At 30.9% G+C, this 144,179-nt stretch overlaps 4 protein-coding genes and 2 non-coding genes across 11 annotated transcripts in view; 3 read left to right on the forward strand and 3 right to left on the reverse strand.

The window, feature by feature from the left end:
* Positions 1-20,791: 20,791 nt before the first annotated feature.
* LOC107453045 (uncharacterized) lies at positions 20,792-50,383 on the reverse strand. 6 transcript variants are annotated; one of them, XM_087152456.1, is made up of 4 exons: positions 49,902-50,383; positions 46,783-46,934; positions 42,071-42,229; positions 20,792-22,896 (listed from the first exon to the last, which is right to left on the reverse strand). In XM_087152456.1, the coding sequence occupies exon 4, from the start codon at positions 22,418-22,420 to the stop codon at positions 20,927-20,929; it is 1,494 nt and encodes a 497-aa protein (XP_087008582.1). In that variant the 5' UTR covers positions 22,421-22,896; positions 42,071-42,229; positions 46,783-46,934; positions 49,902-50,383; the 3' UTR covers positions 20,792-20,926. The 6 variants fall into 6 exon arrangements, with proteins under 6 accessions (XP_087008582.1, XP_087008580.1, XP_087008581.1 ...); XM_087152454.1 differs by having other exon boundaries at positions 49,854-49,966; XM_087152455.1 differs by having other exon boundaries at positions 49,829-49,948.
* Positions 50,384-59,381: 8,998 nt separating this feature from the next.
* On the forward strand, positions 59,382-74,613 carry l(2)09851 (WD repeat-containing protein 1 l(2)09851). Its single transcript, XM_016057442.4, has 6 exons — positions 59,382-60,122; positions 65,789-66,081; positions 69,275-69,485; positions 70,837-70,979; positions 71,594-71,791; positions 74,194-74,613. Exons 1-6 carry the CDS (start codon positions 59,912-59,914, stop codon positions 74,512-74,514), a joined length of 1,377 nt encoding a protein of 458 aa, XP_015912928.2. The 5' UTR covers positions 59,382-59,911; the 3' UTR covers positions 74,515-74,613.
* A 42,854-nt stretch (positions 74,614-117,467) lies between these two features.
* LOC147804380 (uncharacterized) overlaps positions 117,468-144,179 on the forward strand; it is a 45,235-nt gene continuing 18,523 nt past the window's right edge. Inside the window, exon 1 of the mRNA XM_016063123.4 lies at positions 117,468-117,615. Within this exon, the coding sequence (XP_015918609.3) occupies positions 117,602-117,615 (14 nt within the window). The 5' untranslated portion in view covers positions 117,468-117,601. The remainder of the gene's footprint in view (positions 117,616-144,179) is intronic.
* TRNAM-CAU (transfer RNA methionine (anticodon CAU)) lies at positions 138,560-138,651 on the reverse strand. Its single transcript is given in 2 exon segments — positions 138,560-138,595; positions 138,615-138,651. It is a non-coding gene; the product is annotated as a tRNA-Met (tRNA).
* TRNAW-CCA (transfer RNA tryptophan (anticodon CCA)) lies at positions 140,938-141,009 on the reverse strand. Its single transcript has one exon. It is a non-coding gene; the product is annotated as a tRNA-Trp (tRNA).
* Positions 141,286-144,179, forward strand: part of LOC107448032 (uncharacterized) — a 27,461-nt gene continuing 24,567 nt past the window's right edge. The window contains exon 1 of the mRNA XM_071186352.2: positions 141,286-141,414. Coding sequence (XP_071042453.1) covers positions 141,380-141,414 — 35 coding nt within the window. The 5' untranslated portion in view covers positions 141,286-141,379. The remainder of the gene's footprint in view (positions 141,415-144,179) is intronic.

Genomic DNA, 144,179 nt, shown 5'->3' on the forward strand with positions numbered 1-144,179 from the left:
TTCGACGCAGAGCACGCTGGCCAGTCTCGTAATTTTTTTCTTAAAAGTAGTACGATTTTTTAGGTAGACGTTTTAGGGCTACTAGGCCCTGGATCCAGGGACCGGATGACCGATAAGTATTTTTTTTTCTTTCAAACTGGCGTATTAAATTAGTAATTTATATCAATTAACAATGTCGAACGTCTTTAATTAACAATGTCGAAAAGTATTATAATGTTAAAATTAACTTAAAATAGATACGTAAAAATCTAATTACGCCGATAATCTTAAACCACGTGCGAATAATTTTTTTTTTAAAACCCAGCCCAATTTTTATAAGTTGTTAAATGTGAATTATATTCCATAATATATATTAAATTATTGTAACATTTTTAATTTTTGTTTTGGAGATGTTGCACCAGAATTTTGAATTCCTAAGACATTCTAATTAGTGTGTTAAGAAGAATGTTTTATATATGTTGTAACCAAGAATTATGTTTTAATACATTTTCGTTTTTAAAAGTAATACTTCTCTTTAATTCTGACTATGCCTCGTGCTAATTCCATGGATAGGATTAAATTTTTTGCACGTGCAGTCTAGTGCCATGATTCTCTAAGGTTATCTATAATTCCTTTTTTTTTTTTTAAATAACTAAATATTTCGTTAAATAATGCCAATTATCATGGCTTAAAACTAATTACAGTCCAAATTGCTGTTTGGTTTAGCAGATTAAATTTGCTAACAGATTTTCGAGTCACGTGAATGGCCTGCACGAGCACGTTGGAGAAATAGTAAATACTGAATGTAAATGTTAGTTTTAAGGTATGAATATAATAATTAATTTAACATTAGAATCACGTTGTAATTATTTGAATATTTTAGATACGTTATTTGATTTTTGATTCAAATTGTTCACAACGCAAATGTAAACTATTAAATAGTTATTCCAAATTCTATACGATCTATTATATTATTATTTTATTAGAGGACATTATAGGTTAAAATGATCCATGAAATTAAAAATAAATTATAACCACGTTTACGAACCAATATATAATTTAAATATAACCCTGGTTAGTTTAACTTTCTTTAACTATAACAGTATAAATTTTTTATAAGTTATACCTGGTTTACAGTATAAATATTATAATAATAAATAATATTTTTAAATATAACACTGAATAAATAAATTTTTTTAAATTTAACACAATGAATAACTAATAACAATAATAAAACAAATAAATTCGTGATATAAATCAAAAATCGTCAAATGAATTCGCAATATATAAATTTGTGAAAAAAGCCTTTTCGACAAAATACTAAAATAGAGATCTATCGACAAAGACTACTCACTTTTTCCTAGCTTAATAGTATGAGATTGCCGCAGCTGATGTTCTCTCAGGTTATTTCAGTTTCCGTTTTTAAAAGCGCTATATGTTGAGCCACCTCAACTAGATTTAGCATGTGACATTTTTAGCGGCAATCATGGGTCGATTTTCTAGCGTTGCCATTCGGGGAGTTGTAATGAGGCTTTTTTTTGTCGCCGTGTAAGAGAAATATATATATAGATTTCATATGTTCTAGAGTAAAAAAAATTAATAAAAAAGAAAACTTGGATTTCAATTAAATTAATTGTTATGGAAAATGTGTCTCATCATCCTATGCAAATTGTCCAACCTTTATATTTAATTATTAATAATTGTAGCATAGATTATTTATAGCTGTTTTAATAGTAACGTCAAATGTGGGTCATGCGGCAAGTTAAAAATGTGTTTACAGTTTTTAAACTTGTCACTGCTTTATTAGAAAAAAAAAATGTTCGTAACACTCAAGTGATAAATGTATAAATATATATATTTCTCTTTGAAGCATATAAAAGTAAAATTCTCTATATTTTTGTTCAGAATTTATCTATCAAGGAGATCCCGAAAATTTTGAATTATGTTCATTATAATAAGTAGAAGAAAATATTAGCAAAATGAATTTTTTCTTTATCTGATCGCTAAGACACGGTTCCCAGTGTTGTGTCTTTGTAGCTAATTAATAACCTTTTAGTTAAATGATAAACAAAGTCAACATTATTTAGGATTAGTATTTATTATTAGCATGAAACATGAAGCACGTTGTTACATCTAGTACACATCAATCTAGCAAGTACAGTTGAAGTTGTAGTTGTTATATCTTGTATACATCAATCCAGCAAGTGCAGTTGAAGTTGTAGTTGTTATATCACACCCCCCTTTTTAAATTTTATCAAATTAATTCAATACATAAAGAGTAATCCCATTAAGCATAGTAAATTAAACACATACATAATCATTTAAATATTGAGGTCGTCGTCTTATACGACTACTGCCTGGTCCATTCACAGTCCCTGATCTAGAAACTGTATTAGTAACGATCGTACATTTATTTTCTGGAGACTCACCAAGATCATCATCATAATAATGATGGGCAGTATTACCACAATGTTCATTGCATGATTTAGACAATTTTAGAAATCTCCTATTTCTTATTAAAGTTCTTCCAGAGTTTGTTTTGACTTCATATTGACGAGGACTTTTAGTTTTACCCACTACAGTAGCTGGTTCCCATAGTTTGGATTTGACATTTTGAACAATAACTTTATCTCCCTGTTTAAGTTCTTTCAAGATTTTACTAGATTTATCGTAATAGTGTTTCTGCTTCTGTTGCCTCCTTAACAATTCTATGTCAATATCTTTAAATAGTTTAGGATTAAGAAGTTTACTGGTAATGGGCAATTTAGTTCTCAGCCGCCTGTTAAACATTAGCTGAGCAGGGGATAAGCCTAATCCAGAAATAGGTGTATTACGGTATTCTAATAAGCCCACTGAAGGTCTACGATTATCTTCAAAAGCTTTTTTAAAGATAGACTTACATATCCCAACTGCTTTCTCAGCCATCCCATTGCTTTGTGAATAATTTGGACTTGTGAATATCAATTCAATGTCCCACCCCTTTCCAAAGCTTTTGAACTCATGGCTGTTAAATGGGACATTATCACAAATAATAGTTTCCGGTATTCCGAATCTGGAAAAAATGTCTTCTAACTTAAGTATAATTTCGGTAGCAGTCTTATTCTGAATAGGTACAGTCTCAACCCACTTTGAATAATAATCAATTAATACTAAATAATCTGTATTATGAAAGTACATTATGTCAATTCCAATTCTTTGAAAGGGGCGAATCGGTATCTCATGTGGAATGAGCGGTTCTTTACACTGGGACTTTTGAAATTTTTCACATATGGTGCATTTGGAAACCATAGTTTCAATATCTTGGTTGATACCTGGCCAGTACATTAATTCCCTAGCTCTACTTTTACATTTTGCAATACCCAAATGAGATTCGTGAATTAACATTAACATATCCTGTCTTAATATACTCGGAATAATAATCTTATCGTTTAGAAATGCAAGTCCTTCTGCACAAACTATGTCATTTTTAACTTTGTAATATTGCTTCAAATTTTTAGGTACCTTTCTCTTTTCGGGCCAGCCCTTTTGAAAGTATTCACCAATAAGTTTTAAATCTTTATCATCTTCAGTTGCTTTTTGAAATTGTTTAAACCTGCTTTCACTCATTGGTAAGATTTTAGAAATTGAATGCACCATGTTTAACATTTCAGGATCATCCGAAACTTTTTCTTTTACATAAGCTCTAGACAAAGTGTCGGCAACATACATTTTGTTACCTGGTAAATACTTTACTATGAAATCATAATTCAATAATTTAAGGAGCATTCTTTGTAATCTAGAAGAAATTTTACTAATTGGCTTATGCACTATAGAGGTTAAGGGCTTATGGTCACTTTCAACAACAATCCTATGACCATAGATCAAATTGTGATATTTTTGAAAAGCAAAAACAATGGCCAATAATTCCTTTTCAATCTGTGCATAATTTTGCTCCGTGTCAGTTAAACTTCTAGATGCAAAAGCAATGGGGTGACCTTCTTGCAATAAGCAAGCACCCAGACCATCTTTTGAACTATCACATTGAATAGTAATCGGTAGAGATTCATTAAACACTTTTAGAACTGGTGTTGAACTAATTAACTCTTTGATAGTCTGAAAGCTTACATCTTGTTCCGGACCCCATTGAAACTCTACATCAATTTTTAACAAATTTCTTAGAGGGGCTGTAACAGCTGAACCATTTGGTATGAATTTTGAAAGAAAATTAACCATACCTAACAGTCTCTTAATACCACTCTTGTCAGAGGGTTTCTCTATTTCGACAATAGCTTTAACATGTCCTGGATCTGCCCGTATTCCACATTTTGAAATAAGAACACCCATATACTTTACCTCAGGAACTTTAAATTGAAATTTGTCAGGATTAAATTTTACATTATTAGACTTGGCCCTCTCTAAAACTTCTAATAAAATGTTATCATGGTCTTCTTCATCCGCACCTGCAATAATTATATCATCGAAGTAAATTTCCACACCCTTAATATCCCCAAATAGTTTCTGATTTTTCTTCTGAAACACTTCAGGGGCTGAACTAATACCAAAAGGCAGGCGGTTAAACTTGTATCTACCGAAAGGAGAGTTAAAAGTGCATAATTTTGAACTTGCTTCATCTAACGGCACCTGCCAAAACCCATCTTTTAAATCGACCACCGAATAACATTGCTTTCCCTCTAATCTGTTAATTATTTCGTCAGCGGATGGTATTGCATGGTGCTCACGTTTTATCGCTTTGTTAAGATTTCTAGGATCAAGGCATATCCGTAGTTTCCCATTAGGCTTTTCAACCACTACCATACTATTAACCCAATCTGTTGGCTGATTAACTTCAGATACAATGCCTAACTTCTCTAATTCATTAAGGGTTTTTCTTAACTCTTTATATAAGGATTGAGGCACTCTTCTAGGAGCATTTATTACAGGAGCAACATCCGGTTTTACCTCAATGTGACAAGGTTCCCCAGGAAACTTTCCCAATCCCTCAAATACAACTTTATATTTTTCAACTACTTTTATTTTAGATTCAAGAGTATCAATGCATTTAACCAATTGTAGCTCTTCACAAGCTTGTAAACCTAGGATAGGCTTCGATTTCACATCAATTACAATAAATTTAAGTAACACATCAGAATATTTGTCAGTGCAGCACATTAAATCTATGGAACCAATAGGTTCCAACTTGTTATTTCCATACGACACTAAAACAACATCAGTTGAGCTTAAATTTTTTTTCAAATTTAATGTTTCGAAAATATGCACAGGCAAAACATTTACTTGTGCCCCAGTATCTAACTTAAAAGACACCTGCTGACCCTCAATTGATATTGTTTTAAGCCATTCATTACAATTTACCGAGTGAACATTAAGCACACTATCAACAAAAAGACAAATATCATTATTGTCACTACTATTAGAGTCACAGTCAAATTGTACCTCATTCACATTTCTTTTATAGCTGAACTTACCTTTGCACATCACAGCAAAATGATTCTTTTTTTTACACTTATTGCATAGTTTATTATATGCAGGGCACTGCCCTCTTTTGTGCATTCTACCACATGACTGGCAGTCCACATTAGGATACGGATTTCGAGCATAACTGCTACCTTGCCCTTGCTTTTGAATCACATCAATACTACTGCTATTTGTTGACTCATTAATAGTTTCAACTTGTCTTCTGCTGAGTTCACATGCACGAACACTGTCAACAGCCTTCTGTAAGGTTAGACTGGGCTCTCTAAGTAATCGCTCTTGCAGTCCAGTGTCTTTCACTCCAAGTACTATTCTATCTCGAATCAAGCTGGTTTCCTGGTCTCCAAAATTACACGAAGCAGCTAGAGTTTTTAGTTCTGTCACATAGTTATCAATGCTTTGACCATCCTTTTTAGAGCAGGAGAAAAATTTAAACCGTTCAAAAACTTCGTTACTTTGTGGAAAACAATAATCATCAAATTTTTTAATAATACTATTAAATGTCTTTTCATTATCTTCTAACTTAAAGGTGTTATAGATATTCTCACCTTCATCACCGATTAGATTCAACAAGATCGCTATTTTAACTGCATCTGGTTTTTCATCTTTCTCCGAGGCTACAAGGAAATTATCAAGTTTCTGCTTCCATTTTGTCCAATTTTCTTTCAAATTGCCACTAAATGACATGGCTCCAGGTGGTTTGAAGGTTTCCATTTCAATTATTACTTATAAGCACAGGTGAACACAAAAAGTTCCATCCACTACTAACTTATTTACACATGGGTACATCTTTTTCCTCAGGAAAATGCTTTTCTGACACCATGTTGTGTCTTTGTAGCTAATTAATAACCTTTTAGTTAAATGATAAACAAAGTCAACATTATTTAGGATTAGTATTTATTATTAGCATGAAACATGAAGCACGTTGTTACATCTAGTACACATCAATCTAGCAAGTACAGTTGAAGTTGTAGTTGTTATATCTTGTATACATCAATCCAGCAAGTGCAGTTGAAGTTGTAGTTGTTATATCACACCCAGCAGATCACCGAAGTCAAGCATCACTGGCTGCGGTCAGTGTGAGGGAGGGTGACCACTTGGATCAGTCTGCGTCGGGAGCGAGGGTGTGCGCTATCGGTCCTCGTTAAACTGTTCTGCCGTAAAGTGCTCGACTTCGCGTGCAGATGGTTGGGCTACCGATGCGGGGGTGCCATCCCCTCTGCGGAGAATCAAAATTGTGATGGCATGTCTTCGGATCATCCTCAGGGATGTTTCCCAGACCGTCGCCAATAGCCCATTGTGCAGCTCTAGTGCGAAGTAAATGAACAAATCAAATCAAATGATTAGCCTTGAGCGGCAACCCACAAATGCATGCTCCTGTAAATCATGCATAGAAACTAAAGTGAAACCCCTTTAATGTAACATTTCTTTCATTTTTATAATTGATTTTTAATTCTTTATTTGAAAAAGCTCTGTTCAAACTCTAATGCTTCATTGAAAGAAAATTTCATTGGAGCATGAGTGGTGAAAGTTTACATTGTGTATTACTGATGAAAATAGTGAGGTGACAGATAATCATAATTTAGGATAAAATCATACATTCACTAAATGGCTTGAACATTGTACACAATGAACCTCAAGAGCATACTTGCAATCAATAAATAATATTTCACTTTTGATTTGCTATGTTTTATAAATGAATAAATCATATTTGAAGGACTATTTGGTTAAATTAGAAGTATATTTAGTTCGTCCGATTTTTCCTACTTTGCAATAAAGTATGAAGCTTGCAGAGGTTTGATCAACTTGCAACCATAAATTACAAAAGAAAACAAGTATTTTTGAACACCCAAAGCCAAAAAACCTGTATAAATTATTTTGAATGTTATTTGCATTACTCATATCTTGCGCTTTTTTTTAAATTTTTTTTTTCAAAACAATAATTTTGTAATTATTAATTTTGCAATTTCAAAACAATAATTTTGTAATTAATTTTAAATTGCTCCAAAAATTTCGTTTAATTTTACAGAATATTTTTAAAGTCACAGCAACAACAAAAAAACATAAGACAAAAAAAAAATATTTTTTTATAAAAATGTTCATATTTTCATAAATATTTAAGCTAGATTTGCGAAATTTTATACAGTTATTGCAAATAACAACCAAGGTAATCTATACAAGTTACCAACTTCTTATTGCTGGATTTTCTGACAAAGGGTGTTCAAAAATACTTGTTTTCTTTCGTAGTTTATTGTAAGTCTTCCAAACTTCTGAAAGCTTGAAACTTTATTGCAAAAAATATAAAATCACATGAACAAAACACTTCTAAAATTAAATCACCCTCAATAACTTTCGTTATAATCGGATTTTCAAATACTGAGTGTAAATTTTCATGGATCCAGGGGGTGATTTCAAATATACATAGCTAACTTTCAATTAAGTTCAAAATCGAACACGATATATATATATATATATATATATATATATATATATATATATATATATATATATATATATATATATATATATATATATATATATATATATATATATATATATATATATATGTAACATAAAAAGCTTCAATTAATCTTTTTATGTTAGTTTCTTCATTATAAAACAACTCCTAACTTATTACTACTTAATTCTTCGAATCGAAGCACTTTATGATACTTTTAAAGAAACCACATCCTGTTTCTAAATCTATTTTTAGCCAACTATACATAAATTTAAATAAAGATATTTTTCCTTTTAAGTCTTGTGAGAATCGCGTGATCTATTTAATTAACCAATAGTAATTTCTGAGTTTTCCCTCTTTTCCCTAAATAGAGGCATTTTAGGATTTTTTGCAAGATTTTCCCTACCAGAAAGACTGTTTGCTGATGGAGTAAACATCACTTTTTCGCTCCCACTCAACTAAGAATGATCAAATAAAAGTTTCCCTGATTTAATTTAAATCCTGTGTCTGTTTTCCTGCTCGGTCCGACTGCATCATTTTACAAGCCGAGCAGGATTTTAAGAACTGATGAAGCGGGCGCAGGATAATATTAAATGCTTCTTCAAAACATAAAAAAAAAAAAAAAATAACTAAAAGAACACACTTCTACTATGTTAGAAGATTTGAGCCTATTAACGAACGGATCGAAGACTTCAGAGAGAATGCTTAGCAGTTCATTGCCAATGCTGCGAAATTAATTGGATTTGGATGAACCTTGAAAGCATAGTCTGCAAATTTATCAATTTCGGCGTTAGTCAGTGACTCATCTTAACGAAGAAGATGGTTTATTCCCCTTTTCTACTAACTCTTCTCGTGTTTACTCTTGGAATGGTGCGACTATGGAGAAAACATTAAGAAAGAAAAAAAAAAATGTTTCGTTTACCCTTTTCGAGAATTCCATGCCTCTAAAGACCATCTGTTCCATATTTGTGAGTTCCTGCTTATTTCAAAGTGACAGCGATTCTACATTTCCAGAAGTTCATCTTAATGGCTACGATTCTGTTCGCGTGTACAGTTTAGTGATAATACAGTGATTCGCGCAGTGATTCCCAGTGTTTAGTGATAATCCTCGATGGAAAATTCTTCAATGGTATTCATATAATGAAAATTTACTTCGATCCGTGCTTTTACTTCGATCCGTGCTTATAATAATTTACAAATATTTTTTGATTATCAAAATATGTGGTGTTTGAACAGCGAAAATAATAATAGATTTTGGTTATATTCGGAAATTTTTTTCTTCTCATTCTTGATATTTCATTGTGATGATTATTAATTTTTATGATTATGAATTTTTCATGATTATTAATTTTTATTCATTGTTCTTATTTTGATTGTTTATTTATGCATTTTCAAAAACTTATAATTATTGAAATTTACTTATTCTTCGAGGAATATTATATTATTAAATTGATTTAATATTATTAGCATAAAAATGTTAAAGGATATTTAGTTTCGTTTTGATTATATTATGTGTTGTAATATATGATCAATTGAATATTTTTTTTTTAAATTTTGCTTTAGTGTTTATCGTAAGGTAACGATAAATAAGCAACTATGAGATTTAATTTACTTCTAAATGCTATATTTAATTGTTAAAATTTATTTTGGTTATTTGAATGCCCTTACGGAGTGGCAAAAATTACAAATTTAAAATGGATGAAAATGCCAAAAGCAATACAGATAATTCTGAAAAAGAATTGAGTGATAATTTACTAAAATTAAGTATGGATCAAAGTGTACAGGATAAACCAGACATACTAGTTTTTGAGCCTGACATTGGTGTTCAATTCACATCCTGGCTCAAACACTTCGAAAAACAAACTCTAGATGCTAAATGTAATGACGAATGGAAAGTTAGAAATTTTCAAAAATTCATTAAGGGTTCAGCTTTAAAATTGTATATTAATAACTGTCTTAATTGTAATTCATATCAAGAAATAGTTGAAATTTTTAGAGAGCATTATTTTTCACCTCCATTTGGCTTTAACGATTTTCAAAATTTAAAATTTTCGGGCCAAGCTAAAGACCTAAATTCGTATTTTACCGAAAAGGTAGAGTTGGGTCGAAAAATAAATTTAAGTAATGAACATATAATTGAGGGTCTATCTATTGGTTTGCCCCACCAAATCAGAACACTTTTGGTTTTAAAAGAACCTAAAACCCCAATTGAATGGCTCACTATTGTTTCGAAAATAATTCACGATGTACCTACGGTCTTACCCCAAACTGAAACTAAAAAATTACCTGAGTCTAAATTTAATGGGTATAGACCACAATATCAAGGCTGGGTACCAAGGCGGCCATTCTTTAACAACTCAAGTAATCCAAATTATAATCCTCGACAAAATCAAAATTTTCCCCGGCCTAATCAAAGTTATAACCAACAATCCCAATTTAGACCTAGAATTCAAAATGAAAAGTTTCAAAGAAATAAACAACAAACTAGTCATTTCGCCCAGGCTTCCCAGGAGTTGCCTCCTAAGCCATGTAAATACTGTGATAAGCTCGGTATAACCAATGCTTATCATTGGGGCCAAAATTGTGTAAACAAACCTAATTCTTTTATGACTGAGAATCAAACTCAGCATAAACAAGAAAGTGACCAACCACGAAATTGACAACTAATAGTATCCGGATACATACAAAATAAAAATGAAAACTATGAAAGTGACAAATACCCGATTTTGACAAATAAAACTATCCTGTTAAATATTGATACAGGTAGTACTTTAAATATCATCCCAACTAAACTTTTTGAAAAACTTAATGTCCAAAAAGAAAGAAAGAACTGTGTTAATGTAAAACAAACAAAAGGTATTTTGCAACTTAACCACACTTGTACTTTAAATTTAAAAATTGGAAATATAGCTAGGTCAGTGGAATTTTATATTTTAAATACTGATCTACCTTATGCCATATTGGGTTTAAAGGAATGTAATGGGTTTAAATTTGTGATTGATTGTGATAAACAAGTTGTAATGCAAAATCGGAGAAAACTGATCACTTTTTCGGATTATAAAAGCAACTTGTCTTTACACATTTCTCCTGAAATCCAGGTTAATGATTGCAACAAAAATACCAACAAAGAAAATAAAGCTAAGAATAAAAATAAGGAAAGTAGAAATAAAAGAAAAAATGTTAAATCTAATAAAAATAAACAAAAGGAAGAATTTGTTATGGAAAATAAAATTTTGGACGTGAGAATAAACAAAGATAAAAATGTAAACAAAGTGAATTTAAGAAAAAATAAGAAAAATGGGATAAAAAATAAAGATTTAAATAGCAAAACTGAAAATAATCTTGAATTTTCAAATGTTCTTGAGACTAAATGTGATAATGGTGGCCAACATTGTCAAAATCATGTTGACGGAATTATGCAAATTCAAGATGATGAAAAAAATTTCCAACTTCAGGAAATTTTAGAAGATTTTTCAGATATTTTTGCTAAAGATAAATATGATGTAGGGACAATAAGAATTGAACCTCAAAGGGTAAGATTAACATCAGACTTACCAGTATCCTTACGAGCATACAAAACTTCCCCAAAACAACAAGAGGAAATAGATAAACAAATTGAAGAATTGTTAAAGCATAATATAATTAAAGAAAGTCCTTCTCCCTATTCTGCTCCAGTAACTCTAGCTTATAAAAAAGATGAAAATAAAAAAAGTAGATTGTGTATAGACTTCAGAAAATTAAATCAAATTACTAAATCGGATGCAGAACCATTACCTCTTATAGAAACTCTTATAGATAAATTAGGGAACAGTGTTTATTTTAGTAGAACAGATATGGTAAGTGGTTATTGGCAAATTCCAATCAACCCTGAGGACACTGAAAAACTTGCTTTTGTCACCAATAGTGGGTTATACGAATGGTTAAGATTGCCATTTGGGTGGAAGAACGCCCCTAGTATATTTCAAAGAACAATACGTAGAATACTCACTAAATATAAAGTTTCATTTGCAGCTAACTATTTTGATGATATCATAATTTATTCTAATAATTTTGAAGAACATTTAAATCATCTAAAGGAAATTTTTGAAATATGTAGATTTGAAAACTTAAAATTAAAAGCTTCTAAATGTTCTTTTTTGCAAACTAAAATTCAATTTTTAGGTTATGAAATATCTAATGGTGTAGTAACTCCTGATAACAACAACATTGAAGCAATTAAAAACTTGAAACCTCCAACTACTAATGTTAAATCTCTTCAACGATTTTTAGGTTCAATAAATGTGTATAATAAATTTATAAATAATTATGCTAAAATTAGAGCACCTTTGAATAATCTCTTAAAGAAAAATACACCCTGGTGTTGGACTCCCAAATGTCAAGAAGCATTCGAATTTTTAAAAAATGCTTTAGTTTGTAAACCAATTTTGAAAATATTTAACCCTAAGTTACCATGTCATATTTTTGTTGATGCAAGTCAAAGTGGTGTTGGAGCAATTTTGAAACAGCCAGATGTTTCAGGTGTCTTACATCCAATAGCATTCCATTCTCGTTCTCTTAGAGACTATGAGAAAAATTATGCAATCACAGAACTGGAATGTCTTGCTATTGTTGATGCATTAAACAAATTTTATCATTATTTATTTGGAAATAAATTTACCATACATACAGATCATGCGGCTTTAGTTTGGTTAAAAAATGTTAAAAATCTGAAAGGTAGATTGTTCCGCTGGTCTTTACTATTAAGTATGTATGATTATGATATAAAATACACAAAAGGCACCTTAAACTTTGAAGCTGACATGTTATCCCGTGATATTCCTGACAATATTGAACACAATAGTAATGTTGATTTAAATAATGTAAGCCATTTTTCACATCTTTTGCAATTAGATGAAATTCGCGAAGCCCAACAAAATGATAATTTAACTGGAAATTTTATTAAAATAGATAATGTTTTGTGTATACGTAAAAAGGGTTTTACCAAAATTGTTGTTCCATTTTCTTTAAGGCATAAATTACTTGAAATTACTCATAAAAAATTTGGCCATCCCGGAATTCAAAAAACTATTAATTTACTTACTCCTGTTTACTATTGGGAAAATATTACTTTGGACATTACAAATTTTAACAAACATTGTCATACTTGTCAAATTAATAAAAAACCTAGACAGAAAAGATTTGGGTTACTTCAGGAAATGCCCCCAGTTGACAAACCTTTTGAAATAATTGCAATCGATAGTGTAGGTGGTTTTAATTATTACAATTCTACCAAAAAATATTTAACTTTAGTAATTGATCATCACACTCGATATATGTGGTCTTTTGCATCTAAATCAATAACTACGGAAACTTATGTAAATTTTTTGCACCAAATTTTTCAAATTCAAACCCCTAAAAGTATTTTGAGTGATAGAAACGCTGCGTTTACTTCTTCCCACTTTAAGAAATTTCTTAAACATAGCAAAATCAAACAATTGTTAACTACAGCCCATAGACCCGAAACTAATGGAAAAGTTGAACGTTTAGGACAAACCATTGTAACACGTTTAAAATGTAAAATTAATGATTCTTCTAAAAGAATTCCTTGGCCTAAATTATTAAAAGAAGTAACCGAAGAATATAATTTAACTCCACATTCAGTAACTAAATTCCCACCAGCTTATTTAATGTTTGGCACTCTCCCATTTAATCATCCTTTATCTGAAGAAATTTTTCCACCAATAGAAGAAGCAAGGAAAATTGCAGTTGAAAGAACTAAACAATATCATGAAAAAAATAAAATTTATTATGATGCAAGATTCACTCATATTGAATTTTCCCCAAATGATACTGTAATGTATGAAGATTTTAAATACCCCAATACTAGGAAACTTACCCCAACTTTTTCCAGTCCATATATAATTCTTGAAAAAATTTCTGATGTTAATTATAAAATAAATAAAAAGAATATTCATAATAAAGAAAATACAGAAATAGTTCATATACCAAAATTGCGAAGGTACCACCCACCTGACAAACTGAAATTATGTCACGAATAAAAAACATGTGATAGTTTATATAATAGAAATAATTATATATATTTATATTAATTTTAATGATTTTTCAATGTTAAAATAAAATTAAAAACACCGAATATGACAACATTACACATGGTTCAATGAACATGTGGTCCCCTTTTTTCTGGAAGATCCGACCTTTCAAATTTTCTTCTTCAAGTTCAATGTTTACCCAATCTAAAAGGATATGGGGCGATGGTAGTTTCTCTCTGTGGTGAAAACCAAAAAAATTTAAACTTAAGCATCTATTGAAACTAGGATCTTCCAGTACATCATTGTTGAGACTAGGGACTGTTTTCCTCCTTTTGGGGAATACAGCCCCTAATCCAGCAAAAATTTTCCCCTAACAACACTGAAATCCTAAATTTCAGATTAAAGACCATTGTGTCAAAATTTTCTTTATACATTTTATTTTCAAGATGTACAAATCCTGAAGAAAAAAATTTTTTGGAAAAAGTGTCAAATGTGTATTTGTATATCTCATATCACTTGTATTTTCATATTTTTTATCTTTCATGTTTTTGAATATTTACATTTTAAAGAAAATTTTGAAAATTTTCTTATAGTGAAAAGTTTATTTTAATTGTGTTAGTATGAGTAATAACTTTATTTACAGTGATTTTCAAAAAGGGCTGAAAAAACTTAAATCACAAAAAACTATTGAAAATGAAGATCTAACACTTCATTTTGATGGTAGCGCTACTTCAATTTTTTTTTCTCGAGACTTTCATGAAATTTTTTTATATTGTGTACTTATATGTATTTTTTATAATTCATATTACTTTGAAATCTTGTTAAAAGTACAATTTGATTTTTTTTAATTTTAATTGTGTCATCATAGGGAAAGTTTTGCAAAAAAGATAATTTTTAAAATTTTTGATGATAGTTAAAAAATTTTCGGCGAGGGGGGATGTAACATAAAAAGCTTCAATTAATCTTTTTATGTTAGTTTCTTCATTATAAAACAACTCCTAACTTATTACTACTTAATTCTTCGAATCGAAGCACTTTATGATACTTTTAAAGAAACCACATCCTGTTTCTAAATCTATTTTTAGCCAACTATACATAAATTTAAATAAAGATATTTTTCCTTTTAAGTCTTGTGAGAATCGCGTGATCTATTTAATTAACCAATAGTAATTTCTGAGTTTTCCCTCTTTTCCCTAAATAGAGGCATTTTAGGATTTTTTGCAAGATTTTCCCTACCAGAAAGACTGTTTGCTGATGGAGTAAACATCACTTTTTCGCTCCCACTCAACTAAGAATGATCAAATAAAAGTTTCTCTGATTTAATTTAAATCCTGTGTCTGTTTTCCTGCTCGGTCCGACTGCATCATTTTACATATATATATATTAATATGGAGTGGTAAATAAACACATGTGCTTGAAAACTAAACATATTTAATAACATGGGTAAATTAGTAAGGACAAAAACAACACTTATAGAACATAGTAGCAAGAACATCGTTCATTATATCTCGTTACCAGATCGTCATTGTCCTTTCGTTTATTACACTATTGCCTGGTGGTGAGTCACTATCGCCATCTGGCGGCGTTTATAGTTACGTTCAATTCCATTGCCTTAACATCTCGGCCATCCTCGGCTATCTCACCATTCAGAAAAATTTTTAAGAACTCGTATCACACTAAACATCGTTGATTCGTCAGACGTCCTGAGAACCTGAAAAAAATACAAAAAAACAAATGGAAAGAAAGGTGCATAGAAAAGAATGATTGTAAAGACCTCAAAATTCGTATTTGGTCATCTCACACTCGCCGTTGCTTTTTGCTTCGTATTTAATAAATAAAAAAAAATAAGAAAAAAAGTCACTTTCGGGACTGGTTCAGTCATAATCAGTTCAAAGTTTATTTGAGAGAAAAAAAAAATCACGATTCATCTGTTGGTCACTTTTTCAGAAAGTCTGCTGCTGTTGAAGTGTGGACCATCATGTTGTCCAATTTTTTCCACCTCATATCTATCATGCAATTTGACAGACTTGATTCGTTAAGGTCCGAAGAACTTTGGTTGTAGTTTAAGACCTGTGCCAAATTGTGTTCTTTGTGTTGCAGCAAGATCTCCTTCATCGTATGTGTTAGGCTTTTTGTCATATTGAGATTTGCTCAGATTTTGCTTCGCAACTTGCCGAATTTGGTCACGTTCATTCATAATGTTTTCCACATGTTCGTCATTTAAACTATGGTGAATTTTGGCATGGTCTTTTGATTTCTTCTTAGTACCAGTAAGTAATTCAAATTTGTGGAGGCACTTACTGTACTATTTAAAATTCGTTGAAGATTTGCAACATGTTTGTACCATTTTTCTGGTTCTGCTATTGAAAGTTTACTCAGAACTGCGATGAGAGTAGAGTGTATTCTCTCTACCTGACCGTTGCTACGAGGTATGCCTGTTGTAATTTTTATGTGCTCAATTGATTCATTTTTTGCTATAATCTTCGAAATTATTTGCTGTAAAAGCAGTTCTTCCATCTGTTATTATTCGCGATGGGTTGAAAAATGTACTTTTTTGTAATTTTAAATTTTTTAAAGCATCAGCTGTTGAAGTTGATTTTACTGAGTATATCCACGTGAATTTCGAAAAAGCATCAATTACTGTGAATAAATATTTATAGTTTTTATCGGTAGATGGAAGAAGACAAAAGACCTAAAAAATCTGCATGATATTGATATGTGTGAAGAAGCGTATCACCTTTCGGAATTGGATTCAAAAAGCCTTCACCTTTACCACGTTTTTTATTTACTAGTATGCAATGGACACAGTTTTGTATCACACTTTGCACTTTATTTGTGAGTTTAGGGAAGTAATAAACAAGTTGGAGAATTCGCACTGTTTTGACCTTTTCATGCGCTTGCTTTATAATTTCTGTTTGCATTGCTGCTGGGATCACTAACAATTCCTTATCATCTAAGACTTTAAACAAAACATCGTTACGCATTTTAAAATCATTAGCTTTATCGTTCAATAAAAGTTGTTTTATTGTTGAGATATATTAACCTGAGCGTTCTTAATTTTAAGGGTAAGTTCATCGTGTGTAATGATCATTACTGGTTGCCGACTCAATGCATCAACGTGTTACATCTGATTACCGATGAACAATTTTAAATTGAGATAAGAAAATAGCCCATCTAGCAAACTTATGTCTTTTTTGTTAATCGTTTCTTGAAATGCGGCAGTCTGTAAATATCTTAAATTGGGTACCGTGCAAAAAATGACGAAATTTTTTAAGAGATTCAATTACGGCTAATAACTCTAGTTCATAGCTTGAATATTTTTCCTCGTGGGGCAGTGTTTACTTGCTCATATAATAAATGGGATGGTATTGACTCTTATCTGATTCCTGAAGCAATATGGCACCGTAACCCTACTTACTAGCATCTGTATGTAGTTGTAATTTTGCATTTGGATTAAAAATATGTAAAACGGGATCAGATGACAAAGCATCTTTTAATTGATTAAGAGCAACTCTGTGTTTGCTTTTAAACGAAAAATCATTTTCCTTACGTAATAAATCACTAAGTATTTTAGCTATTATTGAATAAGACTTAATGAACTTACGGAAATATCCGGTAAGAACTCAAAATTGTTGGATATTTTTTACTGATTTTGGTTCTGGAAATTTTTTTACGGCTTTAACTTTATCTGGGGATGGTTTAATTGTTCCATTCTCAATTAAATATCCAAGAAATTCTATTCTAGTTAGCAAAAATTGGCACTTACAAAAATTAATTTCGAGACCGAATTTTGAAGCAACTTCTAAAACGCGTTGTAATTTCGCAATACCTTCCTGATAATTATATCATCCATATAAATATAAATAGTACCATCGTTTATCAATTTTCTGAAAACATAATAAACCTAGCGTTGAAAAACAGCGGGGGACAAACAGAGTCCAAAAGGTGTAACATTAAACTAAAAAAGACCTAGATCAGTTATAAAAGCTATAAAATTTTTACTATTTTCATCTATCAGAACATGAAAGAAACCATTTCGGAGGTCAAGTGTGGAGAATATGCTGGCTGAATGAAGTCTATCAACAACATCCCCAACAAGGGGGGTAAAGGAAAACGGTCTTTAATTATTTTTTTATTTAAGTTACGATAATCAACACAAAAGTGAGTAGAACCATTTTTCTTTTTAACTAATACAATAGGTGATGCATAATCAGAACAACTGGGTCTAATAATATTGTCGTCTAACCATTTCTTAATTTGATCATTAATTTCTGTTTTCTCAGCAAGGGAAAAACGACGCGATTTACTTAATACTGGTATATCATCATTTAATACTATCTTTAGCTTAATATCAGTATTTTCGGTTTTTTGTGGTTTATAATTTTGTAAAAGTTCAAGTATTTGTGCTCGGATTTCTTTTGAAATATGTTGCAAGGGAAAAAAAATCTGACTCAGAAACATCAATTAAATTAATGAAGTTTGTTTCCTGTTTAGGTAATACTAATTCAATGCCATTTGCACTTATTTTAAAATCCCCCTGTCTCAAAACATCAGTTCCTACAATAACATACAAATTCATATTTGAATAATTTATCACCCATACTATTATATATATATAATAATTTATCACCCATATTGAAATTTACTATCGTCTATCTCAAGGGTAGATTTAGAGGAGTCAAGGGGTTGAATTTTCGCTGAGCTTAATTTAGGTTGCCCAATAATTTTGTGAACACTTTCACGTATCAAAGTTACAGAACAGCCTGTACCAAAAAGAGAATCAGAACAATGACCATTAATTTTTACAATTTTATGCATATCCTTTTTTAAATGAAGTTATTGAGTTCATTAATCATTTCATTTTTAGTTTCGAACTTAGGAGTGGAGCATTGTGAACTTTTATGTCCAAACTCATTAGAATTAAAACACTTTATACCTTTATTTTTATGAAAACAATCACTAGATTTATGATTAAACATACCAAAATTATAGCAACGTATACGTGACACATTGTTATCACCAACAGTACAATGTTCATCTTTGTTTTTAAATTTGTAATCATAATTGGAAACATACTTTTGATTTGGCGGTCTATTATTTATTCGTGTATGTGTACGTCTATCGTCAATATTATGCGAATTCGATGAGGATTTATTTCTAGAATTAAATATTTTTTCATACATTTTAAGCCTAGCTTTAAATTCCGAGATTGTTTTACATTGATACAAAATAATTTTGTTTTGATTAGAATTCGGTATACCATTAATAGTATGTTCAATAATCGATTGTTCGTCTATTGTAAAATTACTTTTAGAGGCGATTTCGCGCATCGCTAAAAAATATTCACACCAAGTTTTCTTATTTCGCAATTTTCGATTCTGCATTTCTTTATGCACTTCAAAAGAAGTTACGTAATTGATCCGAAAATTCCTTGAATAAAGCGTTCTTTAATTCAGAATATGAGAAAATATTTTTTAAAGTTTATAGAAATGTTAAAGCGGATTCCAGCAGCAAAAGCTTAACAAAGATTATTTTTTGAGCATCGGTAATGTTTCTAACGAAAGTAAAGTTTTCTTCACAGCTGGCAAATAAAAGATTGGATTGAATAATCGTCAAAATAAGTTCACGCATAATTGAATAATTATCATCTTTCTGTGGGAACACGGAAGTGGAATCAATCGAAGGAGCTAATTTATTATTCTCAAGGTTAGTTGAAGATTCAATTTTGGTTTCATATTCATCGTCAGTTGAAGAATCAGTAATGGAATTTTTAAGTGTTTCCAAATCGTTTAAATTAGCAAATATTTTTGTCACATAATTCCGGAGCAGTACCTGTAGAATCTATTCCTAAACTATTGCACACTATTATTAATTGCGATGAATTTAATTCTTGCAATAATTTATCTTTTCTTTTAACAATGTCGGTTTGGGCGGGAAGACCCGAAAAAACACGTAATTATTTCCTTGAATTACGGTCATATTCTTCATCAGAAATAACTTTAAATAGTAATTTATAGTAGATGAAGGTGCAGCTTTCAGAAAGTTTTAAATATTAGGTATGTGATTCAATGTAATCATGTTGACAATTTACTACTAATTCAAAATAGAAGAAATCAGAACAATCTCACCGGTTTGTTATCGTCATTTTTTTTCACTTCAAATAGTCAGCTCTCTTTTGCTGACATTTAATTATTATGTATTATTTTTTGAAGATTTTTTTCGTCATCAATTAAATATTCAATTCGAAACATCTCTTTCGGTTGTAAGTCTAGGGGAGAGAACGAGAGGCCGAGCCCCCATTTGTTAATATGGAGTGGTAAATAAACACATGTGCTTGATAACTAAACATATTTAATAACATGGGTAAATTAGTAAGGACAAAAACAACACTTATAGAACATAGTAGAGTAGCGAGAAGAACGTCTCTCCTCTTCAAACATAAACATCGCTCATTATATCTTGTTAGCGCAACACTAACAGGTGAGGAATCTAAACTGAAACTTTAAAGAGGGAAAGTCCCAATTCGATGGCGTAGGCGTGATAGTTCCGATGGCTAAATACACGACATACAGTTGTCAGGCAAGAACAAAACAGGTTGTCATTGTCAATTGAAGAAACAATCATCCCTACTATTATTGTTTGTTGTTATCTGAGGGGGGGGGGGAGTGTCAACAATTCAAGTTTAAAAATAACCATTCTTATCTGGAAGAGCTTATATCTACAGATGGTAGAAAAAAAATTGGTGATGTAGAAACCACAACCTCAGGAATGTGTAGAGGAGAGACCTACTACATTGACTAGCAGTACAAGAATGAATTTGAAAACCACAATGAAAATAAATGAAAGAATAGATCACTTTATTTCAAAAGACTTTTATTACACTGACTGAATTATTAAAGTTACTCAAAGGCAAATAGAATTACATCTATGTAAAAGATAAGAGTAAAAATAAAAAAAATCAATGAAAAAATTTATTACCTAAGTAACAAGATCAAGGTAGTTTACCAGTATGAGTGCGATTGTGTTTAGTTAGTGTACTCTTATCTGAAAAACTCTTATTGCATATACTACAAGAATAAGGTTTCTCACCAGTATGTAAACGACTGTGCACAGTTAGACTACCGTTTTCTGAAAAACTCTTCTGACATATACTACAAGAATAAGGTTTCTCACCAGTATGAGTGCGATAGTGTCTAGTTAGTTTACTCTTAATTGAAAAACTCTTATTGCATATACTACAAGAATAAGGTTTCTCACCAGTATGGATACGATTGTGTTTAGTTACACCACTCTTCTCTGAAAAATTCTTATTGCATATACTACAAGAATAAGGTTTCTCTTTAGTATGAGTGCGACTGTGTCTAGTCAGAATACTCTTCTCTGAAAAATTCTTATTGCATATACTACAAGAAAAAGGTTTCTCCCCTGTATGAGAGCGACTGTGTTTAATTAGATGACACCTTAATGGAAAACTTTTGAAACATATTCTACAAGAATAAGGTTTTTCACCAGTATGAGTACGATTGTGTTTAGTTAGTTCATACCTATCTAAAAAATTCTTATTGCATATACTACAAGTATAAGGTTTCTCACCAGTATGAGTATGAGAACGACTGTGCACAGTTAGACTACCGTTTTCCGAAAAACTCTTCTGACATATACTACAAGAATAAGGTTTCTCACCAGTATGAGTGCGATAGTGTCTAGTTAGTTTACTCTTAATTGAAAAACCCTTATTGCATATACTACAAGAATAAGGTTTCTCACCAGTATGGATGCGATTGTGTATAGTTACAAGACTCTTGTGTGAAAAATTCTTATTGCATATACTACAAGAATAAGGTTTCTCTTTAGTATGAGTGCGACTGTGTCTAGTCAGATTACTCTTCTCTGAAAAATTCTTATTGCATATACTACAAGAAAAAGGTTTCTCCCCTGTATGAGAGCGACTGTGTTTAATTAGATGACACCTTAATGGAAAACTTTTATTACATATACTACAAGAATAAGGTTTCTCTTCAGCATGAGAGAAAATGTGCACATTCAGACTACTCTTCTGTGAAAAATTCTTATTGCATATACTACAAGAATAAGGTTTCTCACCTGTATGAGTAAGAATGTGTTTAGTTAGATTAGACCTATCTAAAAAATTCTTATTGCACATACTACAAGAAAAAGGTTTCACACCTGAATGAGAGTGACTGTGCATAGTTAGATTAATCTTCTGTGAAAAATTCTTATTGCATATACTACAAGAATAAGGTTTCTCACCTGTATGAGAGCGACTGTGCACAGTCAGATTATTCTTCTTTGAAAAACTCTTCTGACATATACTACAAGAATAAGGTTTCTCACCTGTATGAGAGCGAATGTGCACAGTCATATGCTTCTGAGAAAAATTCTTATTGCATATAACACAAAAATAAAGTTTCTTATTAGTATTAACATCAAGGCTAAACATGTTACTGTCTGCTAAAAAACTCATATTGTATAAAATGCAACCGTATTAATCTGTATATAGCTAATTATAATTTCAAAGATCTAAATATATTGCAATCATAAGATTTTGTAAGAGTGAACTGTCTTAAAGCACGTTAAAATATATTTGTAGAAAAACTTCACTAAAAATTTTACTCAATTTTCTTTCACGATACTATTGTTGGATACTAATAACTAATACTGGACATTATTTTAAAAAACTAAAGCAAAAGGAGTACTTAAATTGTTATAAATACATCTAAGTTTTACAATGGAATGAGTATCAGAGTAATTCATAGTAATAAATACAAAGCAATAAAAAAAATCATAGTAATAAAAAATGAATACAGTATTATAAAAATCCTATAAGGAAATTATGCTTTCTCTGTGGCTGGCAGTAGAAACAAATTTTAAGATAACCTATTCTTGGCTATTATCTTTGGTTGTCTTCAAGCACCATGAAATTCAGAACAATGCATCCAACTATAAAGAGCAACATTGAGAAACAAATTAAAAGTCATAAATGGTCTAAAATTTATTGTGCATTAAAATTTAATCAATTTTTTTTTTGTAACCATTGAAATAAAACTTAAATTATGCTAACAGATGCAATAAACTTTTGTACAGGGCAAAATAAACAGTTAACACAGGCTATGGGGGGATTAAAAAATTGGCTGACCTACTTTAGACGTCAAAAATGCATCGAATTATTATTATTCTTTTAGATAAACTATTTTGAAAATTAATTGTTTGCAACTTGTTTCTTATAATCATGCAGTATTCAGAATAAACTTTGTAAGGTTTATCATATTTTGGGAAAGACTTAAAAAGAAATGTAGTCCATGGATCGAGATTCAGACAGAAAGTAAAGGTTTATGAACAAAACGCAAGCAAACACATACAAATTTAAAAAGAACGCCATCTTGAGGTATAAAAAGAAAAAGACTTCGTAGCAATCTCCCCCTGCGAGAAGGATTTTAATTTTGAATGCAAATAACAATATACACATAAAAAATATTAATTCTTTTAATATAAATTCCAAATTAAACTTATTTTTTCCAAAGAGAAAATTAACTTCTCAAATGCAACAGCTTTTGATAAAAAAAAATCAGAAAAATATTATTATTAGTATTCTTATAAACAGTTTTTAATATTTTATCTTCAATCATATCTCTGACAAAATGAAATTTAAGATTTACATGCCTGGTTTCATTAGAAGATTTACCATTGTTCAACCAGTCAATAGCAGTTTGGCTATCAGAAAACATAGTAACAGGAGCATTAATAAATTTTTACAGTTCATTTCATTTAACATATTTATTATCCAAGTATGTTCTCAAGCTGTGTCAGTCGCAGCAAATAGTTTAGCTTCACATGTTGTAAGTCCTACACATATTTGTTTTCTACTTTTCCATGTTATAAGAGAATTAACTATCATAATTACACAACCTGAAAAAGATTATCCTGCTTTTGCGTTGCCCCAACTTGCATCAGCACTACGATTTAAAAAACCGAATTCTTTACTATAAAACACGACTCTTTTGAACCGTTCAAATATTTCAAAACTCTTTTAGCCAAAACATAATGCCTTTTTTTGGGGAAGTATATTAAATTGTGATAAATAACTAGTTACAAAAGCAATATCTGGTCGGGTTCTATTAGCTAAATATAAAAGTTCACCGACGATTTCCTGATAATCAGTCCACTAAATCATCAGTAGGATTAAAACACCTATCTTAATTATAGGAGTATTTGTTTTCTTACAATTTTTCAAACCATATTTTTTCATTAAAGTTTCAATGAAATGAGTTAGAGATAAACCAATTCCGTTTTCTTTGGTTGAACTTGAAGTGAAATCTTAATGCCTAAAAATTTTGAATCATTAGTTGTTACTTTTAATTCAAATGTTTAATTAACTTTTGAAATGATATCCTTGTATAATTTCGAATTATTAGAAAATATTGCTAAATCATCTACGTATACACAAATTGCGAAAACATCATTATCATTAATTCTAGTAAATACACAATTGTCAGATGCAAGTTGAGTGAGACCAATCTTTTTAAGTTCATTTTTTAACTTAATATGCCAATTTCTACCAGATTGAGGTAAGCTATAAATACTTTTATTTAACTTGCACACTTTATATGTACCATATTTATCTTCAAAACCTGGAGGTATTTCTATATACAGTCGAACACCGCCATAGTTAACCGTCAGCGGTCTCAGTAATGTGTCCACTATAAACGATGGTTGACTATATCCAAATTTTTTGCATAAGACACTTGAATGATTGAAAATTGGGTTTGCAATTTTACATAAGTTATTGAAAAAATTATTAACTAATTAACAGATAATAAAGCAAAAGTTAATGAAAAAAGTACTTACGTCGCTTAAAAATTAGTTTTAAATTCAATTTTTATGAAAAAAATTTGTGATTTTTGATTGAACACAATTTGATTTTAAATAGACTTCATCAATTTTCTTATCTACAATGTGCAAAGAATACAAGATTTTTTGATCTACATTTTCTGTAGAAAAAATTAGATTAAGGACATTTATGGCTGATTTTACTTCAGCTATAGATGGTGCTGAAAGTTAATTTTCTTCTTCAACATTTTCTTCTAATAAGTCTTCTCTACCTTCGTTCGTTTTATTTCACTGACAATGTCATCATCGGTAGGAGTACCAGAAGTACATACTTCATCATCGCAACATTCAAATTGCTCAATAACGTCCTTAAGGAAAATGTTCACTCCATGTTTTTTTAGCCATAGAGAAATAGGTAAATTTTCTTCATCTTTTTCTTCTAAATCCTTTGAAAGACCTGCATGTCGGAAACAGTTGCGGATTGTAACTGATGTTACTTGCCTCCATGATTCTTCTAGTAAAACTATTGCTTCTAGAAGAGAGATGTTGCATTCTGAGTCCATGTTGTTTTTATCTTAGTTATCTGAAATAAAATATGCATAACTAATTGCCTCCTATAGTGAAACTTCAGACTACGAATAACACCCTGGTCCATGGGTTGCAACACAAAAGTCGTATTTGGTAGTAGAAATACGAGCTTAATACACTTTAAACTTTTTAAATGGGGGTGAGCTGTGCAATTGTCTACAAGAACAATTTTACGATTTACTTTTAATAAAACACTGTCCCACGGACAAAGTTCTTCTTCTTCAAAAAAAAAAAAAAAAATTAAAAAAAAAAAAAATGGGAGGTTATCCACGCTTTTTGATTGGCTTTATAGTTCACAGGCAGTTTTTTTTTTTAACATTTTAAAGCACATTAGTTTTTGAGATTTACCTATGACAGGGTTCCCACTCTATGATGAGATTGAAATTCAAGGACTTTCCAGGACTTTTCAAGGACCTCAACAAAATTTTCAAGGACCTTAATCTAAGACCAATTTTAAAAATTATTCTCTTCTATTTTACTAGAAGCAACAATGCTTGTTGTGGCAATAATTAATTTCAAATATAATACCTAAATGCTTTGCCTATATATAGAGAAGAGAGTATTATGGACTAAAATTTATATTTTTTTAAAAACAACCCTACTGGTTTTACATATTAATTCACAAAATCATTTTCAGCACAATCTATAACTAATGGTAATGAGGTGTTAATGGTGAAATCCTTTAATCCTGTGTATTTCCATGTGAAGGCTGCATGAAAGACAGAGCTAAATCTTAGGTATTCCATATTCCATGACTATTCTATAACCCCCTCCTCTCTATTAAACATCGTTTCTGAAATTATTCATCCATAATTTACGCAACCTTCTCTAAATGTTATGCAGCAACAATTCTTTCTGAAAATAAAAATTAGAAGGAACATATCCCATTTTCACCATGTTTAAAAGCATTATTCGTTATGTGTAATCCACAACTGCCAATGAATAGGACCTGGTGGGAATATTTCTCTTTTAATTCACACTGAAGCTTCTAATAGAATTTCCAATTGACATAGGGTCCATCCATGGATAATTGAAGTATTTTAGAGAGCTCTTAACCATCATCCATGCATTTGTAAAAAGAGGACAAAATATTTTCTGCAGTTCCATGACCCATAAATTGGGAGGTAAGATACTTAGTGAAAACGTTATTATCAATTCCTTACCATAATGTCCATCTGCTTAGATTGTAGAGACTGATTTAACGTCTCATCAAAGAGTACAGTGTAGCAATCAACATTCTTCACCTCATTTATAAGAATCCCTTTGAAGTATAGTGCCAATCCAAAAGGAGCCCAAATAGGCTCACTTTGTGGCACTACAAAAAAAATGTCTCGCTATACAGCTATCAGCAAACATTTTGGAGAACAATTTACTAATCTCTTCACAGGAGTTACATAAATAATTACTAGTGATGCACTTCAGACTGCAGAGAATTTCAGCATCAAGCACATTCCTTTTGACCAGATAAGAAGACAATGTTACCTCGGCCACTAAAGTTTCTGTTTCACTTGGGGCACACGATGTTGAAGGAGTATTTACACCAGATGAATTAGATGTTGATGTCTTTGGAAAAAGAGAACTCAGGGCATGAGACTGCTTTTTTGTTTTATCTTTCTTTCATGTGTGATTTCAGAGCAGATTCTTCCATTTTTGCGATATCGATCTCCTTCATGCATAATCGGCACTTGGCTCTGAACTTCTTTTCGGGCATCGGTAAAATCCATTCTTTATAAGCTTGATTATCCATCCATTGAGGATTAAAATAGCACTTCCCAGGCATAACTAGTCTAAACTACATAACACAAATACGACGCCGTGCCTTTGCAAATACGCTTTACAATAAAGTTTTGAAATGACGCAAACGTAAGGACAAGTGCGGATGGTAAAACGGCAAATTTATTGAAAACTACAAGGTACATATTGTTACGAAATTCGAGAGTATTCCAGTTTCGATAAGAAAAATGAAGATCTAAGCATATGCGACAGAAGATGAAGTGGAGTCTCGCCCCGGACGCATTGATTGTCTGCTGTGCTCCGCGCGCTTGGCAGACACCAAGACGCTAGGCCCGGTTAGAAACGGTGGCGTTAAAAACCACGTGAGAGAGATTGGGAACAAAACAGAAAGAACGAGAAAGATCCGCAGGTGTTTTATAAAAAAGGGCCGCGGCAGTATTGGACAAATTCAAGGACCTATCAAGTTTTTCAAGGACCTAAGACGTTTTTCAAGCACTTTCAAGGACCTAAATTTAGCAAAAAAAAATTCAAGGACTCTCAAGGACCGTGGGAACCCTGTATGACAGTTAGTTTTCGCTTTTCCGAGCCATTCATGTTAGCACAAACAAGAACTGTTATTCTTACTTTGGAGACTTTCCCATTAGTGCATTTTTCTCCTTTAAATTTTAACGTCTGATTGGAAATCAATTTGTAAAATAGTCCAGCTTCGTCAGGATTAAAAATGTCTTTCTCTTCTTAATTCTGTATAATATTCGGCCACACTTCAGTTTTCCACATCCGTTGCATCAACACTCGCTTCTTCTCCAATAATCTTTCCTGAAGAAATATTTTTTTTTTTTTTAAAATCTATCCAGCTATCCATTGGAGCACACAAAATCCTTTTCCTCTAATTTTTCAGCAAACTCATTCGCTTTAATTTGATGCCTAGATCCGGTCACAGGAAGATTTCTATCTCGCTGAGTGCTGAACCATTTTAACAAAGCTTCTTGCTCCACGCAGTTTCTTCGACGAAACCATATTTTTGTCGTATGCGGCTAGAATTGCACTTCGATTTTCCAACCGTTCGAAACTGTAGATTTTGACAAGGTAAATTCCTTACACAGAGCCGATTTATTGGTTCCATGTTCAATACGCCTTACAATTTTGACTTTGTCCTATTTCGAAAACGCTTTTCTCTTTAGAGAATTTGCCCTTTTCCCTGCTTTTGAAATAAAAATCTTGTTTCAAATAAATAATGTAAGAATGTGAAGAGAGCAGCTGTTGAAGGAGCTAAATTGTTCCCCTTCATGATTGTCAAGGGAGGGGTGATTTGTAAAGAATATGGTTTGAACAGAAAAGAAAATTCCATAAATGCGATTTTCCCTTATGTCGACTCTTGGGCACCTCCACTCGTCGCGGATTTATTAAACAACTGTTTCACCACCTTATCTAGTAACCCTCACTGAGAGGCAACCCTATGCTCGCCTCAATATGGCACTCGCAAAAATTGTAAATGAATCTTCGCTCTCATGGATATTTTTAAAAAATTGCTTGTTTTAAAGTTGCTTGTTGAATTAAGTGATTGTGAATTAGTTTTAAACGAGGATAAAAAGATTTTATCCTCCTTTAAAACTAGAAAAATTCAAATAACGAGAAAAAATACTTCGTCCTTCAATAAAGAAAGAGGTAGAAAAAATCTGCCGAAATATCGTATAACGACAATACATACACACAATTATTTCAGTTAATTTCAAAAATATTTCGGTTAAAATAAATATTTAAATAGAAACTATTCCTGTAAATTAAATAAAAATTTGGAGTAATAAAATATTTATATCTTCAGAATAATCAATTTCTTTTGAATACCTTAATTACGTTTTAAAAAATTACCTCCAATAAAAATCATCGCATTATTAAGTGTTCATATTTTTAGCCTTTATTATTTTTTTAAAAAAAAGTATCACACATTTTTTTACGCAGAATGAAAAATCAATTATTTTCATTTCCTTCATTTCTACCAGGTTTTTTCAATTATTTCTATTTTAGAAAAAATATGTATCTTTCTTCAAAATGCTTACAATATTTAAAAAAAAAATTAAAAAAACATAACATATATTTTATACTGAACAACTTTTGATTGAAAATATTTTCTTCATCTTCTTCAAAATGCTTACAATATTTAAAAAAAAAAAAAAATAAATAAAAAAAACATAACATATATTTTATACTGAACAACTTTTGATTGAAAATATTTTCTTCAAAATGCTTACAATATTTAAAAAAAAAATTAAAAAAAACATAACGTATATTTTATACTGAACAACTTTTGATTGAAAATATTTTCTTCATAAGAGAGTCTTTAAAAAAATAGAAAATTTTTATTAAATTTGTTCAAATATTTTCCAGAAAATGAGTACTATTATAAAAATAAGGGGAAGAATATTTTTGAATAAAGCCATGATATAAAGAAACAAATTTATTACATATTCACTACTATTTCGTATAGTTAATTTATCTTCTATAACATCAAATCATAATTATTAAAACTTAAAATTGCGGCAGCTGAACTTCTAATGTATCTTAAATTTGTCATAGAAAAATCCAATATTTTCCTATACTCTTGCTTCTACCACTGTTATTTGCGCATATCTGAAATTATTCACCCGCTTTTTATTTGCTTTCAAATTAATGTTATCATATATTTAGCTATGAAATTATCCTTTCATGCTATGATTCATTAATTTCATAACTTATCCATCTTGTACCTTTTTATTCATAATTTTATAACAACTTTAGCTTATTCGATTCTGTAACTCAACAATTGGTTCATTTATTAAAAAAAAAAATTCAATTTACAGGGTGGCCACTCAAATCAGATTTCAAATTTCCCTGATTTTTCCAGGTTTTCCAGTTAAAAATCTTAAAATTTCCAGGTTTTTGTTTCTTTTTTCTTGTAAAGTGTAGGATGTGTACAAGAAAAGTGTCAGTATTATAAAATATTTTATTCAAAATATTATTTTTTTAAAATATCATCTTGAAAAAAATATTTTATTTTGACAATTTGGCAAGATTTTTTATATAATTTTTAATGTTTTGGTACAAAATTTTGAATCAAAAATCATTAATGCAACAATTGTAAAGATTTGTTGACAAACATTGCGGTTAGCGATTGTAAAAAAATGTGATTGGTTGGTTTGCTGAGAAAAAAATAATTCATAGATTTCTTTGTATGGGAGTAGAAAAGCTATCAGAAAAAGGGTGCAATATAAAGTCTATTATTATTAAATTATAATCAACTAATTTTTGGAGAATTTTATAAAGTTAAAAATACAAAATCATTTTGTCAAAATAGAAAAAAAAATTACCACCAAAGCATCGGAACAAACTTGAGCCATAAATGGATTCAGCCCAAGTACAGAATTTAAAAACAGAAGCAAATTTCCTAATCCCTTTTTCTACCTCCACCAGAATCTTTCCTAAATTGCACAGTCCCATAGCGGTCAAAGGTTTCTACATTCGTTTAGTAACCGTGGCAGAATTTTATGTGGCATTCAAGTTTAACAGAGCTGTAATGGAGCAAATTTTGATGCAAGCAAAGTATCGCTAAGTTGATGATATTTCAACTGTTTGGCGATACATTTCCGTTTAAAAAAGGTGGGTATAATGGATGAAATAATTTAAATTAAGAAAATTAGTAAATAATTTAAATTGGTGAAATTAAAAAAATTATCAAAGAAAAAATTTCCAGCTTTTCTTTCAAATTCCCTGATTTTTCCAGGTTTTTATCCAAATTTCCCTGATATTTCCAGGTTTTTTCCAGTATGAAAAAAATTCCCTGATAATTCCAGGTTTTCCAGGTGGATGGCCACCCTGATTTATTTTATACAAATTTTTTATTCAATTTGTGCGCTTCTAATAAAGATAAAAATACTATGAAAACAGGGTGCGTAGCCAAATTATTCAACAAAAAATAAGCACATTTTAAACACTTTTCAAGCACTCAAATATTATATTTAAGCACTTCAAAAAAATATCAGGGTTGGAAAGTTTTTGACAATTGACGGTTTTATCTTGTTTTAACTGTCGTGTAAAAAAAAAAAACCTTTTGGCATTGTTTTTTTACAATTGTCAAAAGTCATGAAATTTTGAATCAGGTAAAACGAATGGCGTTTTCATACGCTACGGACTGAAAATAAGCCGAAATAGATTGGGGTTGAATTAATTGTGAAAACGGTAAATAGAACAATCTGAATTGTATCTTTTTGCATAATTTGAAGCGAAAATCAACGTTGTAAAGGAAAAAATCTCACTTTGAAAAAGGGAAAATTAAGCACTTTTTAAAAACACCCAATGAAAAAAGTACCTTTACGGGCTTTTAAAAATCAAAAATAAGCCCCTTTAAAAAACTCTAAGGAGGATCAAAAATGAGACACAGATAAACTTTTTTGTTATTATTTTTGAAGTATTCATTCGTCTCTAAAATTTTAAAAGAATTTTTTAGTTGCTCGAATCATATAATAGTCTCTTTTGTAACAACTTGTTTTTTTGATTATTTATTTTTGCTTACACAATTGCTTTTATGGTTTGTAATTTCTTTAAAACTTCAAACATTGATTCTTAGATTGCCATGCATTCTGTGTGTCTGAAAGCTGTATGACCTAATTTTTTTTCTGTCCCTTGCAAAATGGTAATAATTGTTTATTTGGTAAACTTTTGGTACTTTCTTATTTGGTACTTTTGTTGTGATAACTGATCGTAAGAGTCTTGTTTTATTATCACAACATCGATTAATTGTTTTAGAGAAAAGTGCAAGTTCTCAGCCTTTCAGCCCGATTGCTTTAAAACTACTTTCTTTATTTAAAGTAAATTATTAAATATAAAAATTGTTAAGAATCTCTTATTTGACTCAATACCTTGTCATACATTATGTCTATCCTGAATCAGGAATAAATAAACAGATGGTCTTTAAATTGCTATATAGTTATGATATGAGAATGTCAAAGCAGAAGCCTACTGTTTAAATTAGACAAGCATTATTTTACATATCATAAAAAGTTTTTTCTATCAAAATTGTGTTCACCTAATAAATATACTTTAACTGCTGCACAATTTTAACCCTTGACGACCAAAGTTGTGGAATTGGCTAACACGCATAAAGGAATTTATTGTTTGGGACATAACATTTACAAAAAAGTGTCAAAGCTAAGTACGATTGTTTAGACGTAAATATTATTGGCACAAAAACTGCAAATGGGAATCATTACATCAAATTTAATCATAGATATCAGTCTCAAAAAAAGAATAAATTAAGGTATAAAGCTAACAGCAACAATTTCCACATCATTACACACATACAAAAAGAAAATGCTTGAAACTCATGATTTGTGCAGTTACTTAAATTAATGGATTTAAAAACTAATTAAAAAGGTACAAAAGCCTGCTGCATTATCAAATATTGCATCCACATACTTGGTAAAGACACCATAAATTATTTGAAATAAATTTATAAAAATAATTAAAAAGCTATATCTTACTCACAGAAGAGAAAAAAAAAATTCAGATATAAAACAAACTAAATCTTTTAAGAAACGAAACAAGAATTATAAAACAAGTTTAAAACTAAAAAGGAAACAAAAAACTAAGAAATAAAAATGTGTTTCAGAAAGTCTGATTATAAAGAGGCTGATAATATGCAAAAACTTATGAAGCAGCAAAATTTATTCACACCTCATGTTCACTCATGTGTTTTTTTAAATCGTATGTTCCAAGTGAAACATGTGAGAAATAGTGTTCGAAGATTTTCGCGAGAAATCTTGGCGAATTTCAAAATACGGTGCCAAAGAGGTGCCCGGGAGTCGACAATGTGGAAAGTCGCGTCTGGGAATGGCCGAAAAACGTGACTCCCCTGGGGCTAGTAAGCTTTTCTAAATCCATGCCCCCACCAGAAACTCGGCGATGTTGACGTAATCATAATCATAATAAATTACAACGTTTGTTACAATTTCGATGCTTTTTTCTCTCTCTTTTAGATACAAAATATAAAAGTCTTGAAGTGTTGTATAGTGTTCAAGTCACTGGTCTGAGTATGATAAAATTTAAGCAGAATTTGTGAAAGAATTGTAAATAAATCCATTTATTCTTTAATGTGCTTACTGATTTTTATTTTACGTTGTCTTGTATGAAATGTTACACATATATGAAGTATAGAGATAGTGTTTTTGATACTCAACCTTCAAAGAAATTTCGGAAATGTGTACTTAGGCGTGCATTACTCGCATCTTGAAAAAAACCGGATCTTATTCAATCTCCAATATTAGCATGTATTTTCACTTGCCAGATACAAAGAATGGACACCAAAACCGTTTTTTTTACATAGATTGGAATTTGATGATGAAGATTGGTATCAAATTTTAAAAAACATAGCAAACGAGCAGCTAAAAAGGGTGGTTTTTTCCAGAGCTCCCACACTTTTAATCATGAAAAACAGAATTTATACAAAATAATTACAAAATCAAAGACAATCAATAAATACAATAATTCAAAGACAAAATGCTTTCAAAACAATCTAAACACAAGTAATTCAAAAGAAAGTAAAATATACAAAATGATTTTAAAAAAAAAACCACTACCATAAATAAAGATTTAAAAAAAAAAAATTATACAAAAGCATCCAGCTTGAAGATGTAGGGATGGGGTTAAGTGGTGTTCGTGCATTTGTTTGAGTTTCAATTTAAATTCGTCTGTGGTATTTGGTAAATTTATGAGGAATTTGAACCAGACAGCCCTATGCGTCGGACCCTCGCAACGATTTCCGCCGATTCTCAAGTAGGCAGCTAGCCCCTCATCGCCGTCTTGATATCCTCCAATTTCCTGAGATTTTTTTCTCACAATCTCAGGATTGAATGTTGATTGTGTTGAACTACATCTGAATGAAATGTCGTGTTTGTGGCAGGGCCGAAGGGTTTTGCTTCCAGTAGATACATGCGACTCCTGCGATCAAAATCATCTAAATTTTCTTTTTCCTTTTTAAATTGCATTTTTACTATCTTTAAATGTATTTTAATTTTTAAAAAAAAAACTACTTAATTTTTTTATAAACATAATATTTTCACTGTGAATAAATGTGTTATTTTTCAAAAACTACTTTTATTCTGAATCAGGATTTTCTCTCCAGTATGAACACCTCTGTGTAAAACTTTCATTACATATACTATAAGAAAAGGTGGTCTAACAAGTATGAACACGACTGTGCTCAGTTAGATAGCTACTCCGAGAAAAGCTCTTATTACATATATTACAGGAGAAAGGTTTTTCACCAGTATGAACACGTCTGTGTACACTTAGATACCAATTGCGTGAAAAGTTACTATTGCATATACTACAGGAAAAAGCTTTTTCACCAGTATGAACATGACTGTGCTGAGTCAGGTGACTCCTCTGTGCAAAAATCTTATTACACACATAACAAGAACAAAGTTTTTCACAAATATGAGTGAGACAATTTTTACTTAGTTTTCCCTTCATTGAAAAACTCTTATTAAAAACCTAAAATTCTACAAGAATAAGGTTTCTCACCAGAATAAACCCGACTGTGCCAAGTCAGATGAGTTCTCTGAACAAAAGTCTTACTGCACATGTTACATGAATAAGGTTTCTCACCTGTATGAGTCAAGTAAGTAGTCCCTTCCGTGAAAAACTCTTATGACACAAACTACAAGAAAAAGGTTTCTCACCAGTATGAACACTGCTGTGAACAGTCAGGCTACACTTCTTCGTAAAACGTTTATTACAAATGCTACAAGAAAAAGGTGTCTCTCCAGTATGAACAGGTAAGTGATAACTTAAACTATCTTTTGTGAGAAACTCTTATTACATATACCACAAGAATAAGGTTTCTTGCCAGAATGAACAGGTAAGTGCTTACTTAAGTTATCCTTTTTTATGAAACTCTTGTTATGCATACTACTACAAGAATAATGTTTTTCATCAGTCGGAACATTAAGCTTGAGTAAGCGGCTGATAATAGAGGCACTCATACCGACACTCTCTTTAACTGTGTGTAACTAAGACTCTATTATGCCTAGTCAAAATAGATTTTTAAAAAGCTACAATAAAAATTTAACCATAATATTTGAGTGATAGAACTAACTGATGGATACAAAAGGCTCAAAGCTAAGGCAACCGACATGTCTAAGTTATTTTCATAACAAAATTATGCAATGTTATTAATGAATGAATATTAAGGAAACGTACTAGTCCTACTAAGTAATGAAAATTTCTTTCTTCAACTATTCTTTGTGGCAGTAGAAACAAGTTTTAAGATGTTAGATACTATTTTCGGAGCTATTATTCAAGGTTATCTTCAAGACTCACGAAATGTAGATCAAAGTATCCAATTTTAAATAGCAGATCCGAGGAAAAAGATTGAAAAATATGCAGTTTCACACAACTTATTGCAAAATTTAGTTTAAGTAAAAAAAATTTTTTTTTTAATAACCATTAGAAATCAAATTTCATATTATATCAACAGATACAAGTCTCATGGAATTTCACACTGTGTGTATGGTTACAGTTAAAATAGTCTAAAATGGATTATCAAATAGAGTTATGAGAAATGGAAGTCTTTGGTGCAAGTGAAAATTTTCATCTAATCGCTGTAGAAGTTTTTATCAATTATAGACTAAATATAATAAGTAATTAAACCAAATATTAAAATTAAAAAAAAGAGAACAAGGTGAACTGCACAAATAAAAAATTACACATGATAAACAGATTATTTATTTGATGTAGAAAAAATTTGAAGCAAATATTTCTATTATAGCTATATAGGTATATAAGTTAATTTTGGGATAACAAGATATGTAAAAATCCAGCGTCATTTAATTGTTTGGGACAGTGAAATTAATGAACAAAACAGAGGGATAAAAAAAAAGCAGAGACACAAAAAAGAAGAAAATTCACACGAGCACCTATATTTTTATATGTGAATGAATATGAATAGCAAAATATTAAGCATCAATAAAGTAGCAACTTAAAGTATTTATTTATCAAAAAAAAAAAAAAAAAAAAAAAAATTTACGAATTTCACAAATTTAAAAACCATGGAAAAAAATATAAAATAAACATGCTTTTGCTTATAGCTCTTTTTATACAACTTTTTAATTATGGGATTTTCATATTATATCCAGGCTTTTTCAGCAGCTCTAGTAATATCATAATCTTACTATATATAAAATTCTAATGATGGTGTCGCAGTTTTCCATTGTTGTCGGTGCATTTTTATTGGCCAGAAAATCACGTGGTAGGATCCAGTTTTCCCTCATTCATTTCCATATTGTTTTGGTTGTCATCAGCACAAAATTAACAATAGTCGTAAAGGTATTGTTTTTCTTTAAATATTTTTGTATCCCTAATTTAAACTTATTTTCCAGTACTGCTACTATTAGCAAGAGTATTAAATTATGGTTGTGAGCTCATCAAATTTGTTTGAACAATACAATGCTATAAGAATATAAATGTCATTTTAAAAAATGATTACTTCGAAAAATCACTTCCGTTCACCAAGAGATCTAATATTTGGGTGAAGTAATATTTGAGAGTAATATTTAGACGTGGGAAGTAGAGGCACAAGAGTAAGTAAACAGAATTCCTTTTAGTACATATATGTTAAGTGAATAGTTTTAACTTTAGTAGAAAAATTGTTTTCTGCCAAGAAAAGACAATTATTGCGAAGCAATAATCGGGGTTGGTGAGCGGCAGCGAACAGGGGGCTCAGCCCCCTAGTTTTAATATTTAAGTGATCAAATAAATGTAAACAAAACAAATTTTCAGAAAGTCATGATAAACAAGCATTTCATTAATAATCCTTAAAAATAGCACTACCTAAAGTATTTAATCATAAAAACTATATTTATATTAGATTCACAAGGTCAAGTAAAAACTAATTTTACAGTGCAATAAACTTAAGAAATATAGTTTTGAAAAATTAAAATGATATTACAGATATTAGTAATAGTCTACAACAGATGAGTACTTTTTTGTTTTTACTACATTATATTTACTGAAACAAGGTTGTAAGTTGTTTCTCCCCTTAGGAAAAAATGCAATCTGATAGATCTCTTGCTTTTTTTTTTTTGGAGTTTTTGGTTTTTTCAAGGTTTAATTGTATTTTTTAAAACTTAATTGAGTTTATTGTTTTTCGTAATTTAACTATGATTTGATAACTATTGTTTTATGGTTAATTGTAACCATATTTTAGAACACCATGATTCATTTAGAATAATTTAATTAACTGATTTCGTTATTGTTATTTTTGCTTACAATAAAAACTTGTTATTGTTATGAGCTATTTGCTTTAGTTATTAGTTGACACCTATGGAAACTATATTTTTAAGTTAGGTTGGACTCTACAAATATTTTTAATGACAGTACTAATATGATTAAATTACCAACATGGGATTTGCGTATTCTGTTTTTAAAATATGAAAATCTACTAAATTTTTATGTGATGAAAAAAATTGTTTTTTTTTTATATGAAAGGCATTAATTTTCAAACTAATTTTTAACCAGAAAAATATACTCATGCAATGGCCCTTTACGTTGCTTTTTCAACTGTGAAATTGTGTCTTATGTTATGTAAAGATAAAGAGAGCTTCTAGAATAAGCTCTAGCATCTCAATAACAAAAAGTTTATCAGAACAAGAATTCAAGAAAGAGTATTTCAGCAATTAATAGGTGAAATTGTGTCTCATGTTATGTATAGGGAAAGAGAGCTTCTATAATAAGTTCTAGTATCTCAATAACAAAAACTACATCAGAACAAGAATTCCGGAAAGAGTATTTAAGCAATTAATAGGTGAAATTGTTTCACATAAAGGGAAAGAGGGCTTCTATAATAAGTTCTAGTATCTCAATAACAAAAACTACATCAGAACAATAATTCTGGAAAGAGTATTTAAGCAATTAATAGGTGAAATTGTGTTTCATATAAAGGGAAAGAGATTCTATAAAAAGCTCTAGTATCTCAATTAACAAAAAAAAATACAGAATAAGAATTCTAGAAAGAGAATTTCAGCAATTAATAGGTGCAAGGAGCTATATTTTAAAATATAGTTTGAAACTATAGGTAACCAGACTCACAGGCTATAGTCCATTCCACCTTAAGTTGGCACTGCAGGGAAGGGTAGGAAATGTAATACTCCACATTTGAAAAGTAGTTCTTTATTTTGGAATTAATTACAGTTTAAATGCGCGTACAAATATAAATAAATATTGTATAGTAAAAAAAGTTTATATTGAAACATGCATTAGAAGTTTTTCATGCTTAAATGTATTTAACTTACGTATACCTTCTTAGTGAAGCGAATGTACAAAGAAGAAGGAGGTGTTTTAATTTGGCGCTGGATTAGTTTTCAAAGCCAAGGAATTGGCGCGTTAGCTATGTTTTTACACTGGTCAGCCAGCTCTTTCCATTCTCCTTGCCTTTGCTTAAGTGTCCTATCTCTTGTGCAGTTCTTATTTCACTTTCTTTTTGTATTTGATTATTTAATTTTCTAAATATTAACATCATGTGTACAATATTTAATGAAAAATTTTTCTCCTTCAGAATGAATGAAAAAAAACAAAAAAACAAATACACAGGTGAATATTATTAAACTGATGACAATTGAGCATATTTGCTGTGTAGCTAATTCAACATGTGATTTAATTATTATTTTTTTAAGACAAAAGAAAAAATTTTTTTTCGCTTTATTCAATCTCTGTATAAAGATTCAAATTTTGTGTCTTTTGCGCCATGTGTAGCTCTGAAGAACAATTCGCTTTTTATAGGAACTTTAATAATGTGATGGCGGAAATTTAAGATTCTTAGTTTGTTTAATTAAAGGGACTTTTAAATATTATCTGAAATACAAATTCCATAATATAAGTGTGCAAATCCATTAGTTATAAACTAATAAAATGTATAAGAATTGAAATAATTTAAAAAAAGACACAAAATTTGAATCATTAATTTCTTTTAAATATCGAAGGGTTAATTTAAACCAATCAATATTTTAATTATAATTTTTGAAATACAAAGCCAAAAAAGCGGAGAAATTCTTTTACTTATGTAGAAAATATTAAGATATTTCAGTATCTGACAAAATATTTCGAGACTAACTAATTCTACTATACTTAAATAACTAATTATACGGATTTTTCTCTTAAACCTCCTTTCACCCGCAAAGATCCTGAAAAGTAAAGGAAGGTTCTAATATTTTAAAATATGTATTTTCTTTTGAAGAAATGCGCCTAACCACCCAAGTAGAATTTCTCCTGATGAGAAATTGTGGATTGAATTCAATTCAGGGCTACTTCACAAAGAGTTTGCAAAAGGAACTGTCAACTGTTAAAATATTAGATGAATAACATGATAAGCACCAGGATCCTGTTGAGTCTAAGAGATGAACATAAAACACGTATTTATGCTCATATATGCATTTCCTTTTTTTTACTTCGATTTCAGCAAAAAATAATTTTTGTAAATATATATTTTTTTCTTAAAATTAGTTTTGTTTAATTAAAAAATCATAATAATAAGAAAAAAAGAACAGTAAATATTATAAAACATAAGTATGATCTTTTTCCTGATCAATAATTTCCTGTACTGCTGATTTTTCCTTCCCCATCAAAACACCAATGTGGGGTAAATTAATGTACATTAATCTTCAAAATATAAGCATATAAAATAGATTTCAGCAAAAAATATATACATTTATATTTCTGTTGTTTAAAATTAGTTTCGTTCAGTTAAAAAATCATAATAAGAAAATCTGCTTTTTAAATACTAATTAAGAAATCAGCTTACAACTAGTATCTTAAAATAATAATTATTAGAAATGCTCTAAAAAATCGTGTTCTTTTCCGTATTCTGTTCAAAATTTTAGTACGATTCTTGGTTTAAAAAAAATATCGGCGTTTTGCTTTCGTAAACGCCAATACTGGCCACTTTCTCTCCCTTTTTTGCTACCTCATCCCCCAACTGACTTAAAGGGTAACCCAGTTTTCATGACAACGGCTGTAATCCGGTCTACCTACCTTTCTCTCCAGTGCCAACTTAAGGTGGAATGGACTATAGGGAAAACAGTACACATTTAAAAAACATTTTTATAAGTAAATTATCATTTCATTGAATTGTGGTTATAAAAATATTACATAATGAAACTTTCAATTGCATTGGGATTTAATGTTTAAAATTTTTGTAAGAGCAACTTTGTACATTTTTGCAATTCCTAATAATACATGTCTTATAGACATGTTTCAAGCACTCAAAAGTAGATGCCCCTTTTCAACGAAAAAAGGAAAATAAAGATGAGAAACAAAACCTTAGCAGCCGAGAGAGAATAACAAAGAAACATAGAAAAAAAAACAGAGCATAAAAACAAATGAAAGGAACAAGGTTTTTCAATTACATAGCTGGCAACGCTAATAGGAAAATATCCAGCAGATTTTACGAAATAATATGAATTCCATGATAATTGTTGAAAAATATATAGATATCTTACACATAGGTAATTTTAGAGATTTTCAGTCATCAAAATAGAAAAACTACAACATTTTTGAGTTATAATTTCACATTAAATGAGCTTGAAATGCTATGTATAATGTTTATTCATAATATTGAATAGTAATAGGCATTTAATTCGTCAAAGAAAGTCAACTGAATTTCATAAAAGAGGCTCACCTTATTATGCATTAGCGAAACTCATTTAATATTCAAGTAAGCAATAATTTGCGCAACAATTCTATCTCAATAGGGATTTTTTCAAGGAAACTTACTCAACTTTAGAGTATTTTCTAAAATGTACAAAAACCAGGAGAATTTTTATTAAAACAGTCGACCAGGAGAAACTGGCAAAATCCAGTAGAGTTGACAGCTATGCAATTATGAACAAGACTGTGCACAATCAGGTTACAACCGTAAAAATCTTGCTACATATACTGGAAGAAGAGATAGTCTAACCAGTATTAGCACAATGGTGCTTTGTGAGATAGTTACTCCGTGTAAAGCTCTTATTACAAATACTGCACGAGAAAGGTTTTTTACCCGTATGAACATGACTGTGCTCAGTCAGATAGCGACTCAGTGAAAAGCTCTTATTACATATACTACAAGAAAAAGGTTTCTCACCAGTATGAGTATGACTGTGTTTAGTTAAATCACACTTATATGAAAAACTCTTATTACATACGCTACAAGAATAAGGTTTCTCACCAGTATGAGTGAGATAGTGTCTCCTTAGTGTTCCCTTCCCTGAAAAACTCTTATTACACAAACTACAAGAAAAAAGTTTTTCACCAGTATGAACACGGCTGTGAACAGTCAGGTCACGCATCTCTGCAAAACTCTTATTACATATGCCACAAGAAAAAGGTTTTTCTCCAGTATGAATAGCAAAGTGTCTACTTAATTGAGCTCTTTGCGAAAAGCTCTTATTACATATACTGCAAGAAAAAGGTTTTTCACCAGTATGAACATAACTGTGCCGAGTCAGGAGACTCCTCTGTGGAAAGGTCTTATTACACAAGTTACAAGAATAAGGTTTTTCTACAGTATGAACAGGTAAGTGCTTACTTAAATTATCCTTTTTTGGGAAACTCTTATTATACATACTACAAGAATGTTTTTCATCAGTCGGAACAGTAAGATTGAGTAAGTGGCTGCTATTAGAGGCACTCATACCGACACTCTGTATAAACTTAACTAAATTATCGTATTACATTTTCACATGAACTGAAATAGTAAAATTTTATACGGGTAGACTCTACTATGCCTAGTCAAAATAGATTTTTAAAAAGCTACAATAAAAATTTTACAATAACATTTGAGTGATAGAATTAACTGATGGATACAAAAAGCCCAAAGCTAAGACAACAGGCATGTCTAACTTATTTTCATTACAAAATCATGCAATATTATTAATGAATGAGTATTAAGGAAACGTACTAGTCCTATTAAGTAATGAAAATTTCTTTCTTCAACTATTCTTTGTGGCAGTAGAAACAAGTTTTAAGATGTTAGATACTATTTTCGGAGTTATTATTCAAGGTTATCTTCAAGACTCACGAAATGTAGATCAAAGTATCCAATTTTAAATAGCAGAACCTGAGGGAAAAAAATTTAAAATATGCAGTTTCATACAACTTATTGCAAAATTTAGTTCATGCAAAAAACATATTTTTATAACCATTAGAAATTAAATTTCATATTATATCAACAGATACAACAGTCTCATGTTATTCCACAATGTGTGTATGGTTACTGTTGTGATGTCAGCCAACGTCACTTTCCGTCATCACTACGAGTCAATGACGACAGCCTGTAGTTTCTGAGCAGCGGCGCTGCCTTACCTTTCCAGAGAGTATATAAACACGTTACTAATAGATGTTCATCGCTAATCTTTGTTACGGGCTGCTAGCATGTTACTTATGTTTTGTTGTTATATTACATATATATTTTAACATATTATGTGTCTTACTTGGAATACAACACCAAGGATACTTCACAATTCAACACGTGGTGACGACTAATGGGATTTATACCACTGATCTTACTCTACTAAAAATGGAATCTTACTGCATGGCATGAAGAAGTTCAGCTTCAATTGGATTTCTGTGAAAACGCAATTTCTTGAAGACAGCTGGTCATGAGTTGTTGATGTGATCCAATACTGGTATTATTTAATGCTTCTGGTAGGTGTTTTAAATGCTTAAATGCGCTTTTCTATTTTCGATATTTCGTCTGGCTTAAGTTAAATTTCCGCACTAAGATGGCGACGTAGGCTCTTATTCAGGAATTTGATACTTCAAATCCAAATTCATTCGAATTACATGCTGATCAAATTACTTACTTTTAGGAGGCTAATTCTATCGTAGAAGCGTGTGACTCTTTTAGCTGTTTGTGGAATTAAAACATTGTCAATAATTCGAACTTTAGTTTCGCCAAAGGAAGTTACAGAATTTAAATTTCAAGATTTAATTCGATTTTTAAAAGAACATTTTTGTCCTAAATCTTCAAACATATTTCAACGTTACAAGTTTAATAAAAGATTTCAATCAAAGTTAGTGAATGCTTACGTTACCGAATTAAGAAAGCTGGCCGAAGATTGTAATTTTGGGGAAACTTTGTCAGAACGATTACGAGATCAATTAGTCTGCGGTATTCGTGATGAAGAGGTTCAAAGAAGATTGTTGACTGAATCCAAATTAACTCTTGAAAATGCAATTTTTGTTGCCATAGCATCTGAGGTTGCGGCTTCCCAATCAAAGCATATTCATACCCAAAATTATTCTTATTCTGAGAATTCGGATGTGGTTGGTTTCGTACGTGGTTGGAACAAAAGAAATAATGCGCGATTTAGTAAACAAAATTCTAATGTTTCAGGTAATAATAGCAAATTCAAAAGTAAGTTTCGGTTGCAGTGGTAAACATGAACGTTCGACGTGCAAATTCAAAAATGTAATATGCCATTCGTGTGGTCTTAAGGGTCACGTTGTAAAAGTTTGTCGAAAAAAAAAATAGGTTTGAAAAACAGCGTGCAAATGAAATTGAGGTTCAACCCGAATATTTTAATGTTTTAAGTTTAAGAAAAACGTTATTGTTGAGGTTGATAAGGAAAAATTAGAAATGGAAATTGATTCGGGTTCCTATTATTCGATTATTTCTTAGCAACCGTTGAATAAAGTTTTCCGTTCTGAGAAAAAACTTTAATTAAACTGAGCAACTTTTCCGAAAATGGGATTTCACTAGCTGGTGTATGTAAAGTTGAAGTTGTGCATAGCCTTTTCAAATCTAAGTTAGAATTGTTAACTTCAAGTAATCATTGTACGAATATTTTGGGGTATTCTTGGTTTGAACCATTAGGAATTTCAATAACAGAAGTAAACGAAATTAGAACGGGTATTATTGAAAAAGTTCTTAAAAAATATGATGATATTTTTGATAATAAATTGGGTTCGTATACGGGTAATCCAGTATCGCTTCCTATAAATTCGGATATGGCGCCTGTTAGATGTAAAGCAAGAAGCATGCCTTTGACAATGAGGTCTAAAATTGAAGCTGCTCTAGCAAAACTTCAAAGTGAAGGAGTTATTGAAGAAATTTCAAACCCAAAATGGTCAACACCGGCTGTTCCAGTGATTAAACCGTCAGGTGAAGTACGTTTATGCAGTGATTATAAAATCACGTTAAACAAACAATGAGCGCACATCCTTATCCAATTCCCGCGGTAAATCATCTTCTGTCGAATCTTAAGGGAGGAGGTTATTATGCTAAGATAGATTTGGCTCAGGCATATTTACAATTACCGGTTGATGATGCTTCTGCTGAAGCTCAGGCTATCATCACGCATAAGGGTGCGTATAAGATAAAAAGACTTCAATTCGGAATTAACGTAGTCCCAGGAATATTTCAAAATTTAATCGAAGATTTGTTTCAAAAATTAGAAGGCGTTGTTCCTTATTTTGATGATGTACTTGTCAGAGGAAGTTTGGAAGAAGAGTTAGCCGCTCGGTTAAGAAAAGCGGGACTTAAAGCAAATGGAAACAAATGCTTATTTGGGGTAACGGAAAAAGATTTTTTGGGCTACCGTATCGATGCGAAGGGCATCCACCCCTCTAAAAGTAAAGTAGAAGCGATTCATGCTTCTTCCGTACCTAAAAATAAAGTCCAGTTAAAGGCGTTTTTTGGGTTTGATAAACTTTTATAATAGTTTTCTGAAGGGCAAAGCTACTAAAGCTGAAGTATTACATAGGCTTCTAGATAGGGATTCAGTGTGGAAATGGTCTGAAGTCCACGATGAAGCTTTTCGATATTTAAAAGAATTGTTAAGTTCCGAAGTGGTTTTGGTTCGGTTCGATGAAAAATTGCAGATAACTTTAGTTTGCGATGCATCTCCGTTTGGCGTAGGAGCTGTTTTAAGTCATGTTCGTCATAATGGTTGTGAAGCACCAATAGCTTTCGCACCTCGTACGCTCACGTCGACAGAAAGAAACTATGCGCAAATCGACAAAGAAGCGTTGGCAATTGTTTTCGGTATAAAAAAATTTCACCATTTTGTTTATTGACATAAATTCACTATTATAACTGATTATCAGCCTCTGCATATCTCCCCGCGTATGCTGAGATGGTCTTTAATACTTAATGCATATGATTATACTCCAATTCATGGACCAGGGAAAAAAATTCAAAATGCAGATTCTTTAAGTAGACTTCTAAAAGATACGGATAAATTTGAGGTTCCCGGTCCTTTAGAGGTATTGTTTACCGAGAATTTACAAGATCCTCCGCTTCAGGCAGCAGAGATTGCAAAATTAACTTTGCGTGATCCAATTTTGTCAAGAGTACTAAATTGGGCTTTTAGAGGATGGCCAAATGAAAAACCGGATAAAAAATTTCAGACTTTTTTCTCGAAACGTAACGAATTTTCAACTCATCGAAATTGCTTATTATGGGGTAATAGAGTAGTTATCCCAGTGTTGGGAAAATCACGTGTTCTCCAGGCTCTACATCTCGGACATTCAGGAATTGAGAGAATGAAAGCTCTCGCACGTTTATACGCGTGGTGGCCAGGCATGGACTATGACATAGAAGTGCATGTTCAAGGATGCCACTTCTAAAGCTCCAGTGCATCCCTGGGAGATTCCAGAGAAACCCTGGTCCCGTCTTCATATAGATTTTGCAGGTTCGTTCCAAGAACAAGAATTCCTAATCTTAGTAGATGCCATGTCAAAATGGATAGAAGTGCGTCATATGACTTCTACGTCTGCTTCTGCAACAGTCGACGTCCTGCGAGAAATCTTTGCTACCCATGGGATACCTGAAGTCACAGTTTCCGATAACGGAGGACAGTTTCGAGCATTGGAGTATCAGACTTTCTTAGAGAGGAATCTCGTCAGAAGGGTTATGATCGCTCCAAGACGTCCGTCCGGAAATGGTCAGGCTGAAAGAACAGTTCAGACCGTGAAAACTGCCGTAAGACGTATTGTGAAGGGAAATTGGAGGAAGCGTTTAGCCAAATTCCTTCTTCAACAACATTGCACTCCCACCACCACAATAAGTGCTAGTCTTGCAAAACTGTTGATGGGGAGGAAGCTAAGGCATCGGATATCAGTTTCGAGCATTGGAGTTCCAGACTTTCTTAGAGAGGAATCTCGTCAGAGGGGTTATGATTGCACCAAGGCGTCCGTTCGGAAATGGTCAGGCTGAAAGAACAGTTCAGATCGTGGAAAAAGCCCTAAAACGTATTGTGAAGGGAAACTGGAGGAAGCGTTTAGCCAAATTCCTTCTTCAACAACATTGCACTCCCTGAAAAACTTTCATTACACAAGTTACAAGAGTAATGTTTTTCATCAGCATTAAGCTCAAGTAAGTGGCTGCTTATAGAGGTGAAGTACTCATACTGCCACTCTATATTAATTGTGTGTACCTAAATTATCTTACTATATTTTCACATGAACTGAAATAGTAAAGGGGGAAACTGTATTATGTCTAGTCAAAATAAAATTTTAATAAGCAATAATAAATTTTTTTCAATATTTGAGGGATAGAATTACTAAGGGATATAAAAAGGCTCAAAGTTAAGGCAACAGATATTTTTAAATTATTATCAATACAAATTTACACAATGATATTAATGAATGAATATTATGAAAACATACCTATTAAGTAATGAAAATTTCTTTCTTCAACTATTCACTGAGGCAGTAGAAACAAATACTAAGATGTTAGATAACCTTTTCATAGCTATTATCCTAGGATATCTTCAAATGAATTGAAACTCAGTTCAATGTATCCAATTTAAATAGCAGACCTGGAAAAAAAATTTAAAAATATGCAGTTTCATACAATTTATTGCATAATTAAATTTATTAAAAAATATTTTAATATAACTATTAAAACTAAATTTAATATTATATTTACCAGTACACTAGTCTTATTTAATTCCATATTGTATGAACAGTTACAGTTAAAAAAAATTAAAATGGTTTATCAAATAAAGTTATTAGCAAAGGAAGTGTAACGAATCAAGCTATACTGAAGAGACAGTTTTGATAAAAATAATAAAAACAACATTTATTTGACATATCAACATGCAAAAATAAATTGAAACACTGGTAACAGGTTAATATAAACCTTACTCTACCAGTTCGACCCAATGTGGTTGAGCTTTGAAATGATTGTGGAATTGATGGTGATTTTTAAAATTAAAACCAGTAAGTAGTGTAAAGTAGGGTAGTTACATTTTGAAGGTCTTTCCCTATTAAACTGTCAGATTTAAACAAGATATTCACTGTACAACTTTCTACAATATATCATGACGAATACTCACTAGGAATGAAAAAGTAGAGAGCACTTCCTCACTGAAAAGAGCACTCACTTAACGCCGTAAAAATGTATAATATTATGTAATAACTGAATTTTATCCTCAACAATTTATGAATTACCCTCTTATACTATTTATGTGCATATTTTAAAAAGTAATTATCCTTAATTATGTTATATTTGCTTTATGGAGACATATAACAGTACCTAAAAATGTGTCTTTCATTAATTTGAATTGCGTTGTGAATTTGAATAACTAGTTAGTGGAGAAAAATGATTAATATTCCTTGATAATTACTCATCACTATCGAACCGTTTCATTAATTTAATTATGAAATTAATTAAGAAAAAATTAGAATTAACAATTTACTATTCTAGTTCAAGTCTAAATCAACACGTGTGGATCGACACGTGCTTCACTAATACTTAAATCTAATTGCATCTAGGCTTAGATTTCTTAATAAAATTATTTATCTTGATTTAATATTTTATTATTTTTATGCAATCAAAGTAATTCAAGCATTTTCCTCCAAATAAATTATTTAAGCTAATCTAAAATCAGGTTCGAGCCTGTCAGGAAAATATTCAAATATATAACTAAAAGCTACTAAAATCACAATAACTGCCTAAAGTGAATCAATTAATAACTGCTAATAAATGAGAGTTAAGTTTATATAAAATTACAATATTTATTGAAAATCATATTAATCATGTTCAGCTCAAACAATTAAGTATAACATTACTCATGTGGTTTAACATTCTAAAACAATTAAGTATAACATTCCTCATGTGGTTTAACATTCTAATTTAAACATGACAATGAAAATCATTACTAATCATTTTAATACAATAAAAAAAGATTCTCTGGAGCAGGGAAAGATAAAAAAAAATATTAAGTTTTCATTTCATATTAAGTTAAATTAGCGCGAGCACGTGGCACAGCTACCACGAAGTTAAGTTTAATTATTAGAATTACTTATTTGATAGGATCCTACGGATTTAATAAATAAAAAAAAAAAAAATTAGTTTATTTAAATTTAGCGTTAAACGAAGCAATATGAAAAGAAATAGGAAAACTTATGTCCATCGGGAGATAGGGACGCGTCCGTCCCGCCGCGTTAACTTGATTCGGACCCTGCAGGCGCCAGTCACGACCATCACCTCGGGAAGCTAAGAGAGAGAAAAAAAAAAAAAAACTCTTCCTTCGTCGATCGCGCGCCACACCGTCCACGCTGCACAGGTTCGATGACGACATTATTTCGTCACAGCTATAGCTACTACCTATTGGTGGTTCGCTCGTACGTCAGAGCGGGAAAAAGAGAACTTGAAAACAGGGAATAAATAATTAATGAAAGGGATTTAGGGAAAACAAACATTACCTGCTCCAGGTTGAAATAATACCTTAACCTGCTTCCAGAGATTTAATACCCTAATATAATACATAGTTTTTCTTCATTTCCAAAATACTTGATTATACATTCACATACATTATGATGTCTGGCTTTTAAAGCAAAGCCCAGCGATATAACAATTATCAAAAGAAAAGAAAAATTTGTAGTTTATAAAAATAATTAAAGGCATGCTGAAAGTCAATCTTAGAGCATATATTTTTTTATTTCAAAAAAAGTATAAACAACAAAAAATTTACATAGTTTATCATATAAAAAATTTTCTGCTTTAAATAAATTAGGAATAATGGGACATTGGGGAATATTTTATTAAGAAAATTGCTAGTAAGTGCATAATAAGAAAGTAATAAAGCAAAGCATAGTAAAACAGAACATGAAATTAGCTTACTGAAGGGAAATATACTATTTTAAATTAATTTATAGGTTTATTCAGTTCTTTCATGCAAATTTCACTTCATCTTATAAGTAATAAGACAAGAAAATAGGGGAAAATAAATTGAAATATAAAGGATACAATTGTGTCAGATGTAAATAGTGTAGGACATAATAAGGATTAATAATTCATTTACGAAAGAAATAATCAATAATTACATAGATTATACCAATGAGATATAGAAATTTGCTTTAAACAGAAAATTAATTTTTCCAGCTCTAATTTTATTTACTCAATATAAATAATTATGCCTTTTGGTGTCAGACGTAAACTATTTGTAGTGCCTCATGAAAATTTTTGTAGAAATCAAGATGTGCAGTTATTCTGCATCCCAACACGACACTTTTGAGGTACACGAACTTAATAAAAATAGTCTTCCCATCATTTTTATTCAAACAAGGTTAATTTTCAGTACTATAAAGACGAATCGCCTTTGTTTTTCGTTCAAGAAAAACAAAAATTAGTTTTTAAATACAGTCAATGAGTTAAGAATTAGTTTTTAAATACGAATATTATATTTAATAAACTAGAAGTATTTACATTCTTAACAATTTTACCCAAATACCTAGAATTGACTTGAAATGAATTTTCGAGCTGGAATTTGTTTACCTACCACATTTACTGTTGACCATTTTTACCCGCTTAGCATGTCGAGTATTGGATAGATCTTAGGATCCTAGAGGGCGCTCTTTGAATGCAATCGGTTCTCCCATCTGAATAGTTCGTTCCTTGGCGAACAAAAAACAAGGGGCGCGCTCAAATGATCAGAAAGTCGGGTCCACAATCGTGGTTGCCGGGAGAAAAGTGTTGCACCAAGCAGACTCCTCAATTCTGCTTTTAACATGTAAAGTCTATGGCGGGCTTGTCATACTTTGAATCGATTTTTCTTGTTCAAGAATCGGAGTGATCAATTAAAAAAAAATACTAATAATTTTTTCAATCTTTCCTATCCACGAAAATGTAGGTTAATTTTTTTAATCTTTATTACTTTTTGTAATATTGCCTTTGAAACACAAGTCACTTTCTACCTTTGAGTAAGGGAGGAAGGCAACTTCCACCCCCAAGTTCACTAATCTTCTCGGTGGGAGGTCTAGCTCCCTTTTGAAAATGTCTTTTTCTCTCTCTGTCCTTCTGAAGAACTGATATGGGAAACGCTTTAAAAACCGATAGCTTTCTTTTTAGTTATAAGCTTGTAATTTATTATGAAAATTATATTTGCTGATAATTCGTTCATTCTATATACATTTTATTTATTTAGTAGTAATAATTTTCTTGTTTTTATTCATTTTGAGAACGGAATTTATTTTTTAAATACATTATTCCCCCTTTTTTAAACTTTGTTTCTTTTTTTAGAGATGTTTCAGAATTAAAAAAATTAGCTGCTGAATAAAGTGAGATTAATTAAAATCGAATAAATGACGTAAAGATCTTCCAATATACTATAAAGCATCACAAAACTGCAGTTTTCCTTTTTTTTAAAAAAAATATATCGTACACTCATTTGTAGGTTTAAAAAAACATTTACATTAAAAAAATTCAAAAGGTTCCAATTTTTTCATTCAGTAAATAGTTTTAATTACTCCAATAGCTGGGATAGTATGTTTTTTTACGGTAAGAAAAAAAAATAGCTAGCACACAAGACCACGCATCACCCAAACATGAACAAGCACTTAACCCTGTTTTTAGGGCTTTAATGTAAATACACAAGAACACTAAAGTATTATGAAATTTTCATTTTAATCAGCAAATGAAGAAAAATATGAAAATACACGCATGTATTGTAAAATTCTTTTAAAAAAAAAGGAAGTAAAAGAACATAAGTGGTCATAATTAATATTCACGAGAGAAAAATACAAACGGTATCAAAATATAATGAATCGATGCTTAGGAGCGCAACACTGAAAATATTGAAGCCAGTTTGATTGCCAGATGAAATAGAAAGAATGAGAAATGTGATTATTATAAACACCACGAAATTTCATCACGATAAATTAAAAAATAAAAATAAGCTGTAATACTTAGAGTTAAGCTACTCTTTGTTACTTCAGACAGTCAAACTGGTTTTGATGTTTTCAGACCTGATTCCTTAGTTGATTCCCTGATCTGTAGTTCCTAATTAATACACTTTTTAAAACTTTTTTTCGCAATATTCTAAAAATATATATTAAGAGTAGTAATTATGCTATATCTTATGTATTTAATAACGAGAAATTTTTCGAATTCATATTAAAAGTGTATAATGTAATTTTTATTCATAATATTTTGCTAGAACAAAGTATGTAATCAATGTGTTATTTTAATATCTCTTCCCTGACCCTCTTTTGCCATTCATGGAGAAGAGTTTTAGTAGAAATTTCTATACTGCAAACTTTAATTAGTGTAATTATAGTTAATTAAAATATAAGAAAACTAACCGTCATTAGCATTACATAAAGAGGAAAAACACGAAAACCTCCCAGGGTTAGCCAGTGAGGAGACACGTGGAAGTTAACGCGACTCCTAAAATAAAAACATATAATGAATAATTAAGTTGATTGAAGAATAGAAACAATTAACAGAATGCCAGCCATAATTAAATAATAATAAATTTAATAAAAGGATAACAATTAAGGTTACAAGTTAAGTTCTAGATTAAACATCGTGGCGGACAGGTTGTCCCAGTAACATACACAGGCGTCGTCACAGATCGAACTGAGGAGAAAAACAGGTGCAGTTAGGTCTGCAATCGTGATTGTCCTTATCGCCAACTGGCGACGTAAGTTTGCCACATTTCGGCGTTTAGCTTGAAATTGGCTTAAAAGCAGCAGCCGCTGCATACTCCCTCCGCAGTGTAACGGTTAAAAATGGACATACCGTTGAGGTTTACGAATTGTTCTACCGGTACGAGTTGTGTTGGCTGGATCAATCGGTTTCACTGTCTCTGAGTTTTTTGCAGGAACGGTTGATTCAATCGACTCGACTGGAGAAGGATAAGTATGTTGATTAGTCTCTTTGGGCAGGAAAGCTGGTTTAAGCCTGTCTATGGAAATGGTATACTTTTTCCCCTTAAGTTCGATGTCGAAAAGTTTGTCACTTCTTTGCAGAACTCTATACGGACCATCGTACGGAGCTTGGAGTGGCTTTCTAACAGCGTCGTGTCTGACAAATACATGTGAGCAGTCCTTCAAATGTGGGTGAACAAAAATTGTTCTGTGTCCATGACGAGACATCGGGGCTGGTCTCACATTTTCGAAGTGGGATTGCAAGTCCAGGATAAGTTGATTTTGGGAAGCACTGGTCGGTGAAGGAACGAAGAGTTCGCCTGGTAGTCTGAGAGGTCTTCCATAGACCAATTCGGCAGTTGTGGCTCCTAGATCCTCTTTAAAGACTGCACGGAAACCTAGTAGCAATGTAGGTAGAGCTGAAGACCACTGCTCGGTATTATAGGCCTTCAGGGCTGCCTTTAGTGGACGATGAAACTCCTCGATCAAGCCATTTCCCTGAGGATGATACGGAGAAGTCCTGATGCGTTTGATGCCTAGGAGTTGTGACAGGGCCACGAAAAGTGAGCTTTCGAACTGCCTGCCTTGGTCAGTAGTAACACGGACAGGACAGCCAAATCTGGAAATCCAATGAGTAAAAAAGGTCTTTGCAACTGTGTGTGCAGTTATGTCAGGAATAGGGACAGCCTCTGGCCACCGAGTAAATCTGTCGATCATAGTTAAACAATAGTAATTCCCGTTGGATGGTGGAAGAGGACCCACAAGATCCAGGTGTACATGCTCGAATCTTTGTGACTGGTCTAAAAAATTACTTACTGCAGATTTTGTGTGGCGAGTTACTTTTGATCTTTGGCATGGGACACATTGTCTAGCCCATTCTGCACAATCTTTACGTATGGACGGCCAAACAAATCTAGATCGCATCAATTTTGAGGAAGCGCGAATCCCAGGATGGGATAAATTATGTAAAGTAGTAAAAACTTTTTTACGAAATATTTCAGGAATGTATGGCCGGGCTGTGCCAGTTGATAAATCACAATAAATTGATTTACTACAATCAGGCAAGGTTATTGCTTTAAATTTTAAGACGTCGGAATTTGTCAATAAATCATTTAGTTCCTCGTCGGTTGTTTGTGCCTGTGCAATTTCGTTATAGTCGATTGTGTTGGGCATAGATATTGCTTCGATTCTCGATAGTGCGTCTGCCAAAACATTATCTGATCCTTTTATATGATGAATATCGGTCGTAAACTGAGATATGTAATCTAATTGTCTCGCTTGTCGCGGAGAGCAATTATCAGAGCGCTTTCTGAATGCAAAAGTTAGAGGCTTATGATCTGTGAAAAGAGAAAATTCTCGCGCTTCAAGCATATGTCTGAAATGTTTGATTGCCGCATAAGCTGCCAATAATTCTCTATCGTATGCGCTATAAATTTTTTCAGTTGGGGAAAGTTTTCGAGAGAAAAAAGCAAGTGGTTGTGCATCATTGTTAACTATTTGCGCTAAAGCCCCTCCTATTGCGAAATCCGACGCATCCACATGTAAAATTAATTTGGCATTCGGTTTAGGGTGCGACAACAGCACAGCGTTTGCAATTAATTTTTTACACTGTTTAAAATCATTATCAGCTTGATCTGTCCATTCAAGTTTCGTTTTGTCTTTCTTTTTGGCTCCTTTTAAATACGCCGTTAAATGTACTTGATTTTGTGCTATATTCGGTAAAAATCTACGGAAAAAATTTAAAATTCCTAGAAATCTTTGAAGTTCATTAACGGTTTGAGGTTGGGGATAATTTAAAATTGGTTTGATTTTGTCGGGTAATGGTTTTGTACCATCTTGAGAAATAAGGTGTCCTAAAAATGAAATTTCAGGTACACCGAAAACACATTTGGAAGTTTGTATAGTTAATCCATACTTGTTCAAACGATCAAAAACCAAACGTACGTGTTTTCTATGCTTTTCTTCAGTTTCACTGAAAATTAAAATATCGTCGAGATAAACGTAGCAAAAGGAAAAGTCACCAAGAATTTCATTCATAAATCTTTGGAACGTTTGAGCTGCTCCACAAAGACCGAAGTTCAAATAGGGAAACTCAAAAAGGCCAAATGGTGTACATACCGCGGTTTTCTGTACATGTTCCGGGTGCACTGGTATATGAAAATATGCTCTCACAATATCGAGTTTTGAGAAAATTTTCGCACCATAGAGAGAGTTTGAAAAGTCCTGTATGTGCGGGATTGGGTAACGATCCGGAGTTGTACACGCATTTAATCTGCGATAATCTCCTACAACACGAATACTACCGGAACTTTTCGGAACCACGTGGAGCGGAGAAGACCACGGTGACTTGGATGGTCGACAAATTCCCTGCTCCATCATGAATTGGAATTCTTTTTTAACGGATTCGTATAACCTAGGGTTTAATCGCCTAGGCTTACAATGAACGGGCGGTCCGGTGGTTTCTATATAATGCACAGTACTATGGTTAGAATCTTTTAGTTTTAATGACAATTTAGTTAAATCTGGGAATTCTTTTAACATTTTATGATACTCCGATTCTCCGGAGATGAGTTTAATTGAACTAATAGGTTTAGGTTGGGCAAACATACCCTGTATTTCTAACTTAGTTACACTGTCAACAAGTTTTCGACGTTTTAAATCAACTAAGAGGCCAAAATTCTCTAAAAAATCAGCACCTATAATGGGTGTTGGAATAGTTGCAATTAAAAAATGCCATTTAAAATTTCGTCGAATACCCAGATCAACATTGATTAATTTTGAGCCAAAAGTTTTAATTTTCGTGTTATTTGCAGCGTATAATTCCAAAGGCTCAGGTCTTAACTTTTTAGATACCTTAGGCGCGGGGATACAAGATACATCGGATCCTGAATCAACTAAAAATTTTAAATGAGAACGTTTGTCGTAAACATAAAGGCGACATGAGTTTTTGGCTATCGGGATTGCAGTCGCAGACACTTGTTTTTCGATAGCCGAATCTAGTTTTCCGGATTTTTAGTTTGATTATAAGAACAAGGCTCTCTACAATGTTTTGCACGAGCGCCAAATCTGTTATGGTAAAAGCAAAATTTTGGGTCGCCTCGCGATCTTGAAGGAGTTTGATGTCGGTAGGGAGATTTGTTATATCGTGATCGAGACTGATCTCTACTACGCTCGCGAGATAATCTCTTAACTTCTACACTCAACGAAGCTATCTCGTTTCGCAAAACGCTTATTTCAGACGGAGGATTGCGCTGTGAGCTTTCCGTAGTGTGTTGCCCAATAGCAAATACGCCAGTTTCTGTCGGAGACGTACGGACTTCTGAAATTTTGTCAGCCATTTTGGCTAAATTGTCCAAAGATTCAGAGCTAATTGATAAGATTGTTTGAATTTCTTGAGGCAGTCTCTGAAACCATAAAGTTTTCAAAAAATCATCGTTGACGCTTTTACCCCCTAATTCGCGCATTTTTCTCAATAAATGGGACGGCTTAACGTCTCCAAGATGTAATTCAGAAATTAATTGGCGAATTTGTTCGTTTTCCGAAGCAGAGAATTCGGCTATTAACCGGTCTTTCAAAGTGTTGTATCTATCCGCAGCAGGTGGCGCAAATAAAATATCGGACACTGAGGATAAAGTTTCAGAATCTATTGATGAAACGAGGTAATTATATTTCGTTAAATCATTAGTGATTCTAGCTAGCTCAAAATTACTCTCTACCTGAATAAACCATAGTTTAATTTTCGATTTCCATAACGGGGGAATTTTTACCGAAAGATGGGAGACCTGAGATGCATTTGAAGAACGTGCAGCATTATCTGCATCATTAACCTGCTCCACCACATTCGGCATTATTTTAAAGTGTTAGGGCAGCAAATAAAATTAAACAATTTGTATGATGCAGTGATAAGCGCAAAGATCAAATTAAACTCGAAAATAATGCAAATACATTTACTAAAAATGGTAAAAAGGTTTAAATAATTATTGCAAATGAAAGTGATTTTCAAACATTTCGAAAGATAATGCAGTAAGATAGCAGACTCCGTACACGCCGTAGATCAATACTAACAGTAAGTTTAAATCAAAGATACTAGCAGTAAGTTAAATTAATACATTAATTTAAACATATTAAAGCAACAGTAATTTTGAAATGACCAATCACAAAAAGACAGCAGAAATTCGATAACATACCCTTAAAATATCCATGTGTCCATCCATCCATATCTCCTTGCAATCACAAGTTTGTAAATAAAAAAAAATTTTCAAAAAATAACGCTAAATTTTAAATTTAGTTCTAAAGGAGCAAAGGTTATTAAAAATTTAAGCTGGTCTTCGCATAAATTTAGAAAGATTGCATAGATTCAAAGCCGGGTCACCAGTGAGGAGACACGTGGAAGTTAACGCGACTCCTAAAATAAAAACATATAATGAATAATTAAGTTGATTGAAGAATAGAAACAATTAACAGAATGCCAGCCATAATTAAATAATAATAAATTTAATAAAAGGATAACAATTAAGGTTACAAGTTAAGTTCTAGATTAAACATCGTGGCGGACAGGTTGTCCCAGTAACATACACAGGCGTCGTCACAGATCGAACTGAGGAGAAAAACAGGTGCAGTTAGGTCTGCAATCGTGATTGTCCTTATCGCCAACTGGCGACGTAAGTTTGCCACATTTCGGCGTTTAGCTTGAAATTGGCTTAAAAGCAGCAGCCGCTGCACCAGCATGCCATCTATATGAATATATTTCCTAGATAACCATAATTTTCTGTATTTTTGTATTTGATAAAATTTTGTAAAGTAAACTTGTCTCAATCTGTTGTTATGTTGTAAGTTTTAATCAAAACCAATAAATGCCTTTTTCTTTCAAAAATTTCGTTATCGTACTCTTTTATAAATTAATTTTGATTATTTTGATAAATCTTTATATTAATTACAGTGAGCAGTCTCACAAATCTATGTACTAAAATGTAAAATAACATAGAATTGTTTTATTTTGTTGTTTTTAATGATCCATCGAAATGATCTATTAGAAAAATAAATTCAAACTGTCACTTCAGCTTATTAGTCGAAAATGTTATAATTTATTTTTACGACAGAAATAATGGTATTTTTTATGAATCCTCAAAACTGAAATGAAAGAGTTACATCAATTTTCTTATAATATTACTTCTACGTTTAGAAAATTATAAAGCTTATCAAGGATAGTTTTTAAGGAATTTCTTAGAAATAAGTTATACTTTTGTAAGTTATTTATTTGTCCTTTTATTTACGACATTTACAAATAAAATGCGTTCATTACCCACTTTTACCATTATTCTTTGTTATTAGGGTTATAATAATTTTAATTAAAATTAAAAATTAAGTCGTTCCTTTATTATATAACGTAATCACAATATATTACTTGATAAAAATTATTTGATAAAATATAAATACCTTTTAACAAGCAAAAGCTGATAAATGAAATATATTCACTTTTTAATAAGTTATATTTTACTTTATTCCTTTAAAATAAACTTCATATAAAACTGCGCTCTCAAAATATGCAGTTTAATAAATTTATACTAAATAACTGTTTTAGATCAATAAGGAATTTCTTTTGTATTATTTCTTTTGTATTATTGTTAAATAATATCTCTGGCGATAAGTTTTTAAAGTAACTATAACTGAGAAGAAATAATGTAAGTAAAAATGATGAATATGAGTTTGTGGGTGAAGTTTTAAATGTATCCGAGCTAAATTATTTGAATAAAGTGATATAATCGGAAACTAGATCTGTCTTAATGTGATTTAAAATTTTGTGATAATTAAATCGAATAATTTTCAATTTTGATGTTTCAATTTGTTTGTGACAAATAACAAATAACCCCGGTGTTTATTTTTTAAGATTGAATCATAATTCCAGTTCGGAGTTATTTATACAGTAATTGTAGTTAGCAAAAGTAATAATTAAAATGAAGTGAGTTTTTAGTGAAGGTTAATTTATTTCATTCAAATTACGAAATTCAAATATTTAAGTCTAAATCAAATTTACATAGTAAGCAACCATATTTGCTTAAATAATGGATTAAATGTTAACATAGTTTTTTAAAGTGGTAGAATTTAATTAGTTTCAAAACGGTGTAACAATCTTTAAAAAAAATTAATTAAAATTAAAAAAAGATTGTGAAAAATATTTGTATTTGAATTGTAATTGAAAGAAGAAAATTAAATACGTAATAAAAAAATAAAATCTTGAACTCAAGGTTTTACTTTAACATAAAAAGTTTTAAAAATTAGCAAATCAATTTTAAAAAAATTAACAAACTTTATTTGATCTATAGAGAAAATATAAATTTATTTTTAATGTAGTTACTTTATATGAATTACTTTCATATGACTACATAGTAAAATTTTATAAATTTAAATACTCTGGTTATTATTAGTTCTCTAAATAATCAAATCAAAATAATAAACAATTCAAGATATAATTAGAAAAAGTGCATGTTAAATAAAATGATAAAACTATTTTGAAAATAAATAAAGTCGTTTTAGAGTTAAAAAAATATTTTTTAAATTTTTCTTAGAAAGAGAAAAAGCATAATATAAGATGAAGAGTGAGTTTCTTCTGATATCCTTTGAAAGCTAGTTGACCCCCGCAGGTTGCAATCCCCCTTCTGTGACAGTGGTTAGTCGATTAGTTTCGGGTTACTTAATACACGCACACCCACAAAAAATGTAGGGGAGACAGTGGAACGGGTTTTGGAGGTGCAATATATTTCGTCCCTTTTCGAACCTATCCTTACTGAAGGTTAGAATTGAAATGGAAAGGCCTCCTTAGGTATTCTTTGGCCAAGGTTCGTTTATATTTCGGATAAGAAAAGTAAATTCTGAGAAAACTTAAATATGACTCTTAAGTGAAGTTTTAGCCAGTGCTTATCTAAAGCCAGTGCTGTCAACGCCTATTTTGAAAGTGGCTCAAAGCGTCATTATGAGGAAAAGCCACAGTTTTGTGAAAATGAAAAGCATTTGTGGTCTAATTTTTAAATATTTAAAAACTTCCACGCTTGATATATTATCTGGGCTCATAAAAATTCGTAAAAACTCAGAATTAGGCAGTGACTGTAATAATATTCATCTAGGTGGAAAAATATTGCCAAATTGAAGATTTTTAAAACAGTTTAACAACTTTTAAAATTTTTAAGTTATTTGTCCGCTGTAAAGTCCAGATAATTTTTCACTGCCCTTGTGAAAAATTCGAGGTATAAATGAACAGAAAAAAGTGAAGTATTCCGAAAAGTAACTGCGTCAGCATTTTCAGGGTTAGCGAGCGATCAGGGGATGCAAGCGATACATGATATTCAACAAATGATAACGGGTAGGAACGGGTAGGAATGCCAAATGCTGTAAATCAGAAACAACGATTAAGCAATAACGATGATAGTTAAAAAGTCTGGCAGCCAAGTAAATGTTCAACTCTGCTACTATTTAATTTTAAGGTCTGGCAACATTGCACGCCACACGTGTTAACATGTTTGTTTATTTCGGTGTATTAATTTGCCGCTAATAACTACAAAATTTTGTAGTTAAAATAACTTATATTTTTATTATTTTGAGGTGAAAATAAAATAGTATCTTTACAAAATCTGATTTATCTTTCAAAATGACTCTTACTAACGATAAGGAAAATGATGATCCCGACATGGATCTTGGTGAGGAATCTTCCAATGATGAAGAAATTTCGGAATCTGACGAAGATGTTGATGAAGAAAACACAGGGTCTCGTGTTTACCTTCCAAATGCCGATAATTCTGAAAATGTTGACTTAGAATGTGATGAATCGGCTTACGTATGTCACCATGCTATTAAAACTGGTATTGTAAAAAAAAAAAATCATTACACTTTTTTTCAAATGTATTTCTTAACGATATATATGGTGTTACATTTTTCATTATTTTTAATTCAACAGTATTATCAGTACAGTAAATTTTAGTCATTTTAATAACTTAGTTCCCATAATTTAGTGATCTGAAATTAAATGGTTTTCACAATTTGTAAGAGAAAATGTATCAAGAAAATTAACCCACTACGGGGATATTTTCGTATCGTGATTTGTCACGCCAACTATAATTTAGGAAAATGAATGGAATTCTTATTTACCAACTGACTTTTCACAGGATTAATTTTGTCCTAAGAGTTTTCTCTGATGCCATAAAGAATATGAAGACGTTTCCAAATAGGTGGTAGTTCATATCAATTAGATGATCTGTAATATCGACAAGAAATGCAAAGTTTCTCATCAGGGAACTTATGAATAAATATCCCTTTAGATTCCATGAATTGTTGAACTTCACTCATCAAAGAAAACAAACTGGCACTGAAGCATCTTTCCGTGGCTCGACCAACATATTTCTGTGTAATACGCAACATCAGCATGTTCAACTTCCAAATCATAAGAGAACTCTTGAATTTGCATGTGATTAAGTTCTTTAGACCCTGATGAAATTAACCACTTATACAAAAACAATCATCATGTGTTCAAAGTTTGCGAAGGACTTCTTGCACAAATTTTCTTGGTGAATGATATAGTGGAAATGTCATCATAGTATTATTTCCACTAGCCTTCACATCAGATCTTAGCAATGTGGTTACTCCTATTTTTTCCTCTTATAGATTTAGTAAAATCTGTGTTGATAGGTGATATACTGCTGAAGTTCAATTCACATTTTTAAAAAGTTTGTGATAGACTCTAATACAATTCTTTTCCTCTACACTTTTAACAGGGTGCGTAGCATTTGTAAAAAGTACTTAAAGGTGCTTTTTTGGGGATTTCATTTTTAAAAGCTTTTAAAGGTGCTTTTTTCAGCTGACGTTTTTAAAAAGTGCTTTTTTTTCTGAAATTTTTTTCTTCTCCCTTCAGTGATATCTGGTGGATCCCATGCATTTCACGAAAAATGGGGAGTTTGCTACGTAATCATTCATGCGGACTTCATGTCGTACCCACGTTATGATTTGTGCATGCGCACACACTTTAAACCGAAACCCAAGTGCTCCAATTCGGATAAAGAATATCAGATCCTTATGAAATGTTTTTCTTTTTAATTTATTTTAATTTTGTTCTTGTTTATTTTATTTTACTTCTAACACTTTTTTTTGACGTAGGGGGTAAGGGTACTTTTGTTCTGAGTTCAGGGTCAAGTTGAATTCACTCGGTGATGTGGGAAAGTACTGATTGTTTTGATTTACGCCCGTTTTTTTTTTTGTTTTTTTTTTAACGCTAAAACTGTTGATAAAAAGTTTTTGTTTTTCAATAATATCATTGATTGAATATGAATTTTTTGAGTGCTTAAAAATTTTTGTAAAGTGCTTGAAAAGTTTTTAAAAAGTGCTTATTTTTGATTCAAAGATTTGGCTATGCACCCTGTTTTAATGTTTTCCTATTTTAAGTGTTATGACACGGGTTAATTCCTCTACCGTTGCAAAGTCTCTATCAATGCCATGAATATAAATGACCACTTATGCAGTATCTGTTTCATCCATTGGTTCCTATATCGCTACGGAATAAACCTAAATTTTTTTTGGATTTTATGTTTATTGACTATATCTGTTGCAAGATCCTCCATGCATCTTTCTATTGTCACAACAGACAAGCTAATATTTAATATGGCTTGAGTCTGATATGGACAAGGCACATCACGTGCACTCTGGTGATATTCTTTTACCAACTTACCATTAGCAAAAGCTTAGCAGTTTTTCCACACTTTCTGCTATCATTTTGCTAACAGAAACACTGCTTTCAGATTCTTTATTCACCACAATCTAGTTTTTATTTTAATTCACTCCCTTAGCACATGACTTTCTAATGCAGAATATATCATAATGTCTCTTTATATAGTATTCTTTCTTTACCATTACACTCTCGTTGCAAATAAAGCAAACTTCCTTACTCTGCCTTATGTTCTCATTTAAATGACCAAAGTCTTTGATAGCAACATTAGGAGAAATAGAATTCTGTTTCTTTATTCCCCTCTATAGTAGCGGAAAGCTCAAGGTCACTTTTTGAAAAGTGTTGGTGAAAGATTGAAATCTGTTAGAGATAATAATCCACACTTTTTCAGAGAATTTCTGAGATTTTAAACTTAGTTTTTTTTTAAAAATTATATGGGGCAATGGAATTTTAATGTGTTGGGGGCCACTAAAATGCTGTCAGCGAGCCACTCCTGGGCCACAGGTTGATTACTCATATTCTACATCATTAAAATAGGTCTATTCAGGGTTGGGGTTTTTGACGTCAAAAAGTGGTTTTTGACATGACAAGGGTATAATACTGGTTTAAACCGTCAAAAACCCGTCAAAAATGTCAAAAACTAAAGTTTGCCAAAAAAATATATAAACTTCAAAACTACCAACAGTTGCCATGCATTATATTGAAATTTAATTATACTATAGGTAATCAGCAGGTTTTAAAATATTTTTTAATTAAAATTAAGGTAAAATAACAGATTTAAAATCTTAGAAATTTATATTCAAATGCATGTGCAGAAAAATTTTGCACAAAATTTTTTTAAATATTTATATTTTGAAAAAAAAATTTTTTTTTGATACTTAAGAAAATTAAAAGTTTATTACTATGCATTTTTGACATATAAGGAACATATAACTAATATTTATAAGGAACTTACAAGTTATGTTGTATAAATACAAACTTGATACAAGTGTATGAAAATTTTTTTTAATGTTATACCAAATATCTTTATTATCCAGTATGTTAATTTGAATTTAAAAGTAGTTATATTTGTGAATAATGATAAATATAATTCATATTGTTTATTATATTTATTTATAATTATTACACTTATCATTTTAAAACAATTTTTACCTCTTAATTTTTTCCCCCCACTTGTATTAAGAATACAAATAATGCATATTTTGAAAGCAAGAAGTAATTATTCAATAGCTGAATATTTAGATATTCAACAAAACTATGTATATAGTATTCAGCAAAATGAAATTCACAAGTATTTGGATAAACTAAATTTTCAGCATAGTAAATGAATAGGCTGAATATACTGTAAATCGACACTAACTACTCTGTGTATTTAACAGAAAGCACTTAAATTTGTATTGTCTTATGTTAAAAAGATTATTAAGAAGATTTAAAAGAATATTAAAAAGATTTTTCTTTAAAAGATGTTTCATGTGCAAAACTGCTAATGTTTATCTTTAAAAATGTCTAATTTTTAGTATAATCTATACTATACACTAAATTTGGTTATAAATAAATTTCTTAATAATATCACTGCAGATTTTCAATAACACATGAAAATGAATACATAATATTACAAAAGATGTGAGCTTTCAATAGTACAAGATTTTGGTTACTATTCAAAATATAAGTGTTTCTTCAAAATTTTAAATTTATTTTTTCTAGAACATATTTAGAAACACTATCCTTCATAAAAAATATATTAATTTTATGTATTAATTAAATTTCACATAGGAATATAGGTTTTTGACATTTTCGACATTTTTGACAGTGAGGTTTTTGACGTGACGGTTTAAACCATGGTTTAAACTGTCAAAAACTGTCACATGTCAAAAACCTGCCAACCCTGGGTCTATTTTTGCTTATTTTCTCTTCTGCACTTAGAGATTATCACGTTTTTGTTATTCCTGTTTAACATTATCTATTTGTTTTCAAAACTCCCCTTAGTTTTTATTAACACATAAATTAAGTTGTTTTTATTAATACAAAAAAATTTAACTTATTTAAACCAACCAAATCTTAAAAATAATGTTGGTCCTAAACCACTATTATTTGACTTGGTATTATTTGACCACAATAAAATAATTATTAGTTGTTAATAGAAGACAATTAAATATTGCCCTTTTATGTTCATTTGATTTTCAGTTTCGTATTTTGGTTTGTGTCATTACATTTATAGCATGTTTCATTATAATAACTATAATTGTCCACATTTCATATTTGTTTTTGTTACTTTTTATTAAATTTACTAATGACTTTTTTTTTAAAAGAAAAAAAGTCTGGTAGATACATGTAAACACATCTTTGAAAATGAGTACAACGTTTCTTGATTAAGCAGTCAGTTTTCTGTAGGAACTAAAGTCGCCTATAACCGAGGAATGGTAAAAGCTAGATTTTATAATATTGTCTAACAATAATATTATATTCAACTGAAATTAGAGAAACTTAATAAGAATTCGTATATTCTATTCTTATAAATAAAATAAAAACTTGTAAAAACTGTTTTCATTTAAAATATTTCAGAGCATCATGATCTTGGAACAAAAATTTTAAAACCAGCTATAGAAAATATATTTTCATTTTCAATAATTTGAACTATCTTTCTTTTTTTTTCTTTTTTTTTTGGTGAGTTCAAAATTTTTGTGTTAAGGAGTTTTAAAATTTTAAGGATATACATTGTATTACAGTAAACAGATAATTAATGTTACTTTCCTTTAAATACAGGTTGTTTTTTGAAGACTCCATCTTAATACGAAATGTTTTTTGTGTGAATAATATGCTATTTTTATAACTGCTGCGAGTTTGCTACTGTTACACATTACTGTTAGATCAAGATTAGCCTATCTAAAGCCAGCTCTCTCTAGGCTTATTTTGAAAATGGCACAAATGGAGAAAAGGCATGTTTTTGTGAAAATAAAAAGCATTTGTGGTCTAATTTTTTAATATTTAAAGACTTGTTCCTCTGTTGGATTACCTGGGCTCATAAAAATTTGGAAAAAATGAGAATAAGGCAGTGATTTTGATAATTTTCATCTAGGTGGAAAAAATTAAAATCGTCAAATAAGCGATTTTTAAAAAAGTTTAGTAACTTTCATAATATTTAAAGTTATTTGTCTGTTCTAAAGCCCAAATTATTTTTCAAGCCAATAATATATATTGTTTAAAATCATCGGATTGTTTCTAGAGTAAGCACTTGAACGATTGCTTTTTTATTCTCCTTGGGGACAGAGCTTCAAATTACAGCATTAAATGAAGTTTTTTATCAAATCAAATCAATTTTTCTAAGTTTTCCAATATACAAGGTGATTTTACCGTATATTAATGTCATGTTTGCAGGCTTAAAAATCATATGACTCTCCATTTTTTTAAAGATAGCTTAAGAACTCAGTTAATTTTAAGAATCAATTAAGTAATCAGTTTAAATGAATGACTATTGAAATATAATTTATAATAAAATTATAAAAATGCATTTCAAGTTTTAAAAGTGCCTTGAAAATTGTTTTACAGTGATACAGAATGCATACAACTAAACAAAAAAAGAAAAGAAAATTACGCATTTTCAATAATTTTTGACAAAAAAAAAGTCTTAGTGTAATTTATATCAAATAACTTTTAGAAATTTTAAAAATGAAGTGTTAATGGCAACAGAAGTTGTTTAAAATAAATGCATTAAAACTGCTTGATTTCTTTTTAGCTCTGTGTTCTTTTAGTTGGAAAATAAACATTTGATATTTTGTATAGTCTTAATTTATGTGATGTTTCTTTAAATTCTAGGTTCTCCTTGTTTAAGTTTTGATATTTTACCTGATGAACTTGGTGACAACAGAGCTGATGAATATCCTCTGACTATGACCGTTGTTGGAGGCACACAAGTTGATAGCTTGCATTGTAACCACTTGCTGATCATGAAATTATCTAACATGCACAAAAATAAACACAAAAAAGAGCGTAACGAAGATGAAGACGAGGAAGAGGAAAGCGATTCAGAAAGTGACTCTGAAGAAGACACAAAACCTGTTTTAGAATGTGCTTCAGTTCGACATACAGGCTGTGTAAATAGGATACAGGTGAATATTTTGAGTATTCGTGAAAGTAGGATGTTTTACTATAAAAGTTAATTTATAGTTGGATAAGATTAACCAGCAATGAAACATTAGTTGTCCCAAAAGGACCCCCTCCCCAAATATTCATTCAGTGTTCTAAAAATAGGCTGGTCCCCAAATATAAAAATAGAAATTGATCTTTACAGTTGCATAATTTATTTTAGGGAGTTTATGTTGAGTGATTAATTGTTCTTATTGAACCTCTAAATAATAATTAGCTTCAATATCCAAAAATGATTAAGATTATTAATTATTAAAATTATCTTGAAAAAATAAAGAATTATATTATTAAATGGATTCCAAATTAATTTTAAAATGCTAAGGTAAAAAAAATCAAATAAATAAAATCGAATGAAAGTTAAATCTAAAAAACTATGTGGTTAAAAATTTAGAAAATAACTAAAGGGTAATACTAGTCTGTACATATTTTAAGAATAAAGTCTATCCAAACGCTTGGTTAAAATGCTGTACACTATACTGATAAGAGATGAGACAATAATAAGAAGGAAAAAAAACCCGCTCTCAGTTCTTATAATAAAGTGTCAAAAAATTATGAAAATATAATTAAAAAAAGTTACAGTGCAAAAACTTGTGTAATAGTATTAAGTAATCTATCAATTTAATATCTATCAGTAATCTATCAGTTTCAATTCTTTAAATTTTGTTTTTCCATTTATCTTCCAGATGATGAATTTACAAGCTGTGTGCAAGCAAATAAATTTTTGAACTTAACAAATATGTGTAAAAACTATTTCTATTAATGTATAGTTAAAAATGTGATTTTAAATTATTCTTTATTAAATCTATTGATGTACCAAAAAGAAGAAAAAAAACTTTGTCAAAAAAATTCTTTTTAAAAAAATACTTAGCTCAATATTTGGTCAAACATTCAGCCAACTGAATATTCAGCTAAAGGGCTATATAGTGACTGAATATTTACTACATCCCTAGTTTTTAGGAATACTCTCTCTCTTACTGCCTTTCTTTTCTTTTTTTTATTGTTCAAATTACAGGAACACGTTTCCTCAAAAATGTACAAGGACGAGTTCTTATTGACACTTGTTAAACGTCTCGGCAATTTAAATATGTTGTATGGTAATAAAATAATTTTTTTGGTTACAGAGTTGTCACTCCGGCGAGAGAGAGAGAGTAGGGGAAAACTGGAAAATACACAGAATTTAATTGTTTAATTTTTATCCTAATTTTAATAATATTTTTTGAAACATTTAAAATCTTCCTGTTTTAAACTTAAAATGATTGCCTTTAAACTCTTAATGTTTTTTTTTTTGGTAAACTTAATGATAACTAAACTAACTTTAAGTGCTCTTGAGTCTGAAGTTTATCTCCATTGGTTTTTTTCTTTGCATCTTCCTAATTAGATATTCCAAAAAAAAAAAATTTAAGTTTACCCATAGTTATGCTCTGAAAATTTAGTCTAAGTCTCCCTCTTGTTCTCTTTTCGTTTGGAGCCTAGACAAGTGCAACAATGTTTTTTTTTTTTTACTTTTGGAGTTTTGAGAAAACCAAACTGATTCTTTGTTTTTTGACATTCTCTCTTTTTTTTGTTTTAATTTTAGCATTCAAAAAAATTTCATGAGATATCTTGTAAGGTTCGAAAATTATAAAAATGCGTCTTAAGCTCTTGTTCTGAAAGTTTTTAATTTTTGTTTTCCAATTTTAGTCTATTTCCATATTTCTGCGCCATATTGGGGCGTGTGCCGAATGCTCAATATCGTTAATAAAAGGATACTTTGTTCAGTTCATGAGGGGGCAGTGTTAAAACTTATTAAAACAATCGTATTTGATTCATACTATATGAATTTATAAATTTATTATCACATTTGTTGCACATTAATATATATTTATTAAAAAACTTCTGCACTCTTTTTAACAATGCTTCTTCTGAACGTTCAATGTACTGTGGCAAGCTGAGTCCAATCAAATTATAGATTATTTTTTTAAATTTACGTTGTTTCTCTTATTTAGAGCACAGAATAAATCTTTTTTAAGGAAAGGGGGATAATTGCTTGAAATAATAAAAATATATAGAAAAACATTATATTTACTATGTTTGACGGTTTTATTTTGCCAGTAATTTAATTAGATAAAAAATATGTTAAATTAGAAAAAAAATATGTTTTAATTCAACTTCAGATTAACACGTGCTGTAAGACAACACCAAATATGTACTTATATTTGGTGTTCTCTTAATTAAATGCTATAGAATTTTTAATTTAGGATTCTGTGAGTTAGTTTAGAGGATTTTTTTCTCATTTTTTAAAAAAGAAATTTTATTAAGATTATAGTTTTATGTACATGAAAAAAATTGGCAGAAAAATTATTTTTTTTTCAATCAATTTAGTTTTTAACTTAATAGGAAATATTTTAAAATGTTTTTAAACAAATTTATACGCTTAGTAATTTTATAATTTTTGTCATTTTTATAGTTTTTTGTCATTTTTATAGTTTTTTATTTTATTCTACTACTTCTTAATTATAATATACTGCAACATAAAATTATTTTGATCTCTAAATAGTATGAATATCAGATTTTTAAATGTCGCTTTGAGTTATTTTATTTCCTATTATTGGAAAGAGAAAGAAACAGTGATAAAAATTATTGTAACGTTTTTGTTTCCAATTATCTAAGGGTGAATCTTTAATTCAGTGCAATTTGAATAAAAAATAAATCAATCAACCACTTTTCATAAAATGCTTTTAGTTAATAACATATAATTTATGAATTCAATTTAATTTGAGAAGAAAGAAAAACATTCGATACAGGTATTTGACATGTTTGTTTACAAACACAAAAATGAACCAGCCAACGTTTTTAAGAAAGAATTGATTCGCTAGCTCACAGGGCTGTGTTATGAAACCTGCATGTAAAATTATTAATAGTATAAAATTATTGAACTTGAATTTTACGTAATAAAATACTACAATACCTATTTTTTTTAGTTAAAATAAAATCAAAGTTACCCTACTTCCATCGTAGCAAATTTGAATGATAAACGCCACAGTCTATATAGCAACACTGCTCTGTTTATAGCCTTGGAAGCTTCTATTTTTGTTTTTGTTTTAATCTTTTATATTTATACAGATATAATAAAGTTAGCATAATCGAAATTTGTAATGCAATGTTCATATGTTCCAGGTGACGACACTCGGAAGTGAACCATTTGCTGCATCCTGGTCTGAACTGGACAAAGTCTATATATGGAATCTTACTCAACCAGTCAGAGCTGTGAATGATAAAAGAGTCATGACAGCTTACATTCAAAATAAAGAAAGCCCAGCTCCCGTGTTTACGTTTAATGGACATACAACTGAGGGTTTTGGTTTGCAGTGGTCTCCAACTGTTCCTGGTATGTTTTTATTAAAATGAGTGTAACGGTCTAAAATGTCGCAAAAAGGGTTGTCACAAACCTTATAATTTTCCATGTAGCATGCATTTACATGTCATAAAGCAGCCATTTATTTGTGACTTTTTTTATTCTAGGCATAGTCAAAATTAGTGTTTAAGAAAATCGACACATCATGAAATGAGTATTTAAAATAACTCATAAGACTTAAAAATGCCTTGAAAGAAAATGTGTATGGCCTAAAATGCCATGGAGTCTTTTCAAACTAGTCTTATGAAAATTGTTCTTATTTTAATGATCAAACTAATACATCAATTTTGTCAAGGATCTTATAAATTTATAATAGTGACATTGAAATTATGTTGTACAAATTTCGATTTTTTAAAACCACTTTATCATTTAGCATCTTGAATACAAAGAGATTCCCTAAAAAGTTGCATCTGTTATATATACCAGATTTGAAGTCTGGGACTTTGCCCTGTAATGATTTTGTTTGGTGTTTAAATATGTAAGAAAAATTAAGTACAGAGATATGTAAAGAAAAGTAAGTAAGTCGGAGAAAGTACATTTTTATGTCTTGTAATTTTAAATATCGTCTGCACTAATTAATTAGATAATTTGAGGTCTACCCCCTTATGACTTTTATGATTGGGTCCTAGTACCTGAAAATCCAATCATTAGATTAAAAGTTATTATGGATGATTCTTTTTTTTTTTTTTTCACGCTATATATTTTTTGTTTTTGAGTAGTATATATTTTTTTAATTATTTTCTTCTTAAATGTGCACTTTTTTTAAAGCTTTGAAAGTAGATGTCTGTTGTATTTTATTATTTTTTACCAATTTTTCACTTATGGATTATTTTACAGAATTAGTGTTTTGTACATCTTTCACTGCAAAATTATATAAGCAAAAAGTATTTAAGTATTTTATCTCTTAGGTTAGGGTGCATTTGCTGTTAACCTGTCTAAATACGTTTGTGGTCCTTTGTTATTCAAACTGCTGTGCAAGTGGCCCTTCACTCAAAAAGGTTGTGCATCCCTATCTTAGGTTATGTAATTTAAAAAAATATTAAGATAATAACTTTTTTTGCGTGAATTCTTACCCAAGATTTGTCAGGTATTAATGGTAGTTCAATACTGTCAAGGACCTTTAGTTTGAAATTCTATCAAAACATAGATGAAAAGCTTTTTAAGTAAATAAGTCTTAACAAAACAATCAAGCTTGACATTTATCAATTTATTTATTGGTTAAATATAAAATTTTTTATGATTAATTAATGTATTGCATTAGGCATGTTGTTAATTTTTATTTTCAGAAGAGTATATTATTAATTTAACTCCTTTTTGAATGTAGGTGTACTTGCAAGCGGAGATTGCAAAGGAAATATTCACTTGTGGAAACCATTAGAAGGAGGTACCTGGCATGTAGATCAAAGGCCTTACAATGCACACACTGACTCAGTTGAGGATATAAAATGGTCACCAAATGAGAGTAATGTAAGTCCTTTATATAGTAAGATGTTGATGTGTAGAAAGTATTTATTTTAAATGTGCCTAGTTATGAAGCAAATGCAACTGGGTTCATTTAAATTTGCAACTTGATATTGAGAAGAAAAATTTAACTGACAAATGTTTAAAGAAAAAATTTCCATTCAAAACAACAAAATCTATCAAAAACAACAAGCAACTTTTATTGGGGGGGGGGGGGGGTAACTTCCCCTACGAAAGTGTGAAGATAATAATAAAAGTCTGAAGATAGTTTAGCACATCTAGTTGAGGTCTGACATAACATAAGTTGAGGTCTGTCTATCTAACAAATTTCTCTTGCAACAGAGTCTGGAGTTGTGCTCTTTTTTGTTTTCATAGTAAAAGACATTTTAGAGAAGAACATTTTTAATGCTTCTGTAGCCAACTCCTGTCAAAGCTTGTCTTAAGCATTTACTTAGCACCCCTGATTGAAATAGTTCATCCTCGTAATCAAAGTGCTAAAGAAGACTGGCAAAGAGAATTTTTAGATATAGAGATTTATTTTGATTCATTTATACTGTGTTTATAAAGTGTGAAAATTTTCTTTTTTCACTCTAGATAAAAAAACTTCTAATTTTGTGTAGGTAATGGTCAGCTGCTCTGTAGATAAAACCATCAGGGTTTGGGATGTGAGAGCAGCTCCCAACAAAGCTTGCATGCTGACCAAACAGGATGCTCATGATAGTGATGTCAATGTAATTAGTTGGAATCCAAGCGATCCTTTTATTTTATCTGGCGGTGATGATGGAAAGCTTAGAGTATGGGATCTGAGAAGGTTTCCTGTAAGTACAATAATAGTCCTTTCTAACTCTTTAATTTTTTTATTAAAAAAATCAAATGCTTATGAAGATGGTAAACAATAAAACTATTAATCTTAGTTGGTTTGTCTTATGATAATGCAGTTTTGACTTTACAAAAGTATAGTTGTTTCTCGACTCTCTGGATTAGTAAAAAATTAAGAACTGTCCTTTTTCAAAATCATCTTGAGAGGTGGAAAATGAGGAATGTTAAAGGAATTGCCTGTACATTTTGATCCTTTCCTGGGCTCAATCCAAGTTGAAATTAGGACAGTTTTGTCGTCCCTTCGCACAATTCAAATTCTAAAAAACAGTCCCTTAACAGCTCAAACTCTAAAAAAATGACCTCTTTATGAAGTTCTAATTTCCGAAAACTTCCTGAAGTGTCACTTCGTAAAATGATCACAATTGTAGAACTCTTCTAGAAAGGATTGCAAATCGATGTAATTTCATGACAGCATAGTTGCGGATTGAGCACCTCAAAATTAGAAATTCACGTGTTGTAATAGCATATGAAAAATACCGGAATTTGGGGGGGGGGGAAGCAGGAAATCATGATGGATTCGTCACAGATCTAACACGTTAGAAAGTGAAAAGTTGAAATAGAAATTTCTACGTTGTAGTAACATCATGTTAAAAATATTGGAATTTAAAAAGTTATGTGGTTTGCGTTGAAAAAGGGATAAATAACTACCTAGAAAACTGTTATCATGCGACGTTAAATTGCCACAAATACGTCTGTTTGTAAAAGGGATAGCTGAAATCCAAATCTCCCGCTAACAGTGATCCGGAGATTGAAGGCCCAAACATTTCAAAAAATCATTGATCACAGAAGTTTATTTTATTTGTTTGTAAGGGAGAGCCAGAGAGATACTTTATAAGCTTATATTCATGATTAATATTTATTTTTTATTAGTTATAATCATAAACTCAAAAAAGAAAGACATATTTGTAAATTTTAATTTCTTCTCCAGGTCATCATAGGTATGTGTAAAATTTTAAATATATTTTAATAATTTTTCAATTTAAACTTTCTTTCTTTTTTCTTTTTTTTTTTTTTTAAACTCGGGAAATTTTTAGGAATTTTGACTTGTTCTCACAATCACCCAAAACTGAATATTTTTCATTAATTAAGACATTTTTATTAAAGTAATTTCTATTTTACATGAAAATAAATCCAAGTAAGAAGTAAACTTCATGATTTGTGATTGAACTCAAGCAGTAATTTAAGATAACTTTAAATTAATGATGTTTAAAATGATTTTGTATTCGATAGTTAAAAAGCTTCTGTAAATTAAAACAAAACTAATTTCATTCAGTTATAAACAAGTCTATTTGTAAAGATAAGGAATATTATTTATTTGTATAATTTTTTTTTAAATATTATATGTCATTAATATTTTTCAAGAGGTAACTCCAGGTTTTGTTCAGTTGATAAAAAATATTTTTTTGGACTTTTCCCTGCAACTTGTATGGTTTCACTGTACAGCGTGCGGTACTTTACCCAATTGCATGACCGTACAGACAAGCTTTAAAGTCCTAGGGTTATATATCTATTTACAGCTCTTAAAATTTTTAAGGAAAAAAAACTAACAACATACTTATTTCAGTTGTGAATTCGAAGGTTTTCAAAATTTTAAATGCCAATTCTGTTAGATATGTCTCATAACCAATTAGAATCATATTAAGTCCAGATAATGTAAGTATTGAGAGATTATGCAAGCCTGAGACAAACTAGCATAAAATACAAATCACTATGTTTGTTGCTGGATCATGCAATATGTCCTGACAAATTTTTTCCTACAGTTCAATAACACAGATTATGTGGCAGTAAGGTGGATGTTATCTTCCAAATATTTTTGCAGAAGATGTACTTTCTTTTGACAAGTACCTATGCAATAATGTGGCAGTAATATAATGTTGGCTAAAGTTTTTCCTTATATAACTGCTCTGGTCTAGGAAGTTATCAAAAATTAACCCAAACATTTTCTTATTTCTTTCTCCAGAGGCGATTAAACATCTACATTTTTCATTGTCTCTCTTCCATTCATTGCTCCTTTATTGAACTGCAAAATGACTCATGATTTGAATTTGCATTTTGAAAAGTAATTCAATTTATAGCAAATTTGTTTTTTGATTTAAAGATTTCTATGTTAAAAAATTGTTAAGATTTGTCTTTGGCTAAGAATTTTGAAATTTGGATAATACTTTTGATATTTGACTAATTTACTGGCTAAGTTGAAGTCCTTGGTGCAAGCCCTGCGTACCTACTATTTTGAACGTACCTACTATTGCGTATTTACTGTTAGTTCTGATTCATAGTTACTGTTTGCCATATGTATTGTAGTTATAAATGAAAAAAAAGAAAATTACCTGTTTCTTTACAGGATAGTGACGCCATATGCACATTCAAACATCATACAGCTCCTATTACATCAGTAGAGTGGCATCCTACTGACCACTCAGTATTTGCGGCATCCAGCTCAGACGATCAGTTAACTCAGTGGGATCTTGCCATTGAGAGGGATGAAGATGCTGAAAGGGGTGAGGAAATGAGTGCTGAGCTCTTGCAACTGCCTCCACAACTTCTGTTTATACATCAAGGACAAAAAGAAATTAAAGAGCTGCATTGGCATAGGCAAATGCCAGGTGTGCTAGTATCTACGGCTCAAACGGGATTGAATGTCATTAGAACTTTAAGTGTCTAGTTGTAGAATGAGCATTTTACTGTTAAATGTTTACTTCTACAAAAATTTTCTAGTAAATCTGGAATCTGTAAAAAAGATTAATTAAATATTTCTGCCATATTTTGTTCTTTATTACTGTATTTTGAAATGATAATTCTGCTTAATAATATTGGGTATATGTTTCTTTTTATATAACCGCCGTTGAATAGCTGACCCTATTTTGAGTTAACGTCTATCAATGTTTAACTCTGTAACCTTGTAATTTTGAACCCCATGCAGAAGACAGGGGAACTCCTGGATTAAGTATTTGATGAAATTTGCCTTCATGGAGAACTTTTTTGATTGAACTACCCTGCATTTGCGATACATGCAGAGGCATACCACGGAAACCTCTTAGAGTTAGCCTGTTGGCAAAGGTACTCTAATCGACAATCCATCAACCACTGTGGATGATTTACGTGTGTCACTGTGGTCGGTGAAAGCCTGATGTAGAATTCATTTTGATCAGTTTTCACAGTGATTCAAATTCCTTGGTTTACTTTTTATTTATGTACAAGCCTATATAGGTTTCTTCATTAATAAAGACATGTTTAGATCCTTTAACAAAGTTAACTTGCTAAGAAATCTCAAAAGTTCTAAGGATTTATAATCACATAACGATATCTATTCATCCATCATATCTATTCATCCAATAGGATTTCAGCATCACAGAAATCCTATTTCAGTGATAACTTAAATGCCCCTTCTTCAAATTTATGAGTACCCACTTGTCTAGGCGGTTAGTACTTCAATCTCCGTGACCTTACTCGTCTGCAATAGATTGTTGGTTGTGATTGGAATACTTTATTTTCAGGATTTCTTATAATTAGTTTTTGATGGGTAGTGATTTGATTGCTTGACATACTAACTTCAATATATATGACATTATGTATGATATAATGTCATATATATTGAAGTTATATATGACAGGGCTCCCACGGGATAGGGAAAGCCTGGAATTGTGAGGGAATTTTATTTTAACTCTAAGAAGCAGGGAGAGTTGCAATTTTTTACAAAAAGCCTGGAAAATTCCTATATTATACCTGAAAAATAACCAGTCTTAGAATTTTCAATAATAATAATTGGTTATTGAGATAAGAGTTAAATAATTTTAAAATCTGTTACAATTCTTTTATAAAATTCCACTTTTTAATGAAATTTTTCCGTGTTTCCAATCTCATTCTACTATATGTTTTTGCTCATAAAATATAATATTTGACATTACAAATTAAAAAATAAATCCAAGTTTCCTGATGAAAAAATTGCATGATATAGATGAAATATGGTATGGATTTTTTATTGAAATATACCTGGAGAAGTCCAGAATTATTTTTCTTCTGAAATTGAGTGGGAACCCTGTATGACTATTATCATACATGTGTCTAACATCCAGATTGTTAAACTCATACATAATGGCATTAACATCAAGTGGTGATAGAATATTTCTGTGTATCGAAGTTAATCGGTACTAAGTCTTATAACATTTCCATTGCTACAAATTTAGCAGTTCCACATGAAAAAACTTTATTAAAAAAACATAGAAAAAAATTATGCAAGCATAATAAGCTACATAAATGTGGGTTACAGTAAAGGGGTACTATTTTCTCTCGTAAGCCTTGCGTTCGTTCATTTATTAATTTGGAAATTCCAGTCTACTGATTGATTCTTTACAGAGGGTAAATGTTTCAAATCTTAGCCACCTTCCCATTAAAAGAGTAGTCCTAAAGGTCGGATTAATATCAGGCGATGTGCTAAATGAATTTCTATTTATAAATTAATCTCAATCCCAGAAATATTTTAACACAACACTACAAGAAAAATAAAAATAGCCCTATAGAGAGTTAAAGTATATTTTGAAGTTACTTCCTATCGGAAAAAGAAAAAAAAAGTTTCATTAAATCTTAATTCAGTTATTTTTCAAAAAATGTATTTTTGTCACTTGTACTATTGCACCGTACTAGGATAGATGCCACTAATCATCTTTTTTTTTTTACAATCCAATAACATTCATTAAGCGAACCCCTTTGCTTCGCAATTGTCTTAACAATGAAACCACTTAATTTTGAATAATTTATAACCCTAAAAAAAGTGTCATATTTTTAACTTCATTAAAAGACAGTTATTATCAACTATCAGGGATGTGATTCTTCCGCGGATCCGCTGATTTCCGCTTTTTTCAGATTTTTCCATATCTTCCGCTCTTTTTTCATAAATTTCCGCGCGGAAAAAATTTTTATGCAGTAAATGATATTTTGTTGAAATTTTTTTTCTTCCGCAGCGCGAAAGTATTGAAGCCCCCAATAAACCTTTCTTCACATGTCAATCTGCTGGCTGGGGTAAAAGTGGTTAACCTTGGTAAAACAATGCCGTCTCCTACTCGACTACTCTCTTATCTTTTGAGGGATGAAAGACTTTTTAAAATTTCCGACCATGTTCCAAAAACTTTTGGGGAGTCGAACGAGCGATATAGTCGGACTTGCGACTTGTTGCCTTGACAACCGCGACTTCCGCTATAGATTGGAAAAAAAGAAAAAAAGTCCTAAGCCGTTTCGTTTCGGCCGCTGATATTTGATTTCTTTTGATTGGCTGATTTACAGAATTTTAAATATTAGGAACTGGGCCAGAATCTGCTAAAATTGCGATTCTTATTTAGATGATTTTTATGTAAATCATCGATTTTCGTATTTAACTGATTTAAAAGTTACTTGTTGAGATTCGTTTTTACACGATTTAAAAATCATTACTCGCAATTCCCATTCACGCAATTTTAAAATTCAATATCGCGATTTGTATTTAAGCGTTTTTAAAACCCAATATCGCGATTTGTATTCCCGCTAGTTTAAAATCCAATGTCGCGATTCGTATTCATATATATTTTTAAATTTCAATATTGCGATTCGTTATCACGCTGTTGTAATATCAAATATCGATTTTCGTATTTATACGCGGTTTAAACATTACTCGTTGCGATAAGTATTCACGGACTCTAAAAATTATGCATCGTGATTCTTATTTACGCGATTCAAAAATTCAATACCGCGATTTTTATTTTCGTGCTTTTAAAATCCAATATCGTGATTCTTATTCACGTGATTTTAAAATTCAATATCGTGATTCTTATTCACGCTATTTTTAAATTGAACATCGCGATTCTTATTCACACGATTTTAAAATCAAACATTGTAGTTCTTATTCACGCGATTTTAAAATCCAACATCGCGATTCTAATTCATGCGATTTTAAAATCCAACATCGCGATTCTAATTCAAGCGATTTTAAAATCCAACATCGCGGTTCTTATTCACGCACTCTTAAAACCCAACATCGCGATTCTTATTCACGCACTCTTAAAATCCAACATCGCGATTCTTATCCACCCTATTTTAAAATCGAACATCGCGATTCTTATTCACGCAATCTTAAAATCCAACATCGCGATTTTAAAATCCGGCATCGCGATTCTTTTTCACGCGATTTTAAAATCCGGCATCGCAATTCTTTTTCACGCGATTTTAAAATCAAGCATCGCGATTTTTATTCACGCGATTTTGAAATCCAACATCGCGATTCTTAATCTAAGGCCTCTAAAAATTGTGTGAGAAATGAACTTTCTTGTCCTATCAACACTGATGATCAAAAGTCTGCAAAACGCAGTCTACAGATCAGTCATGTTAATGAAAGACCATGGAAAAAACAAAGAACTGATGAGAAAGTCCATAAAGGTCCTTTGACCATTAAAGAAATGTTTTTTAAAATGATGTAATACATAAAATCGTGCTTATGCATAATTACTCAAAGTTATCTAAATTATTAAAAAAAAATTTTTTTAATCAAGATTTTATTTAAGAACATAATTAACATTTATTTATATTTATTTGAATAGATAATAGTGTAATCATTATCAGATTGGCTATTGAATTCATATCATTTTTTCTTTTGCACGTTTAATGCTACAGTTATAAACTTCCTCTTTTTTGTGTTTTTGTCAATCACATCCCTTTAAATTTTGTAGAAAATGGACATATCGTATTGCTTCATTGAAGACGTTCAAATAATGACTGTTGCTGTGAATGACTGAAATTGGGGTTTTGTTTACTTCCACCAGTGAATGTTGACAATCACATAGTCGCTTTGGTAAATGTCCGAAATATTTATTACATCCGATTTGATAGTAATTTATTCGTGGCTATAATTACATTTATTCGATATTTTAATACTTACTGACGATAGATTAGAAGAAACATCAGTGTTTGGTTTTAGTTAAGCGCCACTGTCTGTTATATGTTTGCCCAGTAGGGCTTTGCATTGATAGTTTTTTAAGGTTCAATGCCATTGCCCGGTATACATTTGGCCGGTATGCCCTACATTAATGTTTTTTTAAGGTCAAGTGCCACTGCCCAATATGCTTTTAAACGGTGCTTCAAACACTGATGTTTCTCCTAATCTATCCACAGCAGATATTAAAATATCGAATAAATATAATATCAACGAATAAATTAATATAAAATCGGATATAACAAATATGTTGGACATTCACCAAAGCGACTATGTGATTGTTGACATTCACCGGTGAAAGTCGACATTCTCTTGATTTCGGTCATTCACGGTAACTACTACATTTCTTGTGATCCGAAGTCAAGCATCACTGGCTACGGTCAGTGTGCGGGTGGGTGATCACTTGGATCAGCCTGCGTAGGGACCGAGGGTGTGTGGCATGGGTCCTCGTTAAACTGTTCGATCGTAAAGTGCTCGACTTCAGTGTCCCGGTCGCGCAGGTCGTCGGACTGCCGAAACGGGGGTGCCATCCCCTCTGCAGAGGATCAAAATTTTGATGGCATGTCTATGTCTTCGGATCATCCTCAAGAATGTTTCCCAGACCGTCGCCAATAGCCCATTGTGCAGCTCTAGTGCGACGTAAATGAACAACAATTTCTTGTGATCCTTGGCTTAGATGCTCATTAAAATTTCTCTGCATGTCAGAGGGTTAAATATGTAAGTGTTTATTTCCATAAAAAGGGGATGTTAGATTTTCGAATATTAATTTAACTTGATTTTATTTCATCTGAAAAGCATCTTTTATTTCATCTGGTAACATAATTTTTAATTTCCTTTAAAAAAAATCTCTAGACATCGATCGTTCACTGTATTTCTTTAAATTTGTTTACACTACGATGCATTTCAATACTTTTTGGAAGTTATTTTCGGAATTAATCATCAATCAGAATTCTAAATTGTTATGATTGTTAAAATAAAGTTCTTAAAACTTCTGTGAAACTGAAGTTTATAATAGTGTATACAAGAAAGTTCTATGAATCGTTTATTTGAAATGTAAATCCTGAGTATTACATTTCATACATGTAAAGCATTATATTTAATGCATGTACAGTTTGCGAAAAAATAAACTGACCACCCTGAATTATTTTTGATCAAATGATTGGATCATCACATTCTAGGAGTCAATCTTATTAGTACATGGTGGTGATCTCAAACAAGCTAAATAACTTTTAATAGGCGTACTTCTTTCTTCTTTTTTTTTTTTCTTCTTTTTTTTGTTCTTGAGAGATTCGGATTTCTGACTGTCAAAATATTGTCAGGAGTTTTTAGCCCTTAATGTTAATCTTACTTATAGTGTATTTCGCTCTATCTCGGGAATTTTTCCTGTGAATTGAAAATTTTTTTTACACACAATTATAAAATTCGTTCATCAATGCAAAATATACCTCTTAGTAAAAATTTATTAATTATCGAAAAACTTTTGAATTGCAAGAGCTATAATTTTTTAGACCATTTTAAAGAATAGTATTTTAAATGACAAATTAGAAGAGTTGAGCGAAATGGGTCGAACCGTTACTGAGAAATCGAATTTTAAAAACCTGACTCATTCGAATACTTAGAAACTAGTACGATCGATTTCGCTCAAATTTTGTATTTTGCCGTATAAATTTACTTTCTTTAATATGATGTAAAAGAATTTATGCCTTGCAATTAATTTTTTTTTTTACTATTATGAAATAATGCAAAATACTAAATCTATTTTTAAACCTATTTTTTGCATGGAATTATCTTTCGATAAGCGAATTTTATAACTATGTATTCGCTTACATAGATTAGTTATAAAATACATAGATAGTCGAAATATGGCGAAATAAGCGAAAATAAAATTAATAACATTAAGAGGTCCGAAGTTAAGACCGTTCTGAATCTGTCTGAAAAAAAGGTATGTTTATTCAGAGGAGGTACGTTTTTGTGGCTGATTTCGTAACTTAAATTATCGTCTGAACTAATTAATTAACATATTTGAGGACACCCTCTCGGACTATTAAGATCGAGTTCAAGAACGTGATGATTCGATTATTAAATAAAAAGTTATTCAGGGTGGGCCATTTTTATTTTGCGCGTTGTAATGAAATATAGTCGGAAGTTTCTGTGTGCTTTCACAATGAAGTTAATGATAAAAAAGCATTGCCAAATATTTGTCCTTGGTTGTGGGAAAATTTCATTTCCTAGAATAATTTGTCTTTTATAGCGCGTGAATGGCAATCCCATCACAAAGATAACCTGTAATTTTTCAGACTAGTATAATTACAGGCTACTGTTAAATGATGCGGTATTATCCTTTGTGTTTTCAATAAACGGTTAATTTTTGCCCATTAATACTTCCCAATGAACATTAGATGACAATAGATGGGTAAACAATCACTATTTTTCTGAACATGTTTCTGCAATAAAATAAAATGAATTGAGAAAGTAATTTTAGACTCTGTGACGGTTTTACTGTTTAAAATAATTGTTAAGCATTTTTCTATTGACCTTTTGCGGGGTCACTTTTTACTAGTCATGTTGTGTTGACAATTTTTGGAATTGAGTTTAATTATTTAAATTAAAGTTGAATTGATGTACGAGATAATTTTTTTGGTGGAAGGGAATTTTTCAAAAATTTACTTTCAGTAAAGAATGAATGGTTGACTGAATTCCATTAATTCTAATATTATTCGTCTAATATTAACACGTTCACGCCGGGTGTTGCGCCTGAAAGCGGGACGGAAAAGAGAAAATACGGGTAGAAGAACTATTTCAATATTAGATAATATTCGGGAGGAGTTAATGTATTCTCAACAATAACAATTCACTGTAAGGAAATTTATCACAGCGTAGAAGCAATTCAATATAAAAATTGCATCCGTTAAAAACAATTGGTGGTTATGGATTTTTATTATTCCCGGAAAAAAAATAAAAAATGAAATTTATTTGTTACCACTTTTTACTCCGGTGCGCCGCCCGATGAGACAATCTAGCGTGACCCACCGGTGGGTCACCTCGGCGTGTACGTGTTAATCGCGAATTAATATTAGACTTCTTAATACGTTTATTTTGAAAGCTTTCATAAGTAAAATACTAGTTGAATGCAGATTTTGAAATACAACTGTATTATTAATTTAGAGATTATTAGATTAATTTAGAGATTTTGCACTAGTGTGAAACTTTCACAAACCGGTTTGCGTTTAAATGTGATTTATTTGTGTTCTTTTCATCAATTCGATCATTCCTTATTTTAGTATTTCATTGTTTGTTGTTTTGATAATATCAATTGGTTAAATAGTAGACTTCTTTAGGATACTATTTGTGCTCCCACGCCCGCTGCCCTCGTTTGCCGGATTGACCGTTGCCCGGGCGATACCACGTGGAGGTGAGGGTCAGCAAAGATATTGTTTTGTGGGAGCTTTACGAGTGTCTTCCAGCGAAATAGTTACCAGAAAGCTATTCCGCTGGGAATTGAATATCGCATAAATTAATTAATATTATTACACTCGATGGACATCGCCCTGTTTTTTTTTTTTTTTTTTTTTTTTTTTTTTTTTTTTTTTTTTTTAATATGGTAAAAGTTGTTTTCGATTACCAACTTATTTTCAACATCGGTAATTTTTTATGTCAAAGTCATTTTTAATGTCAAAGTCATTTTCAACGTTATAGTCATTTTTAATATCTGTCATTTTTTAATCATTTTGATGTCAGCCATTTTGTTTTTCAAAATCACACCATGGAAATGCACATCTTTGATGGAGCTATGCTAGCACTTCCAATTTGATTAGAAGGCTTTGGCTCCTCCCTTTCATCAAGATTACTGGCTTTGGCTACATCAATATTCACACAACACATTTTGGAGTGAGCTATACGAGCACTTCCAATTCTATAAAGAAGCTTTGGCTCCAGCTCATCGCCAAAATCACCACCTTTCTCTCCACCAAGGTTTTTTTCCTCGTCTACATTCAAACAATACATTCTAGAAGGAGCTATGCGTGCACTTCCAATTCTATAAACACATTTTGACTCCTCCTCTCCATCAAAATCACAATGTTTGACTCCATCAAAACTATTTTCTATATCCATATCGAAACAACACAACTCCGAAGGAGCTATGAGTGCACTTCCAATTCTAACACAAAACTCTGATTCTCCTATTTCGCCAAAATCACTATTTTTGGCACAATCAAAGTTTTTTCCTCCATTCACATCAAAACTGCACAACTCCGAAGGAGCTATGAGTGCACTACCAATTCTAACACAAAACTCTGGCTCTTCCTCTCCGCCAATATTACTTTTTCTTGCTCCTTTTTTAGGAACACCATTCAATTTCCTGTTATATTAAACGAAAATTCAGTTATTATTATTTCAAAATAAATTCTTCGTACAATAACAGTTTATTTCTGCTGAAACCACAATAGCAATATATATTTAAATGATTTAAGTTATCTCTATTCATTTTCAATATCTAGGGAAGGTTTTTAATAAAAAATAATCATATATACAATTATTTATAACACAATACTGACATATGTATTTTAAAACTCGTATTAATGTATTAACATATAAATGAATAATGCATTAATATAAATTGCTTTCACAAATAAAGAAGTTTAAACATATATAAATGTTACATGACATGTTAATGCATTTAAATTATTAAAAGAAATTTTTTTTAAGAAAATTTAAAACTGGCGTTTGAAACTGACTTATTGTATGTGCAGCATTATACAGATTTATGGTTAAAATAAAATATGCAATTTTTTTTGTTTTATTTTGTAGTTGATTGAATTGAATGAAGAAAATATATGTTACTTACAGTTTTTTACGAATGTACCTGAGAAATCTCGAGAAAAATCTCGCCATAATCAATATAAATTGAATCGCAAAAGAGCAGTTGAATAAAAATCGCCCAACTCACTCAATAGCTTTTTACAAAGTGAATACTTTTCATTGTTACCCGCCTTATATTTATTTCTTGCATTGTTTAGTTTCTTTAAAATTTATGTTCATTGTTAAGTGTTTGAAACAACAAAGAAAATTTTAATTGTTTAGAATTTTTTGAAGCAAACTACTCTGTTAAAGTTGGATGGAAATTTTAATATATATATATATATATATATATATATGTATATATATATATATATATATATATATATATATATATATATATATATATATATATATATATATATATATGAAAGGGTAGCAGTCATGGTGAGTGATGTTAGGCCACGCAGATAGCAGTTGGAAGGCAAAAAATATTTTATTAACTTCGCATAGTATATTTAAGACATTTTCTAACAAAGGCGGAGCTCAAAATCGCCCTCAAAAACTGTGTGCTTAAGTTTTTATCTTAGGGAAAGTAGCAAAGGAATTTCCCTCTATTTTGTTATATTTGAGGGGAAAAGGGAAGTGATAAGGATTACTATTGGTTTATGAAAGAAATCTAGCGTTTCCCACACAGAGCATAGGGAGATATGTCCTGCTCTTAATTAAATGCATAGTTGAGCCAAAAATAGATTTAAGAACAGGATGTGGCTTTTAAAAGTGTGAGAAAGAATTTGGAATAGAATAATTAATTAGGAATAAAGTAGGAGTTGTTTCATAGCAAAGAAACTAACATAAAAAGATTAATAAAAGCTTTTTATGTTACATCCCCCCTCGCCGAAAAATTTTGACTAATATCTAAAAATTTTTAAAATTATCCCTTTGCAAAACTTTCCTTATGATGACACAATTTAAAAAATTTAATACTAATATTTGTAATATCAACAAGATATAAAGTAACATGAATTATAATGAAAAAAAAAAAAAACACATTTGCACACTATGTAAAAAAAATTTCATACAGAGTTAGAGGAAGAAAAAAATTTGAAGTGGCGCTACTATCGAAATGAAGTGTTAGATCTCCATTTTCAAAAATTTTTTGTGATTAAGTTTTTTCAGTCCTTCTTTATAATCACAGTAAAGAAAGTTATTCCTCATACTAACACAATTAAAATAAACTTTTCACTTAAGACAAGAAAATCTATAAATATTTCCTAAAAGATGTAAATATTCATATTCAATAACAAGAAAGATACAAAAATATGAAAATGCAAGTGATAGGAGATATAAAAATACAAATTGACACTTTTTATCAAAAAAAGTTTCAATATAAAATGTAAAAAATTTTTTGACACAATGGTCTTTAATCTGAAGTTTAAGACTTCAGTATTTTTATTTCAATGAGATAATAAAAAGTTTGACACTTTGTCTTTAATCTGAAGTTTAAAAAAAAAAAAAGGGTCCACATGTTCCATTGAACTATGTGTATTATTGTCATATTTGGTATTTAATTTTATTTTCATGAAACAAAAAAAATTGACACTGGTAAATTTAATGGTTATTTTACCCTTTGAGGTTCAACTTTTATTGTCTCTATATACTATTTATTTTTAGCAAAAATATCTGAAAAATTTCTTAAAATTCCTGAAGATGGAAATTTTTTTCATTATCTTGAATTTGCATAATTCCGTCAACATGATTTTGACAATGCGGCCCCACATTATCACAATCAGTCTCAAGAACACTTGAAAATTCAAAATTATTTTCAGTTTTGCTATTTAAATCCTTATTTTTAAGTCTTTTTTTTGTTTTATTTTTCTTAGAATTCTCTTTGTTTACATTTTTATTTTTGTTTATTTTCACGTCTAAAATTTTATTTTCCCTAACAAATTCTTCCTTTTGTTTACTATTATTTGATTTAACATTTTTTCTTTTATTTCTACTTTCCTTATTTTTATTCTTAGCTTTATTTTCTTTATTGATATTTTTGTTGCAATCATTAACCTGGATTTCAGGAGAAATGTGTAAAGACAAGTTGCTTTTATAATCCGAAAAAGTGATCAGTTTTCTCTGATTTTGCATTACAACTCGTTTAACACAATCTATCACAAATTTAAACCCATTACATTCCTTTAAACCCAATATGGCATAAGGTAGATCAGTATTTAAAATATAAAATTCCACTGACCTAGCTATATTTCCAATTTTTAAATTTAAAGTACAAGTGTGGTTAAGTTGCAAAATACCTTTTGTTTGCTTTACATTAACAAAGTTTTTTCTTTCTTTTTGGACATTAAGTTTTTCAAAAACTTTAGTTGGGATGATATTTAGAGTACTACCTGTATCAATATTTAACAAGATAGTTTTATTTGTCAAAATCGGGTATTTGTCACTTTTATAGTTTTCATCTTTATTTTGTATGTATCCGGATACTATTAATTGTCAATTTTGTGGTTGGTCACTTTCTTGTTTAGGCTGGGTTTGATTCTCAGTCATAAAAGAATTAGGTTTGTTTATACAATTTTGGCCCCAATGATAAGCATTGGTTATACCAAGCTTATCACAGTATTTACATGGCTTAGGAGGCAACTCCTGGGAAGCCTGGGCGAAATGACTAGTTTGTTGTTTATTTCTTTGAAACTTTTCATTTTGAATTCTAGGTCTAAATTGGGATTGTTGGTTATAACTTTGACTAGGCCGGGAAAAATTTTGATTTTGTCGAGGATTATAATTTGGATTGCCTGAGTTGTTAAAGAATGGCCGCCTTGGTGCCCAGCCTTGATATTGTGGTCTATACCCATTAAATTTGGATTCTGGTAATTTTTGTTTAGTTTCAGTTTGGGGTAAGACCGTAGGTACATCATGAATTATTTTCGAAACAATAGTGAGCCATTCAATTGGGGTTTTAGGTTCTTTTAAAACCAAAAGTGTTTTGATTTGGTGGGGCAAGCCAATAGATAGACCCTCAATTATATGATCATTACTTAAATTTATTTTTCGACCCAACTCTACCTTTTCGGTAAAATATGAATTTAGGTCTTTAGCTTGGCCAGAAAATTTTAAATTTTGAAAATCATTAAAGCCAAAGGGAGGTGAAAAATAATGCTCTCTAAAAATTTCAACTATTTCTTGATATGAATTACAATTAAGACAGTTATTAATATACAATTTCAAAGCTGAACCTTTAATGAATTTTTGAAAATTTCTAACTCTCCATTCGTCATTACATTTAGCATTTAGAGTTTGTTTTTCGAAATGTTTGAGCCAGGATGTGAATTGAACACCAATGTCAGGCTCAAAGACTAGTATGTCTGGTTTATCCTGTACACTTTGATCCATACTTAATTTTTGTAAATTATCACTCAATTCTTTTTCAGAATTATCTGTATTGCTTTTAGCGTTTTCATCCATGTTAAAATTGTAGTTTTTGCCACTCCGTAAGGGCATTCAAATAACCAAAATAAATTTCATTAACTAAATATAACATTTAAAAGAAAAAAAAGTTAAATTTATGAATAGCACATATTTTGCTTTTTTAAACACCATAATAAAATAAAAATTTAAATTTTACTTCTACAATCAATATAATATACACTGTGATATATAATGCAATATAAAAAGTGATTCCTTAAATAATAATTAAAACTATAATCATACTGAATCATAAGTGGAAAAAAAATATGTGATAGCACTAAATTTTAATATCATTATTTAATTTAAACAAATAATATTATAAACCATTGAATAATAGCATCAATAAATGGAACTATTATCAAAATATAAATATTAATAGATAAATATAATATTACCGGAATAAATATTTGGAACAATAAACATAAAATTATATGTTCCTATTTCAATATATGAGCGTAAATGATTCAAAAGTATTCACGTTTAAAAACTTAAACTTTTGAGAGTAAATACCAATCACATCATGGACATCTGTAATTAATCACCAATAAATCACTTCTAATATTTGATGAATCACGCGCACACGCGAGCGGAATCATAGCTACCACGTGAGATCACATTTTTGGTCATCTTCCGCTCAAGGAAACACAGAACACTCGAGAAAATCGCCAGAAAACGAAATCAATTCGATCATATGCTGAACCTTTATCAATCCTCAATGAGACCGACAAGCAGCAAGCAAGTAGGGCAACACAGCAAGCACTTGCTGTAAATCCGCAAGAAGCTAATTGTTGATGGTAACACACGGTAGGCGAAAACGAAACCAAAACAGCGAAGACATCAATTCTTTAACGGCGATTCCGGTACAACGGTGTAGAGGCAACGTCTGGACCCATTATGAAGGAAAGTCCCGAAATTCTCATTCTTTTAGTCAGGATATCTGTTTCACGAGCAACGCCGGCATCTCCTAAAACTTCATTCCATTATTTTCTTCTTTCCTTTTATATTTATATATTTTTTACTTATTTGAAAAAAGCACTTTTTTTTTTTTAATGGAGCCAGTGAAAAAAAAGTGCCAAACCAACTGCAAAATTTATCTATCCTGCTAGGCTTGAAAGGGTAGCAGTCATGGTGAGTGATGTTAGGCCACGCAGATAGCAGTTGGAAGGCAAAAAATATTTTATTAACTTCGCATAGTATATTTAAGACATTTTCTAGCAAAGGCGGAGCTCAAAATCGCCCTCAAAAACTGTGTGCTTAAGTTTTTATCTTAGGGAAAGTAGCAAAGGAATTTCCCTCTATTTTGTTATATTTGAGGGGTAAAGGGAAGTGATAAGGATTACTATTGGTTTATGAAAGAAATCTAGCGTTTCCCACACAGAGCATAGGGAGATATGTCCTGCTCTTAATTAAATGCATAGTTGAGCCAAAAATAGATTTAAGAACAGGATGTGGCTTTTAAAAGTGTGAGAAAGAATTTGGAATAGAATAATTAATTAGGAATAAAGTAGGAGTTGTTTCATAGCAAAGAAACTAACATAAAAAGATTAATAAAAGCTTTTTATGTTACACACACACACACATATATATATATATATATATATATATCTTTACAAAAAATACAATCTGTACATTATATTAATTAAATAGATCACATTTTAGAAAATGCATAGAAAATCTTTAAAAAAATGCAGTAGTATTCATTATTAGTATTATATTACAGTACCCATGGAACAATTTTCATAGATAAAAGTAAAACATATAATTTTTTGGTTGCTTTACTTGCAGATTTCGTTCAAAATAAATATTAAATTTTCAAAAACCAGCATTTGGCACAAACTTTTTTAACGTAATATTTTTGAATATTATTTAAAAATATTATTTAAAAATTTGAATATTATTTAAAAATAATCTTGCTTGATGATTATATTGATCGTTGCTAGAAACCTGTTTATTCAATTCCATATTATAAAACATAAGAACATTTTCTGTGGTAACTTGCGTGCAATACCGAAAAAAAAAATTAAAATAACGGAAGTGCAGAACATTCTGTTGAAATTCTTACTACATTTTGAACCATTATACAGGGCAACAAGTATACATGCTACTTTTCAAAAAATTCGCGTCAAAGCTTTAACTTTAATAGGAAAAAGTATCTGGGTATTCAAATAACATGCAAGCGCCAAAAAATCACTTATCTATCAATCATCTATATAAAATCATCGATAGATAAAATTATCTATATAAAATCATCTATATGAAGAAGCACTTCAGTTCTCTGACTCAATTTAAACTATGATTCAATCTTGATAGTTCGACAGCCTAACTCTAAATATGCAAATCAATTAGTGGGGACTATATTTAAATTCGTGAATTCAGGTACAAAAACGTATACTTTCTCTGAATAAATTTCTTTCCGCTCCATATTCGACTTTCTAACCCTTAAAATATGGGCATACATGCAATCTGGGAAATGGTTGTCCCAATATTTTGGTAAGGTCAAAATTATTTTTGCTCCATGTAAAGTATATGAAAAGAAAAAAATAATTGTAATCAATTATTTTTCATGTGGTATTATGTTTAGATCAGCATGTCTTTTATAACCATGTGCCAATATTTTTTAATTTGCTACATTAGTTCAGAAGCATCATTAGTTATCAGAAAATAGAACGAAATTTTCAAAGAGTGAAAATAACACTAAGATGGACCCAAATTTTCGGCCGATCTTTGGCTTATTGTTTGGGATTCTATGTTCTCAATTGTAAGGGTCTGATATTCAAATCTGTATCATAGAAATCATGTTTACTTAGAAAAGTGCGATTTTGTCATAGAAAATATCCTTATCACTTATCGATAAGCCTATTCAATCTTATGTTCTGGAACCATTAAGATTGACTAATAGTGAATGAAAATCCAATCATCAGTAACTCGTTATATTCAGGTAGTTAAATTATTTGTCCACTGTTCCATTTATTTAGTGAGCTAGGTGTATAATTCTGTCATCGTTTTGCTTTAGTCTATAAGTTAGTAAGATTTTCATCTTTTTCTTTTCAAAAAGCGTCTATTTAACATTTTAACTTAAAAATACTGATACTATTTTACGCATTCTGCTGTATTTCCTATAGCATAATTTCAGAGTAAAAAAACATATCTCAGAAGGTTTTAAACTTTTTTAATTTTAAACTACTTCAATTCAATATTCAAAAATACGAAAACACACAGAATTGCTTTCGTGATCAATGCTGCACCAATTATCATAAATTCATTACATATTCTCAAAAATCATGATTGGCAAAATCATGATTAGCATGGTGAATTTTTACGTTTCTCCTAAACGAATTAATACCAATTCTCTGTCAATTTGGTTTTTAAGTACATAGGTTAATATTTTTTGTCTGAGCTTGTACGTATTACCAAATTAAATATAAGTAAGCGTCATTTGCGTCGATATCAATTCATGCATAAAATTTTCTTTTAGTACGTAGCATATTTCTTTAATTGGTATCTATTGCCAAAATTAATTAAGCATAATTGTCGATAATAATATTTACACGATTTTTACGATTCCACTGAACAGATAAGTTCCTTTTTTCTAGAAATTTTGCTTTTTTGTACCTAGATTTTTTATTTATTTCAATTTGAATCTATTACCTATATTAATTAAACAGAATTGGCGTTAATAAAAGTTTAAAGATTTTATTACGCTTCTCTTTACGATTTAGTACCTTTTCTCCATCAATTTTGCTTTTTTTTTAATACAACTTCTTTTTAATTGGCACCTATTAGTAAATTAATTAAGCATTGGCATCGAAGATGGAAGGAAGAATTTCTATGCTTTTTCTAAATAACTTTGTAATTTTTTTTCCACACGTTTCACTTTCTAGTAAAGAGATTATTTTTTTTTATTTCAATTTGAATGTAATACCAAAATTGTAAGTTATTGTCTTAACAGTCAAGTGAGGACCCGAGCATGTCCCCTGGTAGCCCTTTATTCCTCACAATTCTAGGCTTTGAGTTTGGAAATTATTAATTTCTTTTTACTCTGAGTTTTTTAGTTTCATTAATCCTCCTCATCGTCATCCAACCATCTTTTCCTTGGACTTCCACGTGATCTAGAGCTTCCTGGCTTCGACTGAAAGACCTTTCTCTCAACTCTGTTGGTGTTCATCCGGTAAATGTGATCCAATCACTTCAGTCTTCTTACTTTTATGTCAGTGACTACCGTGACTATAGTTTGTCTACGGTAAGAACTTTCCCCACCACAAAGTCTGAGACTGTCAGCTGCTATGGAAACAAGAATAGCGCATTTCAAGGAGGGTCAGGGTAGCTTCTCTACTCTCTAGGGCTAACAAAATAGAAGAAAAAAATTCCCTTTCTCTGACCGACCCTAGCCAACACCTGTCCTAAACAGTGACCCCACACACCTATTTGAAATAGTTACACCTCGTTACCATACTCACCGCCATGGGTCCAGACGTATGGCTAGGGGAGTTCTTACTTTAGGCAAACTATATGTTTTATGGATGGTTGACTGATTGTCAACAATAACAAGATTCCTAAAACAGGAAGAAAATTAGAAAACTTCCGCTGTATTCCTCCGCTTATGTTATGCCTACGAGGCGATGTGTGACCTAGGAAGTTTTGCTTTTGTGATTTATGTTTAAATTTATGCGTAATTTCACCATTCATTAGAATTTTCTGTAATTTATAAATTCCAACAGGTCGTGAGCCTAAAAAAAATTGACAAAATTAACATTACAGCATAAATAAAGTGTCACCATGTAAAGTGTTCACCATGTTTCGAGTGTTATCCTTTATTTGTGTAAAATAGAGCCGCTCGTTATATTTTGGGTAGCATCATAGCAAGCTTGCGGAGTGTTCTTTATAATCGGCTGTAATAGAAAGCCCTGTTTCAGATTTTAGAGAATCTTTCGTGTGTTGTTATAAGTAACAAGTTGTGACCTAAATAGGTAGGTACTTAATTTATGTCGCACTAGAGCTGTACAATGGGCTATTGGCGACGGTTTGGGAAACATTCTTGAGGATGATCCGAAAGCGTGCCATCACAATTTTGAACCTCTCCAGAGGGGATGGCACTCCCGCTTCGATAGCCCGACAACCTGCACGTAAAGTCGAGCACTTTACGGTAGAACAGTTTAACGATGACCGATAATACGCACCTTTAATCCCTATACAGGCTAATCAAAGTGGTCACCCACCCGCTTACTGACCTCAGCCAGTGATGCTTGACTTCGGTGTTCTACTGGGAATAGTGTCTTTACGATCAGCCCACTGCGGGACCTGAAATAATCGAAATAGGATTCAGAGACAAGTACGACTTTGAGTGCCATTGTAATATTTTCTAGTGTGTAACGGACTCTAATTTGAAAATTATGGAAAAAAAAGTGAAATATTAAATTTGAACACTTTTGTCAATCGGTGTGTTAATAATCAGTTCTATAAAATAGGTTGTAACAGAAACCCTTAATACAGACTTCAGTGAATCTTGTGTGTGCGTGTGTTATGGGCAACAAGTTTTGACCTAAATAAAAATATCACGGCTGAAACGGTTCCACGGGAAAAGTTGCATTAAATAGTATTAAATGTATGAAGTTTCTGAAAGTTATAATCTAGTGTATGTTTAGATTAAATTAATGTACAATAAAAAAATAAAAATCTTATTTAGTTAAAGCGATTCAAAGAGGACAACATTTAAGCAGAGAAAATAAAGACAATAAATGATGTATTTTGAACTACATCGATACAATTCATTTTTCGTACTGTTAAACACTAAAAATAACAAATGTTAATTATTGAGCCGTGGTCGCTTAGGGGATAGAGCGTCCGCTTTTCAATGAGGTGAACCGGGTTCAAATCCCAGCAATGGCTAGTCGATGCGAATTCGGCTCCTGGCTCGCAACGACCACAGTGTTGATATAAAATATCCTCAGTGGTAGACGGATCAAGGGGCTAGAGTCCCCTTGCCGTCAGGCTAACCACGGGGAGTTTTCGTTGTTTCCCTCTCTATGTAACGCAAAAGCGGGTTAGTTCCATCAAAAAGTCCTCCACGAAGGCAAATTTCTCCCAATACTTGATCCAGGAGTCCCCTTGTTTTCTGGATAGGGTTCAAAATTAGTAGGGATGATTGTTTCTTCAAATGACAATGATAACCTGTTTTGTTCTTACCTACTATAGATGTAAACTCTTCCAAATAAGATTGGTTATTTTTGAACTTGAATTATTCACACTTGGAACTTGAATTGTTCGATAGGAATGTCGCATCCGGCTGGCACCGACCACAGTGCTGACGTAAAATATCCTCAGTGGTATATGGATAATGGGTCAAACTCAGCTAGCCGACAGGTTAACCGTGGGAGGTTTTCGTGGTTTTCTTCTATGTAATGCAAATGCAGGTTAGTTCCATCAAAAAGTTCTCCACGAAGGCAAATTTCTCCCAACTTGATCCAGGAGTACCCTTGTTTTCTGGATAGGGTTCAAAATTACAAGGATACGGTGTTGAACATTAGTAGTCGTAAACCCAAACTAGGATCAGTTGTTCGACGACGGTTGTTAAATAAAAATATTAATTATTTCAATATTATTTATTTTGGTTACTGTAAAGAGTGCATATTTTAGTATATCTTATCTTGGCTTGATATTAAACTGATATATTTTTAAAACACTGTTTTTTTCGATTTCCATTGAAGCAAAAATTATAATTATACAGCAAACTCAGTTACACAAGTTCGGATTCTAAGTACAACGGTTTAAAGATTATTTTCAGAAAGAAATGTAATAAGAATAAGTAACACGCTAGACCAGTGATTCCTAAAAAGTGTTCCGCAAAACCCTAGGGCAGGGATGGCGAACCAATGGCACGCGTGCCATTTATGGCACTTTACATAATATTTTGGACACGCCACTGATCACGAAGTTCACTGTGAAGCAATTTACCAATTAAATTAAAATTCACAAAAACAAACATAAAAAATTAAACAATTATTAACAAAAAAATTACAATTAATGCCAAAAAACAATTAATTACCATTAAAAACAAGCTAACAATAAATAAATAGCAAAAAAAAAAAAAAATTAACAGATCTGCTTAAAATAACATCTTACAACCTAATATAAGTTATTTGTCATCTAATCTGCAACAACAGAAGTCACACTGATGTTACTTTAAGTTGAATTACGCGTATGACTGAATACATTGCGAAATGTATTCTTTTTCATAGTAAATAAAGAGTTTTGAGTTGATAGTATTTAGTGTTATTATTTTCCCAATAATCACGAAGTCAAAATTGACGGCACGTCTATGACCAAATTAAACAATTTTTTAGAAAAAATGGCAGGTTGGTGCTTAAAGGTTCGCCACCCCTGCCCTAGGGTACCATAGATAAGTTACAGAGATTCCATAAACATTGGAAAATCTAAATTGGTTAAATAAAGATAAGACTTTATTTAACCAATTTAGATTTTTGAAACATGTAATTATATTTATATTTCGCCAATAATCTATTACTTCGTTAATAATCTAGTTATTTTTATAAAACACTGTAAATTATTCACAAACTATTATTTTTATTCGCTTCACAAATGCTAATGGACTTAGTAGACGGAGCCATGTGTCCGCCAAACGCCGTGTCGATCATTTACTGTCCAACAACCGAAAAAAATTGAAAACCGCTGCAGTAAACACCCGAAAATAATAAACTGTAACTTAACTGGCTCATTAATCGCAATAGGCTCTCCATCTCTGCCCAGCTAGCTTCTTAAATAAATAACTTAATACTGAAAAGATATCGTCTGATTAACAGCAACACTGTTACTTATCTCGTTCTCGCTTCAATGGTGACCTTCTCATTTCCGCTTTGCACCATCGAAATTCCAAGTAATTCAAGAGTGGTGTTTCTTCAAATAAAATTAAAATTCAATGACATGCATTGTTAAAAAATATTTATACAAGTAAAAACAAGTGCTGTACTACACGCTTTAATAATGGTTATATATTTAAGAACAATATTCCACTTCTGGAATAAATAAGAAACGTTACATTAACATTGTCCAAACATAAAAGAAAAACGTGACAGTTCCTCGAACAGAGTTCTCTAACAAAAAATAAACAATAGTTCAAGAAGATTAAAAAAGTCATTGAAATTCCGCATTCATTAAATGCACGAAAATCAACCAAAATAACCACACAGTGACGCGTTACTAACCGGATCAACACCAGATCTCCCGTCAACTATTTTCAGAGTGATATCACGATTTTTGTCTGATTTCCGTTTAAACCTTGGCTAAAAAAAAGAATAAAAGAACCCAAAACTATGAATTCTGATTACACTTTTTCTAGGAACTGGTTTCCTTGCAGCGGTGATGAAGTTCCATTTTCATTCAATTACTGGGTGATTCCATGGCTTTTCCTCTACGAACCCACCGTTCGTAAAATCGAAGGACGGTCATAGTTCAGAACGATATGTGGGATATAGTTGCCACGGCTGATTCTTTATTTTTCAATACGACGTGGGGGATTCGATATATTCCACTGATTTATTTGATGCGGGAATATAAACTGTTGCAAAATCAAAATGTCGTCTGGGTCATCTTTTAACGTCTAGATTCTTAATTGGAAAAAAAATCTATGATTTTTTTTATGTGTTTTAAAGATAGTTCCGTTATAAAGTGGTTTTATAACATGCTCAGTAATAAAATTTTTTTGTTAGAGTACTTTATGGAGGTAATAAGAATGCACTGTCCTTTTGAACTTCATCCATTTTAATTTTATTACGTATTTTGCAACACTTCAGCTGTCTTGCAATTTTCATTATACAGTCAAACCTCGTTGGCGGAACTATCATAATTATCTCACGTTAATCGAATTTCATCTTATCCGACAGTGGCGTACATAGACTTAGGTGCGACCCCCTCTCCCCTGCAAGAATTATAAATGCGCTCTATCTTAGACTCAAACAATATTTTTAAAATTATAATATATGACAAGAACACTATGAAGAGACATTCCGGATTGTCGAGGTGTTAAAATTGTTGCGATTTTTAAAATTCAGGAAATTCGTAGTGATAACCACCGAAAAAAGCGATCAAAAGACTACATTGATTTATATTTGGAGCGTTCAGAACTTAAATACGCAATTTTTTTTTACTTTAAAAAAAAAGAGGAAAAAGAAAAGGTGTACGAACGTTTATTGTGAGGTATTATCATTTTTATTTATTTTTGTCTTATGATACAAAATAATATTTGCAGAAAACCCCTTATCATTTTGAGTTTCCAGTAAAAAGTACAGAAACTACTTAAAAAATTGCTTGGAACTTTTTAAATTTGTAAATATATTCAAATCAGACTTTTTTTTCATTAGTTGTTAAATACCATTCACTTAAAAATTATGAAAAATGTATTTATATTTTTCTCTGTGCATACGTAATATGAAAGAACTATTTTAATTACTTTTATATTTCACAACTTTCAAAAATTTTTTTTGAAATATTAAAGCAAAAATGTTGTAATTAATTTCAAATTGCTCTAAAACTTTTGTTTAAATTTATTGAATACTTTTAAAGTTATAGCAAAAATGAAAAATTTTCGTGCCTTTTATAAAAATTTTCCTATCTTCATAAACATTTAAACAAAAAATGTAGCAAAGATGTAGTTAAATTGCTACAAATTGTTACAATTTATTGCAACATTTTTTCGGCATAGGGTGCTCAAAAACACTATTTTCTGTTTGTAAACTATTATCCGTCTCTCAAACCTTTGGCAGCTTTAAAATTTATTGATAAGTATGAGAAATTGCATGATCTGAAGTTATAAAAGGATTCTTTAAGCATTTATTGAGAAATATGACAGTATAGAAGTGTTCCCATTATTTTGTCCACCCCCTACACATTAATATAGTGCACACATGTTTTGTTAGTATGCAATTAATTGTTTTAATGATGTGTCGGATAACAGTGGCGTAAATAACACCCACGCAACTCCCACGGCTCAGGAGGGGGGGGGGAGTACGAGGTTTGAGGATCCTCGATCCAGAAAAAATATATACGTTTAGGGACGCACAACCTGCGACCCGCGGTAGCACCTGAACCTAAAATAAGGAAGAAAAAAAAAACTTATATATATATATATATATATATATATATATATATATATATATATATATATATATATATATATATATATATATATATATATATATATATATATATATATATATATATATATATATGTAAGCCTGCTAATAACATGTAGCACCCGCCGTGGCATTGATTCCACAAGGTGCTGATAGGTAGTCTGAGGTATCTGGTACCAAGCGCTCACCAACTGGTCCTGCAATTCCCTCACATTGCGAGGGGGTAGCGTGGCAGCACGAATTTGGTTTTCCAAGTAGGACCACAAATGCTCTATTGGATTAAGGTCAGGTGAATTTGGGGGGCCAAGACATGACTTGAAAGTCACTGGAATGTTCCTCGACGATTCGACCCTTATGACATGGTGCATTGCCCTGTTGGTAAGCACCATCTCCCGCAGGAAAAACTGTTGCCATGAATGGGTGAACCTGGTCTGCAACTATGTTCAAGTAGCTTACAGACGTCAGGGATTGTTCTGTGAGCATTATGGGTCCTATTGTGCCCCATGAAAACCTGGGCGAGCCCATTGTTATAGATGGAGTGTGGTCATAATGTAATGGCTCTTCGGTGTATATATATATATATATATATATATATATATATATATATATATAGGAAAAGGTGTAAATATGGGCACCCTCTTTTGTTTTTTGGATAAAGTTACTTTCAATTTGAAAATTTCTAGATTTTTATCTTTCATTAACAACTATAACAAGTTTCCTAAATGCGAGAAGGCAAAACAATGATTAACATCAATTATTTCATTTCAAAAACGACGATTTTCAAAAATCTTTTAAAAATGCACCAGAAAAAATGGGGTGTAAATATGGGCCCTCTTCAAAAAAGCCACCAAAATTAGTTTAAAAACAGGATAAAATAATACAAAATGGTAGAGAATTTATTTATTGCAGGAAAAAAAAATTATTTACAGAAATCGAACATAACTGGCTCTTTCACCCCCGGCACAGTGCCCACATTTGGCACATAACGCATTTTACACACCTCTCCTCGAGTGTCTTCAGAGAAATTTCCATCACAAAAACTGCAAGTTGCATTGCTTGAGTCTGGTTTATCCCCACCGTTGACATTTGTTAGATTCGTATCATCATCGCTGTAGATAAGAGGAGGGTCATCGAGTCTGATGAGTCCGATGATGAATCGTATCCTTGCGTGGGCCGAATTTTCTTTTTTTGAAGGCCTTTCGTCTTCCCACCCTGCCCTCTGGCCGGTCTCTTACCCAGGGAAAACTCAAGGACGTCTTCTTGAGAGCACTTGTCAAGCGTCTTGGTCAACTGATCCTTGTATGGTAATCCGGTGATGAGGCTGGACCTTGCTGCTTTGCGTCCACGAGTAGTGGTTATCTTCTTAATGTTGGGAACAGGAGATATGTCGAACGGAGAAATTGCACTTGAAGTTCCCGGGGAACATTGAGGTATTTCAGCTGCCTTATTAATTGGCATAACTAGAGCCTGATGTGCTAAACTCCACTAAAAAAAGTTGGCGTAATTATGGGCACCCTTTAAATGGGGGCCCATATTTACACCAACCCCACCTAAGAAGGATGGCCACTATCACAAGTAACCTAAAAGTGTGCGTGACTAAAGGTGTGCTTCAAAAAACAGCTTAAGATCTCCGCTTTCCGGATATCACTGTCAAATTATTTTTAACTGAACATAAGTATATGAAAAGAAAACGATTTCACGTACCTCTCGAAAGTTTGCAGTCCAGAATAAACACCAATTTGCACAATAACTCACGCTGCATCCACACTACTTGAAAAAATGGTTTCAACTGCTCTGTACAATCTTATATTAGCAACTGGCGCCATATACAGTCCTTGCCGCCAGTCTTCAGTACCTCCCATAGCTACTAGGGAGGGGTGCCCATATTTACACCTGTGCCCATTTTTACACCTTCTCCTCTCTCTCTCTCTCTCTCTCTCTATATATATATATATATATATATATATCTATATATATATATATATATATATATATATATATATATATATATATATATATATATATATATATATATATATATATATATATATATATATATATATATATATATATTCTATATATATATATACACATCAGAAATTATTATTGTAAACATTATCAGAAATATACAATAAAATTACAATATGCAAGTTTTACCCATATTCCTTATACTGCTTCGTGTCCGGTGGCATATATGACCAATATCTTTTTGAGCCAGCTCACTTAGTCTTTTCCATAAGATCTCGCCTCGGAGCAGCTCGCTCATCCCGACTGCCCTCTTTCTTCTTCCACCTTTCTTCTCTTTGTTAGTATGGGTCTGCCTCTTTTTTGTTTGCCTTCTGGTGCCCACGTTAAGGCTATTGATGGTATTCTTGTAAGAGGCTTTCTCAATGCATGACCTATCCATTTCCATCTTTTTCTTTTTATACTGATGGCGATTGGTTCGCAGCCTTAGGTTAGAGCTCGCCCGATCCTTCGACGGTTCTAAGCCCGAGAAAATGAGGAAGGTTGGGCCAGGGGCTAATCACACCTCCTCATAAAAAACTCACGATTACAGAAGCCCAAAGCTTATATTGCTCAATACTCATAGTGGAAAGTGCAGAGACTTGAGAGGTCCGCCAGACGACGGCTATATTGCCTAGCTACTGTGGATTCAGCGCCTATGATGCACTGGGGGGGGGAACTATTTATACGAGTTAACCAGGCCGGCCATCAATCAGAATCCTTCAAAGTTGATTCCGGTGTTAGACAGGATTGCCTTGTCTCCAACAACCTTTTAAATTGCTATTGACTGGATTATGAAGAGAGTATCAGAGAATAAAAGTTGTGTAAGATAGAAGCTAGCTGAATATCTTTCTGATCTTAAATTTGCAGACGACTTATGTTTACTGACATACACCCTTCAAGACATGCAGACTAACACAAACATTTTAAACGTAGAGGCAAAGAAAATAGGGCTTATTTTCAACCAAAATAAAACTAAAATTAATCCTAAACAATTAAATGTCATATTCTTTGAAAATAATGAACAGGAGGAGGTAAGCAGTTTGACGTATTTTGGAAATGTAATTACAAAGCCCGAAGCAGTTACGCTGTTCTCAATAAATTCTGGAAATGCAAAAGAGTAACAAATTCAACAAAAATTAGAGTTTTCAATACGAATGTTAAATCTGTCCTGCTATATGGATCTAAGGCATGGCACAGCAATAAAAATGACATGAAAAAAACTTGAGGAACTTACTAACAACTGTTTAAGACGAATAATGAGTATCAAGTGGTTCCATAAAATTTGTAATGCAGAAATCCACAGAAAAGCAAAACAGAAGTGGATTGATCCGGAAGTAAATAGATTAGTCATGTTCTATGTAAAGCTGAAAATGTAAACTAAAGCAATTTTTGATTGGAACCCTCAGGGCAATAGAAAAAGAGGAAGACATGAAAATACTTGAAGCAGGACGACTGCAGGCGAATTGAAAACAATAGGAAAAAAATGAAGAGAGGGAAAATCTGGGCACAAATAGAGTGAGATGGAAAGCTATGACAGAAGCCCTATGCTCCAATACGGGGTGAAGATGCGTGTACAATGCCGGTACTCTCTCAATGCAATACCTCTTTTGGTATTTAGCTGGCCATTTTACCATGGTTCTACAGTAGATTCATCAAAATTATCGAGTAAACAAATTACTTTAACTTGACTTTAAATTCCACACGGAGAAAAAAATTCTGGTAAAATTATCATACTGTGTGGTAATGACATTTCTGATAAAAATTCAACAACATAATTCTGGAAAATAAAACAAAAATATAGGGTATTTAAACCACTTATTTGATAATTTTTCCCGTTTTCATATGGTAACGCTTTCCGGAAGTTCTGGATTTCAAAATTATACCACGCATTTAGTAAGATATACAAAACTGAAACGTAAATTTAATTGTATAAATGGTTCTTATGCCATGCTCCGATGTATTATGCTAAAATTACTATTTTTTACCACATTTACAGAATTTTCAGATATAATAAAATGGTATTTCTTATTAATTTTACTAAAATCAATACCAAAGTGTTTCTGTAAAAATTACTAAGTTTTTCGATGTTCCCATAGAGCCAGAAATACGATAAATTTTACCATTTTCTGGAAGTTTTGAACATACTTTTTTTCCCTCAGTGTGCAGATTAATTCGAAACAAATATCAACATGCACAGAAACATTACAGGGTGTTTATAAAGTCCCGGACCCATTTTGATGTTTAATAACTCATAAAATAATAAAGATAGATTAAAATTAATAACATAAATGGTTAGATAGACTCAAAAAGTTTCATGACCCCTGTCAATGAGCTTCCACGTGTGCCCCTTCGTCGCACGGAGAATATCAAGTTGATAGTCAATTTCACGCCAGGTAGCGGCAAGCATGTCGGCATCCACAGAGACTATAGCTGTTGTAATTCTGGCTTTTAGGTCATCAATGTTCGACACGATCCTCCTGTAAACATTGTCCTTTATAAATCCCCAAAGAAAAAAAGTCCAGCGGCGTTATGTCGGGTGATCTGGGTGGCCAAGGAATTGAACCTCCTCGCCCAATCCATCTTCCTGGAAAATATGATTCAAAGAACTACGAACGATGATATTCCAATGAGGTGGTGCACCATCTTGTTGCAAAAAGACATGTGACTGAAGCTCTTCTAGTTGTGGAAATAGTTTTCCAACATGTCTAAGTATACGACTGCTGAGACTGTCTTTTCTGTAAAAAAGAAAGGCCCAATGAATCGGTCGTGCATTAGTCCACACCACACATTAACCTTTAGGGAATCCCTTTGTGTCTCATGGGGGTTTTCAGATCCCTATATGCGCACATTATGGCGATTAACAATGCCAGAAACATGAAAGGATGCTTCGTCGGAGAACATTATGCCTCCACAATAGCCTCTGTGGATGCCGACATGCTTGCCGCTACCTGGCGTGAAATTGACTATAGACTTGATATTCTCCGTGCGACGAAAGGGGCACACGTGGAAGTTCATTGACAGGGGTCATGAAGCTTTTTGAGTCTATCTAACCATTCATGTTATTAATTTTAATCTATCTTTATTATTTTATGAGTTATTAAACATCAAAATGGGTCAGGGGCTTTATAAACGCCCTGTACTTCCCGGTTCCTCGAATATTAATTTATATTGTTGCATCGCTCTATTGCATCGTTGTCTTAGTATACGTTTTTAAAAACTTATCAAAGGCGTGATTATAAAAACTTATTTTTTACTTGGTATTCGCCCAGTATAAATTTATAATTGTTGGGATCTTCCATGTAATTCCACTGGCGCTAGTATCGCGGTTGTGATGTAACTGCAACTGTGTTTACATTGTATGTTTCAGTTTCGATTTCCAGTATGTTCCATTGTTAATGTGTTCTATAGTGATGTGCCAATCGATTCATTTAAATGAATCGATTCTTTAGAATCAATTCACTAAAATGAACGGTTATATGAATCGATTCTTTGATTCTTTTTTTAATGGTCGTTATAATGGAAGAGTCTTTATAAAAGGTGGTACAAATTAGTTTAGACTATTTTAGTATTTGAATTAGTTGATCTAAGTCAGGGGCTCTCAATATTTTTCTGCCATGGAACTCTAAATAATTAACGTTCTTTCGGCGGAACACCTGATAAAAGTACTATCTCGTGAAGCCGCTGTAACCTTTCCACGGAACCATAGGGCTTTACGGAATACCAATTGGGGACTATTAATTTAGATCTTAGGCTCTAGGGTGCAGAAGCAGAATATTCCAGTTAAGCGGTCAGCCGAATGTGGCTAAAAAAAGTACCAATTAGAGAAACCCTTGCAATTCTTAGCGGAACTCTAGGGTTCCATGGAACACCATTTGGGAACCACTCTTTTAGATCCTATACTCTAGGGGTCAGAAGTTGAATGTTCTACTTGGGTGGCTATAAAAGTACTATCTTGTGTAACCGCTGTAACTTTTCCACGGAACCGATGAGCTTTCCGGAACACCAATTGGGGACCATCAATTTAGATCTTGGGCTCTAGAGTGCAGAAGCAGAATATTCCAGTTAAGTGGTCAGCCGAATGTTGCTAAAAAAAGTACCAATTAGCGAAACCCTTGCAATTCTTGGCGGAACTCTAGGGTTCCATGGAACACCATTTGGGAAGCACTCTTTTAGATCCTATACTCTAGGGGGCAGAAGTTGAATGTTCTACTTGGGTGGCTATAAAAGTACTATCTCGTGTAACCGCTGTAACTTTTCCACGGAACCATAGGGCTACCCGGAACACCAATTGGGAACCATTAATCTAGATCTTGGGGTCTAGGGTTCAAAAGCGGAATGTTCCACTTGGGTGGTCCAGTTGAATGTGGCTATAAAAAGTACTAACTAGTGGAACCCCTGTAATTTTAAACGGAACCCAAGGGTTCCGCGAAACACCATTTAGGAACTGCTAATCTAGGTAATGCTAATAATTTTTTTAGAATTTTAATATTTTTCGTTTTTTTTAATATTTGTTTGATTCATCAATTTTATTATAAAATAATAATTTTTTAAAAAAAAATTGTTAATATAAAGACCAATAATGAATAATAAAGATATTCGTAAAAAAATAAAACGTTAAATTCACTTATAATAATGAAAAAAATTCAAATTGTATAACGTGAAACAAAATAAAAAAAATAGTTCAATTGCGTTTTAAAACTTAAAAAATTAAAACTTGAAAAAGTGAGAGGATATGCATTGATATTCAATAAGTTTGTCTAAAAGTATTCCTAACAAAAAAAAATAGAAAAGGGGAAAAAAAAGAAAATAAATAAAATAATTAAAAATATCCCTCCCCCCAGCAGTAAAAGAATATTTACTCTAAATACTCACATTTTTCGCAATAAACAGTTTTTCAATCATTAAAAAAATAAATATTTTTTTTTATCTTTTCTTAAAAAAAAAAAAAAAAAATAAATAAATAAAAAAATAAATAAAAAAAACCTGTCTTTTTTTCTGAAAATTTTTAGTTACTTGCCCCTTTTCATAACCCCCATCCCTCTGAATGCATCTTTTAATTTTAGAAAAAAAGATAATAGCGAAAGGAATCGATTCGTTTCTCAAAACAGTTCTTTTAATGTTAAAAGATATAAAACCGCTCAAATGAATCATTTAAACAGTTCAGTGAATCGAATGCAATGTTAAAGTATAGGAAAACGACTCAAAAGAACTGATTGGAAATCCAAATCAACTCTTTGAGCCGATATCAATGTTAAGAGATACGAAACGACTCAAATGAATCGTTTAGAAGTTCAATTCAACTCTTTGAGCCGATTTCAATGTTAAGGGATAGGAAACAGTTCAAAAGAATCGATTCATTTGGCTTTATGATTCTTTTAATGCTAAGAGATAGGCAAACAGTTCATTGAGTCGTTTATTCGACTCTTGATTCTTTTTCTCGCATTCGGCTCATTTTTAACCAATCAGAGGATCGTTCATTCGATTCTCGACTCTTTTTGTCTCATTCAACTCATTTTCAACCAATCAGAGATTTGCATTCATACGTAAGTTCATTACCCAATCAGCGCAACGGTTTCATTTTCTATGGCTCTCGCTCCTTGGCATAGAATAAACGATAACATAAAACTCTGCTTTACTTCATATTTACTGAAATTTATAAATCGAAAATTAAACTTATGAATGAAAAAATTCGCTCTTTAATATTAAGGGACTGAAAAGTAATATCTGAGCTTTACAGCATTAATATCTTTTTTATTTGAAAGGAAGAACCGAAACTGGAGAAGACAGCTTTTCAGTTGTTGTTGCCATTTTTAAATTGTTGTTTATCAATAGAATTTATTAATTTCGTACATGAAAAGAAAAAAAGAGAGAGTGATGCATACAGTACGTATTGCATTAATAGCATTTTCAATTCCCTTCATCCTTCAAGTGAGTCCATTTTATTAATCACCTCCGGAAACCGGTTGTGCCCTAACGTTGACATCGGGGTCATTCTCATCGGATGCGATTTTTCCGCTTGCGAAAACTCTCACACATACGAGTACCTTATTGGCTAGTTGTTCGCATGTAAATATTTTCAACCAATCAGATTGTCATTCACATGATACTCGAGTAAGAATGGACCTGTGTCTATTCGACTGAGATAGGATTTTATCAAGCTCCAATTGCATAAACGAAATGCTGTATCAAATGCATATGTGGATGTTTAGTAAGTATAAGTACTGACTCTGAATAAGCTTATAAAGTGTAGAGTACAAAATATTGTAAAAAAAAAAAAAAGAATCGATTCTTTTTTAAAAACGAACTTGATGAATCGATTCACAAAAAAGAGTTGATTGAAATATCGATTCGTTCGTTTTTCGCACATCACTAGTGTTCTATGTACGTATTGTGAATAAAGTTATTGTTATGTTATAAGTTATCAATATGAGTGCTATCATTGTCAATCATCCTAAATACATATCCCATGCCTTATAATAAACGGTCACAACAGTTTTGGCGACGAGGAGAAAAATAAGAAGAAATAATCAATAGAATTTCAAGATCGTTCAAAAACGAAACTTCAAAATGGATGAAATTTCAAAACGGAAATGTTTCAAGTAATTGAATCCAGGTACTGTAATTAATTTAAATTTTCAACTATTTTTTCAAACTTTCAATAAATAAATAATGAATGCTGAACAATTCCAAACATTTATTGCTGCATTTAATCAGCAACAACAAGCAATGATAGCACAAATCGAAAAACATTTTTCAAAAGAACTGTCTATTGATTCATCAGTAAATCTTGTTAATGTGCATCCTTTTGAAAATTATGATTCAAAACGTGAAAAATTTTCATGCTATTTAGAACGATTTGAAAATTATTGTTCTATGAAGGGTGTTATTGATGAAGATAAAATTGCTCAACTTCTATGTGTATCTATTGGTTCATCACACTATAATAATTTGGCAGCTTTTCTTGGACCAGAGAAACCAGTCAAACAATTATCACATGATAATCTTGTGAAAGCTTTCAAGCAAATGCTAATTCCTAGAAAAAATGTGGTAGTTTCTCAACATTATTTTTTAAATATATATCAAAAAGAACATGAATCAATTTCAGAATTTGTAGCTGCTTTGCAACGTGATATAGTTGAATGCGAATTTTCTGTGAAATGTGACTGTGATAAATCAGTAACAATTGCAGATGTTTTTCTCCGGGCTCAGTTCATTCGAGGATTGCGTGATGACTGGTTGCGCGAACAGGTGCTACAATCAGATTTAATAACTTTCGATGATGTCTTATCAAAGGCGATCGCTCTGGAGGCGTCCAAAATCGAAAGTAAAGAACTCACTCAAAAAGGTTCTCCACGCTCTACTTCTTACGCTTTAAGTGACAATAATAAAGTTTCAAATTTCTCAGCACGTCATAGAAATCGTTCCAGTTCACGATCTAGTTCTCAACGCCAGAAACCAGATTATAGAGCCCTTGGTATTGAAAATCTATGCATCAGATGTGGCAGAAATAATCACCAAGTCAAAGATTGTCGAATTAATAAAACTAAACTAAAATGTGATTCATGCAAAAAAATAGGTCATGTTAGTAAAGTCTGCATTTCAACTTTAATTAAGATGCCACGAAAGTCAATGAATTCCAGTCCCAGACCTTCTCTTCATGCTGTTTCAACTGAAGTACATGATCAAAACATTACATTTGGTGTCAACTCTATTCACAGCTCTTCACCATGCTATAAAGTTATAGATTTATTTGAAGTTTGCCATGACTCTGACAAATATATCGTCTCTGTATACCTCAATGGGAAGCTACAACATTTCGAAGTAGATTCTGGAGCAAAGTTTTCCCTACTTTCACAAACTGATTTTGAACGTTTAAATTTCAATGTGCCCTTGGAAAAATCAAACATTGCTTTTCGTACTTATTCTGGAGATATCATTCAACCCAAGGGGAAAGTGCATGTAAATGTTGCATTTCAAAACAAAAACATTACAGGTGAACTTCATATTGTTCCAGCTGGATGTGCAGCTATTCTAGGCCGTCAATGGATTCGAGCCTTAGAAATCGAACTTTTACAAATAGATGCTAATATATCAAACACTTCAATTCATAAATCACCAGTGTATCAAATCAATCCTCTCAATTCACTTTTGGAAAAATTTTCACACCTCTTTGAAGAACGAGTTGGTTGCGTCCCTCATTTTCAAGTATCACTTCAACTTAGGGATGGAGCAAAAGCCATTTTTACTAGGGAGCGTGACGTTCCTTATGCTCTCTGGGACCGCGTCAATAAAGAATTGGACTCTCTTGAGGCTGATGGAATAATATCCTTAGTGCCTGCGAGTGATTGGGGGTCACCATTGGTTGTCATTCCAAAACCAAACGGTGGCGTTCGATTATGTGTTGATTACAAATGTGGAGTCAATGAACGATTAATTCAATCAAATCATCCAGTAAGAAGGATAGATGATGTGCTTCATAGTCTTCGAAATTCAAGATATTTTTGTAAACTTGATTTATTTAAAGCCTACCTACATTTAAAAGTTGATGAAGATAGTAGCATGATACAGACCATTTCAACATATCGTGGTACGTATCGCATGCATAGGCTTAGTTTTGGAATCAAGACAGCACCATCAGAATTCAATCGCATTCTTTCTCAAATTCTCAAAGGGTTACCAAAAACAGAATCTTACTTTGACGATATTATTATACATGGTGAAACACTTCAAGAATGTACTGAAAATTTAGAAGCTTGCTTACAAAGACTTTCTGACTATGATCTGCACATAAATAAACAAAAGTGTTCCTTCTTTCAAGAGAAAATCGAATATCTCGGACATGTTATTGAATATAATAAGATAAGTAAATCGCCAACAAAAATTCAAGCTGTTCAAGAAATTCCAAGACCATCAAATATTGAAGAAATCAAACGATTTTTGGGACTTGTAACTTACTACTCCCGTTTTATGCCAAATTTTTCAACTATATCATACCCACTTCGACGGTTGCTAAGAAAAAACCAGCCTTGGTTATGGACTGCAAGTTGTGAATCTGCATTCCTGAAACTGAAAAATGAACTTACCAGTGATAGAGTTCTCGTTCCTTTTGATCCTAGTTTACCAATTGTTCTGACCACAGATGCCAGCCCTACGGGAATTGCAGCAGTATTGAGTCACTCTAAACAAGGTGTAGAAAGACCTATTGCTTACGCATCTCGTTCACTTACCAACTCCGAACAAAACTATAGCCAATTAGATCGAGAGGCATTAGCTATTATTTTTGGTGTTACACAATTCTTCAATTACTTATTTGGTAAACATTTCAAACTTATTACTGACAATGAGCCACTAACAAGAATTTTTCATTCTCATAAGGCACTACCACGTATGACTTCAGCACGATTACTTCGCTATGCTTCCTACTTATCAAGTTTTGATTACTCTGCAATTCAAAAAGGGATCTGAAAATGAAAATGTCGATTGCCTGTCTAGAGCTCCAATTCAAAAACCCGAAAACTCAGTCGATAAATTTATAGGGGAAGAAGCAAATCAAATATGTGCCGAAAACATTTTCCAGATTTCAAGTGAAAAAATAACATCTTTAACAATCCAGTCTGAAACAAAGAAAGATCCACAACTCAGCGAAATAATTGAAAGGCTGAACAACAACTCTGAAGATTCAGAATTTACATTGTTTGATGGCATACTTTTTCGAAGAGAAAGAGTAGTTATTCCAAAAAGCTTACGTTCAAACATACTAAAGGAACTTCAGGAAACTCATCTAGGAATAACTAAAATGAAGCAACTGGCAAGGCAGTATGTTTATTGGCCTGCCATTGATCGTGACATTGAGAATTTAGTCAAAGGATGTGAAGCATTGACAAATCCTCCAAAGGTATCTGTCCATCCGTGGGAATCTCCAGCAGATAACTGGGACCGAATTCATATAGATTATGCAGGTCCATTTGAAAATTACTATTTTTTGGTGTGTGTTGATGCGTGTTGTATTTTTTGGTTGTGTGTTGATGCTAAGTCCAAATGGGCAGAAGTCGAAGTCATTAAAGATGCCCCAACTAGTTCAAAAACTATCCTTTTGATAGAAAAAATTTGTTCTTTTCATGGCTATCCACAGGTTATTGTATCTGATAATGCTTCAATATTTCAAAGTGAAGAATTCCATTCTTATTGTTCTAATCGAGGAAAATTTCAAAAATTCATTGCTCCAGGACATCCTGCCACCAATGGTCTTGCAGAGCGAAACGTCCAAACCTTAAAGCAAAAGTTAAAAGCTTCTTTTCTTGAAAAATCCTCAATCCCAAGTAAAGTTCAAAACATATTATTCCGTTATAGAGCAACACCTATAGCTTGTGGACAGTCACCTGCTCAATTATACTTACATAGAAAAATCCGCATACGTTTAAACTCAATCTTTCCTTATCATCCAACACCATCAACAGTTTCCAGTACTCCTGTAAGATCTTTTTCAGTGGGGGAGAGAGTCCAGGTGAGGTTGTTCATAAATAACCATAACGTATGGCAGTTTGGCAAAGTCGTGAAAAAGTATGGTACACGTCATTATTTGATTTTACTAGACTCAGGGCGGCAATTAAAGAGACACATAAACCAATTAAGATCAACATTAATTCCAGAGAAAAAAAAGAGTGTGACTTTTGGCCCAACCCAGTCTTTTGACATTCCTAGACCATCTAAGATCTCCTCACCTACTCAGCCTAGTATTCCAGAACTTCCAACAAATTCCAAACAGGACGTTGTGACAAAACCAAAAAGAAAGAGACAATTACCTACACGCTTTAGGGACTTCGTAATGTCATAAGCATATTTCAAATCTGTTTTAAGTATTTTCAATTAAGTGTATTTTTCAATTATATATGTAACATATTCAATTTTTAAGTAGCTAATGTTTTCAATTAATTGTTATTTCAATTCTAATTAAGTGGGGGAGACTGTTGGGATCTTCCATGTAATTCCACTGGCGCTAGTATCTCGGTTGTGATGTAACTGCAACTGTGTTTACATTGTATGTTTCAGTTTCGATTTCCAGTATGTTCCATTGTTGATGTGTTCTATGTACGTATTGTGAATAAAGTTATTGTTATGTTATAAGTTATCAATATGAGTGCTATCATTGTCAATCATCCTAAATACATATCCCATGCCTTATAATAAACGGTCACAACAATAATGTACCTTCTAAATGCTTATAACTATCATAAACGTAAGTTTTTAAAATCCTTGTTAAAATTAGTAGGGTTAGAGTATTAGTACATTTTTTTTTCAGAAAGATAAAATGAAAGCATAGACAGCATCTAAAAAATCCTTATTCACGTGGCGTTAATTATAGTAAAGGTGAACTTAAAGCAATCAAAAGTGAATTTGTTTATCGAATAAAACTAATCGACATTATCCTGATTGAAAACTTCAATAGCTTCAAAAATATACACATATGAAAAAACAGTCAACCGTTTTCAATACTTTCTAGACGTGAACATAAAGAAACAAAAATGATTTGAAATAGAAACAATAAGTTGCCAATGAAAAAAAATAAAGGTGAGTCACAAAACTAGAAAAACCACAGAAGCCGAGACAGAAAAAAGGATGAAAAACAGAACAAGAAAAATCGCAGTACTGTGAGACAAATCAGGGTAAAATGGGCCGAAACATGTTGATATATTTCTGTAATTTTTGAAACATTTGTGTATTTGTTTTCTATCATGGTCGTTGAGTTACTTGGGATTATTTATTTAAAACTAATAGACGTTATCATGTTTTTCTCGTTAATGTGTGTTCCACCATTTTTCTCCGTTTTTTTTTTACACCAGGCTTGGTTCACTGATTGATTTCATTACACTTCAAATTATAGCGCGTTGTTACATGCAGTTCTTGCACAATTTAATTCTCCATTTTACCAACAAAACAAACTAACATTATTTTTCTATTGGCTAGATTTTTCGGTTCAATTTTTAGAAAGTAATTGCTTGTAAATATTCCAACCCATTAGAAACCAACCAACCAATTATTTTGTTTTATAACATTCGTTGAACAGCCCACGCGATTTTGGGGTTTTTTAATACCAATCGAAGCTTAAACCCGTTCTCCGGGGAATGCTGTAAACTCAAAGTGCGTACATGTGACTATTGGGCGGCTTTGGGGAAAACTCCTCTAGACTAAAAGTCTGTGACTGTGTTCTGCTTGCATTAAAGGAATGAAGGTGTCGATTGGTTTATTCACGCTGGCCTATACCTAGATCAAGACAAAGCTATTCACACCACACCCCTATTCGAAATGACCTTTTTTCTCGTAGCCATGGGACCCTCCATGACACGTGACTGACGCCTGGAGGAGTTCTCCTGAAAACCGTACTGAAACTCAGCAAGAAAAAGGAGGACTCATAAAGGTAGGCTTGGCGACGATACATGGAAACACGTCGGAATAATGGAAACGGGAGGCAAAAGCAACTCCAGAGAAAACCCTGGGTGATGAAGGCTGGGCGCCGAACTTTTTTGACTACCAATGTTCAACTCCGTAGCCTAGTAATTTTGAACCCAATTAATAAAACAAGGGAACTCCTGGATCAAGTACTGGGAGAAATTTGCCTTCGTGATGGACTTTTTGGTGAAGCTAATCCGCATTTGGGTTACATGAGAGGAAAACCACGAAAATCTGAAGGCAAGGGGACTCCAACCCATGACCCATCTACTACTGAGGATATTAATACGTCAGCACAGTGATCGGTGCCAGCCAGGTGCGAAATTCGAATCGACCAGCTTTCGCTGAGGTAAGAACCCGGTTCATCTCATTGGAAGACAAGCGCTCTATTCCCTAAGCCACCACGACTCAACCATCCAGTTAGAAGCAAAACAGTTTTTATAATGTTTCCTAATTCTCACTGCAATCCTATGTCTAAGCGGTCGTGAGTTCGATTCCTGTCGGCCAAAGACTCCCCATGGACAGTACACGCTAAGCTTGTCGAGGTCACAAAATCCTCCAAGTTCCCATAAAAGATCAATATCATTGCGGGTATTGGATTGGGGATTGATCATGCTCTGATTCAGGAAAAAATTACGATCTGTGGATGGATGGATGGCGAGTGAATGTGTCCTCCCAGTAAAACGGGCTGTGACGTATGTGCGTGGCAGAAGTCGAAGACTTACAGAAAACAAGATGGCGCCAATAGAAAACAAGAAGCTCCCCCCTCTGCCTTTTTGGCATACGACAAAAACTACAGCCCCTTTTTTATAAACTGAAAACAAATCATTTTAAAATTTATTTACTAAAAATGACTGAAAAAATATTTTACACACTTTTTAAATCTCACCATTATAAATATAAACATATTTTAGTATTGCTAATAGTTTTTTAAACTTTCCTCGCAAAATTGAGAATTTATTTGATTAATGATTGAGAAAATCAACATTAATAAATGGCCTATACACGGATATTTTGAATTTAATTACGGAGTTGACGTAACGTAAAATAACAAATTACTATCAGTTCAAAGGCTTTTCCTATGCGCTTAGATTTACAATTAGAAACAAGGTGTGCAGATTTCTCTGTTTAATTAATCTCTGTAAAAATTATGAATATATAAATTTATTCGAGTGATTTATGTCATGATCTTTATATAGAGATAAGGAAAAGCTTACATCGCGATAAACTTGAATTTTTTTTTTATTTATATCGAATAATTCACCAGAATCCCGATTATTGTTTGAATTAAAATTTAGCTGCATTTACTATAAATTTATTTGTGACTGATTCAAATTTCGCAATTGGAAAAAAAAATTATTACGGAATAGTTTTGTTTAGTTATCTATTGCGTTTAAAAGAAAAATCAAATAAAATTAATAAAATTTTTTTTACAAATGACGGGAAAAATTTTTCAATAAAATATTTGGAGATAAAAACAAACCGATTAAAATATAAGGTGCGAGCTGTGATCCTATTTTTAATCAGTTATCTCTTTATATTAAATCTTAAGCTATGTCATAATGCTTCGAATGTATCGTTGCTGTTTCAGGTGTTCAACATTACTTTACATTTTGTTTTGCAGCAAAAAATAAATAAATAAATAAATAAAAAATAAATAAATAAATACCTGACTTAGAAATTTGAAATTACGAAGTTGTATAGAAAAATGTATAGTGAGTATGATGGAATAAAAAAACTTAATGTTCGATGATTTAATTTGATAATTTTTAAATGTTACAATTGTAGTAAGAAATAAATTGCGGGGAGCTATGCAGCTCGCAGGAATGCAACTAAGAAGTTAAAATTTGATATGCTAAAAGGAGCATTTATATTTATAAACCTAAACAGAGTTTCTTTTTTTTTTTTTTTTTTTGGAAATATTATTCTGTTCGAAAGATATTGCAATTTTGAGTCATTTTTCTGCAAATTTTCTCCCATTAATTTTTGCTTTAAATAATGATTTTGTATTGTTGTAGAAAGAGTTGTTACCAAATAATGAAGTTTTTAAAAATATAAACGTAATTAAAAATGATTTCCCATTTAAATTGATATACTGACCAAAGGCCAGCGTAACATATAATTAACCACAAAATTTGCTTCTCTTTTATTTTTTGATTGTAATAATTTTTATTTTGATTCTAATAAGTTAATTTTTATTTTTTAAAAGAAACGGTTGATTATATTTCAAATCCAGGTGATTATTTATTTCGTTACGATTTACAATCAACAAAATGTTCTAACACAAAATTACACTGATTATATTGTTTATTTACAAAATGAACATCGTTTTTTTTTTCCCTTCAAAATATCTACTTAACTTTAAAAAAAGTGATAAATGTGAAGAAATTACGGGGGTTGATGATCGAATCGTGCAGAGGTGAAACAACTTAGTATATCAAAAATTATTACCAATTTTAATCATATTGAAGGTTTAGAGAACTTAAATATGTTTAAATTTTTGTGAGATGTGTTTTCAGACATGAAATATTAATTAATCATTTCTAAAAAATATAAAAAAACAAAAATCTTTTTAAAAATTTGTTTCTATAAAAATGATTCAAAGTTTGAAAAGGTTTCACTTTAGTACCTTATTTAAGATTAAAATGTTGAATTTTTTTATTTTTATTCTACATTCAGACTTGGTACAGGCGTGGAAAAATTTTATACTTTTGAATATTTTTTTTATAGAAAATTCTAGTTTCAAAGTTCAATTACTTACTGGATCAGAGTTTTTTCATCTCAGAGTATTTCGTTACTGTTTAATCACAGTTCATAGCTTTTCTCAAAGTGTCAAATAATTAAAAAATTAAATAAAATAAAATAAATGAATAAATAAATAAATAAAAAGATAAAAACAAATTCTAAGCAGGAAATGAACAATGTAATGAACAATGAGCAGGAAATGAACAATTTCTCAAAAAAATGCATTTAAAGGTGTTTTTTGAATGAAATTATTCATTTTCCTTTCGCCAAAATAAAAAAAAAAAGTCCCAGCTTAGGTTATTAAAAGAATAAATTATAATTTAATGCTATCTATACTATGTTGTCGCAATTAATTTTAGCTTTAACTGTGCTTTTAATGCACACAAATAGATTAACTATACAAAAATTATTAAATTTGAAAAAAACGAAACAAAAAACAAACAATCAGTAATTTGGCGAGATTTTTTTGTTTATTTGTATGAAAAACATCAAAATGAATAATTTTATTCCATTTACCACATTTTTTAATTGTGGCGACAGGGATTGTGCAGTCCCTTTAGAGAAGTCTCTTCTCTCTCTATTTGACATTTTAGGTTAAATTTTTTGATATTCGTTTTCTCGGTGTTTATTTTAGCTCTAAACAAACTTTTGATGATAGAATTTCGATAGTACTACAATTTTTTCAAAAAATAAAGTGGAAAATAGCAAGGTCACTTAATCAAAGAAGAAAAAGTTTTTGAAAATCGAATGGGTTGTTTTTCTAAAAACTATACCAAAGTAAATTTTAATATATAACTTTGAATGAAAAAAAAAAGATTAAAAATTGCTTGAATATGTGCACCATAGCAGAAAAAATCAAATTGAAAATCAATTCGTTTTTTTCTTTATCTTTTAACAGAAAACTATGCCTAACTTTAAATATGAATAAAAGCTAACGATTTATATTTTTTGGGAAAAACGCGTTAATATATGCACCATAGCAAAGAGAACGTTTTTTTTCCGTCAGAAATTTATTAAAACAAATTATTGTGGCTAACTTTAATTGTAAATAAAAATCAATTACTCAAGGAATTTGGTAAGAAAAAAAAAACGCTTTAAAGCACTTTAGTGAGAAAAGCAAAAAAAATTTTTTTTTGGAAATTGTTACAGTAGTTTTTTAGAAAATGGCATTAAAATATTATAAAAATTGTCTTAAGCGTGAATTAAAGAAAAAGAGATTTTCTTAATATATATATATATATAGGATTTACATGGGATAGAACACTCAACGTGTCTAAAACTTCGGAGACTCTAGTTTAGGTAAAATAAATCTGAGTGAAAATTAAAAAAAAAAAAATGCTTTCAGAAATAAACTTCAAAATTTACTTTATTTTTCCATGTTTATCAAATTATGTTCAGAAAAATGATGTTGCGAATTCTTAGAAAGTTGAGACAGAGGTCATTTACAAATTCTTTTATAAGTTCGTCATTTCTATTTTAGATTTTTCCTTAAGTTTTCATGTTTCTCAACAGACTTTAACTAATCGCTTAACTTAACCTGACCTTACATCATGGAATCATAATTACCCAATTTATTTAATAAATGCAATATAAATACGAAATACAAGTTTTTATTCATAAGCAATACGTTATTATGCGTAAAGAAATATAATTGAGTATATAATTGAGAGTAATTAAGAATATCGTTGAATATAAAACTTTATGAAAAAAATATGGTCAAAATGACCAGAATATGGAAACATTTACCACTTTTTGACTTCATGGAACACCAAAAAAAAGCTAGATAATTTTTACCGAAGTGCTTTGGGAAGGTCTTTGGTAAAATTAACCATAAAATATGATTTTATAATATGTGATAAAATTTGGTTAGCGTAGTAAAATCTGGTAATTTCATAATGATATCTTACATCAAGACATAAAAACCTTTTATTCGATTGAATTGACTTTTCAGTTTTGTGTTCTTTACTTCAGGTAAAAAGAACTATAATTTTGAAAACCAGAATATCTGGTAAAGCGTTGCCATAGAAACGAAAAAACTATAAAATGAATGGTTCAAATATCGTATATTTTGGTTTTTTAAACCAGGATAATGATTTTTAATTTTTACCAGAAATGTCATTACTATACTGTTCGGTAATTTTACTAGAATCTTTTTCTCTGCGTTTTAGTTTAAGAGCAATCTGAACGTATTAATGAAATATTTACTTTTTTTAACGCTTGAATTATCATAACTATATTTAAAATTTTTAGTTCTTAAAAAATAGGTGGTAAAGAGATTTTTCCTTTATTGTTTTAGACAATTTTCCTTTTGTAAATTTTAGGAAGAGGTGTTATTAATTGAAATTTTAATTGGCCGAAATGGTCATACGTAAACTTAGTCAATAACTATCATTAATAACTAAATGTATACTAAATGATTATGGACTAAATTTTCGGTTAATCAAAATTTATTGCAAATCTTAGGCATTTTAATCTTGGAATATATTCCAAAATCATGCATAATCCATAAGCCAATGTAATATGGCTTTTAAATTAGATGAATAGTTCACAAAAAACCTTAAACTCTATAAATATTTAAAATTATTTTATAAAAAATAATGTAACAAGTTAACTTTTTCAAATAAGAAAAAATCTCAGAAAAGCTATTTATTAAGATAAGAGAAATGAAAATGTGCATTGGAAAAAATAGTCAAATTATGTTAATTTCATTTTTATAAAAACAAACACATATATTTAATCATTTCAAAACCTATTTACGAAATGTTTGTTTAAAATTGACAATGTATATGTTTCAATAAAATTAACATTTAACAAAGTGAAAATAAAATTAAAATAAATAAATAAATAAAAATAAAAAATTGTATTAAAATTAATTCATTGGCAAACGAAATAATTGCAAATAGTAATGAAAAATTAATTTTTTATTAAAATGTATTCAATGGCAGACGAAATAAATGCAAATGAATATAAAGGAAATAAAAAAAAGAGATGAAAAATCAGACGATTTATTCAATTATTTCAAAGTGAGTTACGCATGCGCACTGGTAATCAGTGGACACAACGGCTAACGTCATGAAAATCAGGTGGGGGAATACCTGAAGGATTATCAAAGACATCATTACTCGTGACTGAAGTATAGCTACCGGATTGGATCGAAAGATTTAGTTTCTGTTTTCATCATGTTTCTGAGACGGTATGTTAAAACTTTTTTTAAATGGGATAAAATAATTTTATAGTCATTACAAATTGTTTTTAAGTTAATAATTTTTTCTCTTCTTTTTCTCAACGATAAAAAAGGATTAAATCTTTGCAAATAATGAAAAGATTTAATCATTTTTTTTTATCGTTTTCAATATGTTTCGTTTTGTATAAATAGTATCGTTTGGTTTTCGAAAACTATCAAGGAAAAAAAATATAATTGAATAAATGAAACATAAATTTATTTTAACTGTAAAAATTGTCAATTAAAAAAATTAAAACAAAGATGAACACACGTTTTACTATAATAAAATATATTATACTTACATGGCAAAACAATAAAATAATTATTTTATACAAATTATACAATCATAATAAATTTTATAACACATATAGAAAAATTTATTTTTATCCAATAATTATTGGTCAACAACATTTTAGGAATTTCGATATTTTTATTGGATTCATATAAATTAATATAATGAAGCTTTTTTTTGAATTATTGTCTTTGCATTATTGAAACTTACTTAATGAAAATATTAAAAACAGTAATAGGATGCATCGCGTAGTAATGCTACTACAATTAATAATTATAAAATTTCACAAGATTAAATTAAAATGCAACCTTCACTTTTTCCTAAGAATTATTTTTTCTCAATTATTATTATTACTATTTTGAGATGATGAAAATAAAAACTTTTAATGATAGCTTTGCCAGGAAATCAGAAGATTTACATCGGAAATAGCTGTTGGCTTTTGTTGTTTACTTCAATTTATTTTTCTTTGTAAAAGTAGCGGAAATTCTAATATAACCGATTTGCTTATCGTACTTATATTTTCCTGCACATTTTAGAAAAAAACTATCCTTTATATAGTTTTAAGTATTCTATGGGCAGGGAAGTAAATAAAATGATGTCTTATTATATATATTTTCAATTACTCTGATCAAAGGAACTTATTTCACTTTTATTATTTTCATAATTGGATATTTTAGACGATACATTATAAATTCGAGGGATGATTTTTAAAGAGGTTCGAATAAGGAAGAATGTATTTCGTATGACGAATCTTTTAATTAATATTATACTTATATTTTCATTGAGGTGTGTGTGTGGGGGGGGGGTTACAATATAAGATTTTTATAGTATATAGTAAGGTAGCCTAAATCGTACTACTTTTCACATTTAAATTTTTATCAATCACACACTACTGACAATTGTATTTGAAATATTTCAGTAATAAAATAAAATAATATGCTCGTATGTGTGTGTTAAATGGGTGGTGGTTGACTTCATAGGTGAATGTTGAGAATCACATAGTCGCTATGGTAAATGTTCGAAATATAATGCTAGGTCTAGTTAAGGACCACTGCTCGGTATATATTTGCCCGGTATGCGCTACATCCATGTTTTTTTAAGGTCAAGTGCCACTCCCCAGAGACATAATTTGTTATGGAAACATGAAGGATTTTGTGACCCGACAGATTTAACGTGCACCAGTCACCATTTACTACATGGGAAGTCTTCGGCTGGCTGGATTCGAACTCCCGTTCTCGCGAACGTTGAGTCCAGCATCTTGCCAACCAGGATGTCCCAACATGCAAAACTGATTAATTAAAATAAAAACTTAATGCAAGTACATAGTGATTCGTTTCTCCTGCATGAATCAACACTTGAAAAAAGCTTCCTAATTTATCCACAAGAGCGTTCTGTATTTATTGCTTCATTAGAAATTGTTAGCACGATAAAATAGCCCATATAAAAATGAATAATTTTTTTTTCTTCAGAATTTTGAATAGAATTTTTATTTTATAATTTCAAATAATTCACAATACAATATTTTTGTTTGAAATATACTGTATTATAAAACTGAAAAATTATGAAGCAAACATTAGTTTGAGCTTGGATAAATTTAATGCATTGATTATTCAATCGGTTTAAATTATATATATTTTGGGACTGACAATTATCATTATTTAGCTTTTTCATAAGCTGATTGGGAATAAAAATGATAAAATTTGGTTCACCCCCCTATTCTCTCCCGTATGCTTACATATTTTTTTCAACTTTCCTTTCTCAGTTGCAAATGTCAATCATTTAATAAATGAAATGCGGAAAATCGATCGTGATGATTTTAAAAGTTTTTCAAGTTGCACTTCTCAATCGAAAGAGAAATATTCATGATATGTCAAAAGTTTATTTAGAAATGCTCAATAATGAAACGCGTGTAATATGAGTGGAGTTCGGTCTCTCGACTACATCATTCAAAACAGCTTTCGATTATTTTTCAGAATACTTTGTTTACGCAAATTGGCAATCGTGGACTTTGTTCGTTGATGGTAAATTTTTAAAGTAACTTTTGGTGTTCATAAAGTTATTTTATTAAGTTACTTTAGTCTACAGCAGGTGTCTCCAAAATGGTCCACATGGACCCCTGGTGGTCAATTCGATTTAAGGGGTCGATAAATGTATACCGGTGCCATTTTGTCGCAAGGATTGGGATTTTTTATGTGATATAATATATAAAGGGGTAGTAAATAAATATTTCAGAGAGGAAAAAAACAATTAATATAACGAATCATTAGTAACGTAACGAATTACTATTGAGGAAAGTGAGATGGGAGACAGTAAACCTGTTATGTTGTCGGAAGAAGAAGCAGAGAGGAGTTTGAAAGCTACTTTTAATGACATCTCTGAGTTGGAGCAGACCATCAAACTGGTTTCGATGCTTTCTATCCCCCCTTCCTGACTAATTGTTAGACACATTTTGATGACGTTTTGTTTCTTCCTCGCGTTAATAAGAGTTTGCGATCCATGCTATTTGTTCTTTTTTAACTTCATTTTCGTCTTGAATGAATGTCTTGAACCATACATAAAAGGTAGTCAAAACAGAACACCCAATATTTTTTTTAATGTTTTTTTTTTGTCAATAAAAATTTTACAATCGGCTTGGATTAAATTAATACGCGCCGACGTCTGCAAAACTCCCAGTCTGCATTTTGGTTCGAATTCAGGCCCGTCCATCTCACTTTCATAAAAACGTGCTAAAATTCAAACAATTTTATTGTCAAATAGAAAAACAAAAGATCTTTCAAGAGAAGGAGTTGTTAAAATCTCGAATCATCCAGAGGCTATTTCACATTAGATATCAGTCGATATGGTTTAAGATTTAATTCGCTCTCATCAAAAGCTCATCAGAAACCTAATCTATAATGAATCACCGCTTAAAGCAGTAAATTTAAATAAGTCAATGGACCACTCGCCTTTTTCATTTGTCATGACGTCATCGTGACATAGGCAACTGCAAATGAGACTTGATAGATAATAAAATATCAACCTAACAGCAAATGTATTCGACTCAATAATGGTGGGAAAGGATTATGTTACATAGATTTTAATATGGGTAATGATATCATCTTTCAAGTTGGGACCGCTATTTAGGTTTTCGTAATAAAATGTTTTAAAATAAGAAAACAAAATCCCGGGAACGTGTGTGGATTTTCGATGTTGAAAGAAGTGACGAAAAACAATAGCCCGCCTTTTTTAGTTTCGGTCTTGCAAAAATAAAATGATTTTCTCCTTTATAGTCCATTTGAAAAACTTAGTTCGTTGTCTTTCAAAACAATTTTGATTTGTTACTTTCTGCTCTTTAGTTAAGTTTTACTTTACATTGAAAAGAGGGCGAAATTTCGATTGACAATAAAATGGTGCTAAGTTTTGTTTGCATCACTTAGAACAGCGGATCCCAAACAGTGTTCCGCGAATTGTAAGGGCTCCGAGAAAGAGTTTAAATAGTTCCGTGAATTAGTACTTTTTATAACCAGCAATGTGTTTTGAAACCTCCAATTATATTTAGATATTGTCGGCCATTAAGGTAAAGGGTGGGCGCTTCTTCTTCTTGTCTAGTGGCGCCACCTAGGGCCAAGAATTCGACTTCTAACACACAAACGTCACACCCGTTTATAAAGCGGGTCCATTCATACAACCACAGATCGTAATTTTGACCTGAACCAGAGAACGAGCCATCTCCAATCCAGTACCCCCAGAGATTTAATTTGTTACAGGAACATGGAGGGATTTGTGACCCGAAGATTTAGCATGCACCAATCGCTAAACGGGAAGTCTTAGGCCGGCTGGATTCGAATTCCCGTTCTCAAAAACTTGAGTCCAGCGCCCTACCAACCAGGCTATCTCGGCTCATTATATTTAGATCTGACCAACGATTCATAATTTATTTAATCTTTTGGTTGCATATATGAATCAAATAAAATGCTAATGAAATGTATAATATTTCCTATCACACTTTTCAAATAAAAAAAACTTGACTCTTTAATAAAGAAATATGTTTTTCTAATATCCATTTTCAACATGTATAGCAGTTCTTTAAAGTTCTCATTTTGATGTAAACCATAATTCAGCTTATTTTATTCATATATTATATTATTTTCTGCTTATATGTATACACCAAAAATAAATTCATAACTAGATTGGATGTGGCACAAGTACTGCAAATTAAACTGCAAATTAAAATGGATAATTGTTTTTATTACTAGATTAGATTTACAATTGAGGGCCAGAACGGTCTTTTTTCCCAAAAATGACGGTTGGATCACCATCTGTTTCATTTTGAGGCGATCTAAATTTTGACAAATCAAAAAAGTGTAAAATTGGTTCTCCCCGAGAGTTATTACACTTTGAAGATGGGCCATGCTGGGGAAAAAACGGTTCTTGACCATGCGTAGGCAAAGCGAACAAGATAACATCAATGTTTCACGAGTGTGCATTCGCGTTTGAAAGTGTGACCAAAGTGATTAATTATTTTTCATAATGAGTAGTTTAAATATTAGTTATACGTGATTTTAAATACGTAATTTCTATTAAAGCCCATTTGCAACCACTGGGTCATTTTCATTGCGTCCATTGGCGGACCTACGAAGATTCCTACCCATCAAATTCGAAAAATTAGTTGCGTTAGAACCGTATTTCTTTTCTAAGCCAACGTTAAAAGTGGTTGCCGAGAATCGTTACAAACTACTGTTTCCCCCCCCCCCTTTTGGATCGCACTACTTACTGCACTACTTTTAAAAAGAACTAACTACAAACTATTAAAACAAAGTAGCGACTACAGTAGTTTCACTGATTGTAGTGCCCTACTTCCGACCACTGATTGTGAGTATGTGAATGATCAGAAACAGACTGGTCAAAAAACTGTTTAAGTGCCACAATATTGTTTGTGTAAAAATTATGCCAATAGTCCAAACTGTTAACAATACTAGTAATGATCCAAACTGTTAACCTTAGTACCGCGATGAAACACTGAAATATTTACCGGACCTTTGAGTGAACGAGTTGAGAAACGCTGATTTAGAATATGTTCGGCCGGTTAAAAATCCTTGATGTGGCCTTTTGGTTTAGGAGGTCGGAGACCTCTAGTCTACATCTTTCATATAAAATACCTATTTCGACTGTCAAAGTGTCAAATCGTGCTTAAAATTTTTTCTGAAAAAAGGAAGGTTTAAAAAGAATTAGCCCAGATTTATGCTTTTTTAATTGCTTCGCAACTCCACGAAACATTCAAAAAATCAAAACTATTCAAATAATAAAGTTAACTGAACTACCTTGGTTCGTTCTCCCAGAAGAAATGATGAATAGTTCAGCTGATTAGCATACTTGACATACACGATTATACATCAATCTTGAACAAATTTCGCAATCTAGACATTTTTTTCTTCTTCATGAAAATGAAACTGGATTGCTGAAATGCTATAATCTTTTTTAACCTTATTCAAACAAATACAAAAGTAAAAGATGAGGGTATTCTTATACCTCTCTTATTGTAGTTTCTTAAGTTTTTGAATATCAAGTAAAAGAAAAGTAATTTAAAAGAAGAGGAATTACAAATATCAATATGAAGTATAGAAAAATAATTCTTTTTTTAATATTAGGCCACAACCATGACAGAAAAGAGTAATTTTCGGACTGGGTGTGTTCAAGCAACTTAAAATCTTTGCTATCAAAATATTTGCAAGTCAGTATACTACTCAAATTCAACCTAGCAATTTAAAGTGATTTTTTTTCTCATCTGTCTTATCATCTTTAGTTTTGGAATTTGTTTTTTGATGTGGTGACAGAAATTTTTAACATATTTCATTTAGTTACCAAGATCAGAGTGGCAACTGTTAATACATATTTTGTTTAATACATATTTATACATATTTTATTTATTCATACATTATTTTATTTAATAAGCGGCATCAAACAATCGATCCATGTCGGATTCGAAGCTGCATCATTGCTCAATTCCTATTTATTAATCCAACCCAGAAAACAAGGGAACACTCGTTGTAAGCATTGGTACAAATTCACAATCGTTGAGGAGTTTTTGAGTGAAAGTAACCAGATATTGCGCAACTCGGAGAGGAAAAGCAATTTATTTATTCAAATTTCTTGCGACAAAATGCTCTGCCATCTTGAAAAAGAAAGTGTTGTAAATAACTATTATAAATTTGTAATTAAAAAATCAACTGACATCTACAACAAATTATGAACTTTAAAACTTCATGACTTTGAACTAAATTATGAATTAAATTGATTTTTTTGGCGTCCGTTGTCGATAGGCCATCTCACCATCTTTAAAGTATAAATTTGCTGACAGGCAGCAGAAAACATTTTACAGGTTTTTTCTTACGCCAGCAGAGAAATCATTTGTCGAATTTTGTAACAAAGTTTGGAATTTTTCAACAAGCTTGTTTCCTAAGCAGAGGGCAGCAAACCATTTAGTACTACCTCCTTCATTATCCTCTAATTAAATTTTCAACTCGTTGTTTATTTTTAAGACACCCAGAAGCTACAGTTTTTGATTAGCTTTTAAGGAGATCAAATTTCCAATACCTGCATCAGAATTTTTCTTGCCTTCAAAGTTGTGTTCAAAATTACGAGTCCATGAAAAAAATTACGTTACTGATTCAAATCTACTCACGTAATTAAAATGTTCATCGATGCGTGATATATATGCATAAAATAATGATGTTTCAATTTAAACTTTTCTTGAAAATATTTGGCATTTTAATTATAGTTAACACCGATTATACATACTCCTTTATACGCTCTTTATTACGATTAATGTGTTACAAAAAGTCCACCCCAAATATCAAAATAGTACACAGCTTAATTGGGTATAATATGAAAAAAACACAACTACTTCGATTTAGTAGGAACAACATATGACGCAATGCTAAACGAATGGAATTTAGTTGTTGTTTATTTAGTTATTGTTATTAGTAGTTGTTGTTATTTGTTTTAGTTGTTGTTGTTTATTTAGTTGTATTTAGTTTCAATAACTTTTCTTTATAATGCAATAAAATCAGGCGAGCAGCTATTTAAACGATCGAACACTTCGTTTGTTTATTTGTGGCTTGAAGTTAGGCTCGCAGAAAATGCCGTTCATGGGTTAAATTTAGTAGGAACAACACAACCTGTGACGTAGGCTATATTATACCCAATTTTAAAAATGTGAAGTAACTTAATTAAATTATTTTTTCTCAAATAAATCAAAACGTGAAAACAAAATTAACAGCTAACGATTTTTTAAAAATTTGGTTGTGACATAAGTATGAAACCCCCTATTTATTTTTTCAAAATCTTTTGAGTTTCCAAAATCGTTTTATTTTTTCTTTGAAAATAACTATTTGTAAAATTGGTTGAATTTGTAAGCGATTGCATCGCAGTCCATGAAACGCAAACGGTAATATATTATAAACAAACTGAAAATATAATTTATTTGTTTTCTCATTTCACAGTTACATGGTACACAGCTTAATTTTAAAAATGTGAAGTAACTTAATTAAATTATTTTTTCTCAAATAAATCAAAACGTGAAAACAAAATTAAGTTAGTTTTATACAGCTAACGATTTTTTAAAAATTTGGTTGTGACATAAGTATGAAACCCCCTATTTATTTTTTCAAAATCTTTTGAGTTTCCAAAATCGTTTTATTTTTTCTTTGAAAATAACTATTTGTAAAATTGGTTGAATTTGTAAGCGATTGCATCGCAGTCCATGAAACGCAAACGATAATATATTATAAACAAACTGAAAATATAATTTATTTGTTTTCTCATTTCACTAAAAAATTCACAATGCTACGCGGAAAATAATTATCTGAGCTAGTAATTCGAAAAACTCGGTTTTTAAAGGCTCTGGAAGGTCGAAACGTGAAATATGTAAGATAATTAAACGTTCTAAAACTGCTGTTCATAATTTTTTTTTAAGAAAAAGAGATTCTTATGAAAAGTATAAAAGATCCGGAAGGAAAAGTGAAATATCAGCTCGGAATAATTCGATGCATTTTCGAACTTGCAAGAAAACAGAACTTGTCTGCTCATAAAATAACTTAGAAGACTAGTAGAACGATCTCCCATATAACAGTCTGGATCAAAAAAGTTTAAGATCAAATTCGAAATGTTGCTCTACGAAAATTAAAAAGCGAAACATAAAAAGAGACAAATGAGGTCAAGACTTGGGTTGCTGCTTGGAGAAATATTAATTTTTTCCAACGAAAAGAAGTTCAGTTTCAATGACCGGATGGTAATAATTAATATGGACATGATTTGCAAAAAGAACTTTGTGATTTCGTCGGTAGACAGACAGACCTACAGCGAATTTCTGGAAAAATAGACAATAGTTGTTATCAACATCTTTTTTACCAACACATTATAGCTTTTGGTCTTCATGGATCAGACCAGAAATTTCAGCAGGACAATGCGCAATGTTATATGTCCTAATCAACTAAGAATGGGTTTCTTTTGCAAATAACCGTTGGAAGTAGTTATCATGAATAAATGGGACAAAGTTACTAACACTTTGCTTGTAAACGTGGTTGAGTCGATGAAAAATCGAGGCTTTGAAGTTATTCAGAAATATAAAGAATCAACATTCTTTTAATTTTGTAAAATGTTCATTTTAACGGGTGGTAATAATTTTTCAAGAGATATTTAGGGGGGTAAAATTTGGATTTTGTTGACAAAATATTTATATTTAAATATATCTATAAAAAATAATGAGCATATAGCTTGTTTTTCATTCATTTTCACCAACGTAATTTAATTTTGGAAAATTTATATTACTTAAAACCACAGTGATCTCATAATTTTATTGTACTCTATAGTTCGTTAAAACACCTTTTTTTTTTCAGTGGTGTTTTACCTCATCTTTAAATTGTTACACACATTTGGAATAAATGGAAGCCGTATCCAATAATTTATTAATATTAATTTTCATGCCTTCGGAACATTAATTATGAAATCCAGCAAACATTTTATCGTAATTAATTATTATTGATTTTTTTATAATTATTTTTTTTAAATATATATAAGTATCATCGAATTTTCTAACGCATTTAATCTATTTCATTTTCTTACCTTGAACTTAATGTTAGGGCGGTTGAAAATCAAGTTCAGATGTTTCAAAAATAAAAATTAAAATTTTCAACCCACGGTCAAGATCTCTCCCACTCCTTCTTTGAAGTCTCTATGTTTCTTACTTAACTTCCCCCTCCACTCTTTTTTACTTCACTTCCCCCTCCCCTACTAGTTTTATTAGAATATTAGATAATGTATTTTTACTAAAATAATAAATTTGTTATAACTACGTGCATAATGACCAATAATTTATGCTTCAAAATTTTATTCTATTACGCATAACCTACTAAAAATGTCGAAATAGTTTACAATTTAAAAGTATTTGCTATGAGCCGTTTATATATGCATTCGTTCGGGACATCTATCATACTGAGATTAACCCGGCACAAATTATTATCATTATTTTTTTCATGATGTATTATTTTAATACTTTTTACAAAATTATTTATGCCCTTTTTGAAATAATTGTAAAATTCGAGACCGTTTTTCAAAGCAGAGAAAAGTCATACTGCCATCTATATATTGAATATCAAACTAATATATTAGAGAGAAAAGACTAAATATTAGAAAAACACTATAAAATTTAATATAAGAAAACTATGCAGTAGTAGTGCTCTATTTACTTCGCACTAGAGCTGCACAACTGTCCGGGAAACATCCGAAGACATTCCATCACAATCTTGATCCTCTGCAGAGAAGATGGTTCTTCCTCTTTGAGAACCCGAGGATGACCTAACCGAGAAAAAACAATAATTGAACTATAGTTATTAACTATAGTTTTAAAACTCTGGTGAAGAAAACCATTATTAAATTTCGCACTGTTTTACAAGGCTAAGTTTTAACCGCTCTCTAGCAGTTCCAGAAAAATTTATTTAATGTTGGACCATAACATTGTCATTTTAACCACAATATCTAGCAAAGTTGCCACAGCCTTAATGAGGTCTTAAATTGAACTGTATTTCTACTCAAGTTAAACCATACCATTGGACAAAGTTTAAATTGGAATGGAACCATGTTATTGTACAAAATTCAATTTGTACAATAATATGGTTCAATTTGATACTTTAATAGAATTGTAGCAAATGTTAGCGAAATTGTAGTTCAACATGATTAATACTGGGTATTCGAAAGCCAGAGATGAAAATCATGGTAACAACATATTTGTCGAAAGGATTTCTAGGTATTCCCAAAATGATTCGCAATCAAAATTAAATGTTTGAAGGAAAATATTCCAAACGAATGTTAGATATTTTATAATGATCTTATATATCCCATATTATAATGCACAAAAGTTTTTAAGAGCATGTAGAAACTTCCTTCTGTGTTTTAGAAATTTTTGTTTTGAATAAACCGTCTTGAGCAGCGTGGAGAATGTATGAAATGACTGGTATACCGTTCAAATCTGTCAACGTTTTGTAAGACAGGTGAAAACGTTTTTCTTTCTCTCTCCGTTTTGCCTCCTTAAAATTAAATTGAGTAAAATACTTTTTTGAGATTTTATTTTAAGTTCGTTTGTCTGAAACATGTGTTAAGATCTTATTTAATAAATGAACTCAACTATACAACTATGACTGCGATTGATGTTTGACCATTTATAATTAAACACCATATTAGAGAAGTACTGGGCCACAAAATTTTGTCGAGTTTGGGTATCCGGAGAAAATGAAATCTCCTACCCGGCCGGTTTTGGGTATTTGACTAAATTTATTTTGCTACACGGCCGATTCCGGATACTTGCTAAAACTTGAATACAATACCCGGCCGGTTATTAAAATATTTATGCAAAAAATATAAAAAAACGAATAATATTCTATTGAACCAATATTTTACTAGTTATAGTTCTACGGAAATTTATTGCGCGTCTATATAAGTAGATATCAATGTAATTCTCCGTGTAAAAGTATTCCGGGTAGTAAAATTCTTTTGGAATATCTGGTTAATAAAAATCTGGCTGGGTAGGCAGGGTACCCGGTACATCCTTATAACATTTGTTTTTCCAGAAATTTTAAATTATTTTCTGAATTTAACATTGTTAAAATGTTTTGGTGTATTTAAGTGTAATAACAATCAGCAAAAACTTCTCAACTAATCTGATAGTCTTAAGCTTTTTCACAAAGCAATTTAATTCTTTTTTCTATTCATCAGTGCTTGAAATTCAGCTTGTCTCATAACATATTCAAAGAAATTTGACAAAGTGTTCTGGAAGTAAATGGCAAAGTTTTGAAAATGAAAATTTTGTAAGAATTCATTCATGAAAATTACTAATTTGTTACGACTACTTGCCTAATCGGCTTTTGACTAATGACTACAACGAAAACAATGTTTCCATTCAAATAGAAATAGCCGTATCTCCATTCTTTGGCATATGTAATTTCGAAAACAATGCAGTCATTGAAAGATTAATTTCAAAAATCTACTACTGCCTGATAAGTTTTATTAATAACTTTCTCATCATTTTCAAAGTCATTTTTTGTTTACCTTGCAGGCTATGATGGAAAGAAAAGGAAATTCTGTCGGGGGTTCAAAACAATAACGAGTTTTTTTTCTTTCTCTTCCATTAACCATACCCATCAGGCGATAAATATTCAACAGTTTTTCAGCAATATTTGTTTAACCACTGACGGTGAAGTCGAAGGACGAGATGCAATAGAATCATTTGACGTAGTTCCTACTATTCGAGGAAATGTTTGTTTTTTAAATAGTTTTTTTCCGTAAGCCGCACATCCGTAGTAATTAGTATCACATTACGCTTTGTCAAGATTCATTCCGTAGAACACACACCTGTGACCAGTCAAAAGGTCGAGAACGCCCCCAGAAATGCCACGTTTTACTAAACGATTCATTTGTTGAATATCGTCCATTATTTAGCTGCAATAGGCAGTTTTGCTCTCCTTGAACTGGGTCACGGTGATTGGTTCAAGGTCCACGTGATATCATCGGACTCATCCCGATGCCCAATCATAATTGAAGAATTTTTTAGAAATAAGTTTTTTTTTACGAGGCACATGTTAATGACAGTTATTTGATTGATGCGGAAGTAGTGAAAAAGGTAGGGTCGTTCACTGTAATTGGAGAAGGTTAAAGAAACGATTTATTGTATAGGTTGTTTTTGTCCATTTAAAAAAAAGGGGGAAATGAGAAGAAAAAGTTAAAAATTATACCAAACGGGAAGAAATTTCTCTGTTGGAAAGTTGAACGTTAGTTTCCGCTGTATCACATTCATTGCAATGTTGTTAGTATTGCAATGAATGTGATACAGCAGTAACAGTTTTTTACATTTAAAACACTTAACTTCAATGGGTCCGTTCAAATATAACGTGAGGGGCTTCGGAATGGGAGGTCATGGGACCTCCCAAAGTTTGTCACTATTCGGCAAATATTGTTTGGCGCAGTGGTCGGAAGTAGTGCATTTCAAGTTGTGGAACTACTGTAGTCGCTTTTTTTTGTAGTGTAGTGTGCTTTTTTTTCCTTCTGCAGCTGAACTTTAACAGAAAATAAATTACGTCAAGCATAACTAATATTAAACTAGCCATTACGATAAATAGATAATTTATCACTTCGGTCACTCTTTCACATGCGAATGCACGCCTCGTGGAGCACGTTATTTTAAAGAAATGGACCTTATTTTCGATTTACTTAATATCTGAGAGGAAATAAAAGAGCATTAAACGATTAAAAAATTGCAATTCTTAAATTAAATATTCGCTGTCGAAAATGGCATAAAAAGTTAAAGGTTAAACGAACAAATTCGAATTTTCTTTTTTAAATAACAAACTGGCTCGTTTAAATATGAATAAATATTTCCTAATTATTCCTCATATATAATGAAAGTATATATCTTAGTCAAAACTATTTTGATCATGAGTGTCAATGAAGTGCACCTGCGGCCAACAAGGTTCGCCTGAACATTATCTCACTAGTTCTTCCTACACTGTCTCCTGGCATAGTCGTCAACCTAGCCCAACAAATTTAGAAATTTGGCAGAAAACTTTTATTACAAACAATACTTTAACCAAAAGATTAATAACAGTATTGAACTTTTTAGCGGATAATGACTATCTTTTATTTTTTTAAATATCATGTTATTTAGGCTGGTGTGGAGCTGGACCAGTGGCCAAGTCCTGGGCTATATGGTTAAGGGTTTTTCATAACCTAGGTTCATGCTCAGGGCTTGGAGGAAAAAAAAAAGTGTCAATGAAGTTCACCAGCAAAGTTCATGTCCTTAAAGTAGTCAAATAGTTACTAAATACTAAAGTAGTTTGCAGTTAACTATATTTGCAATAAAGAAGTTGTTGTAAACTGCAAAAATAATGTAATTTTTCCCACCACTAGTCTGGCCATTCGGCATACTTACAAAATTTGATATTCTCATTTTTATTTATTCATTTTTTTTTAAAGAAACACTCATGAAATTATTACATGTTTATTTGATTAAAAAAAATCATATAAACTGGCTGTACTTTTTCCACGGCTATTTAAAAAATAGCTAAGAAAAAAAGTAAGCTTAAGTATAGTTTAAGATAGTCATTTCACAATTTTGTTTAAAAGAAATCTCATCCATTCCTTGCCATTGTCAATCACTCGTCTTGGTGCTCTTATTTCCGAATACATGTAAGCCAATTTCCTCCGAAATGTAGAGATACAAATTAGCTTAGAATAAAAGCTTTTTGTATCGACCATCGAGAAAATTTGCGAAAACAGTATTTTTCAAACTGGAAACACGTTATGAATGTAGAGCTGAAACAGTTGTTAGTTTAATTTGTTCCAAAATAGAAAATATTCAGTACCTTACTAATATTCTCTGTCTGCTATTGAATTTCTTTACCTTTATCTAATACATGCCCTGCTCTTTGCGGCTTCCTGAATTATTGTTGTGGCTCACGGATTACAAAAGATGGAAGACCTCTAGATTAATATGCTTATTTGTAGACTTTATACGACACCAATTATACTTAGCTCTTTGCGGCTTCCTGAATTATTGTTGTGGCCCACGGATTGCAAAAGATGGAAGACCTCTAGATTAATATGCTTATTTGTAGACTTTATACGACACCAATTATACTTAGCTCTTTGCGGCTTCCTGAATTATTGTTGTGGCCCACGGATTACAAAAGATGGAAGACCTCTAGATTAATATGCTTATTTGTAGACTTTATACGACACCAATTATACTTAGCTCTTTGCGGCTTCCTGAATTATTGTTGTGGCCCACGGATTGCAAAAGATGGAAGACCTCTAGATTAATATGCTTATTTGTAGACTTTATACGATACCAATTATACTTAGCTCTTTGCGGCTTCCTGAATTATTGTTGTGGCCCACGGATTACAAAAGATGGAAGACCTCTAGATTAATATGCTTATTTGTAGACTTTATACGACACCAATTATACTTAGCTCTTTGCGGCTTCCTGAATTATTGTTGTGGCCCACGGATTGCAAAAGATGGAAGACCTCTAGATTAATATGCTTATTTGTAGACTTTATACGACACCAATTATACTTAGCTCTTTGCGGCTTCCTGAATTATTGTTGTGGCCCACGGATTACAAAAGATGGAAGACCTCTAGATTAATATGCTTATTTGTAGACTTTATACGACACCAATTATACTTAGCTCTTTGCGGCTTCCTGAATTATTGTTGTGGCCCACGGATTGCAAAAGATGGAAGACCTCTAGATTAATATGCTTATTTGTAGACTTTATACGACACCAATTATACTTAGTTTCTAAACTGCCATCATAAATTTCTTTAGCATCACATTATTGATTGTCAAATAGTTTATATATGTTGCCGTGAATGACCGAAATTAATAGAATGTCGACTTTCACCGATGAATGTCAACAATCACATAGTCACTTTGGTGAATGTCTGAAATATTTGTTATATCTGATTTGATATTAATTTATTCGTTGATATTGTTATATTTATTTGATATTTTAATATCTGCTGAGGATAGATTAAGAGAAACATCAGCGTTTGGAGTATCGGTAAAATGCATATTGAGCAGTGGCACTTCACCTTAAAAAAATATTGACGTAGAGCATATCGAGCAAATGTATAATGGGCAGTGGCACTTGATTTAGTATACATTTCTGACATTTACTAAAGCGATTATGTGAGTGTCAACATTCACCGGTGGAAGTCAACAACCACCTATTTCGGTCATTCGCAGCAACTATATATATGGTTAAATTAATTAGGTATAATGACGAGCAATTTATTAAATACTGAATAAAATATCCAAGTATAAATTTTACTAACACTTAAAATACAAAATTAATAACTTATAACTGCATCACTTTTTTGAGTCGCTTTTGAAGTCTGTTTATTCTAATATGTAAGAATAGTTGAAGGCGCTAATTTAGGATTCGAACAAAATAGGAATTTCATTCGGCAAAATGGAAATTACCCCACCCCTTCCAAAAATGTAAGTTCGCGGCGCCCCTGTATAACGTATGCACCTGACAGGGGGACAGAGTTTGTGATTTGCCTATTTTTGCTGTTAAAGGGAAAGGGGAGTATGGGAAATGCTTACGCAATCTCTATATATATTTCTCTAACACGGCGACAAAAAAAGCCTCATTACAACTCCCCGAATGGCAACGCTAGAAAATCGACCAATGATTGCCGCTAAAAATGTCACATGCCAAATCTAGCTGAGGTGGCTCAACATATAGCGCTTTTAAAAACGGAAACTGAAATAACCAGAGGGCATCAGCTGTGGCAATCTCATACTATTAAGCTAGGCAGAAGTGAGTAGTCTTTGTCGATAGATCTCTATTTTAGTATTTTGTCGAAAACGCTTTTTTTCGCGAATTTATATATTACGAATTTATTTGACGATTTTTGATTTATATCATTAATTTATTTGTTTTATTATTGTTATTAGTTATTCATTGAAAAATGAGTCTAAGTCTTGCTGTTACGCTTTTGAAGTATAATCAAAAGAAGCGTTCTCGAAGATTGGAAGAGAGCATTGATGACAGCTATGAAAGACGTAGTGGTGAAAGGATGCGTAGACGACGTGCTGTCATTCAAGATTTAACTGTTGATGTTGTCAAACACAACATAGGTTCCATGACCGAAATTTGTGGTTTTTGTACTGCTATTTGCTAAAAAGATGTAAATTTTTTTTTTTAAAAAAAAAGGTTGTTATATGGATTTAAATGATTGTTTTGAATTCTTAGAATTCTGTGCATTTGCAATGTACCTAAGTTAGTAGCGAGCGAAGCGAGCTTGGTTTGCGAAGCAAACCATATAAAATTGCGTAGCAATTTTTGGGGGTTGGCGAGCGTTAGCAGGGGCGCAGCCCACTAGTACATGAAAATCTCCTTATTTTCAAAATTTTCTAAGAAAGCAAAATAAAAAATGCAATGAAAATTACTCGTTGAAAAATTTCAAAGTGGAATCAAAGCTGAACTCGTTTTACAATTACAACACAAAAGGAAAACAAAAGGAATTCCTAAAGAATGTTCTGCTCAAATTTTTATAAAATGAATTAAAAAGTATATTTTGTTTAATGCAAGGCTACATCTTTTTATTTAAAGTCATCTGCATCCGTTTTCATCTACAGTCAAAGTTAAAGCGAAAATCAAGGTTGGGGAATAAAAGCTGGTAATTGGTAAAAAGTGAAAAAAAAACGTGAACTTGTTTAAAATCTGGTAATGTACTGAATCGTAAAATGAGATAAAGAAACAAAACAAGCGAACTTATTTAGGATCATATGCCATACTGATTGGCAAAATCAGAGAAAAAAATTAGTGCAGTATAAGATAAAATCTTATACTGCATTGAACAGTTAAAGAAAAAAAAAGTCAACTTGCGTAAAATGCAATATTTTTTTGATTGGATAAAAGAAAATAAAAAAAGAATGGCTTACATAAAGCCTGATAAAATATTGAACAGTATAAAAGACGAAAAAAAATTATATTTCACTAAATGGTAAAAAGATAAAATGAAGTCAACTTGTATAGAATCTAATATTGTATAAAAAAGGAAAAAAAATATAAAAAATGTCAGGAAAAAAGAAATAAACACTTATAAAATTCAAAATCTAACACTTTATCGAATGGTAAAAGGAGAAAAAAAATCAGCTTACATAACCCACCTGTTATACCAATTTTTCAAATTGATTAATCTTTTTTTTCTTTTTTAAATAAAAGAAAAGTATTGTCTTTATTTTCTTTTTCTGAATCCTAGAAATGTTAATCAAAACAAACAGCATAAAAACGCATCTGCGGATGTTAATTCAATTAATATTAGAAAAGTTTCAAAAGTGGTATAACAACTCTGCGATAATCACAGCCTTTCTCCTGAGAGAAGCTAGGCAATGATTATCATCAGTATTAATTACGGAGAAAAAAGAATAAGTCAAGTTGAAGGTCGAGTTCAGGCCTTCTTGACACTAAATGAGAAAGTTTCCTCCTTAATGGGACAACAATAAAACAATTTGTTAAACCAGTTTGACATCATTTATCTTAATGGATCTTTACATATCGCAATCTAACCATACATAAATGTAATGGTTTCGCAATAGGAGACAAGTGTGAGTGCAATGCATTTGTTCTTAGTCCAATGAGTGCCATGTTATTTGTGCTAATGCAATTTTATCCAAACACTAGGGGACTAAGCTAGACGCTTACTGATCCCGATGATTGCTTTGCAATAATTGCTGTTTCTTGGTATAAAACAGTTGAAATTATTTAATTAAAAATATATGTACTATAAAGATCACTTGTGCCTTCACTTTCCACGTTCAAATACTTCCCGCATGATACTATTAAAATCTATAAGTGAACATAAATCATTTGGTGATTAGTTTTAGAAGTGAACATAAATCCTTAAGTAATCATTTTTTGAAATAATATTTAAAAAAGTATATTGTTATAACAAATTTGGTGAATTCACAACTTTTGCTTACCAAACAGACCGATGTATTTCAAATACATTTTTGGCATTCATCACTTTGTGCATGAAGCTGAAATTCAAGCTCCAAATCATTTAACGAATCTCTTTAATCGTAATTCATAATAGTATATTAATGTCATTTGCACCAAAAAATAATAGTTCTAAAACGGTTAATAAGACCGGACACTGATTTAAATAAGTTGATCTTAAAATCTAACGTAGAATTACATTATTCTAATAATAATAATAATAAGAGCAATAACTCCGAAACTGATCATTAGATTTTAATATAAAGTAAGAAATCAATAGTTATTGGGAAAAATTTTATTACTTTTTATAAATATATATAAAAAAAAGGAATTAGTTAAAGGATTTTAGCGTTTTTTTCTTTGAAACCATAAAAATGTATTTATAATTCTCTTTATATTAAAGTAAGGTCGTGTGCACCTCATCCGCTGTGTTTGGTGTTAAATGTTAAAATTTAATTTGCTATAAGTGTTATTTGCTTTACGTCATTTGTTTTTTCCTAATCCTGCCACTTTGAAACTTAGTCGCTCTTGAAGAACGAGAAGGTATCTTAAGAATTCACTTTCGATCCTCTTAGTTAGTTATTTTTCATCCATTATTGGATTGCCCTACTATCAAAATGACGTAGTATACGAAGAGACAAGTAGTGACGTGTAAGTTCGTGAGGGCGAGATAATAAGTCCACCAGTTTGTTTTTCATTCCTTTTGATCTCTTCTAATGAAAAATAAAAAAAAATAATTGCTGGACTTAATAAAGAGGGAAAAAAATTGTTTACACTCATAGGATATATTAATTATTTAGATTCAGAGTCAGGAAATGAGTTTTTTGTTGTTGTCATTTGGCAACACTCAGTCTGGTGGCTGTTATAAACATTCTAAAGCTACACTTTTTGCGAACTCGCGACAGACTGGATAAACTAAATCCGAAACTAAAAATAATTATCCAGCAATAGACTGAATAATAGTTTTTAGTTTAGATTTAGGAAGTTATTTATAAAGAAATTTTTTTTTTCCTTTTTTTTTATCCATTGATTACGTGAATGTATGAGAGAAGATCACGTTGCTCCATTGTTTAAGCACTAAGCCTAGAGCAGTGCAATTTGTAAGAAGGATTCGAAACAGTCTTTTTAAGAATGACCCTTTCTTAAATGCATGTAAACAAATGTTGTTTTTCTTCTTACAAGTAAGGGGCTGATGCTGGCTTCTTTTGAAACAAATCGAAAACATCAAAGATACATTTAATAAGTTTCTTTTTCTTGAATTGTTGGTAAGTTTGATAAATTGTATATTGTTGACTGAATCGATTTGAGGTTTCGGAAGATGTTGAACCCATAATAAGTGGGGGGAAAAAAAACTGTATGTCGAATAAAAAGAATGATGTATAAATAGTTCTTAAGATTTTTTTTAAAGCCTCACATAGATTACACGGGACAGATTCCTATCTATAGATTACACGATATCGGTATGATCACGAAGTAGCATTTTTATAAGTTAAGTTAATTATTCTTTACCACCTACGAATGATGTGGGTTTAAGATAATGATCCTTCCATTTTGTATCTTTGTAATTGTGGATTCAACTTGCAACATAAAAAAGTTTCTTTGTCGAGTAATACGGTGATATTTTTTTTCGAAAGTAGGAGTTTCCTTTATTTGCCCTACATAGAAAAGTAAATCACAAACATCATCCTCCATATTTTTAGGACAACCACAATAAATTTTCATTCTTTGCGAATTTTGTAATTAAAATTACTATAAAGTGACTGTGAATTTTTTCACAAAGGTTTACTGTCAGAGGTTTTGATTTCTAGAATTTAGCTAAATTACACTGAAAAACAAACTCATTTTTATATCCATAATTGCTTTTTTCAGTTCATCCTTCGTTTTTCAAATTTTTTCTTTTCGCATTTAAACAAAATATATTTATCCAAATGGGAGAAGAATTACTGTACTAAATAATTTCGATTTGTACTAACTTGAATTTTTTTCACAAAGCTTTACCGTCAGAGAACTTGATTTCTTGAATCTAGTTAAATTGCACTGAAAATCAAACCCATTTTTAAAATCCATAGTTGCTCTTTTCAGTTCATCCTATTATCTTTTATTCTGTTACATTTTGTCTCTTCGAATTTAGGCAAAATTTCTAGATGGGAGAAAAGGTTTAATTTCCTACATTGTAATAATATTATAAAACCTTTTGATTTTTATATTATATTTTTAAAGTAATTATTAATTCTATCAGCCAATGATTATGATAGCTTGATTATTTCTGTTGCGAAAAATAAATCAATAACATTATCTTGATTTAAGCGCGCACAAACGTTGTTTTTGTTCTAGGAAATATCTTTTTTTCTTCTCACTTTTACGAGTACCTAATTGGCAATGTGTAGATTATCTAGGTAGTTTAGCATAATACCTAGGTAGTTAGGGAATTGAAAAATTTTATTAATAATTTATCATGGATTATCCGGGTAAGTCTTTAATAATATGTAGATTAACTGATGTGTACACTTCAGTTCTAACATATATATATTTTTAGCGATTGTGGCAAAGAAAAATTTTTTTTAAAAAAAATGAAGGCTCTGCCCCGGGTGAGGATCGAACTCACGACCTTCAGATAACTCAAGTTTGAGTTGATTATGAGACTGACGCGCTGCCTACTGCGCTACCGAGGCTTACTAGCTGTAATTACATGTAAATAGAAATACTTGATTTGTAAATATGTATTCAAAGAGAAAAACGAAAAAATTACGGATTAAGTTTTATATACTGAGCATAAGCTCCAAGTATAAGTAACTCATAAAGTAAGTTTAAAATAGACAAAACATGGAAAATAATAAAGATTAAAGAAGAGAGAGGAAGAAAAATTATTAAAATAAAATATTTAAAAAAAAAAAAAAATTAAAAAAGGAGAAAAAAATTAAATAAATATATATAAAAAAACCGGAAAAAAAATATATAATTTCTTCATCATCTCACACGATGCTAACTTATATTATTAGTTCTACATACTTGCAGTGTATGCACAGTAAATAAAATTTATTAATTTTCTTTGTTTTTCTCATTTCCCCCCTCCTTTTTGTCTTTATTGTGTTAGATATATATAAAAAAATAAAATTTTAAATTAAGTATAATTTTTTTTTATGTGAAATATTTATATTCTAAGTCATTTAAAGTATAGTTTTATAGTTTTGAAAAGGAAAAAAAAAAAAAAAAAAAAAAAAAAAACCGCAGATTTAAAATCATTTTATTTTGAACATTTTAATTCATTAGAGAAAAAATGTTGAAATGTTGTTACATATGCCAAGTTACCTATACCAATATACATATACAGAAAAAAAAGTAAATAAGAAGATAAATAAATAAAAAAAAAATAAATAAAATAAAAAAAAAAAAAAAAAGAATAATAAAATAAAATGAAATAAACTTTTAATGTAACCAAACTATTTTTTTGAAGTCACGGAATTCATATTACTTTGAATCACTTTAAAAATAGTTTATTTTAAACTCCTTTTAGGGTATAGTTTCTATAAATAGATAATAATAAATCGTTTTGAGCCTTTTCTTAAAAATTGTACATTTTTTAAAAAACTTTTAGAAATGAAAAGATATTAAAATTACTCTGTACTTTTGGCTTACCTACTTACTTTTATGTGTCATGGCTTTTTAAACGGTTTTTAAAAACTTTGAGAAAGGCATATATTAAAATTAAAATTCCTCAGTATTTTTTCCTTTACTTTTATGTTTTTGGGATTTTCAAACTGCTCTTTGTATTTCATCTGCCGAATCTACGAGTTTGATTTAAATTTTAAATTCAAAAGGTTCTGACATTTAATCTATTTAAATGTTCTGTTGTCAATTAATTGTTCTATTGTTGAATAAAAAAACTTAAAATTTATTTACATTAAAAATGAAAGCATAGTTAATAAATATTAAAAATATCATGATATTTAGCTTAATCATATTTAGCTTAATTCTTCAAATTTGTGAAGTTATGAAAAAACTAAAATATTAAAATTTCTCTATACTGTTACGGCGACTGAAACTTTAAATTAAAATTGTTCTGACACTTCAGACATTATAAATGTTTGATTTTTGTTGTCCATTAACTGTTCCATAGATGAATAAGAATTTTTATACCTTTAATTGCAGTTAAGGACAGTATAAGCTTGAAATTTATTATAACTGAAATTGTAAGCACAATAGTTAAAAGAATAGGCAAATCATTTTTTCCCTTCCTTTTAAAATCCGTACAATTTTTAAAATCGCTAAAAAATGAAAATATTAAAATTACATCATATATTTTGAAAAAGAAAATGAAGAAAAATAAGAGAGAAAAATAAGAATATGTTATTTTATTGACGAATTAAAATCTTTTCCTCGTTAATTATAGTTAAAGACTAGAAAAATTTAAGATGAATTTCAATTTAATTTAATAGCGAAAAAAAAAATAACAAAAACATTCCCCATTTAATAACAATAAAAGAAGAATAAAGAAACGATCTATCGTTAGCTATAGACATCAAAGCATTTTCTAAATTTAGATTTAAAAAAAAAAAAAAAAGGATGCTTAATTTAAAGCAAACAACAAAAAAGTTTCAAACTGTTGTTAAGAACAGATACGAATTAAGATCCTTATAAGTTTAATATGAAATTGCTAATGAATTTAAAAGATTAATTAAAATTTTTATAAAAAATTAAAAATCTCCATCAGTCTAATTTTTGTTGAGAAGAAATATACGACTTCCAATTCATATGAATTTAAAGTGAAAGCATAAAATGAAATCGAGTGCTAATTTAAGATTAATTTAAATTTGAATAAAGACAAGAAAAAAAAATCTCGATTTTTCTAATTATTGTTATGAAAAAAAAAACAAATAAGATTTGGTGGGAATTTAAAATGAAATTGCTAATAATTTTAGGAGAACAAATGCAGTGAAAATTGAAAAAAGTTAGTCTCTTGACCCGGACGTGATTTGAACACGCAACCTTCTGATCTGGAGTCAGACGCGCTACCGTTGCGCCACCGAGCCATGCCCATTACGTGTTAAAGATGAAATATATTAAAACATATCGATTATATAAAATATTCTCTTCACATCTGATGCTTTCTGTCTATTTCGGATCTCTGGATTCAATCAAAAAGAAAATGTGCTTTTACTACCCTTAATTATTATCAATTGAAGAGAGAGAGCTATTAAAAATTCTCATTAGTTCTTAGAAACTAAGAATCTTAAAAAGAATCTACACAAGAAAATATTTTCATTTTTTATGTAGGAAGCGGATAAGGATTTTCCTTGATTATGTTGATAATTTTTACGTAATATCCGCGGATATGAAATTTTTTTTTCACATCTACCTAACATTGATGTAACTAAATACTTCGAATAATTTTTTTTAAAAATGACAAGTAAAAATTTCGACTATTACTTTGTAAGGTAATTATCAATTTCTCCATGTACTTAATATTTTTTTTAAAAAATTAATCGAAATTTTAAAGTTAAGTTTGATTTCTTCAATCTAGTTTAAAATTGTATTGAAGGAAATTTTAAATTTAATTAATTTCTTTAATTGTTTCCAAATATTGTAAATTAACACATTTGAATTAATTTTGGTAACTATCACTAGTTTTTGATAAAAAAATAAATGTATAAGAAATTATGTAAAATTAAAATCATATTTTTAATTGTTTGTAAATAATTGTAAATTAACGTATTTAAACTAATTTTGGTTACTCTCATTCAAACTTGAAACGTACGTGATTTGAAAATGAAAATAATAAATAAGTTTACAAAATTTGGCGAGCACAATAATTTTTTGAATATTTTAAAGAAAGACAGGATTTTATAACAAAAAGTATTGCTACATTACTGTAGTGGCGCCATCTCTTAATAAATGTTAAAAGATTTAGATATGAGCACTATTATGTCTGATATATTTTCTTATTATGAATAAATATATATACTATAACTATATTCATATGAATTTTAACTTTATTTTCTTGAAGTAATAAAAGAGTTTTTGAATTTTATTTTAAAATATAAGTAGCCTTATGTCATAAATTCTGTTTTTATTAGCAAATATATTTTCTCAGTTAATAATATTTTATACTCTCAAAATATTTTATTGACATTACGATTCGGCAACATTTTAAAATGAATAATTAAGAAAAACTTTAGAATTATTAAGAATAACTTAAATTTGAAGTAAACTTAACGCAAAAACTGAATTTTTAATATAATGAAATATTTTAGCAATCATATTCATAAAAAAATTGTTTTTGATTTAAAAATTTGTTTTTGATTTTAAAAATAGGTTTAAAATTTTCATTTTTATTATTCTTATTCTGGGTAAATCTAAAATTTTAAGTTTGAACTTAGTCATTTCACTCAAAATAAAACATTTTATTTAATTTTACTTCAAAAAAATTGCGTGGAATGAGTTTATGTGTGTTTATGAATCTATATTTTATGCAATTATGTCTTCGAGGCATGAAAAATGAATTAGTAAAAAATAAGATATTTTGATTTTTTTTTAAATTTTGAGACATTTTTCATCCAATAATTTTTATCTGTGAGCAAATTTATTTTCATTTATTTATAAAAAGGAGTAAAAAGTTGAGCAATATATCATTAAAATGCATTTATGCTTTCTACGTAAAAGTGGGTTGCACGATTTTGCACATTTCTCAAATCAAGAGCTGACTTTTTTTTTTAAAAACAAAATGTCTAGAACATTTTAGATCAATTATTATTACATAGAAAGTAATCAAAAATCAATTTTAAAACAATATTTAAAGACAGGGAAAGTAAGGGAGCAAAATTTCTTTATCTATCCATTTTAACTAAGTTTCCAAAATGTTGTATTATATAGCATTATATATCATAGCATAAATATTGTACACTAAAGCCAGATTAGCAGAAAAAATTTCTTTTGATGAGTTTGAAAATATTATTAATAATTAAAAATTTGACATATTATAAATTTTAATTATTATTAAATTTTAGTTAGTAATTTGAACAATAATAATTTGAATATTCAATTTTTATTATCAATTTGAATATTAATAATTAATAAGTTTAATTTTTAATTAAGAAATTGAAGTATAAAATTATATTTTATTCTTGACTTATTCCAATAAGATGAAAATAATTGAAATCAAATATATTTTTCATTCGAATTTTCTCGTTACAGATTATTTTAATAATTGAATTTACTCGTTTTCATTTAAAATGTTTTACAGCCGGTATTTGAGGAATTTAATTATTCGATAAATTTAAACTGCAAAGTCAAAAATTGAGGGAATAACAACATTTAATCAATAAGCTACTACCATAAACGATGTAAATAATAGCTGATAGTTTTTAGTTATGTGTTTCAGAGGTTTCGAAAATTTCTCCATGAATAAACAAACATAGCAAGAGTCATTGGAATATCTCTTGCTTTATGAACATTTCAGTTTAATCAAAACATTCGACAAATTACATTCGTTTTTTTTTTTTTTTTTTTTTTTTTTTTTTTAAATAAAAGAAAAGAAACAATTGCGCTTGAGAAGACTAGGATAAACACTTAAGGTAAGATTTACGTTCTTGAAAATTGCTTGTGCTGCTTGCATTTTATTTGTACTTCTGTTAAGCCTTATTTCCCTATTTTCTATTTTAGCCAATTCGAAACCGTCTAACCTTTTATGTTTTAGATTAGTGGTTCCTGAACTTTTTTGTCTCATAGACCCCTTGCCATGTTTTTCGATTTCGGATTGACCCCCGGCTTACCTGATATTGATTTTTTTGTAAATTCATCAACTTCAAATGTATTTTGGATAGCTGGTATAGTGCTATTCATTGTGAAAGATTTAAATTTCTAATTGTAGTGAAGTGTAGTGTGAAAAACTTAAGAAAAAAGATATGTTAATTTTAATGCATTTATTAATTAAATTCAAATTAATTTACCAATCCAATTAATTTACCTGAAACCAATTTATAGCGGAAAAATACTTTTTTTGTTTCAAAATAAAACCTTATACGCAGAGAAAATGAAAACGTACGCGGGCGAAGCTGCAGGCAACTGCTAGTTTATAATAATTCAGTTTCATATATCAGAAAATAATTCTAATAACTTAAATTTTAATAAAATTTTTATTTTATAGCTACTTTTATAAATTATGTAGAATGTATATATGTCTTTCTATTATAAGGTAGCATAA

This window comes from Parasteatoda tepidariorum, chromosome 9 (assembly GCF_982258835.1).
Source record: "Parasteatoda tepidariorum strain Cologne lab strain chromosome 9, Ptep-v5.0, whole genome shotgun sequence".
NCBI classification, from domain to species: Eukaryota; Metazoa; Arthropoda; class Arachnida; order Araneae; family Theridiidae; genus Parasteatoda; species Parasteatoda tepidariorum.

Bases quoted from the DNA above. Each gene is read 5' to 3' on its own strand.
- LOC107453045 (XM_087152459.1), bottom strand. From the start codon at position 22,420: ATGAGTTTTTTAGCAGACAGTAACATGTTTAGCCTTGATGTTAATACT.